Source organism: Muscardinus avellanarius (assembly GCF_963383645.1).
Source record: "Muscardinus avellanarius genome assembly, chromosome: 12".
NCBI classification, from domain to species: domain Eukaryota; kingdom Metazoa; phylum Chordata; class Mammalia; order Rodentia; family Gliridae; genus Muscardinus; species Muscardinus avellanarius.
Window position 1 is genome coordinate 98,283,904 of NC_137798.1, and position 144,179 is coordinate 98,428,082.

General features: G+C 44.6%; 1 protein-coding gene and 1 pseudogene across 5 annotated transcripts in view; one reads left to right on the forward strand and one right to left on the reverse strand.

Annotated features, from left to right (window-relative positions):
- Positions 1-73,240: 73,240 nt before the first annotated feature.
- Positions 73,241-118,020, reverse strand: DICER1 (dicer 1, ribonuclease III; the record flags this gene model as incomplete). Of its 4 annotated transcripts, none has more annotated exons than XM_080706785.1 (26): positions 73,241-73,406; positions 73,751-73,826; positions 73,922-74,084; positions 76,437-76,705; positions 78,447-79,332; positions 82,776-82,931; positions 86,304-87,081; positions 88,725-88,900; positions 89,778-89,883; positions 90,122-90,304; positions 91,202-91,355; positions 92,234-92,447; positions 93,297-93,476; positions 95,507-95,646; positions 96,398-96,473; positions 97,669-97,801; positions 99,940-100,094; positions 100,669-100,911; positions 102,617-102,749; positions 109,708-110,180; positions 112,112-112,280; positions 114,171-114,331; positions 114,958-115,092; positions 116,264-116,394; positions 117,126-117,288; positions 117,904-118,020. In XM_080706785.1, 26 exons carry the CDS (start codon positions 118,015-118,017, stop codon positions 73,241-73,243), a joined length of 5,733 nt encoding a protein of 1,910 aa, XP_080562911.1. The 4 variants fall into 4 exon arrangements, with proteins under 4 accessions (XP_080562911.1, XP_080562910.1, XP_080562908.1 ...); XM_080706784.1 differs by having other exon boundaries at positions 76,437-76,736; positions 78,421-79,332; XM_080706782.1 differs by lacking the exon at positions 117,904-118,020 and having other exon boundaries at positions 116,264-116,386; positions 117,126-117,158.
- Positions 118,021-144,062: 26,042 nt separating this feature from the next.
- The window catches only part of LOC308271086 (large ribosomal subunit protein eL30-like), a 6,754-nt pseudogene continuing 6,637 nt past the window's right edge, over positions 144,063-144,179 (forward strand). The window contains exon 1 of the transcript in view: positions 144,063-144,077. The product of the transcript in view is annotated as a large ribosomal subunit protein eL30-like (transcript). The remainder of the gene's footprint in view (positions 144,078-144,179) is intronic.

Here is a 144,179-nt window from a genome sequence, read left to right on the forward strand (position 1 = left end):
TGTGTGTGTGTGTGTGTGTGTGTGTGTGTGTGTGTTACTAGAGATTGAACGCAAGGGCATTCTACCTCTGAGCTTCACCCTCAGCCCTATTTTATATTCTTCTAATTTTGAAACAGGGTCTTATTAAGTTGTGGAGGTTCTCACTAAGTCGGTGCATCTGGCTACGAAGCTGAGATCCTCCTGTCTCAACCTCCTAAGTACTGGGATTTCAGGTGTGTTCCACCATGATGTATAGTCTTTTTATTGAACAATTAAAGTTATCTTCTACCATGCATAAGCACCTATGATAGGAAGAAAAACGACCCCTCTAAGGATATACTCACTTCCCAACACCTAGAACTGTGACTCTCACCTTATATGGCAAGAGATTTGACCAAGCGACCCTGGATTCTCCAGATAGATCCCGCATGCCATCATCTGCAGCCTTCTGGAAGACACAGAGGATGATTTGACATGGACACACAGAAGAGAAGGCAGCGTGAACACAGAAGTAGGGACTGGAGGACCCGGAGGCTGGAGAGACTGTCCCCTGCAGCCCAGGAGCTCTGTGGACACTCTGACTTCAACCATGTTGTCTGCGGACCCGAGAGTGAATGCACATCTCTCTAATGCCACCAAGCTGTGGCCATCTGTGATAGCGGCCACAGAAAACAAACACATCCTCGAATGTGGATGTGGCCAAGTGGCAGGTGTACCACTATCTCAGGCAGGCTTCTCTAGGTCTTCCATGGAGTCGCCAGCTGGAGGTGCTCTTTGACCTTAGAGATGTTCAGAAGAAAAAAATCTCTTACTCTTCGTAAGTGAGACTTGTTAGTGGCTGCTGGGGATAATTTTTGGAGTGCTATTACATTCCATTCTAAATAGAGATTGTGGTTTGGGGGAGTTATCCATTCTTCTGTTATGGTAAATCATCACACACACACACACACACACACACACACACACACACATTGATTGGTGGTGGTACACCCCAGTCCATTTTATTTATTTATTTATTTATTTATTTATTTATTTATTTATTTATTTTTGTGGTACTGGGGTTCCTGGAAGCCCTTCTACCTCCGGGCTACACTCCCAGACCTATTTTATATTTTTGAAACAGGGTCTCTTATGCCAGCACGGCTGGCTTCGAACCTGCGCGATCCTCCTGTCTCCACCTCCCAAGCACGGGGATTACAAGCGTGCGCCACCACGCCCGGCTTATTTTTATTATTATATTTTGAAACACACTGGCCTCAAACCTGTGATCTTCCTGTCTCAGCTTCCCAAGTACTGGGATTACAGGTGTGCACCACCATGCTAGGTTTATTATTTATTTTTAATGTTTTGTGGGATTATAAGAGTTGTAAATCAACTCAGAAAAGGAAAAACAGACATGTATACATGCATACATACATACATAATTTGTATCAAGTATTTTCCTATTTGGCCTTTTTGGTCTTAAATCCCTGGGATGTATATAACTTTTTACTACTATTATTATGATTCTGATCATTTCTCTTTGTCTAATTTAAGGTTTTTATTTTCTGAATTTTTAATACCAGTCAAGTTTACCCCATAACACTTTGAAATAGTTTTGTTTTTCTTATAGATTTTTAGCAACCTTCATCAATTGAAATTGACCCTCTGTAGCCAGGCGTGGTGGCGCACACTTGTAATCCTTGCACTTGGGAGGCTGAGACAAGAGGATCGCACGGATTCGAAGCCAGCCTCAGCTACTTAGTGAGGCTCTCAGCAACTTAGTGAGACCGTTTCTAATAAAATATAAAATAGGTCTGGGAGTATAGCCCAGAGGTAGAAAGCCTCTGGGTTCCACCCCAGTACCACCAAAAAAAAAAAAAAAAAGAAAAAAGAAAGAAAGAAATTGAACCTCTGTAATTTTTATGTTTTTTAAATATGTTTCTTTCTTATAATTGTTTGAAAAAGTTCTTCAAACTTATTATTATTGGTGGTGGTACTGGGGTGGAACCCAGGGACTTTCTACCTCCAGGCTATACTCCCAGACCTATTTTGTTTTACATGTGTCTCATGGGGATAAGTCAATAGGCTAATTATTTTTTATCCAATGTGGGAGTAAACATGAGATTTAATCCCTTTACATTTATTGTTATAATGAGTATTTTTGTTCTTGTTTTTATTGTTTGCCTTATAAGATCTTTCTAAATGATGTATTCTGTTTTCTTTTGATTTTTTTTCTTGTGATTGTCAAGGTGAAAAGAGTATTTTAGGACCTTCTTCTGGAGACACTAATCCCTACCTGCTGCAGGGAAAGCTGACATCTAGCTTCACACCTGGAGAAGCCAACCTTTGGTTATCCATGCAAAAAAAAAAAAAAAAAAAAAAAAACTTAATGAATGCATATTATGTGCCAGCACAGCCCAAGGCCCAAGAGTCAGTAAGCAAAGCAGTGCAGCTCCTGACCAACAGGATTGATGGCCTGAGAGGGGGACAGAGACCCTAAACCAGCAATTCCATGCACGATTATGTTAGTACACTTCCAATAACCTGCAGCGGCCTGCAAATACTACTGTTGTACAGCAGTTGAAAGAAAATATAGCTTAACTCGCTTGCAGATGTAACCTTCTAAGGGTCTTCGAAGAATCCAGTTTCAGTTACTTATATATTATAAAGTGGCACCACTTTCTGGGCAAGGCCAGCTGCACCTGGGCCTTCAGAGCCACTCGAGACTCTGTCTTCCGTCTCTGGAATCTGTTCCTGCCCTGCGCCTGGCACTCACCCCCGGGACTCGCTCCCATGCTCCTTACTGGAAAGATGGAAAGTTTCTGCTTTCATGAATCAGAGCTCAGGACTAGCCACTAGCTATTAAAAATCACGCCCTCATGGAATGCTTTGCTCTGAGCTGTTTCGAGCTTTGGGGAAGAAGAAAACATGAGCAGGAAAGTAATAAATGTTGCATTATGGCTCCGACTCCATCTTCAACTAATTGGGAAGTGCTGCCTGACTTGGGTTTTCTTGCTGCATCCAGATGAGGTGTGACACGTGATGGTTGGTAATGAGAGTCCGCGGGCCTCCGATCTTGCCTGAAATCCTGGCACAGCAGGGGAGGAGGCTAGGGGGCAGAGATGGCATATGCGAGGAATACTACAGGCAGTTCCAGGAAAAATGGCTGGAGATTCTTTTTTTCTTTTTCTGTACTGGGGACTGATCCCAGAAACATTCTACCTCTGAGGTTCATCCTTTGCCCTTTTTGAAATGTGGCCTTATTAAAGTGCTGAGCGCCTCGCTAAGTTGCTGAGGCCGGCTCTAAACCTGCGATCCTCCTATCTCAGCCTCCCCAATTCTGGGATTACAGGCGTGTCCAGCAAACCCAGACAAAATCCAGAAATAGATCAAAACCAGTTACTTAGCAGGCCTCTGAAACCCACAGTTGGGTAATCTAAGACAGGAGGGCAAGCCAGTGTCCAGGGCCCTGCCCAGCTCTGACGCTGTGGCTGTCTGGTCGTGATTCATCCTGGTGTTCTGGGAATACAGCACTGAGACGAGGCCACCACGATGTCCCTTTCTGCTTTCCAAGGTGATCAATCACTACAACTAAGCCTCTCCAATGGCACCCTCGTGCCAATGCCAGAATACAATTTTTGTTGTTGTTTTTTCAGTAGTAGGGATTGAACCCAAGGGCATTCTACCTTCTAGCTACAACTCCAGCCATATTTTTTATACTTTATTTTGAAACAAAGTCCCACTGAGTTTTAGAAAGCCTCACTAAGTAGCCGAGGCTGGCCATGAACCTGCGATCCTCCTGTCTCAGCCTCCCAAGTACTGGGATTACAAGCATACACTACCACACCCGGTTCAGACTATAGTTTTCTAAGAGGCTTGCCCACAAGGAAGAGTATACAAAGTCAACATCGACCAGGCATGGCGGCACATGCCTGGAACCCGAGTTCTTGTGAGGCTGAGACATGGACATCACAGATTCAAAGACAGACTTAGCAACTTAGCAAGGCTCTCAGCAGCCTTATGAGAAACTGTTACAAAAAATAAAAAAGAGCTAAGGAAGTAGCTCAGAGGTAGAATGCCCCGGGTTTAATCCCCAGTAACACACACACACACACACACACACACACACACACACACACACACACACTGGCATTAAATCAGAGCCCTGGAGTTAGCTGGCACGTCATCAGCTCCCTGCAAAAGAATACCCAAGAGAGCCGGGCATGGTCGTGCACGCTGGTAATCCCAGCATTTGGGAGGCGGAGATAGGAGAATCGTGGTTCGTGGCCAGCCTCAGCTACTTAGTGAGGCCCTCTGCAACTCAGTGAGACCTTGCTTCAAAATAAACAATAAAAAATGGGGCTGGGGGTGTAGCTCAGAGGTAGAATACCCCTGGGTTCCATCCCCTGTACCACAAGAAGAGGAGGAGAGGAGGAGGAGGAGGAGGAGGAGGAGGAGGAGAGAAGAGAAGAGAAGAGAAGAAGAAGAAGAAGAAGAAGAAGAAGAAGAAGAAGAAGAAGAAGAAGAAGAAGAAGACACAAGGGGGTGAGCAAAAAAGGAGGAGGAGGAGGAGAAGGAGACCCAAGGGGGTGACTGAGCAGCAGAGAAGATCTGATCTGAAGATCCAGGTCACCTGGCAGAGGCCAATCTGTCCGTCACCAGCAGCAGCCCTCGGTCACCAGCGAAGCAACTCGCCATTTGCCCCCATCTTGCGACAAATACTTCCAAGAACTTTGGCTTCGGGATGGGAACTGGAAGGCAGGAAACAAAACCATCCACCCACATGGTCTTCAATTTTGCCTTCCCCAAACAGAGCTCCCAACAGGAGGCACTGCTAATAAATAGAACGAACTGCCGGCTAAGGTTTTCTTTTCGCTTTTCATTTTTTCCCCTTAAATCTGGTGTTTATAATTCCAATTGGTGTAAAATTTCCTGATGGTTAACACATCACATTCCCAACACTTTTGAATGAATGACTCATTCCCAAATAATTGACTAGCTTTGTAATTTGGGAAGTTAAATCGCAGTTACGAGTCCCCCGAGTGGAGGGTCTATATTGTCGTGCATAAAAAGTAGATAAATCATAAAAGCAAAATCTGCAAACATTCCCATTAGCCTTTGTCCTGGGGCGGAGGCAGTGCCTCTTACAAATGCACAGCTGCCTGGAATCACCAGAGTGCCTTAAAATCCAGCCCTGTTTTATCTTGATGGTAAAATTACATGTTGGTTGCAATAATCCTGTCTGTGTCCAATGGGCCCGCCGCACACCACATCTTTTTTTCCAGGGTGCCTCCTCATTCCAGCTCAAAACATCCAGGCCACATCGATTCTGGGCGTCTCTTGGCCAAATGTGGAACCCTAGCGAGAAAAAAAAACACTCCTCAATTAAGATAGATTCAATTACAAGCAGCATCCACAAATAATAAATAGGTGCGTGGCCAACTTAGGGTTTGACAAACCCGCAACGTGATCCTAATAAGACCCGACAAGGTTTCTTTTCTTTTTCTTTTTTTTATTTTAGTGGTTGGGAGTCAACTATTATTACTGTGTTTTAACTACATGCATGCGTGTGTTTTTTAAGCATATCTATTTTTAAGGACAAAAAAAAAAAACAAAAAAAAACGCACGCTCCCCACTGGAAGGGCAGACGCAAGCCTGGACTATATTGTGCTGGGCTCTACTTGTATTTTTATGTGTTGTGGATTTGAAATCTAGAAGTCCTGGGATTTTAAGCCTCGGGTCCTTTTCCCACTTTTCCAGAATACTGTAAATTAGTTTAGTATGCTTGAAAGAATCTCTAATTGTTACTGTTCTTGTTGACATACCAACTTGAGGCCGCACAGAGCTGGCTATGGGACCGTTGCCCTCGGTTCTGTAGTTTCAGTGCTTTTCAAGGGCCTGACAGGTCCGGTGCTAAGATGTTCTGAATTAGATTTGAATTACAACCGCTAAATGCCCTTGTCAAAGATCGTTAGCCCTGACACTAGCCATATACCTTGAGCTGACTATTTTGATGCAAGGCCGACGGCTTAAACAAAGACATGCCCCCGAGTTTCATTCCGAATTGTCAAAACGTAATTGAGTTAAAAAGAACAACTACAGCAGAAGAATTGCGATCTTTGCTGCTTCTCTTTGCTTTGAAATAAATCCAGCGTACAATTTAGCAGCATCGTAGGCACAAAATGAGAAGAGCGTTTTCCGCCAAGATGTTAGGTTCTTAAAATATAAAAACTCCAAGGCCCAGCCCCGTAGTTGAGGATTAGCATTGCCGAAGACATTTGCAAATGTCTTTCAGTTGGGGGAAAGAAGTACAAAAATAACCAGCCAGACGACCGGCCCAGCTCAGCGCCAGGTACACAGTGGTCACTCAGCAAACGGTCACCGAAATGAACCGGGGGAGTCTTAAGAAAGATAAGTCGTGGGCAGAAAGATGACAGGTTGGAGCCAGGCGACCTGGCTTGAGTCCCCCTCCTGCAGCCGCACGTGGGATCTGACCCACTACTTATCTTTACGGGGTCTCCAAGGCCTCCTCTGGAAATTTGGAAGCGGCTGCGCCTGCTTCCCAGGTATTGAGAGAATGGCTATTTGGGGGTTGCTGGGAATTGCACCCAGAGATTTTCTACCCCTGAGCTATACCCCCCAAGTCCTTTTTATTTCTTATTTTTGAAACAGGTCTCATTAAGTTGCTGAGGGTCTGGCTAGGTTGCTGAAGCTGGTCTTGAACCTGTGATCCTCCTGCCTCAACCCCCCCCCCCAAGTACTAGGATTATAAACCTGAGCCACGTGTCTGGCCGAAAAAAATGGCTATTGAAGATACACTGGTCCATTGCAGTCGGCTGATGCAGTTTCTTTTCCTCTTCAGGAGATTTTCCACAATGGGCCTTCATAAACCTGCTGCCATTGTCCCCGCATAGAGCCCACAGACAAGGCTCCAAAGCATGGCGGCCAGGTAGCTAGGTCACGTGGGAAGCCGCTGTGCTCCCAGAAGGAGCTGGGGGCCGGGGGAGGGTCATGGCGGCTGCAGAGTGCCTAAAAACTTCTCCTAATTCAAATTTCAGACACATCGTCCAAAATAAACTTTGCTGCTGGAGGATTCAGCCAGGGGCCTGAATCCTCTGGTTTTGCACCCAAAGATTTACACCTCCATAGGTTTAAGAGACGCGGCTGGGGAGGGGAAGGCAGTGTGCAGGATACGATGTGGGATGCCCAGCGAAATTTAAATTGCAGATGAACAAATAATGTTTTCAGTATAGATGTGTCCCAGTCCTACACGGGCATATTTTTTTTTAATTCCTCATTGTTTATCTGAATTTTAATTTAGCTAAGTATCTTCTTTTGTTTCCTGGCTAAATCTGGCATTCCTCATTAGAAAGAGTCTAGAAATTGAGAGGTCAAAAAACAAACAAACAAACAAACAAGTAAATAAACACAGGCAGGGCGTGGTGGTGCACACCTGTAATCCCCGCGCTTGGAATGCTGAGACAGGAGGATCGTGCAGGTTCGAAGCCAGCCTCAGCTACTTAGTGAGGCTCTCGGCAACGTAGTGAGACCCTGTTTCCAAATAAAATACAAAATAAGTGTGGAGGTGTAGCTCAAAGGTAGAAAGCCCCTGGGTCCTACCCCTAGTACCACCAAAAAATAATAATAATAATACAGAGGAGATGGACATGGCGGTGCATACTTGTAATCATGGTACTTGGGAGGCTGAGAAAAGAGGACTGCAGGTTCAAGACCAGCACGCAGTAACTCAAAATGTCAGAGAGGGCTGGGGGAAGCCCTGCTCCACCTTGCAATGCCCCCAGCCTCCTCAGTAAGTGACGTCAGCCTGCAGTCCCCAGGGAAGGGGAGGCGGTGATGGACTCCCAGAGTACTTTGGGGTGCTGTGAAGCATCTAGCTCCTGGTCACTGCCGCCTTTCCTCCAGAACTGGCAGGTGCCCTAAAAACACCGAGGTCCAGGGCCATGTCTTTACCCAGTGGAAAGTCCTGTCCTCCCTCCCTCCTTCCCTCCCTCCCTCCCTCGCTTTTGAGCACGCAGCGTCTCACTAACGCGTGCATTTCTGAGCGGGGATGGAAACAGCAAGTTATCAAATTGCACTGTCATCGGATTCTTGGCCTTGGAACAATGAGCACAAATCTGGGCAGCTTAACTTGAAAAAAGAAAAACCACCCCAAGAAGACGTTCCAGGGACTTATTTGGGGGATCCCCTTCCAGGGCTGAGGGGGCATGATGCAAGATGAGGCCCCGGAGCCCACATCTGGAAAGGCCGTTGTGAGCTCCGAAGGGAGAAGCCCAAGGGCCCCCGGAAAGAATGCGCACCCTGGAAGGTGGGCAGGGGTGGCCGGGGCAGGAGCTCCCTGAAGCCAGAGGCTTCCCTCGGCCTTGGACTTGGACTTGGGGCACAGGGCAGCCACCCTTTTCTCTTTTAGACCGCAGGCACTGAATCTCTCCCAGCCTCTTCAATAAATATGAGAGAGGAAAAATCATGATTGTTGTGGGTCAGGTGTAAAGCCCAAAGCACAACATCCTCCTTAAAAAAAAAAGAAAGAAGAAAGGAAAGAAAGAAAGAAAAGAAAAAAGAGAGACAGAGAAAAAAGGAAAGAAAGAAAGGAAGGAAGAAGAAAGAAAGAAAGAAAGAAAGAAAGAAAGAAAGAAAGAAAGAAAGAAAGAACACCCAGGCTGAAATGATGGAGTATGTGTCTGATAGGACCAACTGGCACGCCCCGTCAGACAAACCGGGCTTTACAAAGGTAAATGATTTCCTAGTCAGGAGATTCAGGACACTGGCGCCCTGGCCCTGGGCTCCAGTATTCACACCACAGGTTGGTGAGGGATGCACTCCACAGGACGCCTCGGGCCCTCACCCCTTGGTGGCACTGACTTCCAGTTCCACTAAGAAGCCCTGCCTCCCGCGGCCCCTCCTCCTCCTCCCGCCGGCCAGGAGGGCGGACGCTAAGCATATAGCCTTGGATTCCAGGCTGCTCCAGCTGAAGGGAGCCTATTTTGACACAGTAATTACAGGGCTTGAACGATGCTTTACATTAGAGTATAAAACACTCATTAAATTAAAATTCTTCCATGAAATCATGAAAATAAACAGTCTGTCCAAACTGGCATCAACAAATTCGCAGGGCGCCTCTGCGTTTTCTCAGGCCAACTCCGGGGCGCGTTTCTCTGCAAAGTGTGAACGGCGCACATTCCTTTGAAGGCCGCATTCTGCTTCTTTTTAAGATTATGGCTCTAATTGTTTTTACAACTTGTAAGATTTTAAAGCTATTAAGCTTCAAAGTTGGGGAGTGGGAGGACGGGAAAATGGGGAGCCCTTGCCCCGTGCTCAGGTTAGGGGTGGAGGGAGGTGAAGACTCCAAGCCCTGGACCCTTTGGGGACAATTAGAATGCAGAGGACAAGAACGGATGGGCAACTTTCCCATGATCCCTTTGGGGAGACAGAACATAAATCTCACATTTCAAAGCTTTAGGCAGTGGAGTTTCAGGAAAGAAATGTGCAGGGGTGCAGAGCCAGCCAGCTCTCCAAGCTCTCAGCCCTTCTGTGCCCAAGGAGGATGAATGAGGGCGGTAGCTTCTCAGGATCCTGGTAGTCATGCTCTGTAAAGTTGCCACAAACACCAAATTAGCCAATGCCAAACCACTGCTCCCCGGAGAAGCACGGGGGAGGTTCCCCGGAGCCTCTGAGCACACTTCCGTGCATTGATCAATGCGAAACCTTGTTTCACTTGTGTTTCCGTTTCATGACAACTTATTGGATATGTATTGCTGGTTTATTAACAGCAATTGAACTCATGGGCCACGACACTGTAGTTCGTGTCTGAGTAAGTGTATCTGACACATGTATTTTCTCTGTGAGGCACGGCTGAGCCTCCCTGTGCTGGGAAACACTGGCCAGCTCCTAGCACTGCACTTAGGGCATTTTTAAGGTGAGATAATCTAGTCAAGCATGGTGGCATGCACCGGTAATCCAGCACTTCAGAGGCTGAGATGGAAGGATCAAAGTTTTGAGGCCAATTTTAGCAACTTAGTGAGACCCTGTCTCAAAGTTAAAAAGAAGAAGAAGAAGAAGAAGAAGAAGAAGAAGAAGAAGAAGAAGGAGGAGGAGGAGGAGGAGGAGGAGGAGGAGGAGGAGGAGGAGGAGGAGGAGGAGGAGGAGGAGAAGGAGGAGAGGAAGGAGAAGAGGAAGGAGGAGAAGAAGGAGGAGAAGAAGGAGGAGAAGGAGGAGGAGGAGGAGAAGAAGGAGGAGGAGGAGGAGAAGGAAGAGGAGGAGGAGGAGGAGCCGGGCATGGCGCACACCTGTAATCCTAGCATTTGGGAGGCTGAGACAGGAGGATCCCGGTTCACCAGCAGCCTCTAGCATTTGGGAGGCTGAGACAGGAGGATCCCAGTTCACCGGCAGCCTCAGCTACTTAGTGAGGCCCTTCACAACTCAGTGAGACCCTGTTTCAAAATAAAGAATAATTTTTTTTAAAAATAGGGCTGGGGGTGTAGCTTGGAGGTAGAATATTGCTGGGTTCTATCCCCAGTACTTCAAAAAAAATGACCCTGTTTCAAAACAAAATAAAATAAGGTATAGCTTAATGGCAGAACACCCCTGGTTTAATCCTCAGTACAAGAAAAATAAAGCAAACCAGGCGTGGTGACGCACACCTGTAATCCCAGTACATGGGAGGCTGAGACAGGAGGACTGCAGATTTGAAGCAAGCCTCAGCAACTCAGTAAGGCTCTCAGCAATTTAGCAAGAAAGAGCCTGTTTCAAAACAAAATAGGACTGGGATATAGCTTGGAGGTAGAATGGCCGGGTTCAAACCCCAGTACCTCAAAAAAATAAATAAATAAAAATAAAGCCTACCTGCATGGCAGCCAGGAAATATGGCCTTCCCATGCCCAGCAAAGAGACAAAACGGGATATTGATCTAGGTGATGACCAGAGCAGGATTTTTCTTTCCCTAGGAAAGTAGGTCAAGAACCCCAAGTTCAATTCCTGGTTCCACCAAGTCTGAGAGTATATGATCACAGGCAAGTCAGAAGGCCACCCCAAAACTCATGTTCCCCTCAGAAATGGGTGGAACGGGAAAGCCAAGCACAAAGGGTCCTGCCTGAAAGGACGGAGGAGGAGCCCCGCGGGCGGCGGTGTCTGTCTGCAGGGAGTTGATGTCCATCACCAGGAGCATAGTGCTGGGCTCTTATAAAGATTCCAGAGAGGTTCCAAATATAGAAATGTGTGTTGTTGAATTATTTATAAGTGTAAAAAAGTTGATAGTAGCTTGTGTATCCAAAAATAAATGTTCATCAAGCTATAGGGTAGATGGGACACATCCACTCCAGGAAATATTATACAGCCATTAAAATTATTTGTAAAAAGAACATGAAGCAATACGGAAAAATGCTTATAATATGATGCAAGTGGAAAAGCAGACTATGAAGTCATTTCTGCTCATGAATAAAACATTGTGAAATATGTATGCATATGGAAAAACACCAAAAGGTGCTAACAACAAGAAAAAAATAGTAGCTCTGATGGGGCAGGGGTGGTGGTGGTGGTGGTGGTGGTGGTGGTATTTATGAACTTTTTTTATTTATTTTGAAAATTTGCATACCGCTGTTAGACTATTTTCTTCCAATACAAAAGCTATACATAAAAAAATTAAATCATCCCCAAAGCCTAGCAGAAAATAGAACCAAATATTTGTCAAAGTCCTGAAGGAGTGATTACTTTCTAAGCCAAAGAGAAAATTACAGAGAAAAAGACATGCAAGTCTGACAAAACAAAATCTAAACACACAGCCAAATGCAATCCTCAGCCGACCCACTCTATTTAGCAAGAGAAATTGTTTTCACAGTAGAAAAACTGTTGGCAAAACTACGGCAGTGTGCTGCTGTGACCCAGGGCCAGTTGGCAGGGGCAACTGGAAAGAGGACTGGGGACGATCGTTTGGCAGCACATCTCAAGAACTGTAAATAAAGCCCTGGCTTTGGACTGGTGTTGCCACCCTGGAGACGGTGTGCTGAGACTGAACTGCCTAGAAGGGAAAGCTGTTCGTTTATAAAAAGCACCCTCACGAAGCTCCTTGCTAGGTGCCACTGGCTCAGGATGACGCACACAGCCCTGCAGGGTGTGCTGCTCAGCCTTTGGGCGGGATCACTGCAAAGGTGCTATCACAAACCGGACACGTGGCTTGACGGAACAATACAGGCTTTCCAAAGACTGAACAGGGCCACTGGAGCCTACTCATGCAACAGACATTTCCCGAGCACCTGCTGTGTAGCAGGTGCTGGAGATGCACTGCTATTGAAAAACAATAATAAATGGGCATCATGGTTTATCCTTCTCTTTTCATTTCTTCTTTTGAAACAGGGTCTCCCTAAGATGCTGAAGCTGGGCTTGAGCCTGTGATCCTCCCATCTCAGCCCCCCCAGGCACTGGGCATGTGTCGCCATGCCTGGCCCAGTCAGAACTTCTATGTCTGGGATGAATAGATTTCATAAAGATGATTCCCCAAATTGCAAATCTTAAAATATAACTGATAACTTTGACACTGTCAAAATTTCATCTTAAATTTTATTTCAAAGTTTTAGAATATTTGCCTTTCATATTTAGAACCTATTCCATCTGGGGGGAAAAAAAACTTCATGGTGTGAGGTAGGAATCTATTTGTTTTATTCCAGCATAAATTTCCAGTTGTCTGGTGCCATTTATTGACAGTTCAGTCTTTCTTTCCCTCCCTTTTCCCATTGCTTTGATTTGCCACATAGTGGATCTGCACCAATGTATTGGTCTGTTTCTGAATATCTTTTTTGTTCCTTTGGTCCATGTGTCTATACTTGCATATACACCACGTGGCCTTAATTAGAGTCATTTCATATTCTTAATACCTGCCAGGTAAATCACCCTGATTAACGTTTCTCTTCCAGGAGGGTCTTTGCTATTCTTGATCTAGACTCTGTGTGTGTGTGTGTGTGTGTGTGTGTGTGTGTGTGTGTGTGTGGTACTAGGGATTGAACCCAGAAGCATTCCACATCTGAGCTTCACCTCCAGCACTTTTTTTTTAAATTTTAAAACAGAATCTCACTAAGTTGTCAAGTTACATTTGTTTAGTATTGTTAACACCTTTCAATGCTTAAAAAAAATAATAGTTTCAACCAGGCGTGGTGGTGCATCTTTGTAATCTCAGCATTCGGGAGGCAAAGACAGGAGGATTGCGCAATTCTGTGAAACTCTGTTTCAAAAGAGGCGGAGACAGGAAGATCACGCTGGTTCAATAGACCCTGTTTCCAAATAAAAATATAAAATAGGTCTGGGAGTATAGCCTGGAGGAAGAAGGGTTTCCAGGAACCCCAGTACCACCAAAAAAAAAAAAAAAAAGAATAAAAAATAGGGCTGGGAGTGTAGGTCAGAGGTCGCACGCCCCTGGGTTCCATCCCCAGTACCTAAAAAGAGAAAAGTTTCCTACTTGGTCTTAAATCATTGTTTCCTGTACTCTGAGATACCTTAGCTTTTGTTACTGCTGCAAATGACATCTTCTATTTATTGCTGACATGCAAGACCTACAATTAATTCCATGGACACTGCTTTTTTTTTTTTTTTTTAATCTCTCGTGGTGTTTTGCTAGGGCTTCTGCCATGGACTGGATGGCCGACACAAAGATGTTTACGTTCTCGTGGTTCCGGGAGCTACAAGTCCAAGATCCAGGTGCCTCCAAGGCTGGTTTCTGGTTGGTCCGCCTCGCTCTGTGAATTCCAGGCAGGTGCCTCCTTGTGGTGATCTCCTGTGGGCTTCCCTGCGTGGGCCAGGGAGCAGATGTCTAGTATCTTTTCCTCTTCTTGTAACAACATTCGTACTATTAGATTGGGGCCCCAGTCTTACAACCTCACATAAACTTAATTTCCTTTAAAGCCCTATGTCCAAACACAGTCACATCCAGGTATGCTGGCGCACATCTATAACTGCAGTACTTGGGAGGATGCGACAGGAGGATCACAGGTTCAAGGCCAGTCTCAACAACTTAGTGAGGCCCTCAGCAATGTAGTAAGACTCTGTTTCAAATTTTTATAAAATAGAGCTGGGGGTATAGCTCAGAGGCAGAGTGCCCTAGATTCAATCCCCAGTAGCAAAAAAATACATATATATATATATATATATATATATATATATATATATATATGTATTTTTGTATGTGTGTATATACATATACATATGTTTTATATATGTGTATATACATATACGTATATATATGTATATATACATATACATATGTATATATATTTATATATGTATTATATATGTATTTTTTTAGAGGGAGAGAAAGAGAGTCACATTGGGAATAAGTAGTTGAACATATAAATTTAGGGGGTATTTTTTTTAGTAGTACTGAGGTTCCTGGAAACCCTTCTACCTCTGGTCTATACTCCCAGACCTATTTTATATTTTTATTTGGAAACAGGGTCTCTTAAGCCAGCAAGGCTGGCTTCGAACCTGTGCGATCCTCCTGTCTCCACCTCCCAAGCGTGGGGATTACAAACGTGCACCACCACGCCCGGCTAGGGGGTATAATTTAGTCCAAACAACTAGAAAATTTGCTAAACTGCCTTACTAATTTTGATAAATTTGTTCTTAGATTCCTTAGATTTTTCTAGGTGTTCTGTGCATATAAGAATATCATCTGTGAATAATGACACTACTGTCTTTTCCTTTCCAATATTTACACAATTCATTTACTTTTAAATTTGGCATTGACTGGGACCTCCAGGTAAATAGTAGCAATGATAGCAGAAATTTTTCACTCTTGATTTTTTTTTTTTTTTTTTTTTTTTTTTTTTTTGGTGGTACTGGTGGTGGAACCCAGAGGCTTTCTACCTCCGGGCTATACTCCCAGACCTATTTTATATTTTATTTGGAAACAGGGTCTCACTAAATTGCTGAAAGCCTCACTAAGTAGCTGAGGCTGGCTTCGAACCTGTGCTATCCTGTCTCAGCCTCCCAAGCACAGGGATTACAAGCGTGCGCCACCACGCCCGGCTATTCTTGATTTTTAAAGGAAAATTTTGTGTGTATGTGTGGTGCTGGGGGTGGAACCCAGAGGCTTTCTACCTTTGGGCTACACTCCCAGACCTATTTTATATTTTATTTGGAAACAGGGTCTCACTAAGTTGCCGAGAGCCTAAGTAGCTGAGGCTGGCTTCGAACCTACGCAATCCTCCTGTCTCAGCCTCTCAAGCACTGGGATTACGAGAATGCGCCACCACGCCCGTTTTAAAGGATAAAAATTTTAACGCCTTATTATTGAGTAAAGTATTTGGTACAGGATTTAGGCAGGTAATCTTTACCAACTTAAGGAAACTGAGAGTTTCTGCTATGACTTTAACCATATACTTTTTCTTAAAATACAATAGGTTCCTGTTAAAAATTTTAACACCTTATTATTGAGTAAAGTATTTGGTACAGGATTTAGGCAGGTAATCATCACCAACTTAAGGAAATTCTTTTCATAGTCACTCAGAGTTTCTGCTATGACTTGAATTTAACCATATACTTTTTCTTAAAATACAATAGGCTCCTGTTATCTATGGGGAATATATACCAAGATCCCTAGTGGATGCCTGAAACTGTAAATAGTACAAAACTCTATAAATACTGTGATTTTTCCATACATACATGTCTATGATAAAGTTTGATTTGTAAATAGGCACAATAAGAGATTACCAAGAATAACTAATAGGAAACCACAATCCTAGCAATATGCTAGAATAAAAGTTACACGGATGTGGTCTCTCCTTTTCTCTCAAAACATCTTACTGTCGTATACTCACCCTTCCTGTGACAACCTGAGATGAGACGGTGTCCACCTGCTGAGCTGATGTGAGCCGGATGACACAGGCATTGGATGCAGGGTGAGGCTACCACCGACATTCTGATGTGTCAGAAAGAAGATCATCTGCTTCAGGGGATCCCGGGTCACGACTCTTGCACTTTGGGAACACTATTTAATAAAATAAGGGATATGAACACAAGCACTGCAGTAGTGCAACAGTTGGTCTGATAACTGTGATGACTACTAGTGATTAACGGGGCGAGGAGTAGTGTATACAGCATGGATACACTGGAGAAAAACAAAAAAAAGATGATTCACTTGCCAGATAAGATGAAGCAGGACAGCATGAGATTTTATCACTCAGAGTGGCATGCAATTTTAAAGTTATGAATTGTTTCTTTCTGGAATTTTCCATTTGGTAATTTTAGACCACATTGGATTGCAGGTTACAAACTGTGTAAAGCAAAACCGTGGGTAAAAGGGTCACAATAAAATTGAACTCACCATCTGATTTGTCTCCTTTAAGCTCATAACATGGTGGATTTTCTAAATATATTTTCTGATGTTTGTTGATTCTGCCCTGCATATCTGGGATTCATCTATTTTAATCATGGCTTCTTTTCCTTGTAACATTTCTGGACTCGGCTCACTGATAGTTTATTTAGGATTATTCCATTTCAGTTCATGAGTGATAGTGGCCTGTAATTTTGTAGCTTGAAACAATAAACACGTTATCTCGCAGTTCCTGAGGTTCGGGACCCTGAGCGTGGTTGTGGCTGTGGTCTCATCTGGAGGCTCAGGTGGGGGATATCCAATCCCAGACTCACTCCCGTGGGCCTCTGCTCCTCCCTCCCTGGCTGTGTGCTGGAGGTCCCCTCGGTTTCTCATCACTCTGGCCTCTTCACAAAGCCACCTTATAATATGGCAGCCAGTTTCCCCCACAGCAAGTGAGACAAGCCCCTAAATTCAACCCACACTAAGGGGGCGGGAGTCCACCAGTTCATCATCAGGATCACTCGGGCCATAGAGTCTGCCCACTGCAGAGGGACAGAGTCGTTAGCAACAGTCACCCTTCCTCCACTGAAGAGGCTCCCCACAGCACATGCCCACAGCACACGCCCAGCACACGCCCACAGCACACACCCAAAGCACATATCCCACCCTTCTCCCTGCCTTGCTCACAACCACAAAGCTAGGAACCTAGGTTTTAGTACCCAGGAGTATTCACTAGCCACATTATTTAGGAAACTATCAAATTTTCACTCTATTTATAGGTGAAATTTGCTCTGGTAAGAAGACGCATGTGTATGTAACGCATCAGCCTCAGAGTGGGTATATTGTTCTGTTTCTATCATTATAACAAAATGCTGGAGGCAAATAATTTATAAAGAGAAAAGGGTCCGTTAGCTCACAGTTCTGGGGCTTCCCGTCCAGGTTGGGGTGCCCCTATGCTTTGAGCCCCTGGGGAAGGCCTCAGATGTCAATGGTGGGGAACACTGGGCAGACTGAACCTCTTACATCGTGAGCCAGGAAGCAGAGAGAGTGAAGGAGACCGGGATCCCGCGGTCCACGTAAGGGTGCGCCCTCAGCGACCTAAGGACCCGCCCCAGGCCCCACTTCCCAGAGGCTCCACCACCTCTCAATAGCGTCACCCTGGAGACCAAGGCCTCAACACAGCCATGGGCCTTTGGGGGACACCAAGGGTCTGAAACATGCGAGCGGGTCTGAAAAGAAAGGGCAGCGTGAAGGTTCATGGGAATACTCCACGTAAAGAAATGGGCGGACAGATTTGCCTCTGAGATGAAGGAGGAAGAAAGAGTCACTGTTATGGTTTAATTTTAAGCTCTTCAATACATACGCAAATACTACTCAATAAAATCTGACACCCACTGAAAAGCTGTGGGATGTGCGTGTGTGTGTGTGTGTGCATGTGTGTGTGTCCGAGCACACTCTCAGGGAAGGTGCTGAGGTCCATTGGTACCAGGTAGGGGTACGGAGCCGAGGGACAGCCTCTATACTGGGGGAGCCCATACTGGCAGCAGCTCTGAGGCTGAGTCAGTGTGGCCCCCAGGACCCCAGAAACCTCGAAGGGAGCACCAGGCCCCCACAGAACTCAGGAGAGTTTGGACCTGTATTTGTGGATCTTTGAGGTCATGGAGGTCCAGCTGACATCACAATTGGGGGGTAATAGGTATCAATTCTTCCATGTCTGGAGAAGGCGGCTTCTCATTGGCTCTTTTTTGTTTTTGTTTTTGTTTTTGTTTTTGTTTTTGTTTTTTGTGTGGTACTGGGGTTCCTGGAAACCCTTCTACCTCCAGGCTATACTCCCAGACCTATTTTATATTTTTATTTGGAAACAGGGTCTCTTAAGCCAGCGAGGCTGGCTTCGAACCAGCGTGATCCTCCTGTCTCTGCCTCCCAAGCGCGGGGATTACAAGCATGCGCCACCACACCCGGCTCATTGGCTCTTATAGCTATTTCCTTATTCAACCTTTCTGAGGTGAGGTGAGGAAGGAAAAATAAATAACTCTTACCATGTCTTAAGAAGCCCCTTTTCCCTGAGGTCCTTGGGAAGTGCTTCTTCCCAACCAGGGGCAAAGGGGCTTCCGGTCATCGCCGGAAACAGAGCCCTGGCCTGCTCCTAGCCTGCTCCTGGCCTCTCCTCTCCTCTCTGCTTTGCTGGTGTGAACAGTCCCCAGAGCTGCCCCCCTTTCCTCTGGCACAAAGGTGAGCTGGGTCATGGCTAGGGAGAGGCGAGAACCACCCTCTGCAGGGCCCACAGGCACAGCCCCGGAGGCCCAGTCCACTCTGTGCAGGGAGGGCAGCTTCCAGGATAGGAAGCCTGCGTCCCAGGGCCTGGGGGAGGGCTGATGCAATCCCAGTGGTCGGGAGCATTCTTGGAACATCTCCATTGCATTGGAGTTCACAATTATGGCTGCTGGCTTCGTCTGAAGCCGTTCCAGGAGATGGCCCGCCTTGGTAATTGCGCCGTTTTATCTCAAGTGGCCGATCTGGAGCCAAGCTCCCAGCCTCATGAAGTTACAACCAATACGATACTTTTCCATCTGTGTAAAACAAATCTGAAACATACACAGACGTGTATTTCGTCTGCAGCCTGTGAGCGTGCGTGAGCCCTCAGGACTTGAGCGTCCAGACTGGTCTCCACCTCCGCTTCATCCAGCAGATGATGACCGAGCGGAGGGGCCGCTCCCGTGTACTGGTCATTCCATGGCAATGTCTTTGAGGTGACGCAGGGCACACACAGCTGGTGGCCAGACGGCCACCTCTCCCTCACTGTGCCACAGCTATTCCAACATGAGGCCCCAGGAGCGGGCTGCTCTATCCAGTGCGGGATCTTTTACATTTCCTGCTGTTCCATAACCTTGGAGGACCACACATGACCCTGGAGAGCACCTCGTGGCCCCTGCACGGCCCTCTTCTGTTCCAAAGACTGGGATGCTCGGGTGTTCTTTAGTGGGCTTCAAACCAAGATGAAATGAAAGTGCTTCCTAGATGCTAGGTTGAATGAAATTGTTTAAAGTTTTAATCCCTTTATGCAGGACTTTTCAGAGACTTTACTATGCCTTGTGATTTTCTAAGACAGAGATCTAGTATATAGCATCTCCAAACCCGAGGACCACAAAACTGACCTCGCTTGCCCAGCGCCCCTTCCCTCTCCTTCCAGGGGAATGGCTGCATCTGTCCCCCTACCATTGCCCTCATCACCAAATGAACAGGTTAATCAGGCCCCGCCCCAAAGACTCCCCCTCGGAGTCTCTGCCCCCTCTTTATGTCATGGGTCCTGAGCTAAAGGACATCAGCACTGAAGACTAGAGTCACGTCCTGGGAACACAGAGTGTTTGGGTCCCTAGGAGCAAGAAGAGCCCTGGTAGATGACAAGAAGATCCGTGGACGGCAGTCCGTGGAATACAATTCAGGGCACTCTGAAGGCAGGGTGCTCCCAACTGCAAGCCCAGAAGCTCCCACTCAAAGTGGCTCCGACCACGAAAAGCAGGGGCTTTCTCATTCAAACAGATTCCCTGCAGATGGCTCCTAGTCAGTAAATGTAGCTGTTCGATGGTACATCAGGGATAGTTTCTACGGGTCTCCTCCCAGTATGTCAGTGTGCCCGTAGTTGGCCACCTTTGGCTTCCTTGGTCTCAGCCATCCCGGAAAGAGCTAACGGTATCACAGGAAGAAGAAAGGCCATCCCTCCCTGCTCTCTTTGTTAAGGGCATTCTTGCTCAGACCCTTTCTTGCTTCTCATTGGAGGAATCGGGCCACGCCTCCATTCCTAAATCAGTTGCTGGCAAGGAAAACTAGACTAGCTATAACCTGCTTAGCCCGATCAGGATTACTGGCCTGCAGCGTAGACGCCAGAACAGAGAGAGCAGATTTGGCATTGGCAGCGAACAGAGCCTGCTACGGTGCCCACCCAGACCAGCCTGACCCGAGGGCACTCTCGTTCATTCACTCAAGTGAAAAACACTTTATAGGGTCAAGCTCTGTACTAGATAAGAAGCCACAGCAGTGAGCAAGACGTGGTTCTTCCCTTCCATGAGTTGGAGAGACAGACATGCAAAGCTTCCATTCCAAGGGTGCTGTAGATGGGATGGGCTCTGGGGGCCAGGGGAGCCCACTGAGGGGCTTCCTGGAGACCTGAACATAGAGAAAACTAAGAAAGTCATTGGGACAACTGGGCAAGCAAAGGGAACCGAAGATGCAAAGGCCCAGGGATGAGGAGGAAAGTCAAATGAGCTCGAAGTGGCGGGAGGTGTGGCAGCGAGACCGGAGGGTCCCATCATGGAGGGCCTTGAAGTGTGGCAGAGGAGGGGAAAGGGGCTGGCTTCACCCAGAACAAAGAGATGGAGGGGAGATTTAAGCCCAGGAAGGACGTAACAAAGAAGGAATCCATTTCTCCAAGAAGGAGAAGATGTTCAGGGATGCTTTATAGAATTTGTGCCAGTATTGGAAAATTGCTCCAGTCCTGATTTTCAAAACGTAAAAAGTAGTTAGAGCCTGGGTGCTGTAGTGCTCTACGGGCACTCAGGTAGGGAGGGTGGCAGCTGTTACACTGCAGAGCTTCTCTCTCTCTCTCTCTCTCTCTCTCTCTCTCTCTCTCTCTCTCTCTCTCTCTCCTTATTGTCCTAATGTTTACCCATAGTAAAGCATTTAGTCTTAAAAATATGTAGAGAAAATGGAAAACTCTAAGATCACAATGACTGCCTGGTACGTTTCTGAGCTGTAAAGATAGCAAAAGCCTTGTGCCTTGCTCTTAGAAATTACGCACAGCTACACTGGCTCTAATTACTGCCTCTGTTTCCCTCCTATTCTTGAGACCAGGAAAGGTAAACTCTGTGTGTTGCTTCAAAGCACCCATAGTTGATGGGCACCAATACAGCCCAATACATCAGAGATTAAAAACAAGGTAGCTTATTGAGCCCTGCACTTAGTAAGCACACTGCCTGAAGAAAAAGCACCACTTGCCTAAGAAATAAGTTACTATGGTAACGCTGATAAAAGCATACCAATACAAAATCTGTATTTAAAGGCCAAGGATGGAGAGGGGGACAGAGTTTCATTCTCAGGCTCTCTAGCATGGCTGCCAGGCACACTGCTTTTCCTCTCTTTCTATTTTCTACTGACTTTGTAATAAAGACTTTTTGAAGCTGCACCGAGCTGTTTATTAGTTTTCATTTTCCAATTTGACAAATCTTAGTTGAATTGAGGAAAAGAGCCCACTGTGTCATTACAACTGCAACAGACTTGAGTGGTATATTTACCAAGCTTTGAGGGATGAGCAGGAGTTTAAAGCTAGAGGATAGGACCAGAGGCACCCTAGACTAAGGGGCTAAGCAGAGTCGGGAAGGCCAGGACTGAGCACTGCACTCAGTCAGTGGCCAGGAGGTGCTGGGGAGCTACAGCAGAAGAGGCAGAGAGGGAGAGTTCATTGAAGCAGGACCACGGGAGTGAGAACAATGATTGTGTTCAATATGCCATTGTATGAAGACACCACGTTTTGTGTATTCATTCATTCATTCATTCATTCATTCATTGATGACGGCCATTTGGGTCGCTGTGGCTCTTTTCACCATGAGGAGTAACGTTGCTGCCACCACGCACCTACAAGTACTTGTGTGAGGATGTGCTTCCATTTCCCTTGGAAATATAGAAGTACCATGACTGGGTCGCATGGTAACTCCATGTTTAACCAACTGAAGAAATGGCAGGCCATTTTCCAAAGCTCTTGCACCATGCGACAACCCATCAGGAATATGTGAGGAGAGGGTTCTGTCCCAGTGGGTGTGAAGCAGTACCTCACTGCAGTCGGGATAGCATTCCCCTAAAGAACAATGATGCTGAGTACTTTTAACATGCTTATTGGCTATTCATGCAGCTTTCTCAAAGAAATGTCCATTTAAATCTTTTGTTTTAGCCGGGCATGGTGGTGCAGGCCTGTAATCGCAATACCTGGCTGAAACAGGAGAGTCGTAGGTTCGAGGCCAGCCTCAGCAACTTAGCAAGACTCTGTTTCAAAGTAAAAAAAAAAATGTGGGGGGCTAAGAGTGTGGCTCAAAGGTTGAACACCCCTAAGGCCAATCCCCAGTACCAAATAAATAAATAAATCCTTTGTTTTGAATCAATTCCTTTGTCCTTTGATTATTGAGTTTATTTATTATGCTCACATTTCATATACTTGAAATCCTCTCGAGATTGCCAGTGGTACCTAGTACAGTGTAAATAGCACATAGTTGTTATGCTGCATTGTTTAAAAGAATAATGACACGGGATAAAAGGCTGTTCGTGTTAAGCACAGACACAATTTAAAAAAAAATATTTTCCACCTGTAGTTGGTTAAATCTTTAAATACAGAATCCAGGGATACAGAGATGGAGGTACTAAAGATACAGAGACAGAGATAGGGACATCTAACTGGTTCTGGGAAAGCCTGACAGATCTGCTAAGGGTCGGTGTTCTTTGAGAAGGATCTCAAAGGCCGGGGCCACCCCAAATTCTGCTTCTTTGCCTTTCCGGCACTCCTCTGATGCTGAGCAGCCTCGTCCAGCACCTCTGTGTCTCCCTGCCTCTTGCGCCCTTCACAGCTGCACGCCAAAGCTGAAGAAGAACCTGTGTCCCAGGTTTCCAATCTGTTTCCTTTAAAACCAGTGAAGTGTACATTGTATGGGAGCCTCTTAAAGACAGCAGGCTTTACCCCATTGAAATCGAGTCTGTAAATGCAAAACATTTAAAAAAATAGCGAATTGGTATTTGATATTCCTATATTTCAATATTCCTTTGATATTCCAATATGAAACTTAAACTGCTGGGGTTTTATGCATTCTTCGTCTTTCCTTTGATTTGGCTCAACTCGTTGCTTTGAATAGGTTTGCTTTAATCACTGGACCATGGAGCAGGAGGGACGTGCATCGTGCTGGGGGAGGGGCCGGGAGGACAGCCATCTGGGCCCAGAAAGCGACTGCCTTCAGCAAATCACTGGGCCTTCCTGCTGGAGGGATTGCCAGGCCCCGGGGAGGGGCAGGCTCCCCTGGCCTTGCTCCAGCAGGGACACTTGAGCCTCTACCTTTCGGTTTAAAGACAGAGAAGCAGAAAGTGCTGCTGCTGGACCCCCAGCAGGTGCCAGAGCCAGGGACCAGCCTTTGGGACGGCTGATCTGGAACCCAAAGACACTGAGCTCTGTGCTGGGAAAGTGAGACCTCACTGGGTGAACGAAATCTACCAGGGTTAGGCAGCCCTGGTCCTAAAGGGAAGATACAACCTCAGCGGCCATGGTGGCAATGCCAGGACGATGTGACGAGGGGAATGATGATAGTTACAATGTCCCACACTGGTGAGATGCTTAGTACTCAGGCAGGGTGCTAAGCTCCTTACAGGGACCGTTACCGTTTGAATAATAGAACAGTCCCTGGAAAAGCTCACATGTTGGCAATGCAGAAATGTTCAGAGGTTGAGAGAAAAATCGAATCTCGAGGGTTTCAATCTCATCAGTGGATAAATCCATTGACAGGCCAATAATTTGAATGTATTTATTGAGTGGTAACTTGGGCAGGTAGGGTGTGGCTGGGGGAGGTGGATCCCTGTGCCTGTGGCCTTGGGGACTTTATACATTACCTACCCCCCCCACCCTGTGTCCGGCCCCATAGTGAGGGCAGTGTCCCTCGTCCACCCTGCGCCACCGCTGTCTTTTATGCTTTGGATCTGGCCCTACAATCTGAACCATGATCCCCAATTAATATTTCCTCTAAGTTGTTCCTGTCAGGTACTTTGTCCACAGTGATGAAAACCTGCGTAAAAAGGGAGTGTCTTGTCTCACCCTCAAAATGGCCTCCATTCACATTCCCCAAACCCAGACCCTAGGGTGCAGCCATTTATTTAGATAATCCCAGGGTGAACAAGAGGGGCCAGTGCAGGGCGGGTGCTGAGCTAGGCCCACCTTGAGGAGGACCCTCTGGGAAATTTGGGATGCAGCTCAGAATTATCTCAGGAAAGGCTCCTGCTTTCTTCACGGCCCCTGGTCCCGATGTCCCCAGCCCAGCTGGAGGGAGTTTCCTCTGGGTGGTAGCTCCCTGCAATTCTGAGCCGCAATTCCTGGCTGGGGACACCCTCACCCCCTGCTGCAGTGGCTTGTGAGCCAGGAAACACCCCCAGGCGGAGCAGCAAGGTGACCTGGGCCCTGCAGAGGAAACCTGGCCGTAACTGGGAAAGCCCACGGCAGCTGTGGGTGAACTCTGAGATGGCGGAGAAGATGCAGGGCTGGACAGCGCGGGAATCTGCTACCACGATGTTTGGTTGCATGTATTTATTAACTTCATTTGCCATAGATAAAACCAAGCCTTTGGGAAATAGCTGAATTTTTGTCTGGGTTAGGAAACGTATATAAACCTCAGCAACCACCCTCTCACCATCTACAATGTGTTTACCATGGTGTTGAACACTGAGGAACAGATATAAGTAATTCCACAGTCCCCATCTGCAAGGGAGTTGAGCCAGACATCAGCAGGAACACCCTCAGTCCTGACTGATACGTATCACCCAGAAGTAACTAGGGGGAAAGGAGGCTCTTAACCCAGACTAAGGAGGAAGCAGGAAATGCTCCCTAGAAGAAGTGACATCTGTTTTGGGGGCTGGAATTTGCCGAATATATATATATATATATATATATATATATATATATATATATATATCCTGTTTGTTAAGAAAAAATTTGAAAATATCTATAAGCAAAATGTAGCTTAACTTCCCAGTACCCTCCCTGCCCCAGGCCTGGGAAACGTGCCAGCCAAGGCCCCTCTGCACACCGTGTCCCCCACATGGGCTCAGCCTTCCATCTCTCTAAGCACAGTTGTTCTCAGAAGACACCTGCAACTCATGGCCTGGCATTAGGGGAGCTGTTCCCCTCTCTGCCACATGCTGGGGAGATAGGAGGGCTGGCTCCCGGCCTCACCTGTGGCAGGTGGAGGTCCCATGTCTCCAGGGCCTCTCTCTGGGGCCTGCAGGAAGGGCAGAGTGAGCGTTTTGAGTATGGCCCTCGGATTTCTGGTCTTGGCTTCTCTGCATAACCAGTCACCAGCGTCTCCCCAACCTCCCCTGGGCTCCTGCTCTTTCTTCCTAAAGTGCACGAAGGCCACGTACCATCCTGACTCCCCAGTATATTGCTCCAGGTTTCTTTGGGTGCTCAGGATGGAAGCCCAAGCAGAAGAACTTGGATAGAAGGAGGGTAGACTGGTGCTCAGGTGAGGCCCACGGTGGCTCCACCTCTGGTCATCTATTGAGCTGGTGACACCAGGGCATTGAGGAATGGGACCCTCTGTTTGCACTCTGTTTACCCCACGTAGGGCCCCCAAAGCTCTGGAATCACAGTCCACCAGTGCAGCCAGGGAAGCAGCCTTCTCGAAAGTTCCAGCCAAGCGCAAAACGTAGCTTCCACTGGTCAAGCCAGGTCACATATCCACCTCTGCCCTGTGAACTTGGCCAAAAGGACACTGGCCTCTACTCAGTAAAATCTAGGTCCCTTCCTGGGTGGGGTCATTCCCAGGTCAACCTATGGACTAAGACTGGGGGAGGGCAGGTCCCCCCCAAAAAAAGACTGTCGATACCAGGAGGACAAAGGTGTGCAGGTTAGAGAGGAGGAATCGGCCACTCCACGTGTGACCAAGTGACGCCTGCAGGCAGGGAGGGGGCTTGTCCATCATTATTCTCAGAGAAATAGAAGCAACTGGATATATAAGCACTCTGTGGAGGTGGGACTGGTTGCAGACTATCTCAAGAAAGTGAGGCACATGAGTTATTTGCATATAAAAGTTATGTTTGTACTATACTACCATCTGTTAAGTGTGTAATGGCAGCAAGTGTTAAAATAATGTATGGACGTTAATTTAAAAACACCCTAACAATCATCCGAGCCTTCACCAAGTCTTCGTCATTCTGCTGGGGGAGGGTCTCGATGTCGTCGGCTGCCGATGCTGACTGATCTGGGTGCTGCTTAAGGCTGGATAACGGTGGCAATTTCTTAAAATGAGAAATACAGTCTGCCACACTGATTGCCCTCCCCTTCATGACCGCCTTCTCTTAGCACGTAGTGCCGTTGGCAACATTCTACCTACAGCACTTCTATCAAAACTGGAGCCCATCCTCTCAAATTCTGCTTTATCAACTAAGTTCATGTCACACTGAATCCTTTGTTGTCACTTCAACAGGGTTCACACATCTTCCCGGGAGTTGATACATCTTTAAAAAAAAAATTGTCTTTGCCCTTCCAATAAGAAGTGGCTGCTCATCTACTGTCACTAGATGAAGTGCAGTCACATCATCTTCAGGCCCCACTTCTAATCCCACCTCTCCTGCTATTTCAGTACATCTGTAGTCACCTTCTCTCCTGACGTCTCGAATCCCTCGAAGTCATCATAAGTTAGATCAACTTCTTCCAGCGCCTGTGAATGCTGGGACTGCGATCCTCTCCAGTGAGCCTTGTGATGGCGTGGATCTGGAACGGCCCCCAAAAGCTCATGTGTTAAAAGCATGGTCGGCCCCAAATGCCACTCAGTTTAGTCAGTGACTGGATCATGAAGCCTCTGACTCTGATCATTACTCCACTGCGTGGATTAACCCAGTGGGAGATGAATGGACTGCTGGGAGGTAGAACCTAGTCAAAGGGGCATGCCCTGGACAGTTTCTTGTCCTCAGTCTTCTCTGTCTCCCTCTCCCTCTTCCCCTCTCCTTCCAGCTGCCAGGAGCTGAGCAGCTCTTCTTGCCCAGACCTTCCACCACGATGTTCTGCCTCACCTCAGATCCAAAGAAATGGGACCAGCCGATCATAAGCTGAATCCACGAGCCTGTATAGATCCTTCCTCCTCTACGCTGTTCTTACCAGCCATTTGTTCACAGTGAAGAAAAACACCATGAATGATCTTAGTGGGATCTAGAGTTGTGAGTCCTTTCTAGAAGGTTTCCAATTTACTCTGCCTGTATCAGTCAGAGGAATCACTATCTCTGGCAGCGATGGCCTTATAAAATATATTTCTTAAATAATAAGAATTGACATAAAAAATTACTCCTTGGGGCATGGGAGGTTGTGTTAGCAGGCATGAAAACATCGCTAGTCTTGTTTCCTGTGTCTTCCTTGGAGCTCTCAAGTGACCAGGTGTATTTTGGACAGACCATAGTATTTGAAAGGAATCTTTTATTCTGAGTAGTGGTTCTCAACAATGGACTTAAAATATGCCCTAAACCATGTTGTGAACAGATGTGCTGCCAGCCAGCCTTTGTTGTTCCATTTATAGAGCACAGGCAGAGTAGATTTAGTTCAATTCCTTTCTTTTTTTTTTTTTTTTTTTTTGAGCTATGGATTAAACACGGGTATTCTAAGCTACACCCCCATCTATTCTTATTTTTTATTTTGAAACAGGGTCTCACTAGGTTGCTAAGGGTCTCTCTAAATTGCTGCAACTATCCTTGAACCTGCAATCTCCTATCTCAGCCTCCTACACACAGAGATTTCAGGCATGTACCACCATGCCTGGCTTGATTTAGCATAACTCCTAAAGGCCCCAGGATTTCCAAAATGAAAAATGAGCATTGGCTTTGATTTAAAGTTACCAGCTGCATTCCCCCATAACAAGAGAATCAGCCTGTCCTTTGACCTTTGAAGCCAAGCATTGACATCTCCACTCCAGGTCTGATGAAAATCCCAGGCAGCATCTTCCTCCAATAGGAGGCTGTTTTGCTGACGCAGAGAACCTGTTGTTTGGCATAGCCACCTTGACCAATGGCCTGGCTAGATCTTAGCCACCTTGACCAATGGCCCAGCTAGATCTGCACAACATGCAGCGGCTCCCACACCCACATTTGCTGCTTCACCTTGAACTATCTTTAGAGAGATGACTTTCTTCCTTAAACTTCATGACCCAAACTTTTGCCAGCCTCAAACGTCACAGCCTCCTCCTCTGTCTCAGTCTTTCTAGAGTTGAAGAGAGAGAAGATTCCTTTTCTCTGATTTTATGTTCCATTGGAGCCCCCAGTGAATTGAATATGCCACCCACATTGGCAAGGGCAGGTCATCCTTCCTTGGAGTAATCAAATGCCAATGTCTTCCAGAGAGCTCCCAAGAAACTCACCCAGAAACATTTACCAGTGATCTGAGAACCCCTTAGCTCAGTCATGTTGAGATATAAAACTATGACAGATACCCACATTTGCTCTTCCCTGGAGGGAAAAAGTATGTGCAAGAGTGGGGGAGGGGCCTATGTGTGTGTGTGTGTGTTTGCAAGCACACATGAGCACTTGGGGACACGTGGCTCCGAGTGTGAGCTTGGGCACACATGAGAGTGTGCGTGGTTGCATGGCTGGGCCTGGTTTAGTGCAGGCATGTGAGTACTGAGAAGGAGGAGCTGAGGAGAGGGGTGTATGGGGGATTGTGGAGCACTCCTGGTGAGCGGATCTAGTTTCCCAGAGAGATGCACACCAGTCCAGCTAGGTCTTACCGCTGCCCTGCCCGTCCAGAGACCCGTGGAAGGCCCCGGGAGGAAGAACAGCAGGCGGAACCTGTGTGGAGACCAACCAGCCACCCATGTGCCCTCTCATTAGACAGGCAAGACACCCACACTGGTTGAAAGACATGAGATGGCCCCGGCCGAGGGACTGCCTGCCCGGCCCTGAGCCTTCATCTCCTGGGACTGAACGCCGAGAGAAAATGGGTTGTCACTTCCTACAGAGGAATCTGAGCGGTGAAGCTGGGTCTTGAGGCCCAAGCCAGGCCCAGGCCCAGGTGCCCCAGTCATGTACGGTCACCCCTCGAAGCCCCGGCCTTTCCTGATTTCCCTGAAGGGTTCAGCCTCTGCCCTCCTCCTCCTCGGCTTCTCGCAGAATGGCATCTCCACACACTATAGCTCTGTGAGTGTTTATGGAGCAGAGGAAAACTCAAAGATTCTAGGAGAGGAGCCAGCCCAGGCAGGTTCAGAAGCCTTTGGCTTCCTGGGTAGCTCAGGGACAGAGTGTGCCAGGGCAGGGTCCCGGGTTGGAAGTGTGTGGGGTCAGGATCAGGGAGGCGTGAGGCCGGCTGGGGACCCTGGAGGACCACGCCTGCCCGCCGTCCACCTTGACTTGCTCCCCACAGCCCTGGGCCCGCACCCTCAACGCTAGAGTGACCGAGAGGGGCAGGGACTGCACTGTGCCGGTAGTCCACTCACCCTGCCTGACCCAAAAACTAAACAGGATTGGGAGCACCATGAAAATACATACAAAATCTCCCCTGGAAATGAGACGAGGACATCGGCTTAAGAGAAACTGAGGCAGGAGGCCGGGAAGAAGCAGAGGCTGGAGGACGAACGATGGTGAGGCTGAGGCCCCGGACTCTGCTCGTGAGGATGGCAGATGGTCTGACTGTCCAGGCAGCCGGCATTTCTCAGAAGTCATTCCACCACCAAGCCAGGCATGGTGGCACATGCCTGTAACCCCAAAACTTGGGAGGCTGAGACAGGAGGATTGCAGGTTCGAAGCCAGCCTCAGCAATTTAATGAGGCTCTCAGCAACTTAGCAAGATTCTGTTTCCAAGTAAAAATAAATAGGGATGGGGTGTAGCTCAGAGGTAGAATGCCCCTGGGTTCAATCCCTTGTAGAAAAAAAAAGAAGTCATTCCACTAGAACCACAGTATGGGGATTGGATGAAAACGGGGCCGCTTCAGATGGCGTAGGACACCCCCAGCTCCCCCGGGACCCCAGGCCCCAGTTCATGCATTCTGGAATCCTCTACACTGTAGGCTTGGGTCCCTCAGAGGACAAGAGAAAGCCTGGCTGGGGCTGGGAGCAGCTCCTGCTCTGCAGAGACTGACGTGAGACCCCATCCCGGGGTCCTTCTGGGACGCAGTGTCCCCATAACACTTGCCTGTCTGTATCCAGGGCCAGGTGACCGCAGCATCCTGCCGCAGGAGGTTCCGTGGTGCCCGCACACGGCACCTGGATCACCTCATCCATCAATCACCTTTGCCCCGTGAGAGGGCCAGGGGTCACCCGCACTTCCCAGAGGAGGATACAGAGATTGACAGTCTGGTACGTGACCTCACACCAGGAAGGGCCACCCCATCAGTCCACTGCCACCTCCCCAAAGGGCTGTCCAGCAATAAAGGAGGGGCCGGCCCAGTGGGCCTCCAACCACAGACCTGAGACCGGGAGAGCCTGTCTGTCAGGCAGCCGGGCCCACACCTCAGAACCTCTGCCAGTGGGGGGCTCAGTCACTTGGGGTGTCCAGCAGAGATGACCTGGGCAGCACACAGGAGAGGGGACCCCAGGGCATGAGGCTCCCACCCCCAACCATCCTCCCTAGGCCCACCCCCACTCCTCGCACAGCGGAGACAGCACCCTGAGGACCAGGGTGGGGAAGGGTGGCCTTAGAATGAACATCTCGCCCGCCGCCGGGCGTGGTGGCGCACGCTTGTAATCCCCGCGCTTGGGAGGCGGAGACAGGAGGATCGCGCTGGTTCGGAGCCAGCCGAGCTGGCTTAATAGACCCTGTTTCCAAATAAAAAAGTATAAAATAGGTCTGGGAGTGTAGCCCGGAAGTAGAAGGGCTTCTAGGAATCCCAGTACCAACAAAAAAAAAAAAAAAGAAAGAAAGAAAGAAAGAAAGAAAGAAAGAAAGAAAGAAAGAAAAAGAAAAAGAATGGACACCTCGCTCCTAGGTCCTCTCTGCAGCACACACGCCGAGCACGACACGCGTTCTCATTGCGCAGCTTGCTTCGTCAGTAGGTAAAATCTGATGTGTTGCAAATGTGTCTGCGTTCACTAGTAATAGCCCCTAAGAGACCGGACGAGGGAAGTTACATGCTACCAAATAATAAAATATCTCCATCAACTTTCCGAAGTGCCGGGCAGTCAAGAGAGATCACAGGGGACCCTGAAAACCTTCAGACAGGATCTAGGATCTGTCTGGCTCCTCCAGCCCCTTTCGCAGGGGCTCCATACATCACAGCAGATGGCTTGGCGCGGCCTCGGCACGGCCAGATCTCCTCCGTCCAAAATGCCATCAATTGAGAGATTTTACAACCGCTTTTGGGAGGGAAGAAGGGGCAAACATAACAACAACAAGAAGCCCACGATGCCAGAATGTGCAGGCAGGTGGGCAAAGTATCTTGACTTCGGAAATGTTTAAGACTGGCCGGGCATGTTGGCACAGACCTGTAATCCCAGTACTCGGGAGGCTGAGACAGGAGGATCACAGGTTTGAGGACAGCCTCAGCCACTTAGCAAGACTCTCGGTAACCTAGTGAGACTCCGTTTCAAAACAAAAATTTTTAAAAGGGCTGGGGATGTAGCTTGGATGTAAAATAGCCCTGGGTTCAATCCCCAGTACAAAAAATAAAAATGGGGGCAGGAAGGAGAAAGAGCATCCATTTTGAACAAAGCAAATATGGGCGGCCTCTGCCCTTTGAAACCGGCACAGTCATCGTCCTCAGCTCCTCTCCCTGGGGACTTCCCTGAGCCCCTGTGAGGCCTCCCACGGCCTGTGCCCCTGCGCCTGCGCGAGCAGACCCTCAAGGGACTCAAGGGAAGGGGAGAAATGAACATGTCCACCTGCAGCACTCTCTGTGACAGCGCTCCGCCAGATGCGGGTTCACAAACGAAAGGAGAACCCGTTCCTGCCCCATCCATTCCTGCCATAACAAGCGGAACCCATCGGCACCCACCTGCAGCCCCTGTGCCATTTGGATCCAAACCCAGCCCTCCCTGCCCTCACTTTCTGCCACCTCACGCGGCACCCAACCTGAAGCCCAGAGAGGCATGGCAGGCACAGGCAGCACCCCGCCCAGGCCGACAGACCCCCCAGGGCACTGCCTCCACGGTTGCAATGGTTTCTGGAGCAGCCGCTCCCACCTGTCCAATCTGTCCACGTCTAAGAACTTACCAGACCATCGTGGTCATGGTCACGGTCATAGGAGGCCACCATGACTGTCCAGCAAGCCACACACACACACACACACACACACACACACATACACACACCGTGGTCTAGTCTCCACACAGTAGCCAGTTTGGTTTTTGTAAAACACAAGTCAGGAAATGCCCCTCCCGTATTTAAGGTGCTCCCATGGCTTCCTTGTCCCGAGGATAAAGCGCCTTCTCCCCCAAGGACCTGACCCATTCGCCCCACCTCCCCGCTCCCCTGACTGACCGTGAGCCACGAATCAGAGCTCAACACTCTGCCCAATCTTCCCAGCTCTGCACCCCGGAGCCCTCGCACACGCCGTTCCCAGGTCCGGAACACTGTTCCCTCCGGCACACTCTCCACCACGTTCCCTCCTCAGGCAGCCCTCCCATCTGAATTCCCAGAACCCTGCTCTCTCCATAAGGCCTTAAACACACATTATAACTGTTTGATTGTGTGTGTGTGTGTGTGTGTGTGTGTGTGTTAAATGTGTGTCTCCTCCACCAAGCCATCAGCTCATGGACACCTGGGTCCCTTGTTCACTGTCAGGCTGCTCATACTGTACAGAGTTGGCGCCATATAAATACACAAAGGGAAGGTGTAAATTAACGGGTAGGAATGGCATGGCGATGTGGCATGTTCTCCAGCCAACACGATGAGGCTGGATGGCATTCGTTTCCTCTGTGAGGAGGAAATTAACAAGTCTTCCTTGAGCACCCAGCTTGTTCAAGACACTGCGCCAGACACCGCCATGACAGGCTAACCAAGACCCGTCCCTCCCCCATGAGAAGAAATGAGAAGGTGTCCGGCCCTGGGCATCTCAGGCAGCCACGTCCCACTGAGCAGAGTTGACCATGTTGCTGGAATTTGGGTTAAACACACTGTGGTATATCTATTCCATGGGCTACTATGCGGTAATGAAAAGGGACAAACTACTGATCCCTGCAACAACTTACAGAGATTGCAGGGTATTACACCACAAGCACGAAGGAAAAAAAAGCCAACGTCAAGGAGTTTGTATATTGTATGATTCTGTTTACTTAGCATTCTCAAAATGACCAAATTATAGAGATGGAGAAAAGAGAGGCGGTTTCGGGGATTCGGCACGGGGCGTGGCTGAAAGGGAGAAGCGCCTGGAAGCCCCTCCATCGTGGCGGGACAGTCTGTGTCATGGTTGTGGTGATGGTTACACGTATCTATACATGGGATAAAATGTCACAGAACGATACACAAAGTTGGACAAAAAAAAATGAAACCACATGAATATGTGTAAAGCTGGTGAAATCCAAGTAAAGTCTTCGGCCGAGTTGATTACAGTATACTGTGCGGGCAGTGCGCTAGTATCGGTGATGCGCTAGCGCTCGGTCGAGTCATCACCCCGAGGGGAAGCCGGGTGATGGGTACACACGACCATGCTTTGTACTATTTTTGTAGCTTCTCGTGAGTCTATAATTATTTAAAAAAATAAAAAGAAAGAAAGGACCTATGTGACGCCCCGGGCTTAGACTCTCTGCCCCTGCCTTCTGGGTCTCCATCCTTGAGACACCAGGCGATTTTCATTCCTCCTGCTGTGGTGTCCCTCTTGGCACCTGCTCTAGGTGGCTGCCTCTCAACCAGCTGACCTGCAGGTGGTTTCAAGCACTGGGCCAGTCCCACGTGCTCCCACGGGTGGAAGGACCTGGCACCCACAGCCCCCATCTCTTCGGCACAGAAAGTCAGGCACCAGTCAGGGAGACACTCACTGAGTGCGGTGTGTGTGTGCTCCTATCCCTCTGAGCTTCGCTATGATGGGAGACTACAGTGCACCAATAAAAATTTTTTTAAAGTATATTTTTTTAAAAAAAAAAGTCAGAAGCCGTAAAAATTTTTTTTAAGTATATTTTTTTTTAAAAAAAAGTCAGAAGCCGGGCATGGTGGTGCACACTTGTAATCCCAGTACCTGGAAGGCTGAGCCAGGTGGATCACAAATACAATGACGGCCTCAGCAACTTAGAGAAGCCCTCCGCGACTTAATGAGACTGTTTCAAAATAAAAGATGAAACAGGGCTGGGAGGTAGAATGCTCCTGGCTTCAATCTGCAGTACCCCAAAACACACATACACATAGAGTCAGGCACCCACACCCGGCCTCATTTTGCACCAGACTCTGAAGGCAGATCCAGTGTGTTTCCAAGCTAATCTGGGTTCGGTTGTCATTTGCACCCAAGGCCTGGTTCCCTGTCTCTAGGTCCCCAAAGAGACACTTGAGGAGGTGGGCAGATGGGACTCCTACTTTGGAAGCCTTTCTTGTGGACCCAGCCCCAGTGATCCGGGGACAAAAGCTCTTTAAGTGAAACATTTAGTCTCGAAGAGGCTGAAACTTTCATCCATGCACTGTACCGCAGGCCACAGGCAGAAAGGACGCTGGTTTCAGTTAAGGGTGGAAACTTTGCCAGCGATCCCGTATTAGACCAGATCCATGCACAGGGAGCTTTTGGGTTTGTGGCTCGGGGATGGGATGGCAAGACTGGTTTGGGTCCGGTCCAGGTTCTGGTGGGGAAATCAAAACAAGAAAAGAACTGTGGCCACACAGCAAGCAGCAGCTGTATCCGCACGGAAAGGAGAATGCGTGGGTGCAGTACTGTCTGACCCTTTGGATGGGACCCTGAGCATTGTCTGTCTACACAGGCAAACAGCAGGCAGAGACCAGGGGTGCCGGAATGAATCGGGTAACCGGCTTGGCCCAGGGTAGCATCACAAGTCCTGGGCCGTGAGTCGTGGGGCCTAGTCTTGGTCTGTCCCACGTGACCCCCACTACGTGACTCCCAGCTAAGGTCCATTCTCTCCTGGCGCCTCGGTTCCCTCGACTTCAAAGCTGGTAACTTCTGAGGTTCTCGTCTGATCTTGACATGTACCTGGAGCAGTTTCTCACCCTTCCCACTGTAGACGCTTTCAGCCAGATAATTCTCCATCGCAGGGGCTGCCTGGGCCACTGAGGGACATTCAGCCTCTACTCACTAGATGCCTTGAGCCTCCTGCTGCCTCAGTGTGCAAACCTGCCCCAGGCTTGGCATCCCCACCTGGGACAAGCCTGCCCCCAGCCCACTGAGGCCTGGATGACACTAAACTGAATTCACTGTCCAGGTGGCACGGTTCCTCCAGGGAATCTCTCCCCATGGGCTTTATATTGCGCCTAAAATCTGATCCTGAAGAAAAAATAATGCATAAACTATACAGGAAATCCTCTATCAGCAGACATAAGCTCTGTGTGTGTGTGTGTGTGTGTGTGTGTGTGTGTGTGTGTGTATGTGTGTGTGTGTGTGTGTTACTGGGGATTGAACCTAGGGATTTTCTACCTCTGAGCTATACCCCAGGCCTATTTTATTTTTCATTTTGAAACAGGATCTTGCCAAGTTGTCGAGGGCCTCGCTAAATTACTGAGGTTGGTCTCAACCTTTGATCCTCCTCTCTCAACCTCCCGAGTATTGGGATTACAGCTGTGTGCCACCAGCCATAACCCCTCTTAAGTCACCCCCAGGGACAGCTTCTTAGGGATACTTGTGGCCACAGGTAGGGGTCACCGACCACACACAGTTTGTCTCCTCCTCCTCCTCCTCCTCCTCCTCCTCCTCATCCTCATCCTCCTCTTCTTCTCCTTCTCTTCCTCCTCCTTCTCCTCCTCCTCCTCCTCCTCCTCCTCCTCCTCCTCCTCCTCCTCTTCTTCTTCTTCTTCTTCTTCTTCTTCTTCTTTTCTTCTTCTTCTTCCTTCTCAATCTTCCTCCATAATATAAGTGGGCTCCCTGAGGTGGGGACTTGGCCTAATTCACAGCTGTCAACCCAGCTACTGGCCAGGGCTGTCTCTGAACAGAGAAGCAATGTACTTTTGTGGCACGCAGGCAGGGACATGCAGCTGGTCTTCCTTGGGGCCTGGGGTAGATGGGAGACAGCAAATTTTAAGGCACCCCACCCTCATCTGAGGCATGAAGACCAGGGAGCTGGTGCATGAGGGTTGGGGTCAAATGGAGCAGAGAGAGGCGCGGGGCCAGGAGGTCGGCCTGAGCAACATTCCAGAGCTGGCAGAGGACCTGGAGTCGACCTCAGCCACTCCTGCTCAGACGCAATCACCAACATGCTTCCAGCTCTTGTGGCAATACAAGTTAGCACGCTAATCAATACCTCCATGCACACTTGATAACATTACGTGTCTGTATAAATGCACCTCACTCTTTGTACAATTTTTTTTTTTACAGTACTGGGGGTAGAACTCAAGGGCAGTCTACTTTCCGAGCTACACCCTGAGGATGGCCATGAACCTCGATCCTCCTGTCTCAGCCTCCCAAATGCTGGGATTGCGAGCATGTACCACCACGCCTGGCTACTCTTTGTGTAATTATCATGCACCAAGGCAAAAAAGAAAAAAAATATTTTTTTCAATGGGAACTTGAGAAGTATTTAACATATTCCAATCTCTGTGTGTCCACAAACCAGATCGTATCAAGTGTGGTTGAAATTACTCAACAAACCCCTTTCTAACAATCACCCAGTGCGTGGTTCGTGGTTGGCCTGTTTTTTTTTTTTTTTTTTTCCCCAGTTGTTGGTTGATCCTTGGACACAGCCATTATGAACTCAATGACATCTGTCTGAGCCTTCACTTGACACTGGAACCCCATGCTCCCCAGCAGCCTGGCCCGAGAGCCCTGGCTGCAGCCATCCCAGATGCCGTACGAGGCCATCTGAACCCATCACGTCCCCACCTCGTTCCATCACCGTCTCCTTGCGGCAGCCCCAACTGTCCCAGCCTTCGATGCCCCTGTTCCCTCTGCCTGTGGGTTCCCCATGTTTACCTGGATGGGTTCCCCCAGCTGTTTTTAGGGGGGGGTTTGTTTTGTTTTGTTTGTGGGTCTGGGGATGGGACCCAGAGGCATTTGACCTCTGAGTCACACCCTCCGCCCTATTTTTTATTCTTTATTTTGAAACAGGATCTCACTAAGTTGCGGAGGGCCTCACTAGGTAGCCGAGGCTGTCCGTGAACCGCGATCCTCTGGTCTCAGCCTCCCAAATGCTGGGATTACAAGCGTGCGCCACCACGCCCGGCTCCGTTTTGAGTTTTCCCTCGAAGGTCCACTTGACCGTTACGCCTTCCTTGGCCACCTTTGTAAGACCTCAGCACCCTAACAACACTCCGCCTGCCTGGCTTCCTGATCCCTGTTCCTGGCTCGCAGCCCAGGAACCTGATTCAGTAAGCAAGGAACTAAAGCTGGAGACCTGCTCAGGGATCCCCAGGGGCCCCCAGGAGGTGGCCCATGGCCATCACGGAGGCAGAGAACTATGAATCCACCACAGGACAACAGAACTGTAGGAAGGAAGGGAAAGACAGGGGAAAGGAACTTTAATGAGAGCCTGCCACACCTGTCAATCACCTCACGTACTCCTCAGAGCCCACGAGACAGGGATCTTCACTTCCCCCACCACAGAAGTGAGCCCCGGGGTCCAAGGTTCCCCGCACAGAGCCAGGTCCAGTTCAGATCTTCCCGGCTCCAAAGCCCCTTTTGGAAGAAGAGACAAAACACAAAGGCAGGAGACAGGAACTCAACCCCCTAGCGCATGAGCCTTCTCCCCATTTTGGTCCTACCCGGGTTTCCCAAGGGCTGGGCCTCAGCACCCAGGGGAGGTCAGCAGTGGGGCCTGGCACTCCGGAGCCTCGGGTGTGGTCTCCCCCACCGACAGGAGCCCAAGGCCCGGCCCTCGCCTGGTTTCCGCCCGTTGTTGGTCCGAGCTGTCCGCTCTCATCAGGACGGGGCCTCTGACGTACAAAACCCAGGCCCAGCCTCGGGCCGGTTTCGGATTTCTCCAACACAGTAAATCGGTGTGTTTTTATTTCTCCATCCGTAAACATCTCTCCATCTAATACAGTAACTGCTGTTTATACAGAGCTATAAAAACAGAGGTCAGAGCACAATAAGATTATAGTCTTACTTCAATACATCCAACCCATAATAAAATAAAAATCTTACAAACGATCCAGAGGACCCGTTTAGGGGTTCTTGAAGAATTAATGTCTGTCATATGTAAGGATTCTACTCGGGCATAATATTTTCCACAGCTGTCAGGACCTATTTAAGAGGCAATATCCTTTCGCGGGCACTTGAGTTAGACTCTGTTTATACCGTGTGGAGGATTGTTAATTCTGCCAGGTCTGACTCAGGGGTGTTTGATTACAGGAGGCTACCACCAACAGGGCGACTCATGACTGGGCTGGTTCAAGGTTGAGGAGCAGCCCTGTTGCTGGTGAGGTCTGCCCGCGGGGACTGGGCCCAGCCCTGAGAGGAGACGGTCTGTTTTCCATGTGACACACACTGGAAGCAGGAAGAGTTTGGGTCTGAGATGAAGAGGCCCTGGCCACAGGCAGGGGGGCGGGTGCAGAAGTTCCTTTGCTCCCCTGAAGATTCTGTTTGCCAATTCGTTCGTGGAGGACAGACCTTATGTCTTCCGAGGTGTTACCAGATAAACTGTCCCCCTAATATTTGCATGTGGAAGGCCTAACTCCTAGGTCCTTGAAATATCACTCCACTAGGAAATATGGCTGGTAAAGAGATGATTGAGGTAAAATGAGGTCTTTAGGGTGGACCCTGACCCAACAGGACTGGCAACCTTATAGGAAAATACTTTATAAGGATACAGATGCTTGAAGAAGCGGCTCTTGTGGACCTCGCCCAGCCTGCGGAGCTCCACTTGGCTATGGCAGCCTAGAGCATGGGGCTCCAGGAGGTTTCGAGGTCTGGGGGAACCGCCCAGCATCATGGCCGACAGGTGGTGGGTGCTCATCTTCTTGGGGAGTGTGCTTTGGTTGTTAGAATGAGCACCCTGCTTAGACCATCGGGGGAGAGCGCAGGCGCGCAATGCTTCCCTCCCCCGGGAGGCAATGCCCCGAGCCCCATCCCACCCCTCCAGTGACATCTCGCCCCATGGTATCAGTGCCCGCCGAGGACATCGGAGTGCTTTGCTTAGCACTCCTGCAGCCCCTCCTTTATTCCTACCACCATTTCAGGAATTCTAAAGCCTCGGAGTCCACCTCAGCACCTCCCTGCCACAGCTGCACCTAGCACACGGCCCGTCCCTCCCCATCGCTCCAGGTTCCCATCTGTCTGGAATCCAGCAGCTGTCCCCTCCCAAGGCGCCTGACCTAGCGGTTCTCGGTTCTCCACGGTCCTGCTGCCTCCTAGCTTCTAACGGGACCGTATTCGCTTCCCGCTGTAATTGTGAGCACGCACTCAGGGGCCCAGCCCAGCACACAGTTCCCAACAGCAGACCTTCAAAATGGGATCTGAGGACTAAAATTGAAGAGTCCCCAGGGCTGGTTTCTTCTAGAGGCTTTTTCCAGCTTCTGTGGCCTGCCCGCATTCCTAGGCTCAGAGCCTCTTCCTCCACCTCTGAGCCCCCCAGCGTGGCATCTTCCTCGACTCATTCAGAGGAGCCCAGATAGCCCCAGGGCACAAAGGCGCCTCCTGCTCAGCTCCTGAGGCCATCCACCGCCTTTCCTTCCATCCCTGCATGAGCCTCTCTCTCTCTCTTTTCTTTTACACAGGCCTTCTGGTTTTTTTCTGGAACACTCTAAACATGTCCTGCGCTCAGGGCCTTGGTCCTCACTGTCCCTCTACCCCCCACCCGGAGACCCTCACTTCCTGCAGGAGACCGTCAACGTATCCACTGTGAGAGAGTCCCTCCCAGACCATATTGTCTAAGTTACAGCCCAGCCCCTGTCTCTCACCGTCTCGGTCCCACTGTCTTCTCCCCTGGCTGCATTTTCTGCATGGATTTTTTCACTGTCTGACATCTATTTCTTTCTGGATTATCTGAAGATGGAAGCTCCGCGGGACAGGGCCTGGCTGCCTTCTCCCTGCCGCCTCCCCGGCTCCGGCTGGCACAGGGGACCTGTATGGATGGCGTGGGTGAATAAACGGTTCACTCTGAGTTAGCAGCAGTTGAGGACGAACCCTGAGAAAAGTTACCGGCGTGGTTCTTGAACCAGAGAATGTCTGAGTGGGAAGGCGTTTGGGGATCCCCCATGCCACCCGACTCATGCAAGAACCTGCTCAGAGCTCTGCCTGGCGGGCGGCCCGCTTCCCGCCTGGGAAGGGGCTGCGCTTCCTCCTGCTTGTGGGGTCCCGAGATGGGGACAAGGACCCTGTGTTCATTTTTCAGTTCTAGGATTCTAGTAAAGAACCTGATATGGGTTGGGCTCTTCATACACGCTCAAGTGTTGGATAGAAGGGAATAGAAGGGTAGATGAGTAGAAGGAAAATAGATGGATAGGTGAAAGGTAGATTGACAAAGAGAAGGATGCATGGATAAATGGATGGACAGATGAATAGATGGATGGATGGGATGGATGAATGAATGGATGGATAAATGGATAGGGTGGATAGTTGGATGGGATGGATGGATGGATGGATGGATGATGGATGGATGGATGGATGGATGGATGATGGATGGATGGATGGATGGATGATGGATGGATGGATGGATGGATGAAAGGATGGATGGATGAAAGGATAGATGGATGAAAGGATGGATGATGGATGGATGGATAGATAGATGAAAGGATGGATGGATGGATGGATGGGACACCACAAGGCTCTCATTTCTCTTCCATCCCTCTGAAGAACACTAAATATCCAAGACAGGAAGTTTCCTGGAGACCATCTAGGAGAGGGAGACCTGTGCAGAGAAGGAAGCTGAGGCATCTGGCAGGAAAATGGCTCACCCTGGTCACAAATGAGATTGTAGCAGAATGAGCCTGGTAGTATTCTGGCCCCAGACACCACCATGCTCCCTCCTGTGCTCCTGCCTTTCCAGGATCCCTTTGCCCTGCTTGCTTCTCTCCTGGGCCACACTGCAGACCCACAGCACCCACCAGGGCCAGTTTCACCATGCTCAACCCTGAGTTCTTTCTCTTACTGACGTCTGCTCTTGAAAAAGTGAATTAGTGTTGTCCAAAGGACAGAACCAACAGGGTGGATGTGTGTGTGTGTGTGTGTGTGTGTGTGTGTTTACACAAAGATATTTATTTTAAAGAGTTGGTTCTCATGACCACAGAGGTTGGCAAGTCCATAATCTGCAGAGCGGCTGAGGCAGGAGACCCAGAATGAGCTGACAGGACAGCTCAAGGCCATCCACTGCCCAATTCCCTCTGTTCAGGGGAGGCTTTCAGCAGATTTCAGACCTTTAGCAGATTATATGAGACCCACCCACATCACGGAGGTCAATCTAACTGCTCTCAAAGTCCAACAAAAACACCCTCCCAGAAACATCCAGAATAACGTAGAACCATGTAGGAACTTGAGCACCAGATCTGCTGGCCACTCTGCCTATTACTAACTGGGGATCTTGACCGTGTCTCTGGCACTGAATCTATCATGTGCCCGAATTTTGTGGGGTCTCCAGCTCACGCCTGTCCTCCTTGGGAGCAGACTGGCTGCTCCCTCCCGATTTTACTTCCAGACACTGAGCTGCTGCAGCGCCCCGGCAGACCGCCTGGCACACAGTCAGTGCTTCACCCGTGTTTGTTGTTTATTGCCGAAGCTTGCTCCCTGGGTGCACAGACACATCCCCGGCTGCAGGGGGCTGCACAGGACACGGCAGCATTTTGCTTGTGAAAACATTTTGGTGCAATTTTCTGACCCGCAAAAATATTTTTACAGTGAAAATACATGTCTGGCTTGGAGCTGCTCGGTCTCACCGGTTTGTTTAGCTTTTCTGAAAAATAAACAAAAGTGAATTTGTGCACTCCAGAGGATGGACTCCAATCAAACAGAGGTGGCACTAAACAGCCCCCCGCTCTACCTACCAGGGCAGTGGAACCTTAAGCCAGGTCGCTGGCCCCAGCAGAATAAATAACCTCTGGGTCACCCAGGAGGCTGAGAAGTGCAGATCCTGGCAGCCGGGGGAGTGGCCAGTGCCCCAGAGAGGTGCCCACTCACTCCTCAGGGAAAATAACAGCACTCAGAGAGGGAAAAAGACCTGCCAAAGAGCACACAGCAAAATCTAGCTATCTAATGTTGTTTATTGAGCCAACACTAATTCTTTAAAGAAATGAGTCTCATCTCTTTCTAGGAGAGAAAGATGTGGTCTGGAGAGGTCACCCAATATGCCCAAGATCATCAGGGGCTGGTGCCCAAGCCTCGGCCACCTTCCTATCCTTCTTGGGAAAACTATTTTCCTGCCCTGGATGATGGCTTCCCAGTCGGCTTTGGAGAAGCAGTGGGAAATTAAACCAGCACAGGTCTCCCAATAAAATAGGTTCTTTGTATCACCAGTTAATAAATGGGTGACCAAGGGCGTGCCAGGAAACGTCTCTATGTTGTACTGTCCTCTGTAAGATGACAAGTCCATGCAATGGAATACTACTCAGCAACAAAAAAGAACCAATCTCCCGTGCACGACGGCTAGAGCTCACACTGTCGTGTGGAGTGACAGACACCAGGCTAAAAGCATCCATTAAGGTGAAGGTCGAGAACAGAGGAGACTCCTGGAGTGAGAGAAGGTAGAACAGTGTTTGCCTCCCAGTGAGAAAGGGGCCAAGGAGAGGTGCTCCGGAGCCATGAGGAGCTGCAAGCATCCTGCACCTTGGTCTTGGTAGAGGGGGCCTATCTACAGATGCCAAATCCACCCAGCTGTCCCTTGAAGACCCCTGCACTTTAATATTTGTAAACTAGACCTCAAAACAAATCATTACAAGAAAACAAAATGGTGTTGACGGAAGTGCCTGATTCCGAGATGAGTTAGGCTGGTTGACCTGTGAGATAGAGAAGGCAAAGACACTGAATTGTCTCAGTCAATAGGCATTTTGAAACCTCGCATTTTGCTCCTTTTACTTGCCAGCTAAGCACTGTGGAGACTCTTTGTGACTCAATCATTCATTCATTGGACTCTACAGACAGTGCCCAGTGCAGGCACAGACACAATGGGGCAGCATCTCCTCAGCAGCATTCTGGCCGGTGTGGAAGGGAGGTTGGAGAGGCAGGAGAGAGCCTGGTCCAGGACGGAGACCAGACATCGCTCCAGTCAGATAACTTACTTGATGAACGCAGTTAACTCACCCAAAAGTCCCGTTAGATGTCCCTCACAGGAAAGGTGCCTTTCAAAACCACTGTCCTAAGCTGAGCGTGGTGGTGCACGCTTGTAATCTCCGCGCTTGGGAAGCGGAGACAGGAGGATCGCGCAGGTTCGAAGCCAGCCTCAGCTACTCAGTGAGGCTCTCAGCAACTATGTAAGACCCTGTTTCTAAATAAAATATAAAATAGGCCTGGGAGTATAGCCAGGAGGTAGAAAGCCTCTGGGTTCCACCCCCAGTGCCACCAAAAAAAATAAAATAAAATAAAACAAAACCACTGTCCTCGGCTCCTCCCAGCTGAGGACACTCTGCAACCCACTGGACCCAAGCAGGTGGGGTTAGCCCCAGATTGAGGACAGGCAGAACACGTACCCTTGGGTCCACAATGCCAGTAGCCCCAGCATTCATCCTCATGAACGGAATGATGTAGCGAGGCAGGGATGGGGAGTGTGGTCCAGAGGTGAAGGCGGAGGGGGGCTGGCCAACTCAGCTCTCTGGGGACTTGGGGCCTTTGTAAAGAATGGGCAGGGGGCTCTGAAGGGTCAGGCCAGAACTCACCTTGCTGAGAACTAGAGTTCTTACCTGTCATCCCTTATACCGGGTGGAGAGTGGCTTTGAGGACCTGGGTGTGGAGGGATCTGCAGGAGCCTATGGGTCCTCCAGTCGAGATGAAGGGGGCTCTGGCGATGTGGATGGAGAGAAGATGGACCTGGACCTTCCTCGTTCCTAACAGGTGCAATCCCCAGGGCAAGTGACAGCAGGGTGGAGGGTCCAAAGAGACATTTAGGATGATATCTGGGCTTCCGCATGGAGGACCAGAGAGAGGATGGAGATGTGGGAGAGGATGTTTGGAGATCCCTAAATCCCCTCTTATCAGTGGTACCCAACACCAGCACCTGCAGAGCCCATTTGGGATAGTCACCAAGCTCCTGAGGAAATCCAGCCAAGGGCCGGGGTAGCTCAGCAGTAGAGTGCTTGACTAGCTTGTGGGAGGCCCTGGGTTCCTTCCCCTCAGCTCAAAGAAAAGAAGAAGAAATCACAGCTGAGCCCAGAGCTGGTGGGAGGAGCTGGAGGTGGATAAGTGCTCTCACCTCCCAGCTCCGCCCTCACCTAGAAGCACAACCTTTGGCTCAGACGTAGGAATGTCTTCGCTCACAACTCTGAGCCCACTGTTCAGAATCCCAGTGCCGGCGGAACCACGCTCTGGCGGAGGCCCGGAGGGAGCAGCCATCTCTGCCCCTTCAGGCTCCCGGGGCACGCTGGGCTCATGGCAATCTGACTCCAAGTTCTGTGTGCACAGTGACTGGGCTCTGCTGTCTGTGGGACATGGTATCCACATGGCCCTCTAATCAGGACCTCAGGTACTGGGCCTGAGGCACCACCTCCATCAGCATGACCCCATCTCAACCTGATGACGAGGTCAGGGTCACGGGTGTCTGAGGTTGGGACTCCTGCCTATCTCCTGGGGAGCACCACCCAGGCCGCTCTGGGGGAGTCTCAAGCCAGGAGGGACCAGGAGCTCCAGCGCCCTTCTCAAGCACCTCCCCTGTGGGCCCCTAACGTCCGTGGACCAGCCAGAATGCCCTCCCCGTGGCCTCTCGGGACCATCCAGCCCTGAATTCCTTGCCTGTAAACTATGGTCTATTGGCTGTAAACTGTTTGTAAGGTTTTAAATAAACACTCACAACCCTTCTGAAGTCTGGTGACTCACCGCTTACTCCGGGATTTGGCAGTTCTCAGCAAACCCTACGGCCCCAGACCCTAAAAACAAACCACGGCGCAGAGCCACCCACAGAGGCCAGCAATGAGAGTTGTTGCTGGGCGGCGGACCAAACCCAGGCATCCCTGTGACCCTGCCAGATCCAGGCCAGAGAGGAGCCTGTTCTTCCTCCAGCTCAGACACTGCCTGGGGGGAAGGGGGAAGTCGTCCTCCCTCACCAGCCTCAGTTTCCCCAAATTGTACAGAGAGTTCCAACTATAATGGGATTGTTCAGTTCACTGAACAATGTCATTGCCTCAGGTAGACTAAGCCTCAATGGGTCCTTCTCTTTGCCATAATGAAAATCAGCGTACCTCAGTTTCCTCATCACACAGATGCCCACTTAGCCCTGGTAGCTTCCAGTCGATACCACATTACAGCTGGGGCAGCGTTTGGGGAAGAGTCGGCCCCCTGAATGGGGGTGGATTTTAAATGGTTTTAATTAGAAATCAGTATTTAAAAATTGGGACATTTTAGCCAGACGTGGTGGCTCACACTTGTAATCATCCCAGTACTTGGGAGGCTGAGACAGGAGGATTGCACGGGTTCGAAGCCAGCCTCAGCTACTTAGTGAGGCTCTCAGCAACTTAGTGAGACCCTGTTTCCAAATAAAATAGAAAATAGGTCTGGGAGTATAGCCCGGAGGTAGAAAGCCCCCGGGTTCCACCCCCAGTACCACCAAAAAAAAAAAAAAAAAATTGGGACATTTTATATAAAAATTCACATCCCCAGCAGCCCTGGTCCTGGGCTGGTCCTGGGCTGGTCCCGGGCCACCGTGCAGTGGTCCTGACTCCCCTACATCACGCCAGGGAGGCTCAGAAGAAGACAAAGCATGAGAAACGCTTAGCGGGCAGACCCACAGCTATTTTTACTGTTGTGGTGGTTTTCCCTGTTGCCGCTGCTGGTGGACGGCTCTTGTCTCTGTTTGCAACTCCCAGAAACAGATTTGGTGCGGTGCGGGTGGGTTATATGGAGGCGGGGCAGGGTCCCAGAAACAACAGCCGGGGGGTGGAAAGGACCAGATGGGGAAGGAAAAGCAGGCAGCCACATCCCAGCCACAGCTGTCACCACCGTGGACAGAACCCGGGGGCCATCCTTGCCCCCACACGCAAGGGAGCCGCAGTGTTGACACCCCAACTGTAAGCCCTCCGGAGCCGGGCAGGTGGCGAGCCCTGACTTGTGCAGGGTGAGAAGATCGGGACAGGATGCCAGGAGCGCCTGGGAGACTCACGTTCACTTTTCACAGGTGTACAGACTTCACATTCAAGTCCCTATGTCCATATTTGGCTTTATATAAAAGAATATCGGAAGCTGGTTTTGGTGGCGCACGCTTGTAATCCCACTACTTGGGAGGCTGAGACAAGAGGATTGCAGGTTTGTGGCCAGCCTCAGCTATTTAGCGAGGCCCTCCACAACTTAGTGAGACCCTGTTTCAAAATAAAGTATAAGAAATAGGGCTAGGGGTATAGCTCAGAGGTAGAATGCCCTTGCATTCAATCCCCAATACAGAAAAGAAAAAGAAAAAGAATATCAGAAATGGACATGGTGGTGCACATTTATAATCCCAGTACTCAGGAGGATCACAAGTTTGAAGCCAGCCTAGCAAGACCTGGTTTCAAGATAAAAATAAAAAATAAAAAGGGCCAGGAGTATAGCATGGAGGTAGAATGCCCCTGGGTTTAATCCCCCATACTAAATGAAAAAAAAAAAAAAAAAGAGTATTGGGCCCACCCTTCCCATGAAGAATTGAGTCAAACAGAATATAAAGAAGGGCTTCACACTTACCCTGCGCCATCCCTCCCGGGCACTCTGCTATGCATACACACATGGCCCAAGACAGCCATGGCCTCTGTGTGAGCCTCAACACTGGCCTTCTGTGAGCCTCTGGCCGATTTTACACACTCAGTGTGAATGTTCCCATTGTGCGGATGACAAAGCAGAGGCCCAGAGTGTGACAGGCTCACTTAGGGTGGCGGGGAAGTAAGACTCACTGGCTGGGGACCCTTCAGTGGAAGACACCACACAGGCTACCGTGCGGTCCTCCTTAATGGTCCTATTCAGAAACATAGCCCAAAGGTCAGAGGTCTCCTGGGGGGGATGTGCAGGGATGGGGTCAGACTTGTATTTTAGAAAGATCATGTAGTGTTGGAGCAGAGAAGGGATGGGAATGTGAATTGGGGCGGGATGGCATGCTTTGTGGTGCAGGGGAGAGAGCAAACTGCTGGGTGTGTGCCCTGGCCGGGGTGGGGAAGAGAGACCAAACTCAGAGCTCTGATGGAGAGAGAATTTGCAAGGACCTGGCGTTCGTTGGCAGAGGACAAGGAGAGGATTCAAGCTGTGACAGCTCTCAGGCTTCCAGTCTGGACAATGGATAGGTGGCTGTGCTCTTTACTGAGACAGGAAGCAGAGGAGTAAGGGTCGATGCTGAGGGCCGCCCAAGGTCCAGGTGACGGGTCTAAAAGTGAGAAATTGCTCTGGATTGGAGACCAAGCCCCGAGGAGCCATCGCAGTAAAAGAGATCACCCACTGAGAAGGAGAGGAGAGGGGAGAGGCCAGGACAGAGCCTGAGGAGCCCACATCCAGGGCGAGGCAGAGGGGGTGAGCTGTGGTCACGGCGATCGAGGGAGGACAGAGAGAGGAAACCAGGGCAGCAAGGAAGAGCCTTCCTGGGGCTGGCACTCAGCGCTTGCTTTTAAAACACACTCTTGATCAAAGGAATGCACAGATGAGCTGGATTTTCTTAGTGCTTTGCAGCTTGCAAAATTCTGCTGCAGTGATGGACCTATTTAACCCTTGGAAGAATCAAGCATAACCGAGTAGATGCTACAGGCAGAAGCCCAGGCTTCAGCAGCAGCAGGGTGGAGAACTGAATTTGTAGGTGCCCTGCAGACTAATTTCTTGGCCCTAATTCCACCCACCAGTTGGCCCTTTCCCAGCTCACCAGGGTTCTGTCTGGCTCTGGGGGCCAAACAGGGCAACTAATTGGTGCCCTGGGGTTAAGCACTTTCCCAGAGCCCTGCTCTGCACACCCCCACAACACAAAAACCACTTCTCACACCCCTAACCATCAGGCTAGTAGCTTGCACCAAGAGGGACATTTCTGTGTGAGAGCTGATTGGTTTTTGACAAATCCAGCTTGGCCTCTTTTTAGCACCTACTCGTCCCCATGGGGCTGGAAACCTGATATTTAATGATTTGCTCCAGACCCTTTGGGGGTGGGGCAGTGATTTTGTAGCATGGAACTCCTCAGGGAGGGCAGACCTGGTAGATGTGATTAGCAGGTGAGGACTCCATGGGCTGGGAAATCCTGTGCTGTGCAGGGCTGTGCTGGTGACCCAGTTCCAGGCCAGCAGAGAGACTTCTTCCCCCAGCTGCAGAAGGATGGGCTTCTGGTCCAGAGAAGAGACAGATCAGGAGAGACAAGCCATCCTTCTCTGGCTGTTTTTATCAACTCACTTGTATTCCTCTTTCTTTATTACATTCTTCTGATTCTTTGTTTTATAAATGAAGAAACTCAGGCCCAGTGAAAAGACTTATCCAAGGTCGCACCATGGATTAATATGATCATTATAATCCTCACCATATTCACCACCATCATCACCAACAGGCCCACTATTATAACCACCATCATCCATAACCTTCATTATCACCATCATCGCCATCTTCATCACAATCATTATCACCACTATCTTCACCATCATTGCCAACAGCTCCACTTTATAATCGTTATCATCACTATCACCATCACCATCATCATCATCACCGACACTGTTATCATCACCATAGTCACCACCATCACTATCACCATCATCACCACAATCTTCATCATTACCACCAACATCCCCACTATTATAATAGCCGTCATCACCACCACCATTTTTTCACCATTGCTCCCACCTTAATGCCATCATCATCATCACCAACACTTCTACTTTTATAACAACCATCATCACCATCTCCTTCACTATCAGCATCACCACCATCTTCATCACCACCACTGTTATCACCACCACCACCACCACCACCACCACCACCATCATCATCCCATCATCACCACTATCTTCATCATCATCAGTAACACCTCACTATTATAACCACCATCATCACCATCACCTTCATTATCACTATCTTCATCACCAACACCCCCACTGTTATCATCACCATCACCGACACCATCATCACAATCATTTTCCCATCATCATCACTATCTTCATCACCACCAACATCCCCACTATTAGAACCATCATCATCACCAACACCTTTATTATCACCATCTTCATCACCAACACCTCCACTGTTATCATCACCATCTCCACCATCACCACCACCATCACCGCCACCGTCATCACAATCATTTTCCCATCATCATCACTATCTTCATCATCACCACCAACATCCCCACAATTATAACCACCATCATCACCAACACTTCCACTATTATAACCACCATCACCTTCATTATCACCATCATCACCACCATCTTCACTGCCAACACCTCCACTGATATCATCACCATCATCACCATCATTATCCCATCATCACCACTATCTTCATCATCATCTAACACCTCACTGTTATAATCACCATCATTATCACCATCACCACCGCCATCGTCATCATCACCAACGCCTCCACAGTTATACTCACCATCATTCCCACCACCATCATCCTCGTCAACCATCGCCACCTTCGTAATCGTCATCATCACCGTGGCAAACACCTGAGAAAAACAACTTAGAGAAGGAAAGACTTGTCTTGGTTCCTGGTTTCAGAGGTTGTGGTCCAGAGTCGGCTGTCTCCTTTGCTTGGGCCTGAGGTGAGGCACAGCATCGTGGTGGAAGGGTGTGGCAGAGGAGAGCTGCTCAGCTCGTGGCAGTGGGAAGCAGAGAGAAAGCAGAAGAAAGGGGCCGACACATACATATTCTGCTCCAGGCTATGCTCAGTGACCTGATTTCTTCAGCCAGGTCCCACTTCCTGGGGTACCCACTGCCTCCCAGAAGTCCACACAGCTACCAATGGATTCATCCACCGATGAGGTCCAAGCCCTCATGATCCAAACACTTCCTAAAAGTCCCAGCTCTGAACATGGCTGCTTTGGGGACCAAGCCTCTGACACATGAGCCTTTAGGGGAGTTCCAGATCCAGACCATAATAGTCACCACCATGATAACCGCTTCACCTTCATTGTCGTCTCTACCAGTATAACCGCCGCCATCGCCACTATCATTGGCTTCACAAATTATTTGTATCCAATATCATTCCAAAGAGGACTTAGGGCCTCTCAGCCATTACAAGATCTTGGGGTCTTCCTCCCCATCTTGCCCTCACTCAGCCTCCCGCTCTGCAGCCACCTCTCCTTTCCCCCTCTCTGTCACACAAGAGATGGTTTCGGCCACCAGGAACCTTCCCTCAGCTCTCCCACCCCCTTCCCATTTTTTCCTCAGGCCTATACACTGCTTTTCAGTGTACTGGAAGGCCTGTAAGCCCCACCTGGCTCTCACACTCCACCACAGGAGGGAGGGGCTCCTAGTGGGAATCCCCTGAGGAGAGCAGAGGAGACATCACCGCAGCCCCAGGCCTGATAACATGCTCCCTGGATCTGTGCCAGCCTCTTCGAGATGCTCCTCCCCGGAGCCTTGTTAGGTGGGTCCGAGTTGCTCATACTTCACAGATGCAGCATCTTGCTCTCTGCGGGGACAGACGCCCAGGCAGGGGCACCCTTCCAGCCCGCGCCCTCCTTGGGTAAGCTCCTGGCTCCCACCCAGCACCCTGCTCTGCCCTCCCTCCTTCTCAGACCAGCCCTCTGCAGCCCGCCTCTTGGAGCTGTGGGATCCAACCTGGGCGTGGCGGTGGTCAGATAAACTCCATCCATCGTGGTGTCTTTAAAAGAAGCTTGAAACTTTAAAAACCTCCTCCAAGAGCCTCCCAGCAGGGAAGACTGTGGGCCTCCTCCCTTCCCCACCCCTCCCCTCCCCAGGGCGAAGAGAGAAGGGACAGCTGTAACACCAGGCGCCCAGGGCTGGGGTCTCAGCCAAGGCCTGAGTTACGCCCGGTGCAGACTCTGATAACCAGCCAGACGGCAGTCGCCAGGGCTGCCTAACGAAGCCCTTTCAGGGCGTGGCCGCGAGGAGGACAGGCCAGGGCCAGGGTGATGACAGTCCAGGGGCCATCTGGTCTCGGGGGAGCTGGCCCAGCCGCATCTCAGTTGAGCAATCGCTTCCTGGAGGTTCTGTAAGCTCCAGTGTTCATGGTCCCAAGAGCCTGGCCCTTCAGAGATAACGAATCCAGGGCATCCCCCAAATAAGAGGGGGTGCAGCCCAAAGCAGCACCCTTTCTTCTCACTTTGGGGTGGAGAACACTGGCAGGAATGTGTAGTCGTCGGCAAGACACAGACAGATGCAGACTGGAGCAGACACGTCCGTTTCACGCTTGCTGTGCGCGGGCCCCGTCATCACTAAGCACCAGGACGACATCCTGTGTGTTGTCATGTGGCGAGAAGGACACTGAGGCCCTGGGGTGTGGTTCAGAGGTCGCACATGCCCTACGAGGGGTGAGCATCCTGAGTTGTTCTAGCTGTGCTGACCGGCACAGTCGGGGTCCCACACCAGCCCTGCACCACTCGGGAGCCTTGCCCGCACGCTTGCACCTCTCGTCCTCCTCCCCAGAAAGCTCTGAGGGTGAAGAGCCACCAGGGCACAGAGCCAAGGGGCAGAGCCCAGTCCTGAGTCCAGGTGAAGGGCGGATGGAGGGCTCGGGAGCAATGAGGAGAGGGACAAGGGACAGAGCCAGATGAAGGCGCGTGGACCAGCTGAGGTCCAAGTAAGGGGGTGGGCATGGAGGAAGCAGGTAGCTGGAGCTGTTTCAGGGAGTTGGCACAGCCTCATCCACGTTTTTATGCAAAAATTCTGGCAGCTTTCCACCCAGGACTGAGGTGGAAAGAGAGGCAGGAGGGGGAATGGAGCCAGCTAGAACTCTGAAAAAGGACCCCGGGGCCAGGGGAAGGGCAGAGCCTGCACAAAGAGTGGGGAAGAAGAAAGAAAAAGGGAACCCGTGTCAGTCAGCCTTCTGAGGCTATGACAAAATGCCGGAGAATATCAACTCTAAGGGAGAAAAGGTTTTTTTTTTTTTTTAGCTCCTGGTGTCAGAAGTTTTAGTTCAGTTACTTGGCCTTCATGGTGGGGCAGGCATGGTGGAGCAGAGCTGTTAACCTCATGGTGGCCAGGAAGTGGAGAGAAAGGAGTGGAGACCAGAGAGAGGGGGGTGCCATCAGGAGGTACTCAAGGACACCCCCCAGAGACCCACCTCCCCCAGCTGGGTCCCCAGCTTCCACCGCCTCCCAGCAGCCAAGCCTGCAACACATGGCATTCTGGGAGTTGTTCCTGGCCCAAGCTATCACAGGCAGAGGGAACTATGGGCCTACCGTGCAGGGCCGGGCCGGAGGTGTGGATCCAGGATCCACTCCATGCATTCTACGGTCACTCATTCATTCCATAATTAATGTATTGAATATCTCCTGTCAGGCTCTGGACGGAATGGAAGGGATGGAAGAAAGGACTTTGGACTGGTCCTTAGAAAAGATCCGATAGATGCAACGTCAAGACACAGGACCAAGCGGTGCAGAGGTGGACCTAACCCAGGGCTCATCCCCACGTGCTCACCCTGGGGTATCAGGAATGTCGAGAATAAGGCAGAAGGAGTGTGAATGGCAGGCAGTGATGGGTAGCCTACCAGGTTTCCCAGAGGGGGCACAGCCTGGAGCCCTGGACAGGGCTTCACCGGCCAGGGGAAGAGAAGGCTTCTCTGCACAGCAGAGGCTGAGGCTGAAGCCAGGACAGCCTAGGGATTTGCTCATTTTAGGGTCTGAAGGCATCTGCCAACTTGTTCATGACCCGTGAACCAAGCAAGGCTATTAGGCTGATCAGACCCGGGAGTTTCCCAATTACATCATAATTTCAAAGCAGCAGCCCTTCCTGGCAACAGGCCCAGCCCTTACACCCTCCAGCACCGGTGCCAAGCTGACTTCTCTGGGCTCTGCTGCACCCACCAGGCCTCCCCCCCTCACCCCCAGGATCTACCACTCCCTCATCTCAAACTCTGGGACAACGTTGGGACCTCTCTTGTGGTGCAACTGCGTTCTGGCTGGTCATCCCAAGTGGTTCCTTCTCCCCGCTGTGGGAGGAAGTACAACTTACTGGATGAGTTGGGCTCCACACAAGTGTTGGGGGCAGAGGGGGAAGTGAAGGTATTGAAAAGCACATGATGTTCGAGGCACTGGATCAACACAGACGGCCCATCGCGTGCCCTAGAAAGCAGACATGGTGCCTCCCAGGCCTAGCACCGCCCGCACTTCAGGGTCCCAGCCACCTGAGTGACACAAAGCCTTCGGCCCACTCGGTCCTCCACAACACAGTGGCCTCCTCTAGAGCTTCCCAACCCGGCTGGACATGGCGTAGCCCTCCATCACCCCGGCCTCCATGTCTGCGATCCCATCAGCCGTCATCTTTTCTGATTTTGTATTCATTAACTCACTGATCATTATCCTCCAGCCCTTCTGACGCTTCAGACAGGCGGCCCACTGAATTTTGTAAAACTAAAGAGCACGCCTGGCTCTCTCAGGATGCACTCTGGGCGTGATATGTTCTGCAGAATGTTTTTCAGAGCAGTGAAAAATTTAATTTTTCCCCCCAGCATCAAGATGTGTCAAACATAATTTATGCCTGGACATAATTCATCCCTCAAGATAAATATTGAAACCCAAGAGAGGGGAGACGGCTGCAGAATTTCCAGGGGCAGGGGAGGTAGGAGAGGGGGAGTCTTCCCCCAAATCCCACCACTGAAGGGGTGAAAAAGTGTAAACTAAACGAAAGTCAAGTAGCTAACCCCTGGTCTGGTCTCAGTCTCCTTCTAGAACTGCTGCGGATTTTTTTTTTTTTTAACAGTCCTCTTTTGTGTCTGTTGGACTGTGGCTCTGTCTTGCATAAAATCTCCTGCAATAGAAGTCCTCAATTAAAGTCACCTGCTGGTCTTTGTCAGTTGAGCTTGACGCTGTCAAATAACACAGAGCTCCTTAAGCCAATACAAGTCATTAAGGAGGAGGCGAAGTCGAGATCCGACATGGCGGACAGCAGCCATCCATAATCAATTGATATCTTCCTCTGCCGGGGGCGGGGTCCAGGGGAGCCCCGCTCCCCGCCTGCCTCATCGGCAGGAGCCTCCACCCCTGGATCCAATTAGGCTGTAGCTCAGCGGGTCTGAGGTTGCGCTGAAAGGCCATCAGTAGGCGAGCCCATTAATAACTCGCCAGTGCCCTGCGTATTGTAATTGTCAGGCCGCAATTTACAGTAATCCTCCAATGCAAAAGCGTAAGTCGCTGCAGCTGATTGGAAATTCATACGCCCATTTGAAAGAGAAAAACACAAGCTGCGTGGGTTAAAAGGCCAGAGCGTGCAAGTGTGTGTGTTGAGTGACAGACATTTTAGTACTAGCCTGGGACTATATTTTAAAAGGTCACTGAAAACTCTTGGCTTGGGCCCTCTGACAAACAATGAACGTTCCATATATTTATTTGCCATCTCTTTGTTTTTACAGCAAGCAGAATAAATGAGTTAAATGACGTTGTGCGGGCCTGCATATTGTCAGCACAGGTTATAAGTCATTATTAAACTCCATCAAATCAAACCAAACCCGGTCAAGGCAACGAGACTAAAAGTTATTTGCATTCCTTCTGTCATAAAAAATCATATCCCCTTACTCAAGACTTTCGTTTCTTTATTAAATACAGCCACAAGAGTATTTCAGGTCTGGCAATATAAGCTCAGGAAAACCTTCTTGGTATAACTCAGTGTAACAGCTTAGACCCGATCCCACTAAAAAGTCCCAGCTGAGCGTATCTGGGCACTCAATCAAGACATACATATTACTTTTAAATAAGATTAGCCTCTATATTTTGCTGCTTAAGTTAAAACTTTTCATGTCATTCTCTACTTTTCTATAAACTCCAACATAATTCTGTTTTAGCAAAATACTTCAAACAAATTAAAAACCTCAAGGCGAACGTGTCCTGAACAAAAACTTTCTTAATGGCATCACAACGTGTTTGCTGACACTAAGACACTTTTAAATAAGATGAATTTTCCCTCCACTCCCCTGCATTTGTAATTACGGCTGCGGCTCAGCGTTCGCCTTGGGTTACGATGGCAAAAGCAGTTATCTCCGTTCCAAATATTGTTTGACCAATAACTTACCAGTGACCCGCGGCATCTGTTTAAAAAATCGTCCTTCCCTATCTGTCTGCAATTGGGCTCTCCAGTAACAGTCACCGTGAGATGGGAATTGATCTGCGGGGACGACTGGGGTGGGGGCACGGGGCCGGTGGGAGGGAAGGGGACCCGGGGTTCCTGAGTGGCGCTCTTCTGGAGGGACTGTGGACTATGGTATCTTTTTGATCCCGAAAAGCGGTTGGGAGGCAATTAGCAAAATAAATGGCTGGGCAGTGCATCCACTCCTAATCCAAAAAAGATGTCCCTGGCCATTATTAAGAGAGCAGGGATTTGGAAAGGCAGCTGCTGTAAGGAAGCGTGAGCCATGCCAGCACCATTCATTCAGTTCTTGGATCTGAGGAAATATTTGTCTGTGGCATCTCCAGTTTTTTATCTCCCGTGTACTAAATGGTGTCTTGAGGCCTAAGTAGAAGTCCACGTGGCATTGGTGACAGCGCCGCCTCTTCCTTCTTCCCACCCACCCTGGGCACGTGATGCCCCGTGCCAGGACTTCCCAGCTTATGTGCTTATGTCCAGATTTTTAATATTTATTTATTTATTTATTTGCAGTATTGGGGATTGAACTTGGGGCAGTCTACCTCCAAGCCACACCCCCAGCCCTACTTTTTATTCTTTATTTTGAAACAGGGTCTCACTAGGTAGCTGAGGCTGGCCAGGAACCTGCGATCCTCCTGCCTTAACCTCCAAAGGACTGCAATTACAAGCGTGTGCCATCGTGCCCGTTTTTTTTTTTTTTTTTTAGCTTGTTAATTTTGGTCCTGAGGCTTGAGCCCAGAGGCATTCTACCTCTGAGCCAAACCTCCTGCCCTGTTTTATTTATTTACTTTATCTTATAACAGGGTCTCACCAAATTGCAAAGGGTCTTGCTAAGTTGCTGAAGCCAGCTTGGAACTTGCAAAGTCTCGGACTCCCAAGTACTACGAGTATACTCGTACACCACCAGGCCCGGCCTTTAGCCCCAGATTTCCAAACCATCCTCTATCAAGGCTGACAGCAACCCCCCACCCCTGCCACAGGTAGGGATTACCATCATCTCACCCAATAGCCATCAAGAGAGAAGCAGAAAGATATCAAGACTACTCTGGTGTGCCAGGCAGATTTCTGATGTGGCCCAAGATTCCTGCTCCTTGGTGTACACACGTTGCATGATAACCTCCCTGTGAGCCCGGGTGTGAGGGGCCTGGCGACATCATGAATCTTACTGCCATAGTGAGGGTGCAATCAACCACCTTACACAGCTAAGGGGAAAGGATTTTGCAGATGTAATTAAATCCCTAATCAGCTGGTGAAGGTCATGGAAATGGCGATTTTCCTAATCAGATGACCTAATCAGATGAACTATTTATTTGTTTATTTATGGTGCTGAGGACTAAACTCAGGGGTCTTCTACCTCTGAGCTACTGAAGGTGTCACTAAGTTGCTGAGGCTGGCCTCAAACCTATGACCCTCCTGTGTCAGCCTCCCAAGTGCTGGGATTACAGGTGATTACAGTGTCACCATGCCCAGGCTCAGATGAACCCTTTAAAAGCCAATCCAGGCCTTCCCTGAAAGAGATGTGTGAAATAGGAGGGAGTTCCCCTGCTGACCTCGGAGCAGACAGCTTCCAGGAATTCTTTATCTGTAAGAAAATCAATTCTGCCAACAACCACAGGAGCCCAGAAGGATCCCAAGAGCAGACGAGATCTCAGCCCCAGAGATACCACGATCGAGGCCTGGCTTGACCCTGGGAAGACGCAGCTGAGCTGAACCCACAGAAAGAGTGAGGGAATGAACGTGGATTTTGAGCCATTCAAGGTAGTAGCTTGTTACGTTGCAATAGAAAATGAACACACGTGGCCAGTCACGAGGTCAGGGCCCCCTGGCTGCCAAGGAGACACGCCCATACACCCGCACACCGGCCACGTCTCAACCCTGTGTGCGTGTACTCCCTTCTCATACCAACAGTCCAAACATCCAGTACAGCTTTGCTTTTAAATTGCGTTCACCAAGGTGGGCATGGTGGCACACACAGGCAATCCCAGTACTTGGCAGACTGAGACAGAAGGACAGCCTCAGAAACTTAGAGAGGACCTTAGCAACTTAGCAGGAGCCCCTGATTTAAATTAAAATAGGTTAGCGAGACCCTTCACAACTTAATAAGACCGTGTTTCAAAATAAAAAAAAAAAACAGGGCTGGGGGTATGGTTGGGAGGTAGAATGTCCCTGGGTTTAATTCCCAGTACCATAAATAAATAAACAAAATAGGGTTGGAGGTACACCAAGTACCCCTGGGTTTAATTTTTCAATTTCCAGTACCAAAATAAAAGTGTTTATTCAATCTTTTTCTTATCTCAAAAGATACTGACAGATAACCTACTTCTTGATTTTGGCTATTACTGCATTATCTCTGAGCTTCTGATAATGTAACTAACATCTCTTCTCCAAAGACCCGAAACAGCCATACACTTGAGAGCGGCATAAAATGTTCTCGTTAAGCCCATGAACATTAGCACCTTACGAGAAAAGCCGTACCTTAAAAAACACCTGACTAAATATTTCATAAATACAACAGACGGCAAATTCCGACCGTAGATTCGCTGGATTTACAGCCGTCAAACTATATTACACTTACAGTATCAAGATTTATCCCCTATGAAATGGAGTTTCGTTTTAGTAATATCTCACATTTGATCCCGGAGGATCTCAAATACCTTCGACCCCTCGCCAGGGCACCCCATCATAACTCATAACGAGGTACTCAAAGACCTCATTGTATTGCCGTTGACGCAGCGGGGAACCCCTCACCTGTGCGGGGAAGGTGGCCAGCGGGGTAGCGGCAGCTGCACAGGATTGCAGAAGGCACCGGCAGACCGCAGGGCCCCCAGGGCGTGTGGGCGCGGCGGGGCCGACCTACCTGCGCTTTTTCTTTTCTTCCCCTTTCCCTCTCTTCTCTTTCCCTGCCTTTCTTTGCTTTGCTGTTCTCTGGCTTTGCTCACGGTAGACAAGCAAAGCTCCACCATTGAGCTGCCCCGCCCCAGTCCTCCAATGGTTTTCAAATAATATTTGGTGGCAAAGCCCTTTTTCCCAGCACAGTGTTATTAGGAAGCTCCATAAAGGAGCAGATAAAATGGAGACAGCTCTAGCCAAAGGAAGAAGAGAAAGCAGCAGGCCTCCCCTTGCTGCCCGCCCTCCGGACACCCTGGTGCCCGCAGCACACAGCCAGGGGCCCTGTCTCCACCAGTGGTTCCCCACCTTGGCTGCACAATGGGGCCATCTGGGAAACTTCTGTTCTAAGGCAGATGCCAGCCTGGCATGGTGGCACACTCCTGTAATTCCAGTACTTGAGAGGCTAGGACAGAAGGATTGCAGGTTTGAGGCCAGCTTCAGCAATTTAGTGAGACTCTCAGCAACCCAGTGACACCATGTTTCCAAAAAAAAAAAAAAGCAAAATAAAAGAGCTGTGGATGTATGTAGCTCAGAGGTAGAATGCCCCTGAGCTCAATTCCTCGTACCTCCTCCCCCCTAAAAATGCAGATTCCCAGGTCTCATCCCAGAGATTCTGATTGTGCTATGACTCACAGGTGTGGTTAAACCCCATCTTACATTTGAGGAACCTGATGCTCCAAGCAGGGTAAGGTTTGCTGAAGAAAATAGTTTTAAACTAAAACCCAGAGAAACCTAACTTGTCTTTACCTCAAGAATGCAGGGACATCATTTTCCACACGGAAATCACAACTTTGGGTTAAAACGTGTGAAATAATTTTAGAGATTTATAGTTATCACGGGCGTGCCTTAAATAATTCCTAAAAAATATTCAGGGCGCTAGGAGATGAATCAATACTGGTATCACAGGAGCTTCCCCAGGCTCATCGTTTAGAGAAGGATGCAGCTTAAAAAAAGGCCACAAGTGCTCACTAGTTAGGATTAGGCTCTTGAGTGTCTCCCAAACCTCATGTCTTGGGCAACACAGCAATATCCAGAGGCGGGACCTTAAGAGATGACTGGATCAACAGTGGGTTAATCCATTTGGACGACTGGTGGTCACTGTAGGCAGGTGGAGGAAGTAGGTCACCCGGGACATGGCCGTGGACTCTCTCTGCCCTTGCTTCATTTCTTCCCCTCTGTCTCTCTGCTCCCTGGCTGCCATGAGCTGAGAAGCTATTCTCTGTCACACCCATCCCCCATGATGCCTCTGCCTTGGAGCCGGTCGGCCCTGGTGCCAGGAGCAACACACATCTTTTCTCCTCTAAGTTGTGCTTATCAAGTGCTTTGGTTGCAGTGACAAAAAGTTGACCGACACATCCTCGTACCATCAACCAACAACCACCACAAGGAGACAATGTAAGAACTCCTGCTTGCCCCTCAAAACCTGGCTCAAGCCTCACCCCTCCCGTCAACGTTCAAGCTGTGATGGGCGTGTCTGCTGGACTGATTTCCATTGGCTCCACAGTGCCGCAGGGCTCAGCAGAGGAACAGGACATGAGCCCAGCTCTGGGAATGACAGTCTCCACACACCATGATCACCTGTACTTTGGCTTTGAATATTGACTGAGCGGATTCCCAATCCAGCTCCATTGTACAGACTAGGAGACGGGGCCACCAGAGGCTATGACTCGGCTGAGGAGCAGCAGAGCCAGGTCCCCCCAGGGCAGGTCCTTGGCCACCAGCTTCCCCCACGTGGCTCAGGGGGACGGCAGTCCTGGTGCGTGCAGAGGACTTGAGAATTCTCAGACCTGGCAAAGTTCACACACTGGCTGATGCTGCAGCCCTGTCGGCACGAGTGGTCTTAGTGAGCTCCGATTCCGGAGCAACGAGGCTCGCTGTTTGTAACCCCGACTCCAGGTCGGAGCTCTGCGTTGCTCAACGTATTGATTTAGACTTTTATTCTGAAATAGGTAAGCAGAGGTAAGCAAAACAAAACAACAACAACAACAACAAAACAACTAACCACTGAACAAAATCCAAAGTGGGCCTGACAGCTTTCAAAAGATAAAAGAAGGTAGAGCTCAAACACCCTTTCCTATAGAGCCGCTCAGTCCCTGCTGCCTGCCCGCATAATTTGAGCCTGGGCTCTCTGGAGAAGACAGAGAGAGAGAGAGAGAGAGAGCGAGAGAGAGAGAGAGAGAGAGAGAGAGAGAGAGAGAGAGAGAGAGAGAGCTCCACGGCGTGGAGAGCCAGGACCAGCCGGCCTCTCGCGTCTTCACAGCAATGTGGGGGCCAGGGTCAGACCCACCGAACACACGACCCATGGGGTCACCACAGCCAAAGCAAGCTCAGAGCTGCGAGGCCAGGGTGCGGCTGCCTCCTCGAGGTGAACTGGCCCACCTGGGTCAGCTCCCCGCCGGATACTCAGCGGCTGCTTCATAAACAGTCTACACCAGTGAATGTCGATGGGATGGTCTGTAGCCTGCACCATTCTCCAAAGGACCCACGGTGGTAGCGCGGTGGTACAGATGCCCACGGGAAAGGACAGAGAGGGCAAGAAAGGCGAGGAAGAACAAGAAGCTGCTGCTCATACCAACTCAGTGCTCATGCCTGTCATACAACCACGCACCCGGCTGCTGAGGCCTGTCCTCCTCCCCAGGTCGTAACATGCAGTTTAGTGCTTGTAATCCCAGCATTCGGGAGGCCGAGACAGGAGGATCCAGGTTCACGGACAGCCTCAGCTACTTAGTGAGGCCCTTTGCAACTCAGTGAGACCCTGTTTCAAAAGAAAGAATAAAAAATAGGGCTGGGGGTATAGCTCAGAGGTAGAATGCCCCTGGGTTCCATCCCTACTTAGTACCAAAAAGAGAGAGTCAGAGAGAGAGAGAGAGAGAGAGAGAGAGAGAGAGAGAGAGAGAGAATATCAGTGACAAGATGCACAGTATCCATTCCCAGCAAATCTTTAGGGAAGGCACAAGATTTTCGAGACATTTCTCCACTGGGTCCTTTCAATTTCATGTGTTCCGACTGCATCAGACTGGCCAGGAAACCCACCGTCCCCCAAAGACTGCAATCCACCGATGTTCAGGAGGGGCCTGGGTACCACTCCTATTGGTGACATTATTATAATTATAATTATAATAATAATTATTATTATTATTGGTACTGGGGTTCTTGGAAGCCCTTCTACCTCCAGGCTACACTCCCGGACCTATTTTTTTTATATATATTTTTATTTGGAAACAGGGTCTCTTAAGCCAGGAGGCTGGCTTTGAACCTGCGCGATCATCCTGTCTCTGCCTCCCAAGTGCAGGGATTACAAGTGTGTACCACCACGCCCGGCTTGGTGACATTATTTTAAATACATACATACATACATTCATACACGCATACATACATATAAGACAACTGGGGAACTGCTCCGCCTGCAGCTGGCTGCAGCTGTGCCTCTCCTGTGCCCATCCTCAACCTGCCATTCGTTTCTCAGGAACCCCTGGGGGTCAGGGGGAGGCATAGCACTTGGACCAGTGCTGACCAAGGCCCTATTGCTGCCAGGCAGCATTTGGGCCCCGGGGCGTGGGTGGGGGTAAGGCGTGTCCTCTGCCTCCTGGTGGCTCCAACATGTGGCGGGACAGTGACAGCAGCTGAGCTGTGTGGGGAAGGGCCAGGACCTCTGGGGGCCAGGAGGGGGAAGGCGCAGGTAGAGCCACTCGTGGCACATACCAGGACCCCCTACAGCCGGAGCTGACGCCCCCAGACAGCACTGCCCCTGGTCATAAGAGGTCGAAGGGTGGCCTCCTGGGGAGGTGAACTTCATGGAGTCTGGCCTCTGGGTCTGCCAGGGGTCAGTAACTGGGTGTGTCGAAACCAGTTGAACATAGGGTGCCCCGTGACAGGGAGCCCCAGTGACCCAGTGCTTAGAAAACCTCCTGGCCCCCTTCCTGCCCACCAACTTCAGGGGCAGCTGGCCACCTCCAGGTGAGGCCATGGGCCTGCTGGCTGACCGGCCATGGTCAGGCTAGGTTCCCAGCATGCCAGAGGGTTCACCAAGCACATCCCGAGGCATGCTACCAGGCTAGGAACCATTGTGAAGGGGTCTTGGCCTTGTAAGTTTGGGAAATTCTGCCCAGAGTTCTTATGTACTCTGCATAATAAAGGACCTGAGAAGTCCTGCAAAGAAGCCTTCTTAATTTCATTTAACCCATGACTGCCTGATTGTTAGCTAATAAAGCACATCCCACCTGCTGACGTCCTGGAATCTACCCAAGTCTCCATCTCTCCAAAAGGCTTCAGACACGCAAAGGGAAGGGAGGATGATGTGGAGTGAGACTCCAGGAAAAGGCAAGGTTCAAAATCAAACCATCAGGGTGAGGGTGAGCAGCTCACCAAAACGCATATCCTGAAAGTCCGATGGGAAAACCCAGGATGCGAAAAGCACTCTGATCGCTCCACTTCCTCATCTAATAACCTCCTAATTAGAGGCTCAGTCAAGCACACCCACCATCACCGCCCCAACCCCTGCCAAGAATAACTGGGCGGAGGTTGCAGGGCAAAAACGCCGCGGTGGCCCCGCTGCTACTGCCGAGAGGTCATGTGCACGTGTGTGAAGAGCGTGCACTCGGAGCCAGGCCTGCGGGCCTCACTCGCTGAGCCAGTCACCAGCCCACCAGCGCATGGCGGCTAGGCTTCCCGTGTTAGCCCGCCTGCAATGACCTTCCAGCTAACAATGCAGCTTTGGGGGCTTTTCCTTTTCTTCAAAACAGAATGGCTGCAAAGCAGAAGAGAGCAGACACCTGATTTCTGTGGCTTTGGCAGAACATTATTTAAAATGAGGTACAGAGGCTGAGACAGGATGCTCACAGGTTTGAGGATAGCCCCAGCCACTTGATGAAATTCTCAGGAACTTAGTGAGAACCTGTTTCAAAATGAAAAAATGGAAAGGGCTGGTGTTGTAGCTTGGAGGTTCAATTCCCAGACCCTCACACACAAATAAATAAAATGGCTTATCTTTATTTTTAGTAAATGCATTGGTGCATTGTAATTACCCGTTGCAGTGAGATTCATGCGCACAGCTGGTGGTGTCCCCTCAGCACCTCCCCACCTGCCCCCATATTTACTGGGATTGGTGGTTGATACCGTCATATCTGGACTGAGTGTTATCTGAACTGCTTCCTTCCTCTCTGCCTCCCTCCCCACCCCATGCCCTTATCCACTGCTCTCTTTATTATCTGAAGTCCCTTTTGTTTTCTATTTTCTCTCTAGCTTCTGCATGAGGAACACACACACACACACACACACACACACACACACACACACACACACACTCTCACACTGGCCGATCTCACTTAGCTTAGTATTTTCTAGTTCTAGTATTTTCTTGCAAATGGCTTATCTTACCAAGACTGGCCTTACCTACTCAGCCCTTCAGGGGCCACTTGGCGTGGCCCTAACTTTTCAGTTTGGTGTGAACTGGGTAAGAGAGGGACAGCGGGTTCCGACCATAGCTCTCAAGGAGAGAGGTGGGGATGCTGCTCTTCCTTTGGAAAACAGAGAAATGGGCAGGTCGGGTTACATATAACAGAGATCCACAATCTTCTCAACCTCTCACGCATAGATATACATCCGCACACACATCTGAATTCCACGTTTATGTCAAAAGACATGGACAAGAGTATTTATTGCATGAAGGCTAGCAGGATTTTGCTTTAGGTGGACATGGGTCAGGCTGAGTCCTGTGTTCTCAGGCAAAGGGCTCTTCCCTCCTCTTGCCCAGCTGGGAGACAAGGGCTGGAGGGACGGATAGCATGTGGGGCGGGCTGATCCCACAAGTGGCTCTGCACCCTGCATTTCATGTGAACATGCATTTAACCCCAAGGACTCGCTGCCGCTCACCACAAAGGCAAGGGTGAGAGGCGGAAACAGGGCAAGTGACTTGCCCAAAGTCAACCATGATGGGTGCCAGGAAGCCTGGCTCTGGTGCCACCTGAACCCCCACGATGCACTTTCATTTCCACAATCGTGCTGAGAAATAAAGGAGAGGTGTGGAATGTTTTGCACAGACCTGCCTGGGCCCGTGCTAAAGTTCAATAAAACTTGGCTCATACATCTTGGAGCCCTTGAGGCCAAGGTGTTTCCTAATCCCGAATTCTGAACTTTAGAAAGTAAGTCATTGCATTTCCATTATTTAACACTCGCAGCAGGGTCTGCTTGGGACAGGTCGTGAGACACACTACTATTTTTGCTGTAACACCCAAGAATAGATGCACTAACGGGAGAGATCATGTGAACAGGCTCAGCTCAGGTTAGCTCAGGCTTTGTATCAAGTAAGTTCTGGGAAACCTGATTTTCAGTATTTTGTGGACTTGAATTAGGAACCTGTCTTGGGCCCAAAATGCACAGTGCCCGTCCCCGCACACAAGGAAACATACGCCGGGACATTCATGATGCTTTTGTTTCTAACAATAAACATAACTGGGAACAATGCAAATACTTGGTAGGAAGTGGGCTAAATAGATGAGGTACCTCTACATGGGACTGTATGTAAATGTTACAGGTGTCAGTGGCCATGCAAGTGCGTGTATACACGACACACACACACACACACACACACACACACACACACACCTTGTATACGGACCACTTAAAAATCTTAGCTGCATTCTGAAGATCAGTGCATTTTATGAAAATCACTGTTCTGTATACTTCAATTATAAAGAGAAACAGGCAGATCTCATATGCAATATCCCCCAATACTCTTCTTTTTCCTTTTTTTCTTTTTTTTTTTTTGCGGGTCTGGGGGTGGAACCCAGGGGCATTCAACCTCGGAGCTACACCTCCTGCCCTATTTTTTATTCTTTATTTTGAAACTGGGTCTCACTGAGTTGCAGAGGGCCTCACTAAGTAGCTGAGGCTGTCTGCGAACCGCGATCCTCCAGTCTCAGCCTCCCGAATGCTGGGATTACAAGCGTGCGCCACCATGCCCGGCCCCAATACTCTTAAAAAAGTAATGTGTAAAAACATGTTTAGTGTGCTACCGCTTAGAAATGGTCAAAGCTGGATGTGGTGACGCACCCCTATAATTCCAGTACTTGGGAGACAGAGACAGGAAGATCATAGGTTCACAGCCAGCCTCAGCAACTTAGTGAGACCCTCAGTAGGAGAGACACTGCTTCAAAATATAAATAAATAAATAAATAAATAAATAAATAAATAAATAAATAAAAGGCCTGGAGGTGGAGCTCAGAGTTAGAATAACCCCGGGTTCAATATCCAGTACCACAAAAAAGGAGGGGTGAAGACTTAGCTATTCAGTTCTTTGTGTAAAATGTCTTAAAAGAACTGGTTAATAGTAGTTGCTTAATGGGAAAACCACTACATAAAGAGATGGCTTTTTACTATGGAATTTTTTTTTGTAGGCATTTTTATTTTAACCATGTATTTCCCATAGGAAAAAAATTTTTTTTTAAAAAAGTGTTTTTACTACCTGAGCCAGTGCAATTGAGCTATATAATTCTGACTCCTCTCTCCCAGATTCAGGGATGGTAAGTATGTTGATTTCAGCAGTGCTAGGAGTGTGGCTGATTTCACAACCCTAGAGGAGACGTGGTGTCAAAAACATCCAGAAACATCCAGCACGTCAAGAGTGCCGGCCAGAAGACCTAGGTAAACGCGTGTGAATGCCTCGCCCCAAGAGCCGGGGCCTAAGATCACAGTGAGGGTGGTGAGGCACGTGTATCGGGCAGGGCACAGAGCTTGGCAAAGGCTCTTAGAAGTGTGTAAAGGGGTGAGGTGTACACACATATGTTGCTCCCAGCTCCCCTCCACCCAGTTCTCCCAAGATGAAAGCCAACTACCATGCTAACGGCCGCCATGGCTGACCACTGAAGCAAGCAGCCAAGCAAATGGTCTCTGATCTCCCGGTGACAATACGCTTTTAAGTATGGGGTTGGCTGCAACGGGAGTTGGTGTACGGGGTCTACAGCAGCAAGAAGACAAGATGCTGTTCTTGGCCGGCATTCCTTGGAGGAGGGCGGTGGTGGTACTAGGTGCTTTGCTACAGCCATGCTAGTGACCGAGGGGACAGCTTGGATTACATGAGGGCTGTCCTCTCTAAGGAGACAGGTAAGCAGGGCCCGAGTCCAGAAGGAGCCAAGACCTGTGTATCCTGATACGAGGTCCAAACTAAACGTCATCCCTGCATTCTGCTACCCTCCCAGGGCCCCAGGGCTCGCTGTGACCCGCAGACCCTCTGTAGAGCAGCAGAACTGAAGTGCGGAGCAATCTGTAGGAAGCATGACCCAGGGCCTGGCCCAGCTTGGTGTGGGCAAAGCCCGCAAGTCAACAGGGCACTGAGGTCCAAGGCTGGGCCATGCAGGGCTTCCGAGGCCACAGCGGTGGAGCCCCACCTGGGTTTCTATTTTAAACAGATCGTTCTGACTACAGAGTGGGATATAGGCCAGAGGGGGACAGAGTGGAAGCAGTGGAGCTCATTAAGAGACCGTGCACAGCCCAGGTGAAGGCCTCCGCGAGCTCCACCAGGGAGGGCTGCAGAAATGGGTGAGGCTGTGTCTAGGAGGCCCAAGCCACAGCATTTGCTGATGGCTGACAGGAAGCAGGGCAGGAGGGAGGGCAGAAACCAAGGCCCGCCCTGAGCACCATCATAGCCCTGCAGCAACCCCGAGGCTCAAAAAATGCAAAAGAATGAAGTGGGACCATCACTGTATACCACACACTAAAATTAACTCAAAATGAATTGGAGCCACAACATAGGAGCTAAAATTGAACTTAGAAGAAAACAGTGGAAAAGCCTCTTGGCGTTAGATTTGGCAATGATTTTTCTTGAATCAGAAAAGCACAGGAACAAAGATGTATCAATCAAGTGGACTTTACCAAAATTAAAAACTTTGGAGTATCAAAGGCTATTATCAAGACCGTAAGAAGGCTACCTCCAAAATAGAAGAAAATAGTTATAAGTCACATGTTTAATAAGAGTTTAACATCCAGAATATTAAAGAGAAATGTGTGTGTGTATAAAAAGAACTCTTAAAGCTCAACAAAAAAATGACTAACCCAACCCAAAAATGGACAAAGGACTTAAACAGGCATTTCTCCAAAGAAGGTACACAAGTGAGGAGCGCACCTGAGGACAGGAGGGCGCGAGCTCGCTCGGCAAGTGCCAACCAAAATCCACAGGAAGATGCCACTTCACACCTGCTACAAACAAGTGCTGGTGAGGATGTAAGTGGGAAACTGGAAATGCCAAAAAGTGCAGTCACCGTGGAAAACAAGAGTCACTCCTCAAAACATTAAACAGAGTTACAATGGGGCCCAGCAATTCCACTTCTGGGTCTATACAGCAAACCACCGAAAGCAGGGACAAGAATGGAATGGGTTTGTGTCCGCTCATGTTCAAAGCAGTGCCACAAAAGACAAGAGGTGCAGACGGCCCAACGTCCAGAGCCAAATGAACGGACTGATGAAGTGCGGAACATACATGCAGTGGAATGTTACTCAGCCTTAAAAGGAAAATTCTGACATGCTACAACACGTAGGAGCCGTGCAAATGTTATGCGTGCTGAGTGAAGCAAGCCAAACACACAAAGAGAAACGTGGTCTGACTGTACTCGTACAAGGTATCCTGAAAGTGAAATGTGTATAGACAGGAGAAAGCGGCTGCAAGGGCTGTGCAGGGGAAAAGGAAGTTAGTGCTTAGGCGGTACAGAGGCTCAGCTTGGAATAGGAAAAGGTCCTGGAGATGGATGGTGCTAGGGGTGCACAACATGCCAGTGATGTTCCTATTCCACTGGGCTTAAAAACAATCAAAGTGGTAAAAAGATTACGTACACACACACACACACACTCACACACACACACACACAATTTATATATATATATATATATATATATATATATATATATATATATATATAGAGAGAGAGAGAGAGAGAGAGAGAGAGAGATATGTTTACCACTAAAAGAAAAAGAGATATAAGGGTTGCTGGTGAACGGCCTTGAAGACAGATGAAAAAGCATTCTCCTGGCCTGTCTGCTCCTGGCGTCTGGACAAGGGTGAGCTACGGACACACACGGCTGAGCTGGCCAACACTGCGATGACTGATGTACATCCGCGAGACATCCCACTTCCGCCTGGATTCGCGATGACATCCTGCTCTGCAGAGCACGCCCTGTGCTTGGCTGTCACTGGAGGACCAGGGGTGGCAGGAGGGAGCCCTGGCCTGAGGCTAGGCCTGGCCTCTGCAGTGACTTCTGGGCAGTCGCACCAACACACACAAGTATGACTGCAGTTACCCAAATTCCTTGGCGCTAAAGTACACATACTTTTTCCTCCTTTGGTGTAGAGCAAGCAAGAGGGAGGAAAAAGAAAGGGTAAACTTAAAAAAAGACAAAAACCTTCTGCCTTCTACCTTTCTATAGCCAAGAGATTCCTTAGTATTAAGTTTACTTACAAAAAAGTTGGGTCAAAGCTTGAAAGAATTTTCTCTTAACTGACAATAGAAAAAATGTGTCCTAAAAATCTAGAAGCTCAACATTCTATCCACTCTGCTTCAGAATAACCAACTTCATGTAAGAAGCATGTCAAATGTGTCATAATAATCCAGGACCTGGAATACATCAACTGTGATAGAATTTCAGAAAAATACACTGGTCTTAATGACGTCTTTAAAAAAGACAAGAGCACAACTTGGCCAACAAAATTTTAAATTTTGTTCTTTTTTTGCACCTTCATGATTCGCCATGAGATTAAAACATTTAAAAAACCATTTCTGCGATCACTATTTAAATGTTACCACACACTTGAATTAAAGCGGAAAAGAAAAAAGACAAAAGCACACAGAGCAGACAGACCACAACTTTATTGAAGATTTACTTGGCTACAATTATTACAAAAAAAGACCAAAAAAACTAAAGATAATTGTGATCTATAAGGTGCAGACTGCAAATCTTTGCAGCATGATTACTGTATGAATGAATTACATCTTGTTTCTTAAAAACAGCTGCAGCATGTGATGTACATATTTTATTGTCAATAAAATTATGTGTTAGTTTTACTTGATTTTAGTCATTTTTCCTTCACTCTATTTACAGCAGAAAAGGCAGATTTTCTTCCTGTTCACCTTTGCACTTTTGCTATAATCTGCTGCTGCAGTGGGTTCTGAGTGCATCGATAAGGGTCAATTGTCTATGGTTGAAGTCCAAATAAAACTGGACCAGAAAAAAGAAACAAAGATTAAAACATATTTACAAGTGAGTTTTAAAAGATCATCTTCACGGTTAGTGGACAATACAATGGTCTTAATGCAAATTCCCTACATATTGCTACTGGCGCCTCCAACAACTTTTAAAATCATTTTACTCTTCTTGGTCTTAAACATATCTTTAAAACTTTTCATGTACAATATAAAATAAAGAAATTTATTGGAAATAATTAAATTCCAGAAAAGCAATCAGTGGTTGGAAAAATATACCTATTTAGATGTAGTTAAATAACCACACAGAGTGAGGCATATGGCATGAACTCCTCCTCCGCAGGCAACACCACCAGCCGTGGACTCAGACAGAGCTTCAGGTCAGGCAAATAAAGGCGCCGCAGCCTCAGCTGGCCGGCTTAACTCTGTGTAAAAGCACGAGACGCCCTCCCCGAGCAAGACAGAAAGTTTGCGATCAATGGGGCCTTACGGGTGAACAGTGGCAGGTCTGGATTTCAATTATTCTCTGTGTTTTGCAGTCACCAGCTGATCTCAGGACACGGCTGAGCAGCTGACTGCTGGGTGAGTAACTGCACCTACGAACTGAACCAACAGAACCAAGCAGTCTCCAGGCTCCTGCTCCTCCGGCAGGGCAGCTGAACCTTCTGAGGGTTGGTTATTATCAAGAAAGCAAAAATAGCGGTATCTTAAAGGATAATTACAGGAGTGTTAGAGGTCATTCTAAATTTAATCATTTCACATAACAAAAGAAATGTAACAAACATTTTAAAAACATAATTAAGAGTTCAGTTCACAAATCTTTGCCATACTTTCACAAATAGTAAAAATGCCACAGACAAAAATGACCTATTTAAGTTGTGCAAGTATATGACACACTGCAGGCTTATAATTATCTCTTTCAAACTTGGTAAATCAAAACAGCAGCAAGGCCAAACCACATTTTTTCCTCTCAGTTAAGCACATTTTCCTTGAAATGAGGTAAAGCATGGTACCAAGTGCAATGCTTATCTGTGCTACATGAACAGAACAGAGGGGAAAGCTACTCACAACGCAGCGGAGTTAGGAAGTATATTATAAAAGAAATAAAAACATTCACACTGAGGGTCCACGCCAACTACACTGCACATGACCATCGAAAGCCGTCTCTGCGGCTGCCTCCGCGGGCCGCACCTCGCCAGTCCTCTGCCCGCGCGGGGCCGCCGCACTCACCAGCCGCCACCTCCCGGGAGCTCCGACTCTGCCGGGGCGGAGCACGGGCTAAGGCGGGAAACGGGCAGCACAGCGTGACTCGTTTTAACTGACAGCCGGGAGACATTTCAACAAACTAAACTGGGGAAAACTTGACGGCTAAACTCAGCAGCACAAAGTGTTCATAACCATTTCATATGTCGAACTCATACTTTTTCCTTTTTTAATTTAGTCACCAGGGGGTCAGAGAATGCTTCAAATTGTTAATATCAGCTATTAAAAAAAAGGAGCTAAAGTTTGCAGCTGATAAGACATTTTGAATGGTAGCAAGAAATTTGAGCCCCTGAATATGTATGACCTAACTATATCCAAGTCTGGACTTTTTAGTATTAACACAAAATACTCTTCTTAAAGTTACAAAATATATTGAGGCATTTTTCTTCCACTGGGATCACAACTGTGAAACAATCTGATTGTGGTGTCAAGAGACAAGAGAATCCCTCAACACTGGGGCAAAAGCATTACACACAATGCCAAGCCCGAAGCCCCCGGCATCAGGTAGTTTATAAATTATCATGAGATTTATGATGTGGTCATAAATCACCCTCAAAAATTCATATCCAGCCTCACTTGTTAACTGTATACTTTTTTAATTATATAATTCAAGAATCACTTGATTTTAACTTGCCATGATATCTCATATTGTTTTTAAAATGAAATAGACATCTAAGGTTCCAAATCAGAATTCAGTGTTTTCAAAATGAGTCACCTAAATTATCTTAATTAAAAGCTCCTTTAATAAAATTTAGATCTCAACTTAAGTTTAAGATCAAAGACAACAAACAATGTTGGAGAAGCTCGATATCCCCTTCGCTCGGGGGCTCCTTAGAAAGCGGAGCGGAGGGCTCCCGCGTGTGCATGTGCAGAGGCGTTTCCCTGCAGGAGGATGGTGCGGAAGAAATCAACTGTAATTTAAAACATAAATGCAGCATTACACAAAGCATCCACTTCAGAATGATGTACTGGAACATACGAGACACCTCTGCTCAGCTTTCTTAAATTTCAAGCATAATTAATGGGGCAAATTGCAGCAAACCTCTACTGGTATTTCAGTGGGAGTGCAAGACCGACCCACAGCTTTTAAAAAGGTAAATTAAGAGGTATTATAGTTACAGTGCAAAAAAATTAAAATTTCAAGCATAATACATAAACATAGCACCAAACAGGGGGGAAAATGCATGCAAAAGAAAATAAGAACTGAGGTATTTAAGTGAAGAGTGCCTATAAGTCTAATTAAAGAAACTTAGGCAAATGCCTAAAAATGTTTTTTTCTTTTTCCCAAGATGGAAAGAAATAACGACCTAGTTTGTCTAAAGTCATGACCTAAATCACGGATGTATCAAAGTTATGGCAGTTTATCATGGCAGACACCCGCTCCCCTGGCGTCGACAGCGGCTTTGGTAGTGAAGATGCATGCGACTTGGTGGGAAGCACAGTGAGAAGGGGTGTGAGAAGACTCAGGTGAAGGTGCTCTGTTCTGCTTCTTTAAATAAATAGCCCATCAATTATAAAATCTGCAGCATATTTTAGGTGTGATATGTCTAAGGTTTGTTTTGTTAGAGCAACAGCCTACAGGGCAAAATTATTTGCCACAAACATTTCCATCAGTGGAACTACCTAGCAGGAGGTTTTTAGTAAAATTGGGTATTTAGCCAAAGGTCATTTTTATTATGATGTTAAAAAAATTCATAGACTAAATAGTCTGGTTTTAAAATGTCTTCAGTACATGTGTGACAGAAATTCTAGTATAATCATGTAATAATTTAAATTACTATACTAGTGAGCTGTAAATATTACTGTCTCAATAGCTAATGCATAATAAAAGAAAGGAAATGCAAAATAGTTGTTTCACAAAGATGAGAAATTAAAGAATATCCATGAAGGTTTTACTTTTTTAAGGCAAGAACCTTTTTTATGCAGGGCTATGTAGCATCAGAAAATTCAAATTTGATTCCCCAGCATACCAGCCAATGCTGATTAAAATCTGTCCCTTACTAGTAAGTGCAACAGTGACCGGGACATCCCGACACGACATGAGTGGAGAAGAGACGATGCTGGACGCTGCTCCTCTTGCAAACCCTCTGGCTCTGCTGCCGACCAGCTACAGCAGGACGGGCACCGCCACACCGCCCAGGCCCGAGGGCTCTACCACACTCTAGGGACCCTTGAGCTCCGAGGCCTCTAACGCTAAGCAAAGCTGACAAACACAAAACAAAACAAGCCTGTCAATAACTGTTCTGAACACTTGCTAAATGTCATTAAAGCACTCTTGTGATTTCAACAAAGCAGAAGTGAGGGGAGAAGACAAGATTGTGTTTGCGCAAAAAACTAAAACTACAATTAGTTCCAAAACTTTATACATATGTTAAATGTTTTATTCTGTTATCTATCTTATCAAACAAAATGTCAATTCTGCCTTCAATTCATTCTGCTCAATATCCACTTTAAGTCATCCTTTCAATTTAAATATTTCCCCTTTAATTCTGTCTGTTTTCTGTTGCTGCTTAAGGAGTTTCAGCTGTTGGGAACCTGAGGTTGATTAGCTTTGAGGCTTCGTAGGGCTCTTCTTGCTGCTGCAGATTTGGCAATCCTGTAACTTCGGCCAACACCTTTAAATTTCCCCTTTCCTACGACTTCCACGGTGACTCTGACCTTCCCATCGTAAGTTCTCTCAGCTGGGCTGTAGAAAATCCAAAAGGCTTGAGTTAGAAGTCACAATTACTTATTATTATGGTCACTCGGCATTTCATACGCATGTCCAGGCCGAGGGCCTCGGACAAGCTGACACGGCAGAGCAGAAGTCCACTAGGGTTTCCTGCGCGCACAGCAGACAGGGCTGCCGCACACCCAAAGCAGGCTGTGCAGCCAATCAGACTGAAAACAGAAATAGGGTAAAGGCAGGCTCCAGCGTCAATATTTCCAGAATCATTAAGTTTATGATATCTTTGAGAACCTCAGCCCCTTGTTTTAAGCAAGTAAATTTTTTTCCCACACACTCTTTTTACTTATTTATTTTTCGCTTACCTAAATTTGGCAGTTTCTGGTTCCATTTCAAGCAGTTCTCGCACAGGGGAACGGGGCACATTTGCAGAAAACTTTTCTGTAGCCAAAATGACAAAATAATGAGAATAGTGCTCTTGAAGTATTTTTAAATTTTGTTTTTGTTTCTTTTGAAAAAGAGCCAATGTACAATACCTATTAGCGGCCGCATCATGGGGCAGTACACCTGCCAGACCACCTCCAGCGACATCCCACTGTCCATGTAAATGGCACCAGCAAGTGACTCAAAGATGTCGCCCATGGCCTTTGGGACCTCGATGTCTTCTTCCTTCTCTTCATCCTCCTCGGACCTCCTGAGCTATTTACAGAGATGCGGCATAAGCAAAGAGGCCACTTCTCAAGGCAGCCACAGACTTGTGCCTTTTCTTAGATATGACTTTTAAGAGCTGCAGCAGTATCAGCCAAAATGTACGGCATGCCCACTACACTGTAACAGGGTTTTCACAAACATCACCTTATCTTTGGGGGAGGGGAGCAGAAAAGAATAAAAAGAAAACTCCCCACCTCATTTACTATTCTGTACCTAGCAATGGAGAATAAAATTGCTTCTAAATTAAAACAAAAACAAACTAAACACATAACAAGAAATACTCAATAAATATATGAAAAAAACTTGCAAGTTCATCTGTAATCAAAGAGCTGTCACACTAAACGGGCCTCCCCCAGCAGTTTGGCAAAGATTAAACAGAGTGCTCACTAGGGCAGTGTCGGCAAGGGTGCGCACTGCTTTGGGGAGTGTGCTACGTCCACAGCAGGGAAATTCTGGAAGATTTCCCTCTCTCAGCTGCCTTCTCATTAAACCACTTAAATCAAGTTCACTGTAAGAGAGAACCTTTACATAGAAGATTCAAATTAATAGGATAAAACCTTAACATGTATCAAAAGCCTTTTTAAAGTTCATAATTCTTTGATGCAGCAGTTCTCTAAGAATATACCTTAAAAGGCGCCTAGATACATAAGAATATCTATCACATCCATGTTTACTATAAGTCCTAACAAAACTTAGTAACTAGCAGCCCCAAAGGAGCGCAGCCGAGCCTTCTACTGGCTTGGCATGTTCATACCAACGACCTTGACGCTCACCAGCACATTGAAAGCCAGCTGCAGTTACTCAGTGGAAAGAACAGATACACCATACATGACTTCCATCTGTATGTGTATGTCTATACATATCAGCAATATACACCCCAAAATATGAATAGTGCTTATTTCTGAAGTAGCACATTGAGGCAACTCAATTTTCTTTTTGTTTACTTATATTTTCTAATTTTTCTCAAGTAAATTGTGAAAGAAATAAAAGAAAAATTTTAATTCCTAAATAAATTTAGCTAGATGAGTTCTACATATTTATAATGCTGACGACTAGAAAAACAAGATGCTTATTGTTCATACCTCATGAGTTTGAGAAGGAAAGGAATTTGAGAGCTTAGCAAGTTTAATTCTCTTCTTTTATAGAAGGTAGAAACGGGCCCAGAGAGAGAGCCTTCCTTAAGATCAATTTCAGTATTTGTAACTTCAATATACATCTTCACATAAACAAAGAGAAGTAAAAGAACAAAAACTAACAGAACCAGCATGCCCCCTGGCATCACAAAAGAACTTAAGTTTAGTGAATCCCTCGACTTTAGAGCTTCCACATTGCTAAAGCAAAAACGACCCAGGAAGCAGTAAGAGCTCCTCAGAATGGGAGCCTCTCGCCTTGCTGTCAGCCGTGCTTTCTGCTGTTCGCTCTGGACGTGTGCAGGAGCCCAGCCAAGGCTCCCACAGCCCACAGCTGCGCAGTGGACGAGGCTCCACCCTTGCTCTATGGTTAGACTGTCAAACCTAGACTCATATTTTTTTTTTCACAGAAAAGCCAAAGAAATTCAATGTTCATCAACAATGATTTGGGACAATTAAAAAAAAAAGGTACAAGTTAAACCAAGTACAATTAAATTCATTGACTCTATAAGAATTGTATAAAAATTTAAAAAGAAGAGAATTAGAACAGGAAGAGTAAACAGCAGAGTGCTCTCCAGACCACAGTACAGATGAGTGCTCCTGAGGGCCAGCAGGCGGACGCAAACTGAGCACTATCCTTTTCCTCCCCGAATTAAAAACAGTTCGCTGTGTACACACACCATCACCTAGGAAACTGGCTGAACTTATAGTATATGCCTCCCAGTTTCCAATGGCTAAAAAATTGAGAAGTTTGGTTATTACATGAGATTCCCATTTCAAGTAAAGCAGAATGTACATATCTGTGCTTACCTGGATATTAACAAATATTTTTGATCCATTTTAAAAAGAAAAACAGAATAAACCATACTGAGCTTTGTCTAGGGTAAGTCTACTCTGGGGAAGAGGAAGAGGCGCGCTGCTCTGGCAGGCCTAAACACTGGAGGCCTAAAGAAGGCTTGGGACCCAGAGAACACCAGAAAACCCGCCTTCCTGCGCGTCACCTGAATACGCAGGGCTCATGGTGTAGGCAGCCAAGTGACCTAACACTGCAAGTCACTCTCAGTTCTCCGGAGAAGAGAGCATGCCGAGACCACGGCCCTGGCCTTCAGCTGTCCCTCTGGACAGCAATGGTCAGAGCTCAGATTACTGAGACTCCTATTTGGATGATTTTCTTCAACACCGAATTCAACACATTTTAAAGAGAGCTAACCTCAGAATCCATCCCTTGCATCTCGTTCTTCTCAAGCTGAAACTGCACAAAGTCATCGATGACGTGGAAGAGCTCGGGAGAAACAGCTTTAAAGTACTTGTGGTAGTCATACTTCACAGCCAGTGACGCGAAGATGGTGTTGTTGACCAGAGCGGAACGCAGGTCAGTCAGGACCCCTGGGGAGTGCTGCCGTGGGTCTTCATAAAGGTGCTTGGTTATGAGGTAGTCCAAAATCGCATCTCCCAGGAATTCTAAGCGCTGGTAACAATCTGCGCAAGGATCCAGAGTGGAATCATCAGCCTGGGCAACAACATTTCACTCTCACCAGACATAACTGCTGTGAAGGGCCGAGCTCCAGACCCCTGTAAAGACTTCTGTTTAGGATCATTTTTATGTATCTTCCTCCATGAGAAAATCACTTGACATTTAACTGATAGATTAGCATGACATATCATGCAAAAGCCTCTGGAAATTGAATTTTGGTGACAGATTTTTTTTTTTTTGGAGACAGGGTCTCACTAAGGTGTTGAGAGCCTCACTACGCAGCTGAGGCTGGCTTCGAACCCGTGTGGTCCTCCTGTCTCGGCCTCCCAAGCGCGGGGATTACAAGCGTGCGCCACCACGCCCAGCTTGGTGACAGTTTAAAGCAAATTTCTTATATATAAACTGGAGTCATAAAATTTTCAAAAGGCCAAGAGATAATGCTGTTAAAAAAATATGCCATTTGCCAGGTCACCTCAGTATTGCGGCCCCTCTCCCCGGCACTGGCATCACTCTTCAGTCTCCCCACCCAGTGCCACCTGAGCAAAGCCAGGCCCTGCACACACCGCCCACACAGGGCACTCCCATCCCACTGCACACGGCCGAGCAATACCACTCCTCACCACTGTGGGCTACGCATAAAACAGGAGACAGGAAAGGAAGAGGCTCTTCTCCACTTGAGCTAGAAGTGCCAGCTGACCCAAAGCAAGAGCCTGAGCAAGAAGAGGCGTGGGAGTGAGCACAGGCCCCAGGCGAAAATGGCGGTGTCAAAAGTAAAGTCACCAGAGCTAACCACCAGTGCAATGCCCTGGCACTGATTAAGGACCACTCAACTGAGGCAGCGGAGGCAGAGATGAGCGACTTGTTTCAGAACACTCAGTGAGGTAAGATGCAAGGGCTGAGACGAGCCAGCACGCAGGCTGGTGGTGTGGAAAATCACGCATCTGCTTTTTTTCCTTAAGAAATTGGGCTCTACTCATACTAATCTCTCTAGTCTAGAGCCAGATATCTTCACTTTCTGGTTTTATATTTTGCAGATTACCTTACTCTACATTGTTTTTATTATACACACTAAAAACCTTATACTCTGCTATTTCAGATTCAAGTACGAACTATTCTCAGATAGAAAAAAATATATGCATTTTATCTATTTTGCAGGCTGAAGCTGGTTTGGGGGACATAGTCTCTTTTCTTCTCTTATGGATTAGGAGCCTACTGAACAAAGGAGAAAAGTACAGAGCACAGGGAAAAGAGAAGATGAGCATAGAGCTGGCAGAGGGCAGCAAGACATCCTGTGGCTTCCTCTTCATCCTAGCTTGAGGGATGAGAAAACCCAGGAAAAAGCATTTTTGTCTAGGAAGAATAGCAAAAAGAGGCAGAAATATACCCAGAATAAATGAATAAATCAAGAACCAAACCAACACTAAACAGGTATGAGAAGGGGATCTGGGTGGGTATAAGGTAGGAAAATGCAGCAAAACACTACCCAAGGCTGAGGTTCCTCTATGCAGCACATAAAATGACACCTAGGCGCGTACATAAGATTGTTATACTCCCAGCTGAAGTTACAAAGCAGGGAAGAAAAATAGAGAATTCAAGAAAAATAGAGAACTCTTTGGTTTTCTCCCCTGACCATGCATGTTAAGCTCTTAGACTGTACATACAATCATTTTTTATAAGGCCCAAACAATGTGATCAATGCAGAAGTCTCCTGTTGAGGGACAGGAGAGCAGCCCAGGGGCTCCTTACCAGTAATAGTGTTGTAGTGGTAGGAGGCATGTGTAAAAGCCTGCAGAAGGTAAGCCTTATTCTTGAATCTGTAGTTGATTTTCTTCTCGAAATTTTCAAACCCTGATATAAGGTGATTGAGGGTTTTATCTGCATCTGGATGGTCGAACATGCACCTCGGCGGGATCTTCAAGCAGCCATATTCCAAGTCCTTGCACACGGAAGAGCGTGAGCCGGCCGCAGCAGCACAGCTCCCTGAAAGGCTCTTTTGTTGGCTGCTGAAACTCTCCCAAGCAGGGCTCAGGGCCTTTTCCCGTCCAGTCCTTTTAATTACCGGGAGCACCTTCAGCCCCAGCGAGCACAGGAAGAGCTGAGCAGCCCTCTCGCCGCAGCTGGTTAAATAGCAGCCCAGCAGGGCTTCCACGCAGTCTGCGATGCTCTTGTCAGCAATGCACTGCTCGGTGTGCAGGTCGTAAGAAATAGACTGTTTGCCCGTGTCAACACCACAGTTTTCTTCAGATGGATTCCAGAACCCCACCACAAAGTCATCCTCTTCAACAGCCTTGCTGGGATCCAGATAGCACATTGCATCCCAGGAACTGTAGTCGAAATCCTCCAAGTCTGATGAGAATGGCATGCTACCTAAGGAGGGCTTTTTGGGCATTTTCCACTCATATGCAGAATCAGTGGGTGAAAAAGGAGAAAGAGAAATTTTCTTTACAAAAGCTCCCGACCCCATTAACATGTTATCTATAAATTTGATATGCTCCTGATCATACTCCAGGAAGTCATCTTCGTACTCGGCCTCCTCCTTCGGAGCCCTCCACATCATGTCCTCCTCCTCCTCGTCCTCCTCCTCCTCATAGTCGTCGTCCAGCTTGCCATTAGCCAACATGCAGTCTTTTGTCTGCAACAGGGGAATGAGGAAGGAGGGAGACATAGCTGCTGTTTTTAAAAGGGTTTGAAACTCAATAAAAGCAAGGGTTATGGATAATTTCAAATGACAACCACAAATGCTAAAAGGCAACTTTAAAATCATGGCCATTTGTTTTCAATTAACATAAAATAAGTTATTTAATCATATAAACAAAGTAAAGCATGTTCTTTGAATGTTCATTTTCTAAGTTATAAAATGACCTTTATCCAGTATAAAGCTTTAAGTTAAGGATTTTGAACATGGATATAAAGTTTAAATTAATGTCCACAATGCAAAACTTCAACTAAGCAGCCCAGCTCTGGCAGGACACACAATGGAAGCCCTCATACATGCTGATCAGAGAGCTTCCATTTGGCTGACAAAGTTTTAAATCATGTTGACCTATTTTCAAAGACTTTCAAATTAGCAAAATAAAATTCCAGATGTAGAAAAAGCATCATCTTTCCAATTAAGTGAGAAATAACATATGAAATTATCTTTAAGATATTATACTTCTAAAAATGTAGAGTTTTATAAGGTTTTTCTTTCTACTTCCACTTTGAATCAAAGTGCATTTGCTACAACACAGAACTAAACTGCTTTGCTTTATAAAAAATAAAATGATCACTATGAACTTGAGAAATTTCACTTTCCCTCCACTCTGAGTTATAGTAATCAGGGTAAGAGATTATAGCATAACTGACAAAAACAGAAGAAAACTTATACTAACATGAAACACAACAATCCAATTTCTGTCAAAAGATCTTTGCTAATTCCAATTTCTTTGGCACAAGCTTATTTGTGAATGACAACCTTAATAATGGGCGAGGCTTTAGTGATGATGTAACTTTTTTGCAAGTATAAAAAGATGCCAATTTCCTTTCCACAATAAAAAACAAAACAAACAACAATGACAACAAAACCCCACCATTTTACTCTGGGTGGGGGAGAGACAAGAGGACATAATTCAATTTTGATTGTAAGAACTTTCCAGAGTACTCTGACAGAACATTTTTAAACCGTCTGCCAAGCACTTTTTAAATAGCACAATTTCCTTTTAAACCAGGCTCAAAAGAGACAAGTATTTGCTTGAAGAGAAAAATAGCATGAGATAAGCCATATACCTGCAACTATACATCTTCCTTTCTTCCTTTTTTAATTAAAAAAATAAATAAGAAAATACACCAAAAAATAAAATCTCAGTAACACATCTCAAAAAAATTATTCCCTATTAGAATGTCTATATTTTCCAAGGTAACACAAAATGTTTTTGATTATTTTTGCTCCTTAAGAGAACAGGCCAAACTGCAATTTTAAAAATCAGACTAAATTTTTTAAAAATAGAAATAAATCCTTTTATTTTTTATTTTTATTTTCTTTTATTTTTTGGTGTTACTGGGGTTCCTGGAAACTCTTCTACCTCTGGGCCACACTCCCAGACCTGTTTTTATACTTTTTAAATTTGGAAACAGGGTCTCTTAAGCCAGCGAGGCTGGTGTGATCCTCTGGTCTCTGCCTCCCAAGCGCGGGGATTACGAGTGTGCCACGCCCAGCGTCCTTTTATTTCTTTAACAAGTTGTTTCCATAAGCTAAAGCTGGCAGAACACAAAAAATAAAGGACTATCTTTATCACAACAAACGGTGTGATCCTGGGCAATGTTCTCAAATGTCTCTGGGTTTCAGACTTTTCATCTGCAACACAGTGGTGTTCTACCTCACAAAGTGCTCTCTAAAAGCACTTCCAGCCTTTTGAGAAGAATCCTGAGTGTGAGACCCGCTGCTCTGACGATTCAAGCCACCCTTCTTGTGAGTCGCCCCATGCACTCTTTTCGCCCCATGCACTCTTTCGGAGGTACCTAGGTACAAAGGTGTCACCTAAACCTGTATGCTGAGGGGCAGGAGAGGGGGTGGGGGGAGGGAGGCCCATGTCAAAACCAGGCCGTGGCCTGCCAGCACAATGCCAGGACTGAGTTCAGGACATCTAAATCACTGAGCAAAAATCTGAACAAAATCAAAATGCCAAGTTATCAGAAACATTAAGGAAAGTGAGAACTTCATGTTGTATCTTTTAAAAAGAAAAAGAAAACTGACATGCCAAAGACACCTTTATGCAACTTTTTCAAAGATTTTATGAAATAGTATTTATAAAGAGAAACAGCTGAATGTTCTTCAGAGCAATGCAATACTTTTTCTAAAGCTCAAAACCTATACATCTTCTACTAAGGTTCTATATATTTCCAAATTAATAACAAGCATAATTTTCTGCATTAAAATATTCTTAATGTTTTTCCAAATAAGTCCCATTTCTGTAGTAAATCAAATACTATATGAGTGAAAAATATATTTAACAAACAGGTAACCAGAAAAAAGTCACAGAATGTGCTACTTATACTTAAGCCCTATCTAGGATATCCCTGCCAGAAAAACATAGGAAATGTTTTAAAAAAATTCAACCCATGAATGAAACAGTGTAAACAAAGCAACATTAGCCAATTTATCATTAATACAAAATAAACTTAGAAAGCAAAGCTGCCTGAAAGACGGCCTGTGACGTGAAGAGGAGCCAGCGCTCTAAGCGCCCTGGACGCTGGCAGCTTGGCTGGCAGCGTGGTGCAGAGGCCCCCGCCGCCCTCTGGTGGCCTTGGAGACACGACAGAGGCAGCGCTGGATGCTGACGAGTGGGGTCTTCTAAGTCACAGGCAAGACTACAATCATTTCCAGAAGACGACAACGTGTGTGTGTGTGTGTGTGTGTGTGTGTGTGTGTGTGTGTGTTTTCACTTCAAAAGAGCAGAAGTAGTTCTGAGGAAACCCTGAGCTACAAAAGCTATTATTGAAATTATTTTAGACACAGCCTAGAGATCACAGGTCACTGAAAAGTCACTTTTTTGAATAAAGCTAAAGATCTATGATAAATTATAATACAAAAAGTTGGGTAAAACAAGGCTTTTGCTTTTTTTTAAAGTCAAAATATAACATAATCTTCTCTTTAAAAAAGGAAGATAAAATGTCATCCCTCAAAATTACACTATTTCAGCTGGGTGTGGTAGTGCAGGCTTGTAATCCTAGTACTTAAAATGCTGAGATGGAGGATCCAGGTTCGCGGCCAGCCTCAGCTACTTAGTGAGGCCCTCTGCAACTTAGTGAGACCCTGTTTCAAAATAAAGAATAGAAAATAGATCTGGGGGTGTAGCTCGGAGGTAGAATGCCCCTGGGTTCTATTCCTAGTTACACACACACACACACACACACACACACACACACACACACACCATTTCTAAATTCACAGATAAGACAATCTATTTAAAAGACTTAATCTTTATATCAAATATCTATTATAAGCATACCATGGATACCATGGAAAGAAAACAAAAAAAAAAAATAGACCCAAATTCTCCAGTTCACCCAAACCTAAATATGTCACCAAAAACTTACCATTTCATTCTTTTCCCATTTGTCTGTGTTACTTTTGTCTTGATTTACTACATAACCAGGAGGAAGCCAGTTCACAGGGGGATCAAATATCGACACCACCATGCGGCTGGGCAGGCCCTTCTTTTTGCCAAGGCGGTATAGATTACAGTTGCTGACCTTTAGCAGAAAAGATTCATAAAACGTTTATCCTAAAGATCACTGCTAGAAATCACCAAGGCATATGAACACATGCTAAGCTAAATGTCTTCATATTTCTACAACTGGTCATCAATTACAAGGGTTTTAGACTTTTGTCTATTTAAGATAGGAAAAGAATTTTAAATTCTCCAGTATATACAGAATATCCTTTAGTGTAGTTTGATAACTGCTTTTTTTTAAAAAAAATTGTTACTGTTACATTGTAATTATACACGACAGTGAGATTTACAGTGATATATTCACATATACACATAACATCATTTGGTCTTTTTTCTTCCCTATAACTCCCCTTTTTCTATAAATATTTCTGATCATAAAATATAATCCACAAATATTTCATCTATATGAAATGCAAATTCCTTTTGAATGAGTCAAAGATACAGTTTAACTTCAAGTTTCTAAAAATAACACAACTTGATATATAATGCAAATTGCTAACTGGAACTATCAAGTGTTATAAAGAAGCCATATAAAAACCAAGACATCACAATATTTCCCATGAAATAAGAGGTGGGGGAGCCACCAACTCTAGTTACAAAGTTAAAACTGGCAGGAACAGAGATAAAACAATTTGTATTCCTAAAATCTAAGCCACAAATGTAACTTCAATTTTAACATTCCCTTAATTATTATTTCTTTGTTTTGTATGGCATTTCAAAATATTTTTGTTAAATCATTTAAAAATACAACAAAAGATACTGAAGAACATTTGTTTATTCACAGCAGAAAAACAGCTGTATTGTCCACACTGGTATATCTGCTTTTCCTAACGTCTCTACTTCCCCCTAATTTGCTCAAACGCACTGCATTTCTGTCTAGTTTCCATTTGAAGACTGGGGTCTCGAACTATCAATCTCATTTCTATTTTCTAAGAAGTTGTTCATGAAGTCCTTTGGGAGCCCTTTTCCCTGCAACTCAACAGCTACTCAGCAAGCTCCCACCCGTGAAAGGCACTAGGTCAGACAGCCCTGCGCGAGCCAGTCAGAAGCACAGGGCGGGCGCAGTCCTTGCCAGGGGAGGGATCTGGCTGGGACCATCACCGTGCGCCCAGACGCTTTCCCCACTGCCCAAAGTGGAACCAACTCAAAAGCTAGTTTCCCTTTCCATAGGATGAGAGTAAAGCTACACAAGAGGAGGAAGTGCAATGGGGACTCAAAGGAAGAGAAAGCACGTTCACCATCAGCAGGATGGAGAAAGCAGCAGCAACTAAGGAAGGACTCAAGTGTGAGGCAAAAGTGGGACGGGCAGAACCCAATAAGAGGCGGGAGTCCGCTGAAGGCAGGGCTGAGGCCAGCACGCAGGGTCCTGCCTGGTGCAGAGCAGCAGCCAAGCCTGGCCAGGCTCGCCTCCGAGCCGCCCACCTGCCTGCACACCACGCTGAGGGAGTGACAGTCCGGCAGGAAATAAGTAGTCCAAGGGCCCCGAGCAGACGCATGGACGCATTCTACAATAAAACAACCCTGTTCCAACTTGACTGGGACGTACTAGCACTCACCTCACATTTATGCTGGGCCTCACCTAATTTCTTCCTGCCTCTACTCCTTGGAAATCTCATTCATCCTCAGGGCTTTAACTACCATTCTTTACAGCACCTAATCCCTAAAAACATGAATTCTAAATTCCCGATTATTTCAGCATTTCACTAGACATTTCCACTTTGTATTCCACAAGGTCTAAAACCCTCAAACCTCATCAAATCCCCATTTCCACCGCCCCTGCCCCCAAATACTCAGGTCTAGGGCTCTTTTGAGGGAATGACCAGCGCTCAAGCTTGTCGGGAAGCAGAAGACAGGAGGCAGCTCGTGGCCTCCAGTCGAGGCGCACTCTCACCCACCCTGCGCTAGCAGGCGACTCACCTAAGCTACTCGGGCGCTCTAGGCACAGTTCCCTCGTCTGGAAAATGGGGACATGTTGGCTGCCTCTCAGAAGCTTCCTAGATTAAACAAGAGAGCATCTAGAAGATGCTCAGCAGAGTGCCTGGTATTAGGTAGTGCCAGGAGCAGGCCAGGGTGACAGTGAAGGGCAAGGCACCCGAAGACAGCGTGGGCTCAACCCCACCCTTCCCCTTGCCACATGACCCCGGCAAGTTAACCTCTCTGCTTCACTAGTTCTCATCTACAAAAATGAGATAATAAAAGCATATACTTAATTCTAAAAAAGGATTAAAGTAGGCAATATAATTACTTTCTATGTGTCTACATCTGTCTACCTATTTATCTATAGTAACTAAAGTAGGGTCTGGTACAAAAAGTGGTTCATGCTAGCTAAAATTATGATTTCTTCTGAAATGATCCCTCACCTCAGCCTCTTCACCTCCAGAAAGAAATCCAGCTGGTTGAGTTTGGTTTTGCTCATCAACCCAGACTACATTCTACAGATTAGTCATTTGAAAAACTATCAGCTTACTAATGTTAAGTCCCTTGCTCAAAATCCCCTCAGTAGTGCCTGTGGTGTTCAGACTAGAAGCCAGCGCCTTGTCTAGCACCTAAGGCCTCCACCGTGCAGCCCGCCCGCCCTCGCCTTTCCAAGTCTCTCCTCAGCTACTCGCACTGCTGAAAGTATCCAGCTTCACACACTGAGCACAAACACTCTCTGCCATTGGTTCATTCTGACTATACACTGAAACCTAGCTCTTCCTTTAACGCCCTCCCTGACTCACGAGCGACGGCCCTTCCTTTTGAGTGCTGAGGATGGCGAGCAGCTTTGTAAGTTATTGGTCACAGAAGTTCTTTCGGCTTGTACCACCTTTTATCATCATGTGAATATTTAACCTCAATCACTTTTGTTGCACGCTAACTTTAAGAATGCCCCTTTTCTTGGGGCTCTCAAGCAGTTACTCAGAGCTCTGGCGTCATTCTTTACACTGGAAGGAAACTGAGCTCTAGGAAGCCTGTCACTCTCCCCTTGCCCGAGTCGCAGGAACACTGAAGAGCTCCTCCAGAAGTTTCACCATGCACACACCTGTTGGCCAAGACGCACATAGCTGCGGTAAAGCATGGGCCCTTGAATGGCCATGCTGCCTATTTCTTTCTGTCTTCCTTAAGATCTAGGACAGACACTTGCACAAATAAGTTTATCTGAACTGTACTTCTAACAACAAGGCACACAGCCCCTAAGCAAACTGCTAAACCTGCATAAAGAATTCATGGGAGTCACCCACTGCATGGGTCCGCATGGCCTCGGCTGGCCCCCGCGGGGCAGAGCAGCTGCCCTGGCTGGGGGAGCAATCTCTGTGGCAACACCTGCCCATCCCCTGAGGTACCCAACACTTCAGACCACTGCAGGCACACTGAAGGACCAAATGCTTACATTAGGACACCAGCATCTTACCTTTTTGCTTCTCATATATGAAAGGCGGCCCTCGTGAGCATCAGGGTAAGTGCAAAAGAGATACGTGGTGATGGCATGCTTTAAAAAGGAGTCGCCAAGCATTTCAAGCCGCTCCAGGTTAAACCCATCGCTAGCATTTGACAGAGTCAAGGCCTGAAGAATCAGTCCAGGATTAGGGCCAAGAGTCCTTGAGGAGTACCCAACAGGGCTCTGCTCAGAATCCATCCTGCCCTTGAGCGCTTTAACGGCGTCCGTCGTACCAGGCATCACAGCCATCATAGGACTTTCATCTGAGGTAGATTTGTTAGCATTTCCATCAAGGTATTTATTACTCAGTAGAGTACATTCATCGCTGGGCTTGGGCTGGTTCTCATAATTGTATAAATTCTGAATGGGATATGAGGTAGTTGGTTGTACAGGTATTTCCTGCTTGTAATAATTCAGCTGATTTCCTTGGCAAAAGTCTCTGTTAGCTAATTCATAACTGCCATTGGCAAGATTTTTATTGTAAGAAAGACCATTAACTGCTGTAAGATCTGTTGAAACCTCGATTTGGAGCTTACCAGGTGACTCGCTGAGCAACGTTCTGCGGTTCACAGACATTTGGTCATGATTTTCTAAGGAGGTTCTATTAGCACCTTGATGTGCAGCATTTTCAGGGACTACAATTGTGCTGTGCTTACAGTAATTTTCATTTTCAGCCGAAGAGGAGTTAGAAATTGAGATGAAAGATTTGCTGTCGATAGATTTTTTCCACCCAAAGTCTAAGTTAGGGTATCTGCAAAGACATTTTCATAATTTCATCAGACCCTTCAAAAGGACTAGGCTCAGGTCAACAACTTGAACTTAGAGATTAAAAAAAGAAAGAATGCTATACAAATACTCCTACTATTAGAAAAGAAACAAGTTTCCATGACAGAAATCAACATTATTTCAGATTCTGTACAAGGTCAATTATAAAGTAGGACATGGCTTATTTATTCTATGGTTTTAATTCATGCTCGTTAGTACTGTGTTGTGACTGAGAGGATTAGGTAGCTTGGAGGTAGCCTGCAGAACCTGGCAGCCACAGGCTTTATGGGTGAAAGCCCAAGCTCTCTGATTACCTTGGTGAAAAACTTTAGGTAACTTAGAACATTTTCCTGTGTTTCAGCTTCTGCACTTGGAAGTGCAGTTAATCATTCCTGCCTCACAGGACTGTCCTAAACATTAAATGAGCTAGCATAGGCTCCATCATTTAAACTAATGTTTAGCACTATAACAGATATTCAATAAATATAAACCTGATCAGTAACATAATATTCTAAAGTCTTGTCAATCCCTGGACCATTTGGCCTGTCTACTAGATAATGAAAATAATTTGAGAGGTTAAAGCAAACGTTCCTTTAGGATGCAGAGACTTTACTAATGGAAGGAAGATGGTGATGACAAGGCCTGAGGCAAGTGCTTTTTACTATACACCTGGTGATTTGTTTTATTTGTTATTTTTTGCGGTACTGGAGACTGAACCCAGGGACGTTCTACCTCTGAGCTACCCCCCACCCCCAGCCCTATTTTCTGTTCTTTATTTTGAAACAGATGTCACTGAGTTGCAGAGGGCCTCACTAAGAGCTGAGGCTGGCCACAAACCTGGGATCCTCCTGTCTCAGCCTCCTAAATCCTGGGATTACAAATATGCAGTACCACACTGGGCTGTATCTGTTTTTTTTTTTTTTTTTTTTTTTGGTGGTGGTACTGGGAATGGAACCATTCTACCTCCGGACTACACTCCCAGACCTATTTTATATATTTTTCTTTGGAAACAGGGTCTCTTAAGCCAGCGAGGCTGGCTTCGAACCTGCGCGATCCTCCTGTCTCCGCCTCCCAAGCGCAGGGATTACACGCATGCACCACCACACCTGGCTATATTTGGTTTTTTATTTTTTTTTCTCGTGTTACTGGGGGGTGGAACCCAGAGGCTTTCTACCTCCATACTATACTCCCAGACCTTTTTTATATTTTATTTGGAAACAGGGTCTCACTAAGTTGCTGAAAGCCTCACTAAGTATCTGAGGCTGGCTTCGAAACTGTGTGATCCTCCTGTCTCAGCCTCCCAAGCGCGGGGATTACAAGCGTGCGCCACCACGCCTGGCTTATATCTGGTTTTTTTAAAAAAGCAATCATTTACTGTTTTTACCCTTAGATAATTTCTGCCTTAGGAGCTGCCCCCCTTCTGAAACTTGACAAGACAGAGGGCTCAAATGACCCAAAGTGCAGATTTTCACTTAGGAGTCAAACAATGCATTTTTTTTTAATGTATTAGACACCTACATTTTCCTTTGATTCTTTAGGTAAAATTAAAATTTTAGCTTAATTGCATAGGATTAAGTTGTAATAGGACTTCATGATGCACGTTCTTTCTTCCCAATAGCACAAGCGTACCTAAAATCTGCAGGAAGTGACCTGACTCCCACCCCAGCATCACTGGCCGTCTGGGCTCTCAGTTCCTCTGCAGTCAAAAGGCAGTGAAGGCGGTAGAGTATGCTGGGGAGGCAGACCGCTTTTCTCCACAGTGATGCTGGAATTGGGTGTATAGCACAGAGTTCCGGAACCAGTATCTTTTGAGTACAAAAAGGAGATAAAATATATAGCAAAGACACATACACACAAAAACAAAAGACCAATTTCACTAATAAAGATGAGAATCATAAATGCTACTAGAAAAATTTAATTTAAAAAAAAATTGGGGGGGGGGGTGTTCCGGGGATGGAACCCAGGGACACTGACCTCCGAGCTACACTCCCTCCCCTATTTTTTATTCTTTATTTTGAAACAGGATCTCACTAAGTTAAGGAGGGCCTCACTAAGTAGCTGAGGCTGGCTGTGAACCATAATCCTATGGTCTCAGCCTCCCAAATGCTGGGATTACAAGTGTGTACCACCATGTCAGCTTTAAAAAAAAAAAAAATTATATATATATATATATAATTTTTTTTTTTAAATTTTATTGGTACTGGGGATAGAACCCAAAGGCTTTCTACTTCTGGGCTATACTCCCAGACCTATTTTATATTTTATTTGGAAACAGGGTCTCACTAAATTGCTGAGAGCCTCACTAAGTAGCTGAGGCTGGCTTCGAACCTGTGCGATCCTCCTGTCTCAGCCTCCCAAGCGTGGTGATTTCAAGCGTGCACCACCATGCCCGGCTTAAAAAATATTTTGAAAAAAAACTTTTAAGTCCAAATGGGATGTAACTGAGAACTTAAGAGGATAATTTTGTGATCTAATTACATCAGAGGACCAAGGATAAAAGCAAATTCTCAATACTTGATAAAGAGGGGATTGAAGTGAAATTCAATATAAAATATGAATTAAAGTAAAATAAAATCTAAAAATTAAGTGACTTTCCAAAAATTGATAAATCACTCAGTTAACTTGGTAATATAAAACTGAAACTTATATGTAAAAATAGTCACTTATACTAACTACAATTACCTGTTTATTCTGCAGACTTTCCCATTTCGCTTTCCTCTTTTCAGCACTGCTTAGAGGAAGAGCTTTCCCCTTTTGATTCAAATGTCGAGGCGTTAAAAGATTAAGTCTATAAAAATTTGAAAACAATCTTATGAAACAGAAAAAAACAAGTACATTCTCACGGTGGTTTTGTGTTGCTACAAATCACTTGAGAGCCCATTTAGACTGCAGATTCCTGAACTACTCCCCGGGCGGGCAAGTCTCCACAGGCTTTCCAAGGGCCTGGCCACGGTGAGCCTGCACGTGGCCCTGACCTGCCAAGAAAGCCTCACGCGCAATCTACAGCTCATTTCTGAAGCTCTTACCTGGAAGATGTGTGGTCCACATCCAACAGCGGCTGGTTGAGATTGGTCAGGTCAAGGTTATACTTTGTTTTATAGTATTCCGCAAAAGTTTCATACTCAGGGGAAGGAAATTTGCTGAGTGGGGTAAGATCAGTGTATACATCAGCTACATAAAATCGATGAGGCTGGTCAAAATTGCGGTATCTAAAGAGGAGAAACAATCAGTTGTTTTTTTCATGTAAGTCACCTATGCTTAAAGTACAACTGTTTTAATATGGAAACACAAATTATGGATTCAGAAGGTTAAGGATATATTTCAAGTGAACATTAGATAATAAGAGCTCCACTTCTATCAAGTAAAAACTAATTCTCCATTCTCCTCTTTTTCTAGATATCTATACTTTGATAATTATGAGTGCTTAATGGTACCTTCAAATATCTACTTCCTCAATATAGAAAAGAGAAAACTTATAATAGCCAAACAACTAAGTGACTACTTTGTACATTACTAATAATACTAGAGGCAGAGATTCGCCACATGAGATATCTTACTATGTTACCTATGATAATGAGAGTATATTGGTAGTCTAATTTAACATAGGGCTGTGAGGTGCCCCCCAAAAAGGAAAAGGGGGAAAAATGAAAAATCAAAGAAAGACTGAATTACAGCCAGTATTTCAGTTCTTTGAAATGCCTGTGTTTAATTTATTGCCCTCAAACTTCACTCTCTTTTTACAAAATAAGAAAAAAATTCTTGTTTTATATATATTATTTCCTATAGAAATTTTAAGAAGCAAAATTAATTTTATGATCAAATTCTATAAAACTTTGAGGCTTAAAAGGATGGAGGTTTTAGGAAGAAAGACTACCAACATTAGATGGTCTGACCTTTACAAAGTAACCCTTCACCTACAGTATTTTCGGTTTTGTTCTTTGAGCAAGTAATCCAGAGAAGGCAGGCTCACCACCAAAAAAGAAAGATGCCTGCAGCTTCCACCAGTACTAACAACACTAAGGTCATAACCTGCTTACCTCCCAATGCGCAATCACACCTTTTAAAACAAAGATTCGCCACCATTTCCTTCCCAATTAAATACCAACCTTGGAATGATAACTGCATCTTGATAATCTTCTAATTTAAAAACAAAGGGTGTTTCTTTTGAATACTTTGTACTGGGAATGCCTATGCGAGCCTCAGATTTCTCAATATCTTCCATGAATTTAAAGTCAATGTCCAAAGTGCTGGAGTCATTCACTTAAGGAAGAAAAGGTTTGTAAAAATATAGTCAAGTAAGATTCTTACTTATGTACTAGCATATGTGTGTAATTTATTTATTTATATATTTATTTTGTGGGTCTGGGGATGGAACCCAGGGGTATTCTACCTCCGAGCTACACCCCCTGCACTATTTTTTATTATTTATTTTGGAACAGGGTCTCACTAAGTTACGGAGGGCCTCACTAAGTAGCTGAGACTGGCCGCGAACCACGATCCTCTGGTTTCAGCCTCTTGAATACTGGGATTACAAGCGTGCGCCATCACATCCAGCTATATGTGTCTAATTTAGAGTTATCAAAGTAAGAGACTTTTGTAGTGTATACAATGAAGTAATTATCAAGCAAAACTTTATTTTATAGTTCCTATAAATGAACACTTTAGTTGGGTGTGGTTTCACTAACTATAATTAAATACATTTTTAGCCAGGAGTGGTGGGTGGCACACACTTGTAATCCCAGTACTTGGGAGGCTGAGACAGGAGGATTGCAGCCCACAGACAGACTCAGCTACTCAGTGAGGCCCTCTGCAACTCAGGGAGACCATGTTTCAAAATAAAAAATAAAGCACCGAGTGGGGTGGTACAATGCTTGTAATCCCCGCGCTTGGGAGGTGGAGACAGGAGGATCGCGCAGGTTCAAAGCCAGGCGCTCTGGCTTAAAAGACTTTGTTTCCAAATAAAAAATAATATAAAATAGGTCTGAGAGTGTATCCCGGAGGTAGAAGGGCTTCCAGAAATCCCAGTACCACAAAAAAAAAAAAAAAAAAAAATAGAGCTGAGGGGGTAGTTTGGAGGTAGAACGTCCCTAGTTCAATCCCCAGTACCGTAAAATAAATAAAGTGTGGGCCTTTCTTACCAACATTAAGAGGTAGAACACAGTATGCTGAATCAGCATCTGTAGGTTTAAATTCTAGTGCAGGTTTTTCAAGCCGAAGAATATGTGAGAAAATATACTGGTGAAGTCTTGTAATCAATTCGAGCATTGGGAGAGACAAGGTAAAGCCAGACTTCTTCAACTCAATGGATATGGTGACCTCTCCAGAGCGCGTGTACACAGGAAAGTGCGGAATCTTAGCAAAAACAAAACAAAACAAGCACCTCTCAAAGTCAATATAATACTATTATAGTGAACTTCAGAAGTGAATGATGCTTCTACCATGGGAACAGAAAACACAGCTCCATCTTTAAATATTAAACATACTAAGGTAGCAAAGGCACTTACTGTTGCGGATGAAATGTGTTTGGTGTGTGAGGGGAGAAGTCATTCCCCCACCACAACCACACAAACAGACAGACAGAAAAACCGTGGATTCTTGTCCTAAGCTAAGAATAAATATTCATCGCTTGGACAGCTGCTGAAGATTTAAAGAAGTTTATTAAAAAGATAGAAATATAGAGATAGTTACAGCCCTGTGCTGGAGAGGGGCACAGGCGGGCAATTCGAATGAAAATACCATAGAACTCCAGTTTACTAAGTGATTTATCCCGACCTGGAGATAATGCTACCCCTTATCTCCAGCCCCTGCTTTGCTTTTGCTATCTCTCCAGGTGGATTTGGGTTGAGAGGGGGTAGCAGTCCTGTCTCCAAACACAGGCCTCTACCTTTTGTTTTATCCCTTCAAGATGTGTGAAATTGTTTCTCCAGGATCTGGGATTTCCTCCCATCTCTGGCTCCAGCCTTCTTTTAGAAATGTAAATTACAAGTCCCTCCTTCCTGTTAGTCCCGGCTTTCTCAGTATAAAAGATATATTTTTAAATTTGGACATCTTTCCCAATACTGATACATTAATACATTTTAAAACCTCTTCCCAATACTAGTACACTTACTACTAGTTTTCTTTTTCCTTTTCTTTTAAAAACAACAACAAAAAGTAAAAGTCAAAATACTTTGAATGGCAGCAGTCTTATGGAGAGCCTACCTGAGGTATGGGTTTGGCTGTCAGTATACCAAAGCATCTTGTGGTATCTTCAGGGGGATAGAGCTTCCGCCTTCTGAAGTTCAGTTCATCAGGTAGTGGAGTGGTTAAGACCATTCCTATCACATACAGGTAACAGGGCTGATCGGGTTTGGGATAACTATCCCTCAAACACTCTGGAATCTTCAGTTGGAAAGAAAAATTAAGCATCATGCTCAAGTATAAATCTATTCTAAATACTGGTAAGAAAAGAAATTTATTCTTAGCTATACTAAATGTTGATTTTAAAAAGTGCTAAGAAAATTTCAGCAAACAAGACCTCTTAAGTACTAAACTCTACTGGGGAAGTCAGCATTTTGCACGGTGAAGTCTTGTAATCAGCACAGTGGCCATAGGTCACCTTTGTTATACCACACTGTTTACTACAACTACAGCTAATACCCAAGTTATAGAAAATAATCAAATATAGTACAGTCTTTTAAAAATATTATCTACTTGACCTATTTATTTAGACTGGAAAACTCTTTTGTTCCTTAAGCCTTTAAAGTATTTACTCACTGCAGAATATCAGAAAATAAATACAGGCAAATTTTTTAAAAATCACATACAATTCTATCACTTGAAGATGACTTTCAACAATATTTTTATATACTTTATAATTCCTTAAACTTTTTTCTATGTATAAAAATATGTAAACATATATACATTCACATTTTTAATACAAGTGGAAGCACACAACACAGAACGGTGTGCATATGTATGTGTAAAATAACCTGATTTTATCCCCCATTACTACAATGATAATATCTTTCACTGCATCTGTATCTGCATTTTAATAGCTATCTCATTATGTGAGTGAGCTATAATTAAGTTATCTCAAACTGACCTAAGCTTTTAATATGAAAACAGCCCTACAGATTAGAGTCTTACAGTTTCTAAGACCCAATAACAAATCATTTATCTACAGTTAAAGGTAAAGAAGTGCTAGCTAAGCAATAGCACAAACATATAAAACATATCCATTAGTTCAAAGGACACACAGCAGTGCTATGCTTGTCACTGATGGTGTTTATCATATGAAACTAGTCCAATAGGAAAATTGGGTATAAGAAAAACAACAATTTCACAAAAATGGATAACACTCATGATATAAATCAATCAGTAAATAAATGAGATTTTGAATCTTGAAAATGCTTAGCTGGCTACACACACACACACACACACACACACACACACACATTTTTTTTTAAGTACTGGGGGATATATATTTTTTTATATTCTATATTTTATTTTATTTTATTTTTGCAGTACTAGGGGTGGAACCCAGGGGCTTTCTACCTCCAAGTGACATCCCAGCCCTATTTTTTATTTCTTTATTTTGAAACAGGGTCTCACTGAGTTGCAAAGAGCCTCACTAAGTAGCTGAGGCTGTGTTCCCAAACCACGATCCTCTGATCTCAGCCTACCAAATGCCGGGATTACAAGCATGCGCCACCACGCCAAGCTAGATATAATATTTTTTAAAGTGAAATTCTGTAAAAACTGCAAAAACGAAACAAAAGAGGCATACATTTAGGCTAAGATGAAAATATAAAGCCAAGTTTTACTCTTGTTTGGAGTTCTTATTAAGTAAAATATTTAAAAATATCTTAAAATAAATATTTTGGTCAATTCTGGCTATAACTAGAAGTCATACTCAGATGTTTTAACGTGTAAAGCCTGCTAGAATGTTACAGAGCAAGAATATGTATTCCACTAAAATAATCTTTTCCACCCCAAGTATTATATACCCAACTCCTGCTGATGCCTGTGCTCCTGCCTCCCTGCCTACCCAGTGTGTGGAGAGAGCACCCTTCCCTTGCCTGTCCCATCATGTCCATCTCCTGTTGCCTTATGCCAAGGGTAACTAAGACAGGACTCATACCACTAAAATAAATGAAACAAACAATGTCTCTTTAAATGAAAGAATTCTGGGTAGAATCTGATTGGCGAGTCCAAAAATTATTATAAAAAAAAAATAAAACCACAAAACCAGAAAAACAAGGATCTTCTAAGTAAAAGTAAGAGGACTAATCTGAGAGAAGTTGTGAATTGGAAAAATGAGCCAAGAACCACAAAGGAAGCTGAATTACAAGGAATTGCAAGGACAGCAGGGGACTTAGATTTGATAAAGAAGTGAAGTCAGGAAGGCCGCAGTCCTAACCAATACTGACTGCTTTGGGGTAGCACTGCCTCCGCTTTGTGGAGCCCGGCCTTCCTGGGACACTGGTCTCTTCTTCATCATGTAAATCGAGCTCCTCTTCATATTTGACAGTCTCCTTCCCAACGGGCATCAAGTGCTCGTCCAGTTCACCTGAGCAATTGAAAAGAAGAACTGACATAAGCCAGCCAGAGTTAGAGTCCTGCTCTAATTAGTGAATAACACAGAAGAGCACGATGTTAGGAAAAAAGGGGACGAGCAATGAAAACTACAGTGTCTTTGCCTTTAATAAAGTAATCAGATGTGTATCTTCTGGCAGACATACTATCGATGTGAGCAGGACTGCAAATTCTAAGATTCATAAATAGAAACATCTAAGCCTGGGGCGGTAGCTCGGTGACAGAGGACTCATCTAGCATGCAAAAGGTCACTGGGTTCACTCCCCAAAACACACCCACACCCACAGCCACACACCACGAAACAGGAAACAGCACACACCACTTCTAAACAAAATGCCATATAAATAAGCCTTCTTGTTTAAAGAAGGAGGGGAAGGGATTATTTTCTACTCTAGTATAGACTAATTTGAGACTAATACATTAAACGTAGTGTTTATGACTGATCATCCAATAGTTACCAGAAGACCTTTGTGTATTTAAAAGGAGTCAGTAATGAAAGCAAATAAATGGAGGCTGTTTGTAGCTAAGCTGCAGAAAACAGAGTTCCCACAACAATGCAGGGTCCTTTCAGTTCTATATGTTTATTCATATTCAACAAAGCACACGAAGAACAGCAGGAAGTTTGCAGCCTACAAACTCCTCAGAAACCCATCAAGTCCTCAATATGCTTTTCTTAAAATAATGTTTATAATTTATGTACATGTTTTTCAAACATGTTTACTTACCAATTTTGTGCAGTTTTTCACAACAAATGAGAGCTACAACTCTTTCAGCCAATCGTACACAGCTCATTGGTGGGCCCTAAAAATAACAAAAAAACCTTTCCAATCCATATGCCCATAGCTATATTATGGCCAACACATAAAACTTCTACAAAACCTTTGTCTCAGTATCTACAAAGTTCAATTTCCCAAAACAAAGTTCTTTATTTTGAAAAATGCCAGAAAGGTTTTAAAAAGAAAAACCATAATCTCTATATTTAAAATATCAATCTTTAAAAACTCTGTCTAGTTGCTGGGTGTGGTGGCGCACGCTTGTAATTCCAGCATTTGGGAGGCTGAGACTGGAGGATTGCAGTTTGCGGACAGCCTCAGCTACTTAGCGAGGCCCTTCACATCTCAGTGAGACCCTGTTTTAAAAAAATGAAAAGGACTAAAAATAGGACTGGGGGTGTAGCTCGGAGGTACAAGGCCCCTGGGTTCCATCCCCAGTACCGCAAAAAAAAAAAAAAAAAAAAAACTCTGTCCAGTAAAAATACTTATGTCCTTTCAATAAAATTTAAAGTATCTTATTTTCACTAATCTATAAATATATGATGAAAATGAAGACATTGTAATAAAACTATAACAGACTAATAGCACTGAGCAGCTTTTTACATGCAATAAATATTAGTCATTTTGAAACACCTGCAAATCAGTGCTGGGAGCAAGGACAGAAATGATACAAAAGACAAATTCTGAGTGGTCAATACCAACATAATTAGAGCAGTTCAATTACAGTTAATGAACTCTGTCACTTTAAATACCAAAGCCAACCTGAAGGAAACGTCAGGGTCATCTAGACCAATTCCAAGAAAGTGTAAATTACACAGTCTATCGAAAATTTGAATTTATAATTGACTACAAAAGACAATAAACCTAATTTTCAAAGTAGATTTTAATACCAAATTTCTAACTTGCCTGTCTTTCTTACAAGTTAGAAAAAATATAAAAAGCGTATTTTAAAACTTTTTTTATAATTTTTAAATAACTTATTTTATGCTTATGCACTTAGTTCTTTTTCTCGGTGCGCAGTAATCACACACCATGCTGTGATGGAGACATCCAAGCCCACAGCACTAGGTGGGCGCCCCCCAGCTCACCCCGCCCCTCACCCTCCTCAGCAAGACACTGAGACCGGCACTAATCATTTACTTGGTGCATGTACATCATGTCCGTGGAAGTGTTTCCTTCATTGAGTCTTCTCCCCACCCAATCATTTCTTTTTCTAAACTTACAACAATAGAGGCTCGAAGAGGTGAGTTAATCGGCAGATAAAGAGTTGAATAAAATGTACCATCAGGCAACTCTCGGGTTCGACATTTGGGAGCTAGATGAGTAAATGGATCACTTGGTAGCCTAGCGCAGTATCTGTGAAGAAAAGGAAATTCTGAAGCTGAATATACAAATGAGAAGTAGATGGAAATATTTGTACTGCTATTCACAAACTCAAGTTTGGTTCGCTATGTCCCTCTTCTCTTTACTGAATTAGTACAGTCTGTTGCTTCAAACCGCCAATTAGAACTATAAGCACTTGAAATTGAAATATGCAACTAGGAAACTACATTTTAATCTAACTTTATTTTAATTTAAATTGGACCTTGAATTTAAATAGCCACATGTGCCGAATGTTACCATCCTGTGCAGCATACAAAGTACTGTTCTGAATCTGTGAACAAAATACACCACCGGCATTTGTTCCTTTAATAACTGGCTAGCAGGGCATATGTACGGAAGGCATCAACAGAGGGCAGAAGGACAGCCCAGTATTGACAAAGAGAACATGAGAACAAGAGAGAGCAGGAGACTGGCCCAGAGAGCGGTGCTGGAATGGGCAGCAGTCCTGTGGTGCCCTTGTTCTTCCTGCAGATTGAGGGCAAATAGGGCAGCCTGCGGAGTAGAGACTGGTCCATACAGGCAGACCAAGCATATGAGTGACCATTTCAAAGACAACAGAACCAGACTTCTCACTATAGGAGAAAAGGTACAAAGAAAAGACGAAATCTAGAATGAATCCTCTACTATCATACTGAACAAAGAAGCACCAAAAATAGAGATAAAGATAAATACAGATGTAAATACATACGTGAATTAAACAGATAAATTTATATGTAAAATAAACAAGCACGCATTCTAGCTCTGCCCACTAAAAAGCCTTACAGCAACAATGTAGTGTGCTTGAATGACTACAGCTGCTGTCCAGATCTTGGTTTCTAAGTGTAACTTGTTACCCACTAAAAGGAATACTGGGGCTCCTCAGAAAACACCAATATTAAGACTACATCAATATCAAGAATGTATTCAGGTTGAGTCTAGAACATCTTATGCAACAAGACAATGGTGACATGTTTAAATAAACAGAAGCTAGCTGAAGGAACTCGCATTGGCCAAATTTGAAAAACTTCTGACATCAAAGTCAGTAAAAAAGGATAGTTTATATCCATTAAATAAAATAGTTCACAGAGATAAGAATAATGGAATTAGAAAATCGCCATTCAGTAGCCATCTTAATCATCAATTCAGGCAAGAATTATCAATGAATATCACACCAATGGGTCAACTGGGAAGAGGAGTAAGTTGTATATAGTCTCAAAATGGCTCCCATGAAATATTTACTACTAATAAAAGGGGTAAGTAAAAGATAACCTTACAGTAGAGAATACTGACAGATCTTACTCAAGTGATCAATATTATCATCACCAATAGGGGAACAAAGCAGCAGTTAGTCTGGACAGAAGAACACATTAGTTCATGTCTAACCTGGGCTTAATTATGAAAAATACCATATAAACCCAAATTGAGAGGCAGGCTACCAAATGACTGGCATGTAATCTTCAAAAGTTCAAGGTCATTAAGTCAAGGTATGACTTAAGATGGTGCCAGAGAGGGAGGACTTAGAAGAGGAGCCAGCTAGGCTGACTGTGATACTGGACAGGATGCTTGGGCCATTCTCAGAACATGCCTGAGAAACTTGAAAGCCTCTCCGGGTGAAGGGCATATGGGGTTCTTTGTTGTTTTCTGCCAATATTTGAAATCCTGAATTGTTTCAAAACAAAAGATTAAAGAAAATAAAATATTTATTCCTTTATTTTGCTTCTAAATACAATTTATCCTGACATGTTATGTATCTGCTTTTCTTAGAATGTTATCAGTTCAGAATAAAGAAAATCAGAACATATTTTAAAATAAAATTTATTAATAATCTCTTCATTGTTGATGGAAAGGTCAGCATGACCCAACACTTATGTTGCAAAAGAGCAAATCTCAATTTTAGGAAAAAAAATCAGTGTTATAAAATTTACTTAAATCTAATTAAAAGCATGCTTTCATCATACCAGCCTCATCAATGAGTACTAAATATTACTACACAAAGCTGTTTGCTTTTTCTCATCAAAATACTGAGTCATAAAAAGACTTGTGATTAAAAAATGTAAACCATGTAATTCTTACAGTTTTAGACTTAACTCTTGCAATACTCAGGTTTCTGCACAAATGATTTGATAGCATACCGATTGATGTGTCCAATGGCTGTGTTGATTGTGACTCGTGGACCCCCATCATCAGGCCTCAACACGTAGGGTGGGAAAACATCGTCATCATCCACAACAGGATCCACGTCAGTCTCACCCGCATCAACTGACTTGGAACATTTATTTCTCAAGATCTAAACATTTCAAAGAACTTAGGATGAGAACAAGTATGTTTTTGGCCATGTGAATTGTCTGCCTCCGTATCTACAAAAAAGGCTCTTCTGACATGACATAGCTCTCTCTCCTAAACATTTTCCAACACTCCAAAGTCAGCTGCTGCAGTTGCAGGAAACTTTTTCCACAGAATCCCCTCCGACACTAACCATGTGGAGACACTGACAGCATAATAGACACACACACACACACACACACACACACACACACACACACACACGTGCGCGTGCTGTCAGTGTTTCTTGATTATAAGCACTATGTCCTCATTCTCCCCTCCACAACTCAATCAACATAGTCCACACTTAAATTAAGAACCTTTACCCAGACATCCAGACATCCTTCCCCAATGATCCACATGACCATTCTCACTATTATTTTATTGGGAAATCCCAAACACTTTGTAAAATAATGCCAGGTCTTTGTAACCATTCTCAATTTCCTTAAAATATATACATTGCACACCCTTGTTGAGACAATTTCTTTGGTTAAAACTATTTTCATCTAGAAGATATCATATTAATTTTCTGACCTTACCTTTTCAATGGCTTTGTAGGTTTTAAGGTCTTCTTCAAAACTTTTTATTTTGTCTGTATCTGCTAACATTATATAATTAGAGATTGGTGCCCTTGCTCTTCCTTTAGATTGAACATAGGATCGATACTCTGTGGGCAAATCAAAACGCACCACCAAGTTGCATTTTGGTATATCAACACCCTCTTCTACAATACTTGTTGCAATAAGCAGGTTGGTCTCATGTGCTCGAAATTTCCTAAGTACCTAAAAAAAAATCCACCAAGAAAAGCAACTCTAAGAACTTTTCAAAGAAAACAATACAATTAAAAAAAAACAATGGTCATTTGTGACATATGCCCTGGGCATGCTACAATTTCTTTCTTTTTTTTTTTTAAGGTGGTATTGGAAGTGGAACCCAGGGGCTTTTTCTACCTCTGAGCTATACTCCCAGCCCTATTTTATACTTTATTTGGAAACAGGGTCTCACTACGTTGCTGAGAGCATCACTAAGTAGCTTAGGCTGGCTTCGAACCTGTGCGATCCTCCTGCCTCAGCCTCCCAAGCGCTGAGATTAAAAGCGTGCGCCACCACACCTGGCTGGGCATTCTACATTTCTAATGGCAACCTAAATAAGATGATAGTGTCATCTTATTCATTTATTTATTCCACATGCATGGCCACATGGACACAGACTTTGATTTAATGACAGGAATATTCAACTAAATGTGACTGGAATTCAAAGTGCCTTTCTACTTTGCAGAAATAGCCATATTACAAATCACAGGAAGCCTTCAGATTGAAGGGGCTGGTCTCTTTAATGACCACAAATAAGTCTAACCAACCAAGTGACCAAACAAACCCACCTCTGGAGGCCTGTGGATATCTTAATCCTCAAAAGCGCTATCTTATGTGTGGGAGACGAGGCCAACATCTCCAAATGTAACAACTCTATCACTAAGATCCCTAATTCACTTGGAGAGGATTGCTTATCCTCTGGCACCTTGGGAAACTTTCAATTTCTGAAGTTAGAATTGATTAAAACAAAGTAAAAGCTTTTTCACATGAGATATAAAAATCATACCACCATGATCCCTAAGTTAAATAATAAGCTGGTTTTCAACCAGATCTCTAAGAGTGGGTCTTGTCCAACCCAAATCTAGAACATTCTCAAATTGTGACAGAAATGACTTTATCAAAAACTATTCTCCTACTTTTAAATAATACACTTTATTTTTGGTACTAGGAATGGAACCCAGGTGCATTATACCTGAGCTACACCCCTTAGCTGAATTTTTATTCTTTATTTTGAGACAGGGTCTCACTAAGTTGTGGAGGTCCTCACCAAGTAGTGGAGGGTCTACATACCAGCGGCTGGCTGGGATTCTGTGATCCTTCTGTCACAGCCTCTCAAGTACTAGATAATATACTTTAAATATAAAGGTTTGGTTTGAAAGACTGAATACTATATTAATTTTCACTATTTTCATAATGGTGTTTCCTATTATGACCTTATAAAACAGGAACAAATTTAAGATAAAATCTACAAAATGTAGTGTTATGTTTTAACTTTCATTTAAAGTCAACCAAGGTAGAACTTTAAATGAAAAAAAGAAAACATTCTAGGAAAAGATTTCAGCTTGTTGATTCCTAGCCATATGGAGTCTACAGAGAGCTATGGTCATCCATAGCTTCTAAGAGAGGTCATTTTGTGGTATCAGTCCAACAAAGGGAAATGAACTGGCTAATGAGAATTAAGACATGAAGCTGATTTACCAGACAGCTATTCTAACTACGGCAAGTACCTTACCATACAACCATCCCAGGAGACAGCTGGTCTATATGTTAACAAGTATCCTACATCATAAAAGCAAAAGGAACTGCTGGGGACGATGGAGAAAGGGAGCTCCTACAGGCATTCTGTCTGCATGATGTTCTGAGATTGCCCTGTAGTCATTCTGACGTACGCTACCTCTTCCTGCTTTCTGAACTCTGCTTCCATCTGTTTGTTGCGAGGCTGACTCTTTCCAATGCCGTGTCCAGTTATGAAGTTGCTGCTGATGTAAGCCAGCTCTGGATCCTGTTTGCCAGCTTCCTTTATCAATCTGAGAAAATTATACACATTTGGAAGTTAAACACTGCTGAGGGAAAAACATTTGAACTTTTGTTTTTAAGCTGTCCTCTAAAATAGAAATACATGTACAGTATTTTTGCCAACATACCTAGAAAATAGTGTTGGTATTTTTTTTCCCCAACTAACTTCAATAGAAATCACTGCCATCCTTCACCACACAGATCTGTGGACCAAGGGCTCATGATGCCGAACACAGGACCCAGTGTAAACACTGACAAATGAAATGGTCACATTACCTCCAACTCTGATTTGGTGATGCTGCCATAACAGAAATGTGACCCAGAGTGGGGCCAAGCTAGTTAGACCCTCACGCATCTTGGCATTGGCACAGAACCTCTAACAAAACCTCTTGACACACTTGACAGGCTTCTGGCAGGAGCGGCCTCAGCAGCCACGGTGCCTCCCCTGTGGCACTGCTCTCAGAGCAAGGACCAGAGAGCCTGACACCAAGGGGAATGCCTCATGTGGTAAAAGGGCTCACCCACACTTTACACCCCTAGAAACAAAGCCCTCAGGAAAGACACTCATTATCCAATCCCAATGCTTTCTGGTCCCTAGGCGTTGACCAGAGATGGGCACAGCAGAGTTCTTAGCACAGCAACTGCTGAAGGGTTCCCACCCCATCACATCATGAAGAAGGAGAGCCAGCCCCAGAGCGGCAATTCCCTTCCCACAGGCCCTTTGTATTAGCCCAGAGTGCTAGCAACCTGAAGTTACCCTTCTGGCTAAAACATGGAAAAGAGCTATGGACACGATCAGATTACAAGGGCACCAGAGGTTAACAGTTAGTGCTGCCATTACAGCTATTTTAGAAATATCCACATTCAAAAACTCAGCGCACAGGATAAATGGTTCCACACCTGACATAAACGATTCCACATGGTTCCTCTGAAGCCATACTACATAGTATAAATTCCTAATAGAAAATTGTATTTTTAAGTCAAACCATTCCTTGGGGTGGGGAGGGGGATGAACAGGTTAATATCAAAGAGGGGGAAGAAACTGAGTGGCCATCTAGACCATCTCCTGCCCCCAATCAGCAAACGTTGTGTTCAGGCCAGCTCAAGAGTTAAAATGTCCAGAACCTGAAACTTCCCCATTATGTTCCAAGGTTTAATTATTATAACAACTGTTTGAGGTCAGTTAGTTACAGAGAACAGAATTACATGCAAACAAATAGCATAACTCAAAAGCCTAAAACCTGAACTAAATTAGCTTAGAAATAACATATACTCCAAACTTTAGTTTACATAACTAAGCATCAATTTGCATGTCGTAGAGTTTTTTAAAAATGCATTTCAATTTACTCCTAATTAGGCAAAGAAAATACTTTGCCAAAATTTTCAATCTGGCAGAGTTCACTTCACTGAAAAATGGAAACACTGATAGCAACATACTTTTCCTTAAATGACACCCACACCAAAGCTGCAGAGAATAGAAAAAACAACACACACATTAATAAAAGTACCGTGTATAAGGAAAAATTAAATGTTATATACCTATAGTGATGTTATTTACAGAGGAAAATTCCTTCTCTGCTGAATGAATTTAAAGGATACCTAACCATGCCTCCAAGATAAAGCCACAGGCTTCAGGGCAAAGAAAACAAGTGCCCACTGTCCTGACATATACTACTTAAATACTTCTTGACACCATGGAATGGGTCTGAGAAAATCTGATTTCTTTTCATTTATAAACTGAGTTTACTGTTCTCCAGTGCTCAGTGCTTCTAAAACTATTTGTAGTGAACAATCAGATTTTTAGAAAATATTCCAACCCATCAGAGAAGACTATTCTAATTCTATAAAAATGTATTATTACCGGGCGTGGTGGTACACTCTTGTAATCCCAGCATTCGGAAGGCTGAGAAAGGAGGATTGCAGTTCAAGGACAGCCTCAGCTACTTAGTGAGGCTCTTTGTAACTCAGTGAGACCCTGTTTAAAAATAAAGAATAAAAAATAGGGCTGGGGGTGTAGCTCAAAGGTAGGAGGCCCCTGGGTTCCATCTCCAGTGACATAAAAAAACCCTGCACTATTAAGAAAATAAAGTATTTTTAAAAGTATTACAATTCAGGCACCAATTTTATTATATTCAGTAGATGTAAAATAGTGGTGAAACTGCTTAAAAAAACGTCCGTGCTTACTCTCGACCTTTGGATACAACTCGAGGCAGAGCTAAGTTCACATTATGGGTCACACATAGTGCCTCCCCAACTAAACTGGAAAGAGCCACAACCCAAACAGGGGATATATAAATAAACATTAGTCCATTTCTTTTTTTTTTAACTAGTCAATTTCTAAAAACTGTGATTTGACCAACAATGGTAACAGAGAAAACCATAAAACAACAAATTTCAAAGATATAAAAATATCTGAAATTCCTACTATGTACTTAAAAGTAAATTATCAACAATACCACTACTAATATCCTTTCTCACACTTTCTTGTCAATATGAGATATCAAATATAATTCCTCTATGATCTTACCAAAAGACAAACAAAAACCATCTGACAGTCACATGACATTATACTGCTACCACATCCCCCAAATATTCCATAAAGAACTTCAGAGTTAGTATTTACTGTGCGACAGGTGAAAAACAGCATTTCTATATACACTGTCTTAAATTAACAAACCAATAGAAAAGTATTACTACTATACTCAAGTAATTAGTAATAATAACCGGAATGAAGATACTAAGGCTTTAAAAAGTTAAATAAAGTTCCTAAAATATATATCCAAAAAGTAGGTAGAAGTACAAAGGACAAAGGACAGGGGCTCTTAGCAAAATGGCTGATTATGACTGGAGCAGCTTTACTTACTTGTATTATTACAAACAGTATTACTCACTTGTATAAATAGTACAAGAGCCTTTATTACTTATATATGTAGATGTCTGTGTATGTGTGTATGTGTTATTTTTAATGTAAGAGTAACCTGTAAATCATACCTATGAAGGTAAAAAGAATAATAAAACATCCATCTTGTCACCAAATAAGGAAGTACTGGGAAAAAAAAAAAAAGAGGATAAGAGAACAGAAGCTAACCTCAAAGAGCTCCCAAGGGCTGAAGCCAAAATAATTTGGGCAATAAAATAAAAAGCATAGTATTAGATTATAACCCAAAGTTTAAAATAAACATGGGCTTATCCTGATAAAGTCCACTGATCCAATAAATATAAGCAGAAAGGTAAATATGATCAAAGAGGCAAGTTTCCCTTACAGAAGAATTCCAGACAATACATCAGGAAGTGGAGAAGAATCCCTTCCTCCCAGGATAGACTAGACCTGGGGATTTAGTTCCAAAGCATAGAAAAAAAAAGGGGGGGAAGAAAACAAGCAAAGAAAACAACTTTACAGAGGCGAAGGCTGGCAGACACTATCATGAGCAGGTGATGGAGTCTGATTAACCAATGATGTCTCACGTTGACACCGTGAGCTCCCTCAAATGCTGTGACCAGAAAGACATGTCTCCCCCGCAGTATTCTTCCAAATCCTACAACCCTAACCTAATCCTGAGAAAAATGCCAGACAATCCAAATGTAGTGACACTCTCTGAAATGCTTGGCCAGTATTCCTCAAGACTGCCAAGTTCATCAAAAACAAGAACCGGAGGAGAGAGGGCAGACATCACGATAATGCCGTGTGACACCTAGGGTTAAAACACTAGAGTGAAAAATGGCAGAATCCAAATATAGCCTGGCCCTGAGCGAGCAGCAGAGCCCGTGTTAGGATCTAGATGGTAACGACTGTGAAACTAGGTCAGCATGCGAATACAGGAACTCTCTGTACTATCTCTCCAACTTTCTTGTAAATCTAAAATTATTCCAAAATAAAAAAGATATTAGAAATAAAGGAGTCGAGGGGTATAGACAGCATGTAAAGTCAAGATTGTCCAATGCCAATATCATATAATACTAGTTAATCCCTGCTACTAGATATGTATACTTTTGGCAGGGTCACAAACTGAGTCTTGGTTTCTTCGTCTATAATATGGTAAGACCATCTACCTTCCTCCCTTATTGAGTGCGGTAAATTTTGTTAAATATATATATAAAAGTAACCTATAAACCCCTATACAAGGGAAAAGGAAAGGCTGCAAACAGGACACTGAGCACTGAATTCAGAAGGAGCTGTAAATTAGTTTTTGTTGTTGTTTTAAATCAAGAGAATAGAAAACTGCATGTGTACTGCAAAAGCTTATGCTCCCACGAAATTGGTCACTGATGGAGGATTTTTCCTCCCATTAAACTGATGGAAGGAAAGAATTTGGATTTCAGGAAGCTTTTCTGAGCTTATTAAAAAGCTTACTGGAACAAGACTTCTATTGTACATTTAATTACCTGCCCATAAAGTCAACCCTCAGACTGCTCTTGGTTTGTCCTATAGCACTAAATTCCAGGCACATTTTATGAAAGTTGATCACAATTAATCTGATCCTTAAAGCCAATAGGAAGTAACTGATTGGTTTTTGGATAAACCTTTCCAGGCTAATATTCCTGCAATAAAAACTGACATATCCCTACATGAAAATACATGTTAAAAAAAATCCCCAGCACAGCCAATAAAAAAAAAATCAGAAAATAGGGAAAAGAAAATAAACTCTCATTCTTCCTTCCAAGTCCCAGAAAATGATACTAGAAATGTGTTTTCCCCATTCTGAGAAATAATCCCAAGTCAGTCAAGCGCTTGCTGGTGTCTGCTGGCCATCGTCCCACGGTAAAGCACTGGTTTCCAGTGTTCTGATGCCCAGGGGCACGATGATTGTAAAAAGAAATGGAAACGAGGAGTTAGGACATTAGAATTCTAGAGTTGTCCTGCCACTGACTAGCAATTTAATGTGAAGCAAATCACGTTTCCTCCTGAGGCACTTTCTCTTTTTTATAAAGATAAGTGGGTTGGATTAGATAGTCAATGAGGTCCCTTCCCAAACTTAAACTTCTGATTTAAATGTAATTCAGTACCTAAAGTTATTTTACTTCGTATTCATCAGAAGGTTCAGGCTCAATGACTATGAAAATTACCAGACTGAAAACTGCCAGATGACTACCCTCGAGTCCAATTTCTTCTTACTCAAAAAAATTTAAAACCCTAAACATTCAGAAGCAGTTAAAAAAAAAAAATTCCAAATTGCCTCAGAAAACAAAGCTTAATTTTTCCTCAGAGATCACTACTTGCAGAAAAGGCTCTTAAAGATTGCCTCTGGCCAATTAATGGATCTCAAAGAAAAGTCGACTGTCTTCAGTACAAAATAAAGACCCCCTTTTTGGCAGAAAATAATAGAATATCCATTCACAAACCAAATTATAAGTACAAGTTATTGGCTAGACTACATCGAGGATAAAATTAACATTTATTGAAGAAAGGGAAAGGGTTGAAATTCACAATCTAAAATGTGTATTCACGGTCACCTTTGCTCATAATCTCAAAATTCTTCCTAACATTGATTTTCTCTTCCAAATCAGAAAATTTTAACACATAATTTATAAACCAATTCAAATGGCAAATCCAGGTGTTCCAAATTTTTCCCACTGCAGCCCTGTAAACTTCAATCAGTATTTAAGCATGCGGGGAAAACAGTCTCTCCTCTGTCCTCTACCGTAACTATCAATCCAGAAGACTTCTGTGACCTCAAAAGGTGTGGTGACTTTTCCCCAGCAAGAAAGCAATTGATTCAGCTACAGCAGGCCAGGTGAAAGTCCCATAATTCAAATCTGACACTACCTTCCTGCAGCATGTCACATCCCACAGGGTGGCCAGGCTCTGTCCTAAGCCACTCCCAGACCTCAGAGGCCAATCAGAAGCCCCCGGTTGTTTCACCTGTGCTTCTAACCCACAGGCTATGAATCAAGGTTCACACAACTCCCTCCTCTGGTTGGATAGAGTGACTCACAGAACTCAGGAGCACTTTAATTTGCTGATTCAGTACAAAGAATATTACAAACGATACAGATGAGAGATGCAAGACCCACAGGACAAGCACATTATTCCCCCAAGGGGCCACCCTCCAGGAACTTCCTCATGCTCTCAGGACGCTGCCCTTTGGGGTTTTATGAGACCTCATAATGTAGGTATTTAGTGATTAAATCATTGACCATGATGATCAACTCAGCCTCTGACACCTCCCCAGAGGTTAGTGCTGGGACTACAAGTCCCAGTCCTCTAACCTTGCCTAGGACCAGCCCTTATCCTGAAGTTACATAGGAGCTGGCACCATAAATTATGTCATTAGCATACAAAGAGACATACCACTTTGAAGATTCTAAGGATTCCAGGAGCTGTATGCCAGGAAAGAGAAACAAAACCAAAGATATTTCACAGTATCACATTAGGCAAAAATATTAGCATAAAAACTTAGCTACAATATCCAGATAAATTTTGTCTTAAGGACCTGTAAGAGAAAGCTTGTGTAAAATGATTAACACAATGCCTTACATGTAGTTAAAAGTTAATATCTGAATTGTAGCTAACAACTGGAAAAAAAGGAAGAAATGCTTAATAGCTTTTTTCTATACTTGTTCTCTATTTTAGATAAATTAGCATCATGTAAGACAAAAAATTTGTCATGTCAAAATTAGCCCTTACACTGAATCTATAAACATTCCCTCTGTCGTCGGGCGTGGTGGCGCATGCTTGTAATCCCTGCGCTTGGGAGGCAGAGACAGGAGGATCGCGCAGGTTCGAAGCCAGCCGCGTGTGTTGGCTTAGGAGACCCTGTTTCCAAATAAAAATGTAAAAATAGGTCTGAGAGTGTAGCCCGGAGGTATAAGGGCTTCCAGGAACCCCAGTACCACCACCAAAAAAAAAAAAAAAAAACCATTCCCTCTGTCAATCTCATACAGCAATACGAGAAGTCTGGATGAAACCAAGTAAAGGGTACTTACATACAAGCTTTTACACGGCAACAAACGCTAACCTGAGGGATTTACCTGTTTAGGACAACTGCTGTGTATCTTCTTTCCACAAAAATAATTCCACATAAAATATTAGTAAATGGAGAAGGAAAATTTGTCTCTGGCTTTTCTTTTTCTTCGATTTCTTCATCCTCATCATCTTCCTCAGAGTCACTCCAAGACACGTAATTATCCTGGTTCCTGTTGTTGTACCACTCAACACTTTCAAACTGCTGCCGCTCGTACGGCTTATACTTGCGCAGGATTTCCAGCAGTTTTACTACTTTAGGAGTCACGAATCTCAGGTCAAGTGTGGCGGGTGAGAAGTGCTCTTCACACAGTGCATGCATTTTCCTTAGGAAAGTGTCTGTAAACAACAAAAACTTCCTGTGCAGCTCCTCTTGTTCATGCTTGATGTATTTCTGAAGTTCCCTTACCATCATCCCAGCTACTTTATCTGCACACCAGGGTCCCAGAACTAACAACACTGCACGACAGTCCGATAGTATCTACCAAAAAAAAAAAAAAAAAAAAAAAAAACAAGGGAGGAAGAAAAAAGCCAAATGAAAATGATAGATAACATAATGATGGGGCATTGGGGCATTTTCACATGAAGTTTCAACTGGGATTTTAGTTGTCCTCAAACTGTCTCTTCAAAACCAATGTTGTCAACCAATATAAATGCTGAAGTTACTATTTTATGTATCTATGTCTAGAAACATTTATTTCTTCCTCCAAAAATAATTAAATAGGGCTGAGGGTATAGCCTGGAGGTAGAAAGCCCCTGGGTTCCACCCCCAATACCACAAAAGAAAAGATGAGATTGTATAATTTTAATAAAACCTATAAAAAACCTCCATAATTTGAGATCTGTGATTAATCAGAACCACAAATGACTCATTTACTCCCTGACAAATTAAGCAAAGAACTATGAAGTGGAGCAACTTGAGCAATTTTCATTATTCAAGAACTTTTTCCTTGAACTTTATCATTGCAAAACATCCTCTGATCATTCATATATATCACATTATAATGAATAGGAAAAGAGAAAGACCAGGAAGGATGGGTGAATTCTAGCCAATCTATAGTTAGCACTTCCAGCTGTGAACCTTAGCCTATTCTAGACCACTGCACAACTGTTCTCTAGCATCAGTTCAGTGAAAATGCCACCACTGGGACAAAGGTTTTGGGGGTTTATTTATTTTTTATGTGGTGGTTGTGGTACTAGGGATTGAAGCCACAGGCATTCTACCTCCAAGTGACACCTCCAGCCCATCTATTCTTTATTTTGAAACAGGGTCTTGCTAAGTTGCTGAAGCTGGCCTAGAACCTGTGATCCTCCTGTTGCAGCCTCCTAAGTACTGGGATTACTGGCATGGTTCATCTTTAAAATCTCAGCCACAGCTGGGCATGGTGGCGCACTTGTAATCCCCGTGCTTGGGAGGCAGAGACAGGAGGATCACGCAGGTTCGAAGCCAGCCGCGCTGGCTTAAGAGACCCTGTTTCCAAATATAAAAAAATAGGTCTGGGAGTGTAGCCCGGAGGGAGAAGGGCTTCCAGGAACCCCAGTACCACACACACACACAAATCTCAGCCACATTTAGATTCTAATCTTTGCGTATCTACCTAGAGTGTTACCCTTATAACTCTAGCTTAGAGCTGAATAGAAATCCACAACCAGTCTCACAGGGCAAAGGAAAATTGAACATTGTTGCTCTAGGGGGGAAAAAAGTCAACATGAATGAGATTAAGACCCCCGTTCAATATGGTGCTAACATTCAAAACTGGCTGCAAACTAGTAGGACAGTGCTTCTCAAGCTTTGATGCGTGGTGATCACTGGTGGACTTGTCAAAACGCAAAACTATGGGCCTTGCAAATTCAAAGCTCAGCTCTGGGGATCCACCCCAGAATCTCTGACTTAGCAGGCCTGTGTCTGGGCCCACAATCTGCATTTCTAACAGCGGAGGGGATCAGGTGCTGCTGCCACCTGTGAGGGGCCCAACTCAGGACTACGGCCCTAAATCTCTCTTTTCAAGCTGTACCACTCAGGAACCACAGGCTCATGTCCAGCTGAGCAGACCAGGAAATAGCAGAAGAACTCAGGTTGTCCAAGGGTAGAGCAAGAAATTATTGGACCAAAAATGAAACAAAACAAAAAATTGGGACTCCTTACACTTAACCATGACACGAATCCTAATTCATCTCCTAATTCAGGAAGGTACATACTTAAAATCTGGCTGGACACATCAGTGTACACCAATAATAGTTGTGGCACCCCCAGCTACTCAGGAGGCTTAAGAGAAAGACTGAAAGTTCAAGGCCAGCCTGAACTGTGTCTCCAGCCCTTTTTACTTTGAGGTATGGTTGCTTGAACAACCTATCAATAAACCATATCTCAAAGTAAAAAAGGCTGGAGACACATGCTTTGTGTATGCTTACCTGTTTGGAAATTAAAGTAGAGTCTCTTTCTTTTGAATGTATAGATATATTACAGTCGTTAATAAAATTAAGTGCTTCTTCTAATTCCGTCAGCAGTCTTTCATAAAGCCCACTTCTGTCAGTAAACGGTCCACAATCAACCACAATCTCACATGGTTGAGAAGTGTATCTTTAAGGTCAGAAACAAAAGTTATCAATATCACAATGATGAAATACTATTGTTTTGGAAAAAAAAAAAAGAAAAAGAGACTAGATACTAAGAAAATAATCCAAAATGTTGCTAGTGGTGGGGTGGGAATATAGATATTAATTTCAATTATTTTTTTGTATTATTGAATTTCTCCACTGAAAATGTGTAACTTTTGTAAACCAGTGAAGTGTTATTTACAAGATACTGTCAAAAAGAAAGGAAAGAAAAGGAAAAAGAAGAGAGTACAAATTTGTATATATATATATATATATTCCCTAGCATTAGGCCAGGAACTTTACATACCCTTTATCTTATTTTGGAAGAAATGAGAGTTCAAAGATACTGAGCAATTCTGTCTAACAAAACTTCGAACTGTCTTCCTCTGAAAGACACTGGATAGACCCAAGGAGATGGAAGGTATAACCAGGAGGTTTTGAATAAAATTAAAGGGGCAGTGGAAGTTCCCAATGGGGAGGCTTAGTAATTTTATCTTCTGAAAAGGGTGCACTAAACCACTAACCTAGGAACATACACAATCAGAAGGCTCTTTCAGATAAGCCCGCTGCCTCCCAAAACACCCTTTGCTTTACTTTTTTAGAAACTCACTCCAACATTATGAGCCATGTACACTTCTCACTAGTTTCATCTCCCTCTCCACATGGACACAGGGCAGTCACGACGGCTACATAAAATGGCACTGGCTTTTATCTATCCCCATGCTTGTCTGTTAAGTTACAAGAAACAACTGCACAAGGATGATATTTCTAAAATTTTAAGGGCAGATTTCACTATTATCCCAGGTTTGTTGGTTTTGCTTTTAGGTTTGGACTTCCATCTTTTGTCTTCCAAGGCATCAACCAGAATAAGAAACAAAAATGTTCAAATATTTATGAAACTCAATGATAAAATAGGCTAGGGAGAAAGGTCACAGAGGGGAGGCCCTGATGCATCAGGTCACAGAGGGGAAGCTTCAACACTTCTAACATTTCTAAATGTCAATTTTATTTTTTATGTGCCCATGTAATTCATCCCCAAACAATTCCCTGAAACTACGTCGATGGCATTCTACATTCTACAGCTGGAAGACTCGGCTGAGGTCATGAAGCTGCACTTGTCTGTACAACTAGGAACTGAACCACGTCTGACTCAGCTCCAAAACCTCAGCAGTCAGTCTCCTCTATTTACTGTAACTATCCTAAAAATCACCACTTGGTCATTTTTAGCCCTGAGACTACACCAATAGGGATGTAAGACCATTTCAAAAGGAACTGAATCAGTTGTATTTACTTAAAAACTCATTGTCCTGCTAATTTATATAGGCTCCCTTCCAGCAACTTAAGCAAATCACTAAAGTTGTATGTGTGTTTTTCTGTATTATATTACTGAATTCAGAACTGTAACCTCCTTAAAGAGAAAAATTCATAAATAGCATCTTTCTCAGAAATCTACAACCTATTTCAAAACAATAGGGTATTTCCAAATATTTTAAAGTATATTGCTCAATTCTCTAAGTAAATTAATGTTCCTTCAAAGCATCATATGAAACATCAGGGTCAGAATAACAAAACGCACACTGACAGAAAAGAACTTATTTTACTGTCAAAGTCTCCAGCATCTGGCAAGATCAGGACCTGGGAAGGCCGACACGCAGACAACATAACCCTTCAAGGCAAAAATGCCTCTATGGGCTGCGCTCTGTAGAAACAAGTTAGAGTCTTACGCTGGCAGATACTTAGGGAGAATTCTTAGTCTTGCTCATTCCTTTCAACAGTCACTTAAGTACTTCCTACAAGTACTACAAAAAATATGACAGGCTTAATATTCGTTACATCCAATCTTATCGAAGTCAAGTCAAAAGCAGCGGTGTACCTGTCTAAGACCACCAGGTCAGTTGCAGTTTCGGCATTACTCTTAAGAATTTTCTCCAGTCTCTGAATCTTTTCTTCCAATTCCTCTGGATCACATTTCCCATTTAAAATCGAAGCAGTGAGTCCCAAAATTCGAGGGCATGATGGGCAATTTTCACAGAGCTAACAATAAAAGACACTGACAGTAAACACTTTATTTTGCAAGGCCATAACTAGAGATACTACCATAAAATGTATCAAAATCACTAACAAGTACTAAAAATCAAATTGTTCAGTGTCAACATCAATATAACGGGGACATATTATGGAATTACTGCAGTTTGTTTACAAGATCTGTTTTTCAAAAAGGCACACTAGATATTCTACAAAAGATTATGATTTTAATCACTTGTGATAAAAAACTTATAGCCAGGTGTGGTAGCACACACCTGAAATCCCAGTACTTGGGAAGCTGAGTCAGGAAGATCACAGGTTTGCTACCAGCCTCAGCTACTTACTGAGGCCATCCACAATTTGGTGAGATCCTGGTTCAAAATAAAAAATAAAATATAGGAATAGGGATATATAGCTCAGGGAGAGAATGATCCCGGGTTCAATTCCCAGTTCCGCAAAAATAAAACAAAGACTTAAAAGATATAAATGAACATTAATTTGATATTCATTCATTTATATACTAGAATCAAATTTTTAATATTGGTAACTCATATTTTTCACACCTAAACATAAACCTACATAAACCCACTAATTTGATTATGGATTACTAAAATTGATAAAATCTAAAGACCTACCTGCATAATTTCTCGGTAGGGGTGGTCTAGAATTGCAAGATGACACTCATCAAACACCAAAAGGTTAATGTCTGACAGTGACAGGTAACCATTTTTCAAAACATTCAAGGCAACAGAGCAAGTCATAACAAGAACCTAAAATAAAATTGACATCAGTACATAAATATGCCTTCACCTGTCTGGAGATAAGCTCATAAGTGAGGAATAAGAAATTCATTAGTTCAAAATTAAAACAAAAATCTAAATGTATAGAATTTCATACAGTAGAACCAAGAAGCAAATTAGGAAATAATGGGAAAAGATTATGAGGAAAAAACTCATGATAAGGGAAACCATGACTTTATGATAAACCTATTAAATCTACTTCAGGATTTTTAGGTCCCCATAGCCATAATTTGACTGAGGAGACCTGTCAATTTAGTCAAATCACAGAAGAGCTCACACTGTTCATCTGTTTCTTCCCACTGAACTGACAAGTTTTTCTAAAGATCAAGGGTTTTTTTTTATCAGTTTGTGGATTTTGAAGTGCTTTATTTATGAAGATTTTGCCCAGTAAGTGAGAATACTAGTAGACTGTGGGCTGTTTAAGATTAGGTAGGAGGCTGGGTGTGGTGGCACACACTTGTAATCCCAGCATTCGGGAGGCAGAGATTGGAGGACTGCGGTTCGCAGACAGCCTCAGCTACTTAGAAAGGCCTTTCACAACTCAGTGAGACCCTGTTTCAAAAAATAAAAGACTAAACAATAGGGCTGGGAGTGTAGCTCAGAGGTAGAATGCTCCGAGGTTCCATACCCAGTACCGGGGGAAAAAAAAAAAAAAAATTAGGTAGAAAGCAACTCTTAGCCACTCTGTAATCCCCAGCCCCTCCACAAAAGGCTCTCAGCACATGCTGGCTTCATGGAAACATGGAAGTTATGGGGGGTATCTGTCAAAGATCCAAAGACTTCAACCAAGAAATTTCTCCAGTTTCAATACATTTAAACTCAAAAATAAATTTCCTAAAAGGAGGTTATATGCAAGATGGAAGTCAGTCATAGGAATTTGTAGTTTTGAACAAGTAACAAAGCAGTTCTTTGCTACAGATTAAAAGCAACACAAATTAGTCATGTGCTTGGTTTTCAGATGAGCATTACAATGAGAGAAAATGTGTAAGGACTGATCTCTCTCTAGGTGGAGAGGAAGAGGGAGGAGAGAGAAAAATTACAGTTTTCCAACCTAAATTAGACAATGAAGGGTAGATATCATCTTATAAACCAAGTCAAGAACTTGTAGGATTTATATAGTGAATTTCTCTACAAGTCTTACCTGGTGCTTAGTAAACTCTTGGTTCCATCTCTCTTTTGTCCAAGATGCATTTACTTCTAGGTTTGAGTATTCTCCAACCTTGAGATCTGAATGAGTTCTGACAGTTGATACTTGCTGAGCAACCTGGTTTGCTGATTACAAATATAATACTCCATGTAAATAGGAGAAATCTTGCCTAGCCTACTCTTTCACGGTACATGTCCTAAAACCTGTCACTCTCTTCTAGGCTAGAATGATAACCACTCCAGTCTCCCTTCTATTTCCTTCAATAAAACTAGATGCTTTCAAGAAATAAGATAGTCTAATGTGGCTCTAAAGCACACAGTTATGGTGAGATGACCAAAGACAAGGGAGAAGAGTGATATCACCAAAGACAAGGGAGAAGAGTGATATCATTGTATTAGGGCCCTATCAGTTAGGATCACACTTAGTAGTTTTATTTTTGATATATAATCCCAAACATAAAATCAGCATTTAAAACTCTTTCACTGAATATCTAGCTTTTAAAAAGCATATTAACTTTCTTCCTATAGCTGGTATAGCAAAATCAAAAGAGTATGATCCCATAATCAGGCACCTTTTGACGTGCTTTGTGAAGTGAAACCTCAAGAATAAAAATAAGTATAACTACTTATATTCCCAAAGTAAACAATTCAAAAGACATTCAGAATCAGAATAATTGAGAGAAATACGATAAATAAGTAAAAAATGGTATTTCTGCTAGTAGAGCTTCAATAAGCACATTATTTGTCAAACTCTCTTCATTTTCAATTAACAATTTAATATCCACAGAAACAATTGCTTAAACACAAAGTCTCATCCAATTTCCTCCACACCATTTGATAAAATGACTTTTTATTACCAGAGTTGACCAAGAACACGGTCCGTTTTCCATTTCTGTTGAAGTCACCCCTGATCTGATAGGACAGCTCTTTAGTGAGTAGTACTGCAATAAATGTCTTCCCTGAGCCAGTGTTCAAACAGACAATGGTATTATGATCCAGAGCTGCTTCAAGCAGTTCAACCTGGAAATATGGTGGAAAAAAGATTATACACTTCCTATCTAAGTACAATATTTAGAAAATTGGATTTTTTAAATCTCGGAAATCTTCCTCCAATAGCTTTGCCAAAAAAAAAAAAAAAAACTTTCTATACCTCTGCACAAGAATAATAATAATCATAGGAATAAAATGCCTCTTATATACAACTGTGCTGTAAATACATGTTGAAACAGAATTTATACTTTTTTAACAGTTATGTTTACACAGAATACTCCTCAAGACCACGATGAATGATTTAGCTGACAGTAACCATGGTTCTGCCAATTCATGATTGGGCATTTTCAAAGCAATCTCAATTCCTACCCAGTTTGTTAGGACAGACACACCTAAGTAGATACTGAAGAACAGAGAGGTTACACAGGAAAACAAAAAACTATGGAATTTCACACACAGAACTAAACAAATCAATTACCCAGCAGATGTTAGAAAAGGACTATTAAGAACAAGTGTTGTGAATGAGAAAATTAATCAGAAGACGGAGGCCTGACAGGGTAAATGAGTTTTATAAGTTGTGTCAACTATATGCTAATTTATTCCATTTTAGTAAAAACGCTCCAGTATTAGTGTTTTCATTAGTACCTGATATTTTCTTGGCGTATAAATGTTATCATGAATGGCTTCTTGTTGCCATGGCAGTCCAAAGAAAGGACCCATTGGTGAGGAAGCAGGGGTCATGAGCTGCAGGCCTGCCATGCTGAGGGGTGCGAAGCAGGGCTTTTCATTCATCCAGTGTTTCTTTCATTGCATTTTTGTCCTAGCACAGCTTACTACAAAAGGGAAAAAGAATACCATTACACAACCATGCAGGGTTAAAACAAAAGAAAGCACAGAAACAAGAGGAACATCAGAATACTACTCCTGGGGCTCTTTCAAATGCTCTCTAGAGTTGTTTTAGCTTTCTCTTGATCTAAGAAGATTGCTGTAAAAGTCAAGAATTCTATACCTGACCCAGCAATTCTATACCAAGAAACTTGTTGAAAAAATCAGACACATGCACAAGAATATAAGTATATAATATGTTTTGCTGCATTATTACTTAAAAACAAAAGAATGCTAAAAACTTTTAGTAGAAAATTAGCTTAATACATTACGGTATAGCTTTCTATACCAGAAATCTTTAAACCATTAAGATTATAATGCTATATATTTACTGACTTGTAAGAGTGTCCATAATATAGCTTTAAAATAAAATATTTATAGTATGAGGCCTTGTTAAATATGTGTAAAGCATATATATAGTTTATATAAATATCTGTAAGTTCCTGTAATGTTATTATTGATAAAACAATGATTCACTGTGCCTTCATCACAGAAAAGATTACAACACCTCACCTAATTATGTCATTTTATCAAAAGGCCATGACCAGCTGGGTGTTGTGGCACACACCTGTAATCCTAGTACTTGGGAGGCTGACACAAAAGGATTACAGGTTTGAGGCCAACCTCACTTGGGCCCTCTGCAACTTAGTGAGACCCTGCTTCAAAATAAAAAATAATTAAAGGCCATGAACACATAGATACTTTACTCAACTGACAACTACACAGCGAACCAACTTTTTTGTGTTTGGTACTGGGGATTGAAGCCAGGGGCATTCTATCTCTGAGCTCCATCCCCAGTCCCACATTTTATTATTTATTTTGAAACGGTCTCACTAAGTTGCCGGAAGACCTCCCTAAGTAGTGGAGTATCTCATGAAGTAGCTGCGGCTGGCTGCAAACCTGGATTCTCCAGTTTCAGCCTGCCGAGTACTGGGATTCCAAACATGTATGCCCAGCTAGCTAACCAACTTCTTAAACATATATCTTTAAAATCATATGCATCCTAAATTTAAAAAAAAGCATGCCAATCTTTAAAATGGAAATTTTTTCATGCTACCTAAGTACTTTCTTCATATTTCACAGTTTTTCCCATAAATACATTTCATCATAGAAAATGACAAAATAAAAGTTAAGTCTTTAAAATTCCTAACCAGACAGAAGGGCTGGGGTTTCAACTCTATGTCAAAGTCTACCGCCAGCTTTCCTGACTTCAGCAGAATTCCCTTGCCCCCAAATAGAAATTCTCTCTCTTATACTGCTTTGGAGTATTCACTGCTATCACTTTATGAAACTGGAAAAAGGATCCAGATGTTTATTTCCTGACAAGCAAATTTTTTTACTTTCCCTAACATGTTAGGTTGATAACAATGATATAATACACGGTTAAACTGTTGTATCTAATCCAACAAGAAGTCTGAAGTATGGTTTTTTTCATGCCTAGGCACAATACTGAATTCTGATTTCAGAAATTCAGTTGATAAGAATCCAACATCCAGCTACTACAAAGAGCTATGTCAAGGAACTGGCTTGGGGCACCTCAAACTGAGGACCTCAGCAAGACAGCGCATCTGTGGACCAGAGGGCGCAATCAGCCTCATTATCTTTCCCTGAAGAAAGTAGCACCAAAGTATGACTGGAGCACTTTATAAGAAACTATCAAACAGCTATTTCCCTGATCGAAGAAACTATGTTCCTCATGAGAAACCATCTGCTCATTATCTGCTGTCCCAAAGCCCCACATGCACCCGGCATCCACTTTTCCAGCTCCTCAGGCCTTAGACTTGCAGGGTCAGTAGTCATCTTTTTACTCAGCAGCAGGTTCCAAGAGGCCCACGTGGAAGCTCACCCACCTTCCTGAGACCAAGAGGCCAGCTGAAGGCCCAGGCTACCTCCGCCGCCCCTCGCCCCGCCGCCATTCTTGAGATGCTCCCTACTTCAGACCCACAGCTGCTGCCTCACTGGGGCTCTGAGTCTTCAAACCTGAACCTCAACTTTCACTCCGTACCGTCTAATCAAAATGGAAGGTGTCAGGGGAAGGAGCCTAAATAAGTCCTGGTGAACGGGAATATAAAAGAGAAGACAAGTACATGCAGGAGCCAGCAGTACCCTCTACAACTGTCACCATTTCTCCTCATACAGATAACATCAGTAATAATAATAATTAAATCCAGAAAGTCTATAAAATAAGTGAATGTTCTGATTTTTAAGGGGAAAGAGACTACATACTTAATGTCAATGCCATAAAATACAAATAAGACCTATGAAAATGTTCAAGAAGATTACAAGATGTGTGGCCACTAAATGTACCACCTAATCTCAGACTGGACCTTCTACTGAAGAACACTGCCATAAAGGACATTTTTAAAAGCTGAAACTGGCTGTATCAAAGATGAACCAAATAGTGTTTTAACATGTATACATGATAATCTATTCTAATTAAGCTAGTTAACACATCCAATTCTTTGTATAGCTAACTTTGTGTTTTGGTGGGAGGAGAAAACCTAAGAGCTACAATACATACAATATTATTAACTATAGTCCTCATGTTGTACATTAGACTTCTAGAATTAATTCATTCTACCTAATTGAAATTTTGTATCCTTTGATCAACATCTTCCCACCCCTGGTTACCCCCATTCTACTCTACTTGTAAGATGTCTACTTTTTTAGTTTTCACATATAAGTGTCTGGCTAATTTCATTCAGCATAATGTCCTCATGTTTATATTATCACAAATGGCAGGATTCCCTTCTTTAAAAAAGTACCAGATTCTCCGCTGGCCAGAGGAACTGGGGCATACCTATCCAATAGCCAAAAGTTTAGGACTTTCATTTGGTTGTTAAAAATAAATTCTTTCCTCAGAATGAGGTTCAAAAAATTATCAGCCCCATTTGCTGCTGAAATTACTTTATACCATGAAAGGACCCAACCTTAGGATGAAACTAGCACTACAGAGGATAAAAATAAAGAAACTGGGTCCTTGATAGTACCAGTAAACTGCTACAACCGCCCTCAAGCCCAATCTAAGGAAGACTTTCAGTAACATAAGTTAACAGATTAGATTCCCTCCCTACCCAAGCTAGCTGGAGTTGAATTTTCTGTGTCATGAACAAAACTAAACCAATAATATTCTAAATTACTATTATAATTTCCTATTAAAAAAAAAAAAAGGCTGGACAGTTTTCCTTTGCAGTGAATCAAGTGAGGTAACAGATCTCACGTGGAAACAAGACAGTGAGAGCATGAAGGGAAACAGGAGGCCTGGGGCCCCGGGCTACAAGCTGCAGAACAGGGAAATCCAGATGAGAACTGGGCCCTTGACCTCACCCATTCTCATGCCCCATCTCAAGGCATCGGTTCACCTATGCATGCAGTCCTGCTCCGACAGCACGTAGAGAGCCTGGGAAAGAGGAAATGCAAGCTGCCCTACTGTCCAGGCCACTGTTCCTGGAGTCTCAAAACACAGAAATCATTATTTTGTTGGAAAACAGGACGTTTCTGGTAACTTTCCCCACCCTACAATTTGTACACTTTGGAGAGAAGGATAGGTCATGAGTCTCTAAGAACCAAACTGAAAATAAAGGTGAAGAAAACATCAAACAAGAGTGAAATAAAAATGTACATTTATCAGTATTTAGGCACCAAGTAAAGGAAAAATAGATAAGTACACATCATAAGAGCAAATGTCAAACTATATGGCAACACAGAAATGAAGCGTGTAACGCCCCAAAGACAAGGATTCCATGAGCTTTCAAAAACAGACAAAAAGACATGTGAGCAGTAACACAAACTATCAGGAGGGAATTTGTAGAAAGGAAACCCGACACAAAATGGGAACTGAACGAGAGCACAGCCCTGCCGGATGGCCGGCCACCGTGCGCACTCCTGGCCTCGGCCTCTGCCCCGTGCTCTCGCCCACATCACTCCGGCTCACAGGTGGGTTCTGCTTCCTCACCCTCCACCAACCACTCCACCCCACTGCTGGCTGCAAGCCTGGCACTCCCTAACCGGCCGCCTGAGAGTGTCCTCAATTTAGAGAAGCACGCTTCAGGTTCTGGCTATGAGATAATATGCCCCGGGCTTACACACTGCGTGAACTGGCTTGAGCACAGGTGCTCTATGTCTTATGTCCCTGGTGCCGCACACTGTAGTAAACAACACCGAGGACATCCTACACAAACCGCGCAAGTTTGCAGAATGAAAACAATGTCACCTGAGTGATACAAAACCCTCCCGACAGCTCTACTCATTCGCCTTTCATAACTTACATCACGTTACTCTATTCACACACACACACACACACACACACACACACACACACACACACACACACACAGTACTCTTCTACTGAAACACAAGCTCCAATTAGAAGAAGGCGTCTGCCTCCTCTGTATCTCCTGAACGCCCTGGTATCATGTTCCATACCTACAGTGTATAAATCCTTTATGAACTGAGCCAGAGATCCATGACTATCTACACAATGATGTGCGGGCAGAGTCACTGGTGGTTCCGCACGTGCGCTATTTGGAGTGGACATGCAGATCTGCCCCGCTCCCAGCTGCCCTGCCAGATGGGTACAGGAAAGAGGCTTTACGAGGAAATGGAGGACAGTGACATAACCCTTTCAGTTATATTTCTATAATGTCAGGATATTTAAATTAATTTTCATTTAAGCTGATATACAGTAACTGGCCCAAGTAATGTGCTTTCTGTTTAGGAGAAACACATCAAGATTTTAAATTTTAGTACGTAATCTAATAATATAAAAACAAAGAGACCTAATATTTTGCCAATTACTACTTTCTTTGGCATGCTTAAGCAGATTTTTTTTTAAAGCTTTAGCCTTAATAAAAAGCCCGAATCCCTACTGGTAAGTAAAAGTTCTATAGCTTCAGAGACAAACTATCATTAACTACTTTAGCAAAGCCAAATGAATAACTCCAAATGACTACTTTCCAACTGTAGGTTTTAAATTTCTTGTCAAATAATTTATACTCATGAAATTGATGAGGTTGTTTCACAGCTCCTAAATGCTAATTTAAAAATAACTAAGTAGGGCCAGAGATGTAGCGCGATGGCATAGAACATGAGGCCCTGGATTTAATTCCCAGCACCACACACACACACAAATGGTAATATCATCTGGTAAAACACAAAAATAAACTCTTCCTCTTTCATATATGATAAATCATAGATTTACCGTTTTAATGTTTGAGATCTCTGTGTTGCTGTTGTCTGAATTGCATTTTGACATTGTGATAGCAGTTTATTGGAAAATCCCAGCATGCCCAAGCTTCTGCTCTAAAAATAAATGCAAAAATAGCCACATAAGATTCCTGTAAACCGAATATACATGTAAGAGAGCCCTACTACCATGAAGAACGGAATTAAAGGCCATTATTTTGTATTAAATTCAAACAAAAGACATGTTGGGTTATTTTAGGATACCAAGTCTTGTCCTAAACAAAGAACAAGAGAATGAGCTGCAACAGCAGCGTGCCTAGCTCCCAGAAACGGGGAAATAAAAGCTCGAGGGAAGACCAAGGGAACATTCCAAACTGAATACAAGGAAATTAAAGTCGTTTTAAAGATCCTGCTTCATAGCATTTTAAAAAATAAAAACAGTAATTCTGCATTATTTCCTAAATTCACATATAAAAAAGAAATAAGGTTACCAGAGGAGGAACTTGGATGAGAAATTCAAAACACCTAGTAGTAAGATTCTAGTACATTCCAGTTTCCCAAAGAAAAATTAAAAATATAAGCTTAAAATAGTTAAAATCACACTATAAGCTCTTTTATAAGTTTATGAATAATTCAAGAACAGTTAACAATGTTATTGTTAAAGAGAAATGTAAAGTTGAGATGCCTCTTCTAAATGAGATTATAAATCAAAACACTATGCATAAAGTATCAATATGAAAAGTTTAACCGATAAGTACTGATTCTATGAACTATTAAGTCGATTTTGTTTATGCTCATTAGCTTACTGCAATGCCTTTACTGCCATAAACTCAGGAAATAATTCTCCACCAGTAATGGCCACCTTTTACTTATCCATTCCCAAACTTTTAAGATACTGACGGGGAGATTAAACTTTCTCATTTTGAGCAGTTTTTTGTTTTGTTTTGTTTTGTTTTGCTAAGACATTAACAGAGCAGACTGGGACAACCTTACTACTTTAGTACATACATATTTACCTCAAGGCTGATTCTAAGTTCTTTCAGAGATTCCAAGTCTGTATGAATTCATACCCTAGGTAACCTAAAAGCAATCAGAGAGAGTATTTTAGAAGAGACAACTCGTTTTTTAAAAACCAACATTAAAAAACTGGCTAGTTATCTGCTACTTATCGAAATTTTCATATTTAACTTAATAGATGCCTCATAAAGTTATTTCTCTACTGGGAGACAAGAAAAGAGTACATGTCTGAAAGAGTTGCCCTTTAAAATTGGTATTATGAGCCGGGAATGGTAGCGCACGCTTGTAATCCCCGCGCTTGGGAGGCAGAGACAGGAGGATCGCGCAGGTTCGAAGCCAGCCGTGCACACTGGCTTAGGAGACCCTGTTTCCAAATTTTAAAAAAATGTAAAAATAGTTCTGGGAGTGTAGCCCGGAGGTAGAAGGACTTCCAGAAACCCGAGTACCACCAAAAAAATAAATTAATTAAATAAAATAAAATTGGTATTCTGTTCTAATAAAAAAAAAAAAAGCAAAACTTGTTACTACAATCCAATTAGATATAAGGGAGGATTCTTGGCATTAAATTACATTTTTGCCCAGGAAAATTTGGCATTAAAAATACTTAAACACAAGCCTGGTGTGATGGTAAATGCCTATAATCTCCGTGCTTAGAAGGCTGAAACAGGAAGATTGCAGGTTCAAGATCAGCCTGAGTAACTCAGCAAGACCCTCAAGAACTTAGCACAACCTGTTTCAAAACAAAAAAAAATTAAAAAGAAATGAAGTTGTAGCTCCCGGGAAGAATGCCCCTGAGTTCAATCCCCAGTACTCTGCCCTCAAAGAATAATTAAACACTACGGTAGCCAGGCGTGGTGGCGCACACTTGTAATCCCCGTGCTTAGGAGGCGGAGACAGGAGGATCCCACAGGTTCGAAGCCAGCTGCGCTGGCTTAAGAGACCCTGTTTCCAAATAAAAATATAAAATAGGTCTGGGAGTGTAGCCCGGAGGTAGAAGTGTTCCATCCCCAGTACCACCCAAACAAACAAACAACAACAACAACAAAAAAACACTATGGCAAGTCAGTATCCTACTTTACGCAAGCATATCTTCTATCTTGCTGGATATGAGTTTGTATCCTACAGCTGCTGCGCCCTTGAGTTTTAATTCCATTCTATATTGCCCCTAGCAAAATGAGGACCATGCACACCGACGTGGTGCGGCCTGACGCATCACATCTACCTCATTTCTGATTCTGCTAAGTTATCCAAGTTATTTCCCTAGGCACTTCTGCATATACATGAGAAAGACAATGACAATACAGAGACAGTTATAGGTCATTTTCTGGTTTTGTTTTGGTACTAGGGATTGAATCCAGGGGCATTCTACCTCTGAGCTACACCCCCAGCCCTATTTTATTTTTTATTTTGAAACACGGTCTCACTAGGTTGCTGAGAGATGCATCACATTGCTGAGGCTGTCCTCAAATCTGGAATCTTTCTGTTTCAGCCTCCTAAGTACTGAGATTACAGGCATGCCCCACAACAACTGGCTCATTTTCTAGTTTTAATTAATAACTATAACTCAAACTACAAACCCTCAAAATCTTGCTTCGTAGGGCCCTCTAAAATAGAGGAGCCACATACCAGATGCATGGATCAAGTGGCTACATTCATTCAAAGACTAGTAATAAGAGATACCCAACCCTTCCAGTTGAGCACCTAAAGGCATCGAGAGCTTCCTGGTATGAACTTTCAAAACTACTTAACAGAAACAATCAATTCATCTATTTTATTATGTGTCCCAGACTCCGATACTATTAACTTTATAAATACTATTGTCAGATTCCATTATTACTCTCCAACTCAAAATTCACAACTTCCAAAAAGTTCCATGGCAAATAAGAGGGAGAAAAATATAATAGGAACATTGTGAGAAGGACACGCTGCTGTAAGTTAGCAGCGGAAACCAAAATATGTGTGAGGGGCTTTACGTAAAGTTCATGACAACGAAATTGCTATGGAAGATCCAAGGCATTATTTTAACTGCAAAACTCACTAACCGCATTTATGGTTGTGGATGCAAAACAACTGGGTCATATGATTATTCGACATAAGGGTACATACAAATTAAAAATAAGAGGTATAATTATCTCCACTGAAATAAAAGTAAAGAAAGCCTCCTCGCCATTTCTTTGTCAGATCCCCTTCTCTTCCCTCTGCATGTAAATCTAAGCCTCTCTTCTTGACTACAGAATGGTTTCTTTAAGGACCTGACAGCCATCTCTGAAACGTAATCACGGACAGACAGCACCAATCCCCACTCTCCTAGGAAGAGATGGATCTAATGTGGCAAAACTTCTAACTGTAGAACCTAGTTATAAAGATAAGAGCAATTAGCAATTTACCTTGAAAACACAGATGTAAAGAATAATAATCACTGTGGAAATTCAAGCAAAATGACAATAAAAACAACACTGAAAGTGTCTTTGAAAATGGAGCAGAAGGCCATCGATGGAGGGCTTACACAGGATTCAGGCTGCTGCTGAGGCATCTTGGTTATCTTCCCACAGCAGGCAGCGAGAACAGATAACTACATGTGCCAGAGAGCCAAGACTCTCAGCAGGAAGCTCCAGGACTCTTGTTTTATGGATATTTTTCCTAAACATATATGTTCTTTTCTTCATTTTCTACTAGTCACATAGTCCTTGTCATAAGGCACCTATTCTCGACTCCAACAGAAGTCTGCCCACAGGATGTTTACTGCCTTCTAACAAATCAGAGTTCACACGAGCTCCTCAAAACAGATCCAGACTATCTCAATCTGTCTCCTGGATTCTGACGGTGAGTTTCTAAATTTGGATTTTCTGACACCACTTAGGATGTATCTTTAAGAGTCAGATTTCTTTCAATCTTTGCAATCTCTTCAGTCATTGCCTGAAATGAGCAGCACAATCTGCTGTAATGCTATTCAACAAGAAAACTTTTTTTTTCTCCTCTACCTTTGTGGAAAGATTTTCTGAGTTGGGAGAATTTTTATTACTATTATTATTACCCTCATCATTATTATTAGTCAATGCTGGCTTTTTTATTTTTAAATATACCCAATTGTCAAGTAATACTCATGCCAAAAAACAAAATTTCATTTCCTGGAACTTAAAATATTTGAAAAATCCTAAAATATGCTGTTAGACTACACTAGGAAGAGAAAGTAAAAGTGAAGGTGGATGTAAGTGGCAAACACTCCGCTACATTAAAAAAGAACCCACACATAAAAGGTTCCATTTAGTTAACTTCCAAGCTGATGCTCTGGCCTCTTTATTATTAATATGCAATCAATCCCTCCTCCTGGTACCCTCCTGCATAGAAGGCACAGAGATCACCAAGGATACAGGAAGCAGTATTTTTTGGAAGAGGTGAGGAGGGTAAGTATCTTTCATTTAAAAAGTATCCAAATGTCAGTAGGGACTCAGTATCAGGAAGACCAAGGTGTACACTCAGATGCCACTAACCCTCTAAGGTTGTTTCTCTGCCTGTAAAACAAGAACATAAGATCCTAAAATTGATAAAATAAGATCCTAAAATTGATAAGGAGAAAATAACTTGAAACACAGAAAATGCTCAATAATATTAGTTTTTTAAAAAATCCATAGAACTACTTATTTTGAAACAGGATCCTGCTAAGTTGTGGAGGACCTCACAATGCTGGGGCTGGCTACAAACCCCGCGATCCTCCTGTTTCAGCCTCCCAAATGCTGGTATTACAAATGTGCACTACCATGCCCAGCTTAATTCTTAAACTCTTAAAATGTTAAGGAACCCCTTTAAAAATAATCTAAAGTTCTTTATTAATCCTAAAATTCAGCATAGAAAAATACAGTCTCCTCCCTAACTTAAAATACACATGATTTATTCAGTATTTTCAGCCAGATAACCTGAAAAACCACAAACTACTGAAGAGAATCAGAACATGCCACTCTTAACTACACCACTTTGGCATACTTAATTCTTTTGTGCTAAAGGCATTAAAAAGCAAAAGACTGAGGAAAAGTTTTCTGCCTTTCCAGCAAAAACTAAGGCATAAATTTCCCATCTCCTGTACTATAACAAGGAGCTCAACCCTTATAATAGAGAGAACCACCCCAAGATTAGTCTACATAAACCAATTTTTCTCTCTAAACAACCCGTATCCACCATTAGTTTTCTCCATATACTTCCTAGTCACCTTTGCACATAATATCAGCCCCTAGATGCCCATACACTCTTTTCCTTTATTATTTCACAATTTATCATCCTTCTGAGCCCAAGTGTTTCTTTGGAGTTTCATTTTTTTTTTAAGCAACCTACACATAAAAAGAGTAACACTGAAGCCAGGCATGGTGGTATACACTTGTAATCCCAGTATGCAGGAGGCGGAGACAGGAGAACTGCAGTTCACAGACAGTCTCAGTTACTTAGTGAGGCTCTTGGCAACTCAGTAAGACCCTGTTTTAAAATAAAGAATAAAACATAGAAACTGGGCATAGTGGTGCACACTTGTAATCCCAGCATTCGGGAGGCTGAGACTGGAGGATTGCAGTTCCTGGACAGCCTCAGCTACTAAGCCAGGCCCTTTGCAACTCAGTGAAACCCTGTTTCAAAATTAAAAGGACTAAAAAAATAGGGCTGGGGGTGTAGCTTGGAAGTAGGATACCCCTGGGTTCCACCCCCACTTCCAAAAAAACATTGATACAATTTGTAAACCTTTTTTTCCTGCAAATCTGTCTTTTGTGAATTTAATCTTACGACCCATCCAGCAAATCTAAGACAGAAAAAATGTTTTCCTCTTCTATATTCCCAATTACCTTCTCAGTATTAACTTACATTATGATAAAAATCAAACCAAAACCAAATCACAAACTGTGGTATATGAAATAAAGTTAAGCACCTTTGTAAATACTTTTTTTTTTTTTTTGTGGTACTGCGGATGGTACCCAGAGGCTTTCTACCTCCAGGCTATACTCCCAGACCTATTTTATACTTTATTTGGAAACAGGGTCTCACTAAGTTGCTGAGAGCCTCACTCAGTAGCTGAGGCTGGCTTCGAACCTGTGCGATCCTCCTGTCTCCACTTGGGAGGCGTGGGGATTACAAACTGCGTCACCACGCCAGGCTCAGCTCTGTATTTATTCGTTTTTGAGGCAAGGTCTCACTAAGTTGCCCAGGCTGTCTTTGAACTTGAGATCTTCCTACCTTAGCCTCCCAAATACTTGGAACAAGTATGTGCCACCATGCTTGGCTCAAATAAGTAAGTTTTGAAAATGATAAATACAAGATAAAATGGATAGAGATTACCCACATACCCATATGTATGTCAAGGGTTACCAACCATTATTTAGTGAATCTACATGAGAAGACTAAGCTCAAAGTAAAGACTGAGAGACCTAAGAGGAAGAAAATAAGATAATTATTTCAAGAATGTAAACATTCGGCAGGGCATGGTGGTACATGCCTGTAATCATAGCACTTAAGGGCCAAGACGGAGGATCACAGATTCAAGGCCAGTCTTGCCAACTTCGTGAGATCCTGTTTCAAAATTCCCTACAATATAAACATATGTTATTTTTTAGAATTGGAAAAAAGACTTTGAGAAAGTGGGGATGGTTTGTGTGAAGACACAGTTTAGGGTTAAGATTATGACTTCGGTAAACACTTAGTGAGACGCTCCCTCTTAAGCCACTAAATGTGGTCAAATTTGCCCCAGCATCTATAATTTAAACCACAAATTCAGTCCTTTTCATGCCCTTCTCTATGAACCAAACACATTTCTGGGTTTCTTTAACTCTGTAACATAAATGTATTGTTTAGATTTCAACATAATCATGCCTAAAATTAGATTTGTTCAAAATTGAAGTTGAACATAGGTCAAATACCATTTTAACAAATTCCATCCATCAAAATCTCCATATAAAAACTATCGTTAGGCTCGTAGTACTTGTTAGAGAAAAAATAGTATAAAGCCCAAATGGCAGATATCCACCCGCCCCTTCCAGTTACCAATAATGACACTTAACCTGCTGTTTCGCCTCAAGAGACATACTTAATACACCATTAGCTTTCAAGGTAAGCTTTATGGCTAACACTTGATTCCAAAGATTCTGTACTTTACTCAGCACTGTGCAACAAAGTGCCAGAATTTTATTCAACCCATGACTATCCTTTTACACACACACACACACACACACACACACACACACACCCATAAGGAAAAAGCTACAATTTTCTGTTTATTAAGTTGTATTAAGACAATTAAGACATATAATGGCTGAGGTTGCAGCTCCGTGGTAGAATCCTTGCCTACCAAGGCTCTGGGTTCAATCCTCAGCATCACCAAAAAAAGAAGAAAGAAGGAGGAGGAGGAGGAGGGAATATAACATGAACACTTGAATACTAAAGAGAAGTCAGTAAGTCAATCCTGAGGTAAACCCATAAGATCATGGAGTATGATGGGCATTTAATTAATTAATAAGACACAGGAAAGCAAACGCACCCCAAATTCCAAGCAGGGTAAAGTGCTACCTCACAGCTTCCATGTGCAACACCTCTTGCTGCCCGCCCTTGTGTTCACACACTGGCACACAGTGTCCCAGCACATGACCAAGGCTCCCTGGTCCCACAACTCCTGCATCCCATGCAAGCTTTCCCTAAACTCCTGTCACTGGCTCCACCCCAGGCTGTGCCACACAAATCAGGGCTCAGTTATATCAAAAGATATAGCCCCAAGTTAGCTACTACTGCCATTTCCCCCAAAGACGTAAAATCTCTGAAAAGAAAAGCAACCTTATTCTTCACCTTCATACCAAGTGCCAGTGTGATTTAATTTGTTTGATTTTCCTCTCACAATGATAGGAGTGCAGGGGAGGAAAAACCCACCCACTGATCACTGCCACTCATCAAGTCTAAGTTGAGAGAAAGCCTCATGATTCTAACATTAAGTTAGCACCTAGTTAAGTTAAAACAGCACTTTGTAGCTCAAATGAAAAGTTTAATTTTAATGCCTTTGACTTTAAAGACCTTTAACAACCCAAATTATTTTAACAAGTTAATGTCTCCATCCTTGGTACCCCATGCCCAAAGAAAGGCTGGCTAGGCACTGTCAAAGCTAGAGATGGATCAGTCTATACAACGACTAGGTTTGATATCATCCAACTACATCCATTCTAGTCCTTCTCAGGTCACTCCTGACAGCTGCGAAACTGTCATCTACATTAGTGCAAAATAGTCCCATTCTAACCTTTAAGACGTTCTAGAAACAGTTATAGGTTTAACAGGAAAAACTTAGATTCAGACAGTATTTCTCAACTTTTTTATTTCAGAGATTTTCATACATATTAACTATATTTTGTTAGGTTTAAAATTCTAATCAATGTCAACTCTAATAAATGTAGCAGGGATGACCAAAAAATCACCATTACATTAATATTTTTAACTATAACATTAGTAACCAAGGTCAACAATCATTAACAGATGACACAACCATTGGATAAAGGTTATTAAAAAATTCAAATAGTCCAAAAGTATCTTTGCACAAATTACCTACAAATTACAATGAAAACTGTCACTTTTACACAGCTGAAAAATCTGAAAATGTCACAGATACTGTCTTAACCCAAGCAACAAGAGTTAAGATTAGCAATATTGGGGAAAACTGACAATATGTAGTTTTCTTGCCAAAAGTGCAAAACCTGAACCTAATCAGGGAGCAACATAAAAACCAAACCTGAGGCTCACTTTACGAAACAAGTGGCTCCTGCTGGTCTAAAGCTAAAAAACTTCCAGACATAAAGAGTCAAGACAGCTAAATGCAGTGCACAGTCAGGACTGACCCTACATGACTTATCTCTCGAGTGAAATGAAAGTGCTATTTTAGGAGAGATTATCATCATAAAGGAGGCTCACACACCGTGAAACACACTAGGCAGATCTGTTTTAGAAACCACAATGGAAGGGGTGACTTCTTCACATGATACAGACTGCACAAGTAAAGACTGTGCCAGAGCATTTGCTACCTACACATGACACAGACTGCACATGTGTGTATAAGTATGTATGCACTTATTTTACATATATGTTCATATAGTTCATATATTTCAAATATGTTCAAATATCCCACATAATTTATCTATAATATGTTATACACACAGAGAAAGACATATTTTTGCCAAATAAACTACACTAAAGAGAGTTTATTTATCTCTCTATTCTTGGTCAACGTAGGGTTTCAACTCATACATTATATTTAAAAATCCTGGAATTCTCCCACTAAAGTCAGTAACAAAACAGCTGTAGGTTTACAGCGACCTAGTGCTCCAGTCTTTGAAAAAACAATGTCCTCTCTCAGAAGTCTGTCATGTTTCAATGGAAATCTTTCTGTATAAATATACCCCAAAAGGAAAGCACTGGTTGGCAATGCCTTCACACGCTTCTTTTCTTTTCTTTTTTCTTTTCTTTCTTTCTGTGTGTGTGTGTGGGGGGGGGTGCTAGGGGTGGAACCCAGGGGCTTTCTATCTCCGGGTTATACTCCCAGACCTAGTTTATATTTTACTTGAAATCAGGGTCTCACTAAGTTGCTGAGGCTGGCTTCGAACCTGCAAGATCCTCCTGTCTCAGCCTCCCAAGTACTGGGACTACAAGTGTGTACTACCATACCCGGCTCCACCTTCACACATTTCATTGAAGAAAGGTTGGAAACTAAAGCCCACATACTACATAGGTATTAAAGAATTAATTCCCTTAAGTTACTAGCAGGGTTCAAAAATTCCAATTTAGCTGGGCATGGTGGCACACACTTTAATCTCAGTACTTGGGAGGCCAAGACAGAAGGATCACAGGTTCATGGCCAGCCTCAGCTACTTAGGCCTTTGCAACTTAATGAAAGCCTGCTTTAAAATAAAGAATAAAATATATGACTGGGGGTGTAGTTCAGTGGTAGATTATCTCCAGTACCATACACACAAAAAAAAATTCAACTTGCTTTAACTCCAGTTCAGCACTAATTTTCTTTTATCTACTACATTTAAATGCCAATTTAGGTTGTTCTGCTATTTGTTAATATATTTTTCTTTATTTTTTGGAATAGGATCTCACTAAGTTGCGGAGGGCCTAAGTAGCTGAGGCTGACTTCGAACCTGTGTGATCCTCCTGTCTCAGCCTCCAAAGTACTAGGATTACAAGTGTGCGCCACCATGTCCAGCTTGTTAATATATTTTTATCAACAGAATTCTGCACTGTCCTTAAAATGCAATTATGAGCACCAGGCATGGTGGCACACGCTTGTAATGTGCACGCTTATAATCCCCGCACTTGGAAGGCGGAGACAGGAGGATGGCACAGGTTCGAAGTCAGCCTCCCTGACTTAAGAGACCCTGTTTCCAAATAAAAATATAAAATAGGTCTGGGAGTGTACCCAGGAGATAGAAGGGTTTCTAGGAACCCCAGTACCACCAAAAAAGTAAAAAAATAAAAATAAAAAATACAATTATGATTGGTTTAAGATTAGCATATTATTTGAGATTATAATATGTAACAGGTACTTCTAAAGATACAGTATTTGTGATTTGTTTCTTTTCCTTCTTCTAACATTTAGCTATATACTATACATGATTCTGAAAAAGTGAGTAATATCAGTACAATGTTACATACAAAATATAATAAACCCTTTTTTTTGTGTGGTACTGGGGATGGAACCCAGGGCCCTTCTACCTCCGGGCTATACTCCCAGAACTATTTTATATTTTATTTGGAAACAGGGTCTCACTAAGTTGCTGAGAACCTCACTAAGTAGCTGAAGCTGGCTTCGAACCTGCAAGATCCTTCTGTCTCAGCCTCCCAAGTACTGGGATTACAGGCTTGCACCACCATACCCGGCCTATAATAAGCTTTTAAAATTTATATGTGAGGGTATCCATCAGATGAGCCTCTCAATAGGTATTTGCCCTTTGCTAAAATGATGAGATGGAAAGCTTTAAAGAGTTCCTATCAGATTCTCACTCATTAACATTTACTAAGTTGAACTATATTTGGAGATGAAGACGAAAATACTCAACTCTGTCTGAAAGATTCTGCTATCCCATTCAAGGATTTTCATTACATTTCCTGCACCAAACATTTCAAAATTCCACCATCTTCATCCTTATGGTCTACCTTTAATGCCTGACAAAGGCAAGCCTCTCCATGTCTCATACTTAGTCTAGATTCCCACTCAGAAAAGAAGTCCCTAAATACGATGAGGTTGCCTTTTGGTTTTGGGTTTTTTGGTGTTTTTTTGTTTGTTTGTTTGTTTGTTTGTTTGTTTTGGCGGTACTGGGGATGGAACCCAGGGGCATTTATTTTGAAAGAGGGTCTCACTGAGTTGCAAAGGGTTTCACTAAGTAGTAGCTGAGGCTGTCCGTGAACTGCAATCCTTCTGTTTCAGCCTCCCAAATAGAAATTATTAACTAAAGAATACTTCTGGGAGTTAGTACAGATTTGCTCATTAAACTTGTGAGAAAACTATACCAAGTCTAGAAAGCCCAGGGTAACTTGTCTTTATTACAGAGTGAGTGAGAGAAAAAGCCCAACTATGGGGCCAGGATTTAGCTCAGTGGCACAGCACCTGCTTTGCAGGTATGACGCTCTGGGTTCAAACCCTGGCTATTTTTTTAAAAATTGGGCAGGGGGTATAGCTTGAAGGTCAAATGCCTCTGGGTTCCATCCCCAGACCCACACACACAAAAAAAACCCAACTACATAACTGTGGCTTATTTTACACTGATAATTCAGTTCCATCCATCACTTTTGCCTCAGTTATCCGGATAGGCTCAAGCCCAGTACTACAAAAATGAAATGATATAAATCAAATTCTGACTGATTAAATGACCTTATTTTCTAATCCGCAACAGTTTTTCAAATGTGTTTTTAAAATTTCTATTGCATATATTGGGCAGTCACTTTAAAAAAGTAAAACAGTTGGGGTTAGCTCCATTCAACAGTGAAAACACAATACCAATAAAATTCCAACTATTTTATCAATTTTCTTCCAAGATTCTTAACACCACCTTCATTAATCTGCAATGTCTAAGCACACAGTATCTCACAAATACAGAAGCAAGTAGTGTGATTTGTCTAGAATTAGAATAGTAATGATCTTTTTCTCGTTGCTTATTTATTTGGTACAGGGGATTAAACCCAGAGGCATTTTATCTCTGAGCCCCAAGCCCTTTTCTATTTTTATTTTGAAACAAGGTCCAGCTAAATCGCTGAGGTTTTACTAAAGAGTGGAGCCTGACCTTGAACCTGCACCCCTCCTTTCTCATCCCCAGTATTTGGATTGCAAGCTGTGCCACCACACCCAGCTAGCAAAGATCTTTTTAAAAGCCTTAATATGCAAGCAATAGTACTGGATACAAAACTTGTTTTTGTTTCTTTGATGTTTGTATTCCTGGCCCTGGGTATTGAGCCCAGGGACATCTCACTTGCTAGGCAAGCACTACCTTTGAGCTACATCCCCAATCCTTCTCATTAAGAGACAGGACCTAGCTAAGTTGCCGAGGCTAACCTTGAACTTTTGATTCTCCAGCCTCTAGGTGTGGACCACTGCACGTGGCCACAAAACCATTTCAGATCTAAAAACGTGAAGAAATGCTTAATCTTTTCTATTCTACAAACATTAACAAGCCGGGCGTGGTGGCGCACGCTTGTAATCCCAGCATTTGGGAGGCTGAAACCCAGATGGTAGAAGGGCTCCCAGGAACCCCAGTACCACCAAAAACAAACAAACAAACAAACAAAATAAAGAATAAAAATTAGGGCAGGGGGTGTAGCTCGGAGGTTGAATGCCCCTGGGTTCCATCCCCAGACCCGCAAAAAAAAAAAAAAAAAAAAAAAAAAAACCTTAACAGAGCCAAGAGCATTGGGTTTTTTTGGTGGTACTGGAGTTTCTGGAAACCCTTCTACCTCCAGGCTACACTCTCAGACCTATTTTATATTTTTATTTGGAAACAGGGTCTCAAGCCAGAGTGATCCTCCTGTCTCTGCCTCCCAAGCCGGGGATTGCAAGCATATGCACCACCACGCCCACCCGGCAGCCAGAGCATTTCATATCTCAATGAGCCTCAAGAACCAAACCCTGAGGCCGAATTTAAGCCTGTCAAGTCTTGTTTCTAGTAACAGTCACGTTGTCCTCCTCAGTGTTTCTGTAGCATCTTCCTTGTTATTTACAGTGTATAACTGAATGGTAAAGGTGACAGCAACTCTAGATAAATGTGAAAGCTGTTTTGAAAACAAAGGTTTTCTTACATGACCAAAACCTTGATTAGCTACATCTCAAAAACAATGCTTTTCTTGCTGTACTCACGCATTTGTCTGGGAGACACTACCAAACAAGCACTCCTAGACCAACACACAGTCCTAAAGACATGCGGAGAATCACTATTTGAAATGGAAAATTCTGACTGCCCAGACTATCCAGAAGAGAGCTCATTCTTGAATGGACTCTTACCTGGCACGCATCAAAAGCATTAGTGGGGGACAACTGACATTTGAGGGACACCACTTGAAAGACAAATAAGCTCGGCTTCCCGAATGAGCTCACCAGAACCAAACACCTGCCTCACCGCGCTCTCCTGCTGCGCCTCAGGCTTTCATCCCGCTTTGCTGCGATGCTGGGAACGTCTCTATCATCTGGAAAATGTGAGATTTTTTCTCCACACATTGTTAAAGTTGTTTCATGTAAGAATCCAAAGGGTGAATTATTCTTCATGCAAGAGATGTGTCTGCTTCTCCTAATTCGTGTATTTCCCTTCATTAATCAATACCAACTATCATTAGTCCTGTTTCCTCTTTCACTCTGACAAAGTAAGAAAAAATAGCCAACTTCAGTTACATGTAGGCCCTGAGTTGTCTTTGCTCTGAACTCCTCACCTCTTCCACGCTATCTCTACCAACCTTTACTATTATTTTTGTAATCCTTTAAAATACTTTTCTCAGCCAGGCGTGGTGGCGCACGCTTGGGAGGCGGAGACAGGAGGATCGCGCAGGTTCAAAGCCAGCCACGCTGGCTTAAGAGACCCTGTTTCCAAATTTAAAAAAATATAAAAATAGGTCTGGGAGTGTAGCCCGGGGGTAGAAGAGTTTCCAGGAACCCCAGTACCACCAAATAAATAAATTATTTAATTAAATAAATAAAAACACCTTTCTCTTATTCTAAAACATCTTAAATCCTTTTTCAAAGTAGAGAGGTTTATAAATTATTAAATAAATGGTTGTCTCTAAATAGAATGTTCTAATACTAGAATCTCTTTAGTAAAAATTAGTAAAAAACTGAAAAAGCAGACTTTATCATGCAAACAAACATCAAAGAATCAGAAAATAAAGACCAGACATCCAAGCTCCACAGACTAGCGAGGTAGAATACCAAGGAAATAAAGCTGCCTACGAAGATTACAGCTTTGGTAGTAATAAGTGCACAATGGAGAATATATTGCACAGAAACCTATAAATAAGAGCTAATATCACGAGCATCAGCTGGGCTTTTAATCTCTTGAATGCCCAAAGAGCAGACGGAACACAAGGTAAACAAATCACTTGACTCCAACTTTCTATTTACACAAGTTAAACAGAGACCTTACCAGTACCTTCTAGCACCTTCTCATGGCATTCAACATAGCACATCTGTTTGATCAAGTGAATTCAATTAGTGGACCTTTTTGCCATGCTATAATAGGAATTAAGAAGATAAAAAGGAGAAATTCCTGGGTCTCAACAAGATTTCAGTCTCCCATTGACTCAGAGAAACTATGTAGGAAATTATCATTCTGGAAGAATAATGAAAAAACCGTATACTGCAATAAATGCTGAGGGGAGTGTACCGATGGAGAAACAACTGGACCACTTTGGGTTTATGGGCAGAAGGGACAGCAAGGATCCAAATGGACAGCTGTGTACTTGTGTTCACAGCAGCATCATTCACCATAGTCAAAAGATGGACGCACTCAAGTGTTCATCAAGACAAGAATGAGGAGGCAAAACAAGGCTCATGCAGATGCTCCTCCGCCTCCGGTGGGTTCTGTCCCCAACACAGCGATCCTTCTGAACACCCCAGCTAACAGCACAGGACGCTGCAGAGGAAGCAAGCATATGACTGAGCGGGGCATAGCAGACCCCATGCTGCTAGCCCAGGAAAAAAATCAAAATTCAAAACTTTAAATACAGTTTTTATGGAATGCATTTCACTTTCACACCATTTCAAGCTGAAAAACAAAGCTGGGGACCCTCTGTGCATCCCAGGGAATATCATTCAGTCTTAAATAGGAAGGAAAGTCTGACACAAACTATAGGCACCATATTAAATGAAAAAAAGCCAGACACGAAAGAATAAATATTCTATGATTCCACTTCTACGAGATTCCTAGAGTGGTCAAATTCATAGAGAAGGAAGGTTGACGAGTTGTTGCCTGGTGGTGGAGGTGGAATGAGTGGTACTTAGAAGGGCACAAAATTTAAGTTGAGGAAGATGAAAAAGTTTGGAGCTGGACAGTGGTAATGACTGCACAACGCTATAAATGTACTTAACACCACTGAACTGCATATTTAACATGGCTAAAATCATAAATGCTACATATGTGTTACCACATTAAAACTCTGAAATATTCAGATAAACGGAGGTCATCTGTGCATTCAAGGTCAGAGAGAGCGTCATCCGCCCCGCAAGTACTAACTAGACTTGCTACACAGGGTGCAGAATTTTCTCCTACAATCCACGTGAAACAACAACCCATTGCAAAGAGCACACAGGGAAGGTCTCTGAAATCAAACCATGACTCAGTCCCGGCTCTGCCACTCCTAGATGCACACCAGTAATCACGGAGTCCCAGTGTCCTCGCCTGTAAAACAAGGACAGTGTAGAGTTTGTCTTGGGGTTGCGATGAACAAATGTGAAGGCACAGGAAGAACCTGACACATCCCGGCACGTAATAAGAACTGCTTCCTTCATCTCCTCTGCACAAGTGAGCATGCTAAAGTCACGAGGGAGTATGTCTGTGAAGCGTCCATTCTCAAATGAAATAAGCATCTTCTATGTCAGACACTGGCAAGGATAAAATGCCTCACTGCCATCAAAGTTATGCCCCCTAGCAAGAGCACTGCACTGCAAGTCCTACCCAGTATGTAGCCCCATAAAATCACTATCACATAAGAATTATGCGCCACATCAAAATAAAATATCTTGCTCAACAATAGAAAACCACCTAGCTATGTGACTAATAGGCACAGGCATAATGCAGTACTGAAAGTTGAGCCTTTCATGAGAGAGCAGCACAGAAGGTAAAAAATACCTTCACTAAAATAATTGCAAGCAAAGGTCTTTTGTCCCAAAATTAAAGTTGACTAATTCATCTTTTTCCTAAACTGGCATTTTGGCCCCACGGGTAAATTCACAAACTTATGTCATCTTTAGCAATCTATATAGTGAACAATCATTAAATATTTGTATCTATTGAGAGTTTTATAAAATATGCTTCAATTTGAGGTGTTGAAATAAGTATAAATACATTCTGAAATAACTATACGTGTATGTGCATATATGTTGCACGTTATAGCTGTCTAGTAGCTTTAAAGAAAAACTTTGCAAAATAGACTCCTTATTCCAGAATCTAGTTCCCAAACACACTAATAAATAATATCAAAAAAAAAGTTACTGTTTGCTAGGAAGTTCATTCAGAATCCATCTTGACCATCTGAGTTCTTGATGAGGATGGGAATTTTTACTTAGAAAACGTAATGTTTCTTATTAACACATTTCAACTTAGGTAACCTTTAAAACATTTAAAAAATTTGCCAAGTTCCTTAACTCCAAACTTGAATCCTTTTCTACCGAGAGTGCAGCATGTAGAAACATGCTCCAATGAGATAACTGAATCAGGATTGTAAAGATTCAAAAACACAGAAGCACACACTCCGCAAGAGTACTTTTAATTAGACGAAGGTTTTCAAACTCTGATCATCCCAAGAATTTAAGACTTCCCCCGCGGATCAGCAAACTTATTATCCTCCTAACCACAACTTTCTTCACCCCAGCAATGACTAACCACGACAAGGGCCGACTTCCCGCTCATCCCTTTTTTATCCCCCCCCCCCCAAATCTTCAGGATACGAGCTCCGTCCTGCAGGCAGAGCCCGGGGGGGGGGGCAGCTCAGCTGTACCAGACAATCCACAACAATCTGACACACGAACCTAAAACATTCTGTTTCGCCCCCCAACTAAAAGCCCTTAAGAAGGCTCCTTCTCCGGGAGCCGGAGATTCTGGCACAAAAACATCGGAGGGGAGGGGCAAAAAGATGGCCTCGGCCGCCCGCCCCCGGGGCCAGACCTGGTCACCTGCCAGCGCACACGCACGACCCGGGCTGGCCGGGGGCCGGGCGCTGCCCCCGCCGCCCCGCGCCCCGCGCCCCGGCCCCGCCAGCGCCCGCACCCGCAGCCGGCGCGGCCCGGGCCGACCTGTCACCGCGGGCCCGGGCGGGCGGGAGGCCGCGCGGCCTGCCCCGGCCCCACGCGGGCCTCGCGCCCTGCGCCCCGCCCGGACACAAAGCGGCCGCGGCGCCGCTCACCTGCACCCGGGGCGCCGCGGGCCTCCCGCCACCATCGGGCCGCCCGGGCGCTCAGGGCCCAGGCCTCCGGGAGCCGCCCGGCGCCGCCGCCGCCGCCGCCATTTCCTGCCGCTCGCCGTCGCCTCGCCGCCGCTGTCAGGTTACTCCATTCACCTGGGCCTGGCGCCGCCGCGACCCCTCCCGCCCGCGCCTGCGGAGACTGCGCAGCGCCCGGCTCGGCCCGGCCCGCGCTCGGCCCGCGGCTCCGGCGCACGGCGGCTTGGAGAATCCCACGGGCGCCGCGCCGCCGCTCCGCGCCCCCGCGCTCCGCTCGCCCCGCGGCGGCATGAGAGCCGGCCTGTGATTGGACGGAGCGCCGCGGTGAAAGGTTAATCCCGGCCCCCCAGCCACTCAGGAGCTGGGAGACAGCGGCGCGGCCCGCGGGCCCGGGCGGCGCGGGCGGCCCAGCGCGGGACCCGAGCGGCGGCGGCGGCGGCGGCCGGGCGCCCTGGCTGCCTGCCCTCCCGCGGCCCCGGCCCGGCCTGCGCCCGAGCCCGCCCGCCATCGCGGCCGTCACGGTTCTCCCCGGCCGGGCGCGGGGCGGCCCTGCCCTTCTGAGCGACCTTCCCGCCCGGGGGCCTCACCTGGAAGCCGCAGCCCGCAGGAGGGTGGCGGCGGGCCGGGGACGCGGCCCGGGGCCCCGCCGTAGCTCGCGGGCAGCAGTCGGACCTGCCCGCCACCCCTGGTGAATTTAAAAAGAACCGGTGGAGGAGAAGTCACAGGCTGCCTTAAAGCCGTCTCGGGTGTGCCCCAAGTGTGGGCGCCTCGGGGAGAAGGCTCCCCCATAGGCGGCCTGGCTGCAGGTGAGGTCCGGGGATGCCAGCGGCGCCTGTCCGCCCGGGACCGTGGGCTCGGCGGCCCCTGGCTGGGGTGGCGCGGCCGCCAGCCAGCCCAGGTCGAGCCCTGGGAGCACAGCTAGTCGGAGTTAAGGGGCGGGGGAGGTGTAAGTATAATTTTTTGTATTTACAAGTCGAAGTGATATTTTTGGATACACTGGAAACACAAATACTGATTTCAGTGTCACTGGCATTGTATTGCTGTTGGACAGGCCTTCCGTGAACCCTGTAATTGCCGAAATTGCCCCCCAATTTTAACAGATAAATAATAGATCATTTGGACAGTTTCTAACAAAAGCAGCCGCTAATAAGTGAGCGACTGAGATTGGAACCCAAATCGAGCTTGGAGGCTGGTGTGCTCCAGCGCTGCGGGGCCCAAGTTTTGCTCATCTGTTTATCATAAATTGTCTCGAAGTTTCTCCTAAATAGAATTATCCTGGGCAGAGTTAGGAAGTAAAATGCTTTTCTTTTCTTTTTCACCGACCTGCATTTATTTTTCGTAGGACATTTCTTATATGAGGAGCATTGTGGGCAATAGATCTCCCCGGTAAATATGCGAAGGATTTTTGGAGATAATCCTTTTTGAGTAGATAGAGCGGCACCTCAGCGTGGGGGTTTACTGGGGTGCACTACCAGTGGAAACTTGTGTGCAGGTAAAACCGCCACAATCTGTTGCCCTTTCACAATCTGGCAAGACACACTTCTTTATTGGCAGGCTGGTCCTATTTTCATTTATATATATATATATATATATATATATATATATATATATATATTTTTTTTTTTTTTTTTTTTTTAAATAAACATTAAACCGTGGCAGCGAGGTGGTGCACGTTTGTAATCCCAGTCCTAGGGAGGCTGAGACACCAGGATGACAGGTTGGAAGCCAGTGTAGCAATTTAGCGGGATCCTCTGCAACTTGGTGAGACTTTGTTTCGAAATAAAAACTAAAATTGTGCTGAGGGCTTAGCTCAGAGGTAGAATGCCTCAGGGCTCAATCCCCAGTACCACAAAAAAAAAATTTAAAAATAAAAAAATAAACAATACACACCTCTGGTTTATCTGTCAAGAAAGCATATATGGGAGTATCCTGTGGTGGTTCATGCCTATAATCCCAGCACCTGGGAGGCTGGCAGGAGAATCGCAGGTTTCTGGCTAGCCTTATTAACTTAGACTGTTTCAAAAAGATAAAGCTGGATGTGTAGTTCAGAGGGAGCTTTCCCGTGGGTTCGGTCACCAGTAACACATACACATAACGCAAATTAAAGATTAAATAAAAACATATATGGGGAACAAAATTTTCAAATTTTGTATGTAACAACTAATTCCATGGTTATGTATGATCATAATGCACCAATAAAAAATTAGGAAAAAATTATAAAAGATGAGTTTGGACCATAATCCCAAAAGATAATTCCTAATTCCATAATCCTAAATGTTAAAAAAAATTATCAAAGTATAATTCAGAAAAAGTCATTTTAAAAAATTTCAAAGACATTGATTTACATTTTTAAAGGGGATTTATTTGATAAACATGAAAACATGGCAAAACATTTCATAAACTAGTTTTTGCAATAAAAATAAGGTACAATACATGTTTATGTGATCACAAACCCTGCTAAATATTAATGACAATTGCACTATAAGTTATGAATAGATGAATCATATAAAGAAATCGTGAAATGTGACATAAATGTAAATCACTATGGTTGGTAAATGGGTGCAACCAAGTAAATAAATGCCGTCTATCTGAAATGCCAGGATGGAAATCTGAATTTTGTAATGAGATCACTCAGAATCTGCAGTGGAGCCGGTGGGGGTGGCGTTTGCTTGTAATCCCAGCATTCAGGAGGCGGAGACAGGAGGATGGCGGATCGCAGACATCCTCGACTACTTTGCGAGGCCCCTCGCAACTCAGTGACACCCTCTTTCAAAAAATATATAAAGATTATAAAATAGGACTGAGGTGTAGCTCAGAGGTAGAATGCCCCTGGGTTCCATCCCCACTATGGCAAAAAAAAAAAAAAAAAAGAAAGAAAGAAAAAAAAGAAACTACAGTTGGTCACCTCGACGTAGGCAGTCCCCTAGAGGGTCTCAAGAATCTCATCTTTCAAAAGTGTATGTACCAAAGAATCTTCCCCACCACATCCACTCCGACTCACATACTAATCACTGGAAACACCCTCAGCTACTCACCCCAAATAATTACCAGATTTCTAGGCTTCCATTCCACTTAACGTGATGCAGCCGCCCTGTGTACAACCAAACACACTAACCTCTTCCCCAGAACTCAGTTTTCTAGCCCTCATATATAGCTCCCCCCACCCCGATGGAAATTGAGTTTTCAGGATTCCAAAA